This window comes from Fistularia commersonii, chromosome 28, assembly GCF_037954325.1.
Source record: "Fistularia commersonii isolate RoL2024-O1a breed Wild chromosome 28, RoL_Fcom_v1.0, whole genome shotgun sequence".
NCBI lineage: Eukaryota > Metazoa > Chordata > Actinopteri > Syngnathiformes > Fistulariidae > Fistularia > Fistularia commersonii.
In genome coordinates, this window is record NC_141311.1 from 7,663,740 (window position 1) to 7,804,709 (window position 140,970).

General features: G+C 46.3%; 8 protein-coding genes across 14 annotated transcripts; 5 read left to right on the forward strand and 3 right to left on the reverse strand.

Moving 5' to 3' along the window:
• Positions 1-250: 250 nt before the first annotated feature.
• Positions 251-23,441, reverse strand: LOC147217408 (SH3 and cysteine-rich domain-containing protein 2-like). The gene is made up of 11 exons (XM_086175674.1): positions 23,149-23,441; positions 15,119-15,464; positions 12,686-12,780; positions 10,227-10,311; positions 7,912-8,027; positions 7,354-7,423; positions 7,154-7,224; positions 6,941-7,035; positions 5,101-5,152; positions 3,964-4,101; positions 251-3,062 (listed from the first exon to the last, which is right to left on the reverse strand). Exons 1-11 carry the CDS (start codon positions 23,233-23,235, stop codon positions 2,964-2,966), a joined length of 1,254 nt encoding a protein of 417 aa, XP_086031800.1. The 5' UTR covers positions 23,236-23,441; the 3' UTR covers positions 251-2,963.
• A 5,658-nt stretch (positions 23,442-29,099) lies between these two features.
• On the reverse strand, positions 29,100-38,427 carry fbxl20 (F-box and leucine-rich repeat protein 20). Its single transcript, XM_086175980.1, has 15 exons — positions 38,124-38,427; positions 34,871-34,932; positions 34,002-34,056; positions 33,799-33,873; positions 33,586-33,680; positions 33,435-33,503; positions 33,266-33,361; positions 33,019-33,145; positions 32,330-32,404; positions 32,091-32,221; positions 31,389-31,449; positions 31,168-31,212; positions 30,865-30,921; positions 30,571-30,783; positions 29,100-29,498 (listed from the first exon to the last, which is right to left on the reverse strand). Exons 1-15 carry the CDS (start codon positions 38,163-38,165, stop codon positions 29,391-29,393), a joined length of 1,311 nt encoding a protein of 436 aa, XP_086032106.1. The 5' UTR covers positions 38,166-38,427; the 3' UTR covers positions 29,100-29,390.
• A 2,664-nt stretch (positions 38,428-41,091) lies between these two features.
• On the forward strand, positions 41,092-55,112 carry cdk12 (cyclin dependent kinase 12). Of its 2 annotated transcripts, XM_086175981.1 has the most exons (14): positions 41,092-43,020; positions 43,769-44,449; positions 44,691-44,870; positions 44,967-45,106; positions 45,198-45,368; positions 46,109-46,298; positions 47,909-47,965; positions 48,229-48,330; positions 50,596-50,673; positions 50,769-50,885; positions 51,043-51,174; positions 51,376-51,599; positions 51,894-52,316; positions 53,924-55,112. In XM_086175981.1, exons 1-14 carry the CDS (start codon positions 41,855-41,857, stop codon positions 54,337-54,339), a joined length of 4,077 nt encoding a protein of 1,358 aa, XP_086032107.1. In that variant the 5' UTR covers positions 41,092-41,854; the 3' UTR covers positions 54,340-55,112. The 2 variants fall into 2 exon arrangements, with proteins under 2 accessions (XP_086032107.1, XP_086032108.1); XM_086175982.1 differs by lacking the exon at positions 51,894-52,316.
• Positions 55,113-81,943: 26,831 nt separating this feature from the next.
• On the reverse strand, positions 81,944-86,968 carry LOC147217411 (neurogenic differentiation factor 2-like). 3 transcript variants are annotated; one of them, XM_086175985.1, is made up of 2 exons: positions 86,954-86,968; positions 81,944-84,271 (listed from the first exon to the last, which is right to left on the reverse strand). In XM_086175985.1, exon 2 carries the CDS (start codon positions 84,262-84,264, stop codon positions 83,200-83,202), a length of 1,065 nt encoding a protein of 354 aa, XP_086032111.1. In that variant the 5' UTR covers positions 84,265-84,271; positions 86,954-86,968; the 3' UTR covers positions 81,944-83,199. The 3 variants fall into 3 exon arrangements, with proteins under 3 accessions (XP_086032111.1, XP_086032110.1, XP_086032109.1); XM_086175984.1 differs by lacking the exon at positions 86,954-86,968 and adding an exon at positions 86,533-86,756; XM_086175983.1 differs by lacking the exon at positions 86,954-86,968 and adding an exon at positions 86,355-86,425.
• A 10,187-nt stretch (positions 86,969-97,155) lies between these two features.
• Positions 97,156-117,858, forward strand: ppp1r1b (protein phosphatase 1, regulatory (inhibitor) subunit 1B). 3 transcript variants are annotated; one of them, XM_086175558.1, is made up of 5 exons: positions 97,156-97,578; positions 111,551-111,640; positions 113,070-113,145; positions 114,262-114,399; positions 116,102-117,858. In XM_086175558.1, the coding sequence occupies exons 1-5, from the start codon at positions 97,465-97,467 to the stop codon at positions 116,254-116,256; spliced, it is 573 nt and encodes a 190-aa protein (XP_086031684.1). In that variant the 5' UTR covers positions 97,156-97,464; the 3' UTR covers positions 116,257-117,858. The 3 variants fall into 3 exon arrangements, with proteins under 3 accessions (XP_086031684.1, XP_086031685.1, XP_086031687.1); XM_086175559.1 differs by having other exon boundaries at positions 111,551-111,634; XM_086175561.1 differs by lacking the exon at positions 114,262-114,399 and having other exon boundaries at positions 111,551-111,634.
• A 1,557-nt stretch (positions 117,859-119,415) lies between these two features.
• stard3 (StAR related lipid transfer domain containing 3) lies at positions 119,416-131,391 on the forward strand. Its single transcript, XM_086175445.1, has 15 exons — positions 119,416-119,501; positions 120,909-121,148; positions 121,278-121,355; positions 122,576-122,653; positions 122,756-122,809; positions 123,067-123,184; positions 123,287-123,388; positions 123,490-123,545; positions 123,647-123,739; positions 125,548-125,610; positions 128,713-128,808; positions 128,920-128,999; positions 129,096-129,200; positions 129,298-129,391; positions 129,486-131,391. Exons 2-15 carry the CDS (start codon positions 120,936-120,938, stop codon positions 129,606-129,608), a joined length of 1,353 nt encoding a protein of 450 aa, XP_086031571.1. The 5' UTR covers positions 119,416-119,501; positions 120,909-120,935; the 3' UTR covers positions 129,609-131,391.
• Positions 131,392-132,708: 1,317 nt separating this feature from the next.
• Positions 132,709-135,130, forward strand: LOC147217414 (melanoregulin). Of its 2 annotated transcripts, none has more exons than XM_086176023.1 (6): positions 132,709-132,939; positions 133,108-133,353; positions 133,486-133,648; positions 133,726-133,816; positions 133,899-134,062; positions 134,352-135,130. In XM_086176023.1, exons 2-6 carry the CDS (start codon positions 133,268-133,270, stop codon positions 134,544-134,546), a joined length of 699 nt encoding a protein of 232 aa, XP_086032149.1. In that variant the 5' UTR covers positions 132,709-132,939; positions 133,108-133,267; the 3' UTR covers positions 134,547-135,130. The 2 variants fall into 2 exon arrangements, with proteins under 2 accessions (XP_086032149.1, XP_086032148.1); XM_086176022.1 differs by having other exon boundaries at positions 133,135-133,353.
• A 4,005-nt stretch (positions 135,131-139,135) lies between these two features.
• tcap (titin-cap (telethonin)) lies at positions 139,136-140,714 on the forward strand. Its single transcript, XM_086176512.1, has 2 exons — positions 139,136-139,365; positions 139,488-140,714. Exons 1-2 carry the CDS (start codon positions 139,220-139,222, stop codon positions 139,876-139,878), a joined length of 537 nt encoding a protein of 178 aa, XP_086032638.1. The 5' UTR covers positions 139,136-139,219; the 3' UTR covers positions 139,879-140,714.
• Positions 140,715-140,970: the final 256 nt, after the last annotated feature.

Genomic DNA, 140,970 nt, shown 5'->3' on the forward strand with positions numbered 1-140,970 from the left:
TAAATCACCGTCACCGCCAGCGTCATGCTGTTGTAATTGCGTTTGCCGCTTCACATTACCAGTCCTCTTCGCAATATGTGTGTATGTGTGTGTGTGTGTGTGTGTGTGTGTGTGTGTGTATGTGTGTGTTTTGCAGCTGGAAATATGTTTATTTACCATCACCGCTGACACACTCCGACTTGTCGCCCTCCCCCCGGTTGACCCTGAGATGAAGAGCATTTACACTCGTGTGGAAGAAAAGGGCAGATGCCGTTTAGCAAAGATCTTTTATTGAGGTATGTGGCCAAACCAGTGACTCCGACAGTCAAACACACTTTTAAAAACTGAACACACTCCAAGACAGGGGAGATGTGAGGCTACGTAAAAGACACACAAGTCTTTGTCCTATCTATGATAAAGTGTTTACATGGGAAGAGAAATAAGAATCCAGTTCTATTCACACCCCCAGCTCATTATATTATATGTATCAGTGTTTCTTCTTTTCTTCTACTACTTTGAAAACAGCTCTCTAGCGAGGTTGTAAGTTCCAGGACAGAAATCACAACATGTAGGAAGGAGGTAACGGACACGGATGACTGAAAATAAAGTGCCTTTCCTCTTTTTTTCCACGCAAAAGGGATGGTTTAATTTAGTGCCCTTCGTCTGAGGGCCTTCACGGGGACCGAGTGCGGCTCACTCCACCTTCTCACCACGCAAAATGTTGTGGTTAGCATCAACAATCACTTGTTCACCGAAAAAAGGAAAGAGAGTAAGGATGCTTCAAAATACGGTGAGGAAGGTCTTCAGAGTCCCTGCAGGTTTAGTAGAAAGCGCCGGGGAGCGAAATGAAACATCACATCACACAAAATTACGGGTTTCGACGGAAACAACATCAATCGTGGAAACGTAGAGTCCTCCTTTCTTTTTCGCGCTATCCAAGTCTGTCAGTAGGGGGCGGTAGAGAGGATCTGGTGTCTGTCGGTCTGGATCTAGAGCAGATGTTTCTGACCTGAGTTACAGAAAACACCCTCTGCTCGTGGAAATGAAGAGCTAATTTTAGGGTGATGAATTCCATTTCCTGATAAAATAATGAAAACTCCCCCACCCTGTCTGAGTTAGAACTGCATTGATTTCATTAAAAAAAAGGGCCATACAAAGGCCGCCTGTGCTTGAAAACCGTTACTTCGTACCAGGACTGGCCACTCAGATCAATAGCAGGAGACGAGAGAGGAGGATGACGGGCTGACGTGTGATCGATGATGACCGCCCGGTGCACGGCTACCTGCACGCAACTCTCATGGCTCAACACTCATTCATCTCTTGCCGCCTGGTCTCACTGCACCTCCTCCTCCTCTCGGTTCCCCCGGCATCCTTCGTTATGCTTCTTTAGGGCATCTTGTCACGTTTGCACCATCGACCTCCTTTCCTGGGAGAACGTCCAGCCTTTATCTCCATCTGATGGAGGTGTGTTATGGTCTGGAGAAGCACCTGCTCAAGCGGCCTTGTTTGCCAACGGGGGCCCTTCACCAGAGGGGTCTGGGACATGTGGCTGCTTGACCCCATCTCATCTGGATTATCATAAGTGAAGAATTGGAATGCAAACCCTCAGTTTCCTCTGAGTCTGGCCTCCAGAGGCTGTATTTAACACCAGGTTTGACCGATGACAAGCCCCACTGTCTCGGGTAATGAAGCACGACTTGCATATTGTCAGCAAGCCTGTATTTCACTTGCAGGAGTGGTCGCTGCGGCATAACGTGCACCGCCTTCTGACCATAATTCGTGATTGGGTCGGGGCTGATGAATGATTGTGGAAATGTTGAAACCAAGAACTGAATTATGCCAAAATGATTAAAAAAGCCGTGACAACCTTGCAAAAGTGGGACGCAGCAAGGGCAGCCACCCGCAATTTCAGCTCGAAAGTCCTCTTGTCGTCGCGACAACATGACATAAGAGACAGACCGAGAAAAAAGCTTTGCTTCGACTGGCCCCCGACGCTCATGTCCATCATCTATCTCTCCGACCCTGGTGTCGGACCAGGACCCTGAAATATCCTACATGAAATATGGAAAAAGCGTCCGGTTCTGCGATTCCACCTGTCTTACATAATAAGTTCCAGCTGAGCACCTGCTACACGGTAACAGGAAACGTGACATAAACACACCGTAAGAAGCTCAGAATTAAACCACAGCAGCTTAACAATCAGCCAAGAAGGCCGGGCAGCTGCTTTGAACCAACCCGAAACGTTTTTCCTCTAGCTATTTGTCGCATCCAGCAGATTTGTGGTTTTTAAAAGATACTGATCCCGGAGCCTCAAATCTACAGCAAGCATCCCCACCCAGCGCTCCCAAGCTGGCAGGTGCGGTTACATAACTCAGCCCGAGCGGATATTCATCATTTCCTTTCATCCTCCTCGCGTCTTTCTGTGACAGCGGAGGCTTCCTCTGGCTGGCTCTTGTTTCTGGCACCCCTCACCTCCCCATCTTGGGGGGTGCCAGAGTACCTGACAAGAGCTGATAGGGATGAGATGCCAAAAAAAAAAAAAAAAAACAGACGCAAGAAAAAGGATGCCGACGGAAGCGTCCCCTTCCAGCGATCGAGCGAGCCGCCGCCCACGTTTACAGACGTGTGCTGAAGTGGAATAAACAGAAGCACATCTGGCATCCAGCAGACACTGAGCATGTTCAACTCAGTCGTCCTTTGTCTTACTCAGTCTTGATGTATGTATTGAAAGATAAACCTAAGCAACATGAAGCTGAGGGGGAAGCTCTTTGGGGGCAGGATTACCGGGAGACTTCACACTCCCGGAGACTTGCATGAAACCAGTCCGAACAGAAAGCTGGGATTCCGCCTCTCAAGTCCAGCCCGCATTGTTGGGACTGTCTAGGGTTGGATGTTCTTTGGGTGAAGGTAGATAACAGGGGTAGTTTGAAGAATGGGAAAATAAAGTGTGATGTGCATAAGCACACACACACACACTCAAGTGCTCAGATCTCCTCGATGGAGTCGGCTGGAACAAGCCCTCGTTTCTTCCCACTGCTCAGCCTGAGGAAGACCTCGCCATCTTCTCTCTTCCCCACGCAGATCTGAGAGATGGAGAGACAAGCCGTTGTAAGACTATGAAACCATTAAACTGCCTTTATCCGCGAATAACAATCTAAAAAAGGATTATAAACTATAAAATAGAATGTGAAAAAGCCCTGAGCTGACTGATTATTCAGATTCTGCTGTGCTTTGGTTTTTCTCCACAAAAAGAGGTGAATGAATAAATAAAGTGATTTGGTTTTCAGCGAGTGAATGGTTGTATGTCTATATGTGGCCCTGTGATTGACAGGTGACCAGTCCAGGGTGAGGCCGGCCACTCACCTAATGACAGCAGGGATAGGCTCCAGCATCCCCCGCTACCCTGAGTGCAGGATAAACGGCAGAAGATGGATGGATGGATGGATGGATGGATGGATATGATTACAGCGAACCCATTTGAACATGATCAGCTAAGAGAATATAAAAAAATATGTTTACTTATCCTGCACGGGGAGGGGAGGATACCAATGATTACAGAAAAAAATGCTATCTTAGGAGAACATTTTCATTTGTTTTGTGGCTCCCTGGTGGTTTTATGTTACTGAAAAAAAAAAAGATTTTCCACTGCGCAGTAACTGAAATTACCATGTAGTAGTCAAACTGCATCATTTTTGACATAAAGGGATACATAATAATTTGAATCGTTAGAAAAAAGAGAGAGAAAAGGCTTAGGGAGGATGCTCAGGGATTTTTCTGGGGAAAATCTACAAGAACAAATAAACAGCCGAGAGCAATTTGGACATGCAAATACGTGACAGTATCAAACTGCAAAATGTCAGTAATCCTTTCGCGAACATCAAAAGGAGGACTGAATAAAACGTACAAAACAGAGCTGGGTGACGACGAGCTGATCTGCAAGCAGATGCTTCTGTTCAGACCCAGTAAAAATAAATCATAAAGTACCTGGGATTCCCTCACGGCCATGTGCCCCCGCTCTCGGTTGCCTGAGAAGCCCTGGACGACCCGCCAAACCCGCTCGCCGGGTCGCACTCTCTGCACAAAGTTGGCGGGGAAGAAGCCGACTCTGTCCCCACTCTTACCCTGAAATGGAGAGGGAGCACAATGTAGAAACAACATGGCAAAAAAAAAAGAATGACAGAATGCGCTTGTACATTTTAAACAACACAACTTATTAATGTATTATAAATGTATCATAACACCATGAGGTACGTCCTCGTTGATTTATAATGCATTCAGAGATCTGAAGTTCACCATAGCTTAAATCTCTCAGTCGACATGTTACGGACTCTGTGGAGTTTGTTGGGTTCAGTACTTTTTGAAGTACCAAACAGTATCACGCAGTAGTCGCGATGAGTCACAGTGGCTGCAGTGGAGCCGCCCGACAAATATGGTAATAACTGTTTGTATTGCAAATTTGTTGCACGCACTCAGGGATTGCGTCAGTTCTGATCAATCGCCTTTTCCTTTTCAGATTTTAAAATGAGTTTAAAGAGTTTTTCACACTGCGTATGCTGAATGTTTAGATGTTAAAGTAAATGTAATTTTATAAATGTTATCCTATATATAACAGGATACAGTACTTGAGGTGAAGGCACTGTGGATGCAGAAGAGGAAGTGATATTGTTAAGGCTGGCTGTATCCTCCTTCACCTGTGACTCACAAGTAGGCACATAAAGACACACACACACACACACACACGCACACACACGCGCACACACGCACACACACGCACACACACGCGCACACACGCACACACACGCACACACGCACACACGCACACGCGCACACGCACACACGCGCACGCGCTTGTCTATTTCCACGGGGGGAGTGGATGAAGCTCATTAAAAGGCCTCTGAGGTCAGAGCCCCAGTCAAGTTCATTATGGTAAACTTCTTTTGGCCATTTTCAGGGGAAATTGTGTTCTAATTCTGTCTCCTGCCTGGCTGTTTACCAAAACACAGAAACTGAGCAGGTGTTTTTGCATTAAAGGCTCGATTCGAAGGACTTAAATCAGCATATCCACGCGACGAGCCACTCATGCACACACGCCCAGATGTTTGCAAATGATTTATTACCCACCTTCCACCACTCTTCATTAGAATCGTCAGTGACCTGCACCCTGTCACCGGGACTGGAGGAGATAAGACAGGAGATGAAAAAGAGAAGGCATAAGGAGGAAGTGATTGAGGCGGGGAGCAAAGGGGACAAGGGAAACGAGAGCGGGATACACGATAGGGAGATGGGGGTGGGGGTGGGCAGGCTGAGTGGATGCACAAAGGATAACCTTATCAAACTGCCACAGAGAGCTGTGTTACCAAGAGTTACACTGGTGAGGTGGTTGAAATGTGGAGATGCCACAGGAGCCCACAACTCCGTCAGGAGGTCCGCGTGAAGCGCGAGGCGGCTACCGTATACCGCCGAAGTGATGCTGATCTGAAGTTGACCTGGCTTGCAAAGCAATGATGCTTCCAGCTTTTTGTTTTTTTTTTTTATTTCGATGTGACTTTCTTTGTGACGACATACATGCGCGCAACCTGCCCTAGATATGCAGGGAGTAACTGTCCCAATTGCACTTCTGCGCGTTGTGTCTCCTGGGTGTCTCCTCCTGCTATTGGCCTATATCATCACTCAAAAATGCACGCTTAAGTTTGCACACAGCTACATAAACTTACTAACTAGGGTGAGACCCATATATTAACAGCCAATATGGGCTATTTATTAAATATTTACTAACTTGAATGAATATCCAGGACTGATATTTTTTGGTGCTTTGATCACAAAATTAGGTGGCACTGATCCAGCAACTGGAAAGAAAGTTTTAAAAAAAAAGGGTGGTCCTGGATGTACCCCCTGTGGTGTCTCAAAATTGATCGCAGAATTGAATCAGGTACTTTTCTAGCTTCTGATCATTGGCTTCTGAGGGAGAGCAAGGGACGAAGCCCGCAGGCGCAGGTATTTCACACACAGGTAAACCAGCCAAGAGGGCTGACAGGCTCCTTTCTTCGACCAGATGGTTCCAAGTCAAGTTCGTTCTCACTTCTTTTTCCTCGGTCATTCTCAATGTCAGCCGTGCACTGCGGAAATGGGGGCTAAAAAGCGAAGCAGCAAGGAGGCCAACGGCAACGGTTACATCTTTACGCCTCTCAGCCTCAAAGTCATCTGACTCCAGATGGAAGCAAGATGTGAACCTGAAGGCAGGGAGTCGTGGAAGTTACTGACGGGGGCGGGGAACCTTTGGAATTGGGCCGGAAAGTTAGCATGACGAAGCGGGCGTCAAGGTTTTCCGCCGATGCCAAGATCGAGTGACGTCAATGCGGCGTCATCCGGATTAGGAGCACGACATACACTGCTAATTGGCCCTTGCTTTTCCGGATTAAAATTGAATTATGGAAAATTAGGAAATTTCAATCACCACTTTGAACCTATCGGTGGAAAGACCCAACGGCCGTTAACTCTCCTATGAGTCATTCACACACACGCTCTGCCCTCGTTCTGCTCCCCTGTCCTTCCTCTCTCCTCTTTCCTTGTCCTTCCCCTTGTTATAATGCTTTCTTCCTCCCTCACCTGTTTCCTTTCTCTCCTGCTCCCTCTCTCTCTCTCTTTGGCTATGCTAATCCTCAGCTCGACGAATGCCCATCCGCCCCTTTCATCTTTCCGCTCATTCGCTTTATCCCCTCTCTCCTGCTGGGAATGTGGCTCTGTCGCAAGCGCTACGTGGGCACGGCGACGGGCTCAGAGTTTATAATTAGCCGTCCTCAAGGATGCCCCGGTGGTATCCACCGTTGATGGCGCGGACGTTTTCGTCCTGCAGGAGCAGCGAGCGATAACAAAACACAGGGGGAAGGGACACACAAGGGGTAAAAAAAACAAGTGACAACATCGAGGTGGAAGCACGGGCACGCGTTGTCTGTTTACTCACTGTAGTTCCAGGTCATTTTGTTCCTGAGGCATAAACCTGTAGAGAGCTACATAGGTGTGGATGGAGTGAACTTCAATGCGCTTGGGCACCTGGGCCTGGACAGAGAAGAAAGAGCGGTGAATGCAGACAGAAATGCACATTGGTGAGACAGATAAGACAATGAGAGGTGGCCGTGACCACGTGCGCACACACACACATGCGCACACAGCTGACCTCTGCAGGCATCTCAGCCTGGCTGCTAGAACCTTCTTCTTCCTTATCAGTCTCCGTTGTGCTGGGGATATCTGTAAAGAGGAAGGCACGGAAATTAAAACTGACATGTAACTGTATGAAAACGTTCATGTTGGGGGGGGTTACACGGTCCAAACATGCGCAGGGGATCATAAGACATTCACTAAAACACAGCAACCCACCCTCTGTCTCCGGAGGGATCTCCTCCTCCATGCTGCACTGCCTCTGCTGCTTCTCCTCGCACCCGTCTCCCTGGTCAGAGGAGGAAGCAGAGAAGAGAGAACGTGAAGCATTGCATCTGATCGTGGGAGTAAAACTGGTTCTGCCCCGGAATTCATCAGTGGCACTGCTGCGCAGATAAGAAGTCATTGCCGAGATCTGGATTTTTTGAAAGACATTCATTTGATCTGACGGCTATATTTTAATTATCTGAAAATATCCAGATGAACATAACTGAAGCCTTCCGCGAAGTCTCTCAGAGCCCTCCAAGCTCTTTGTCCTTCATTGTGACATGTACGTTACTGTGCTTGGTAAAATTATATACTACAAATCTACTTTTTGTAAAGGACTCGCATGATTTATTGTAATGACATTCCAACATAAAAAAGAGAGGGATTCCATCATCAATTAAATTAAAGTTTTTAGTCGCGTTGTGGCGCCAAGCAGGCGGTCAGCGGTTCGGTTAGTTGAGAACGGCTCTATCAGAGCGCTTCAGTCCACCCACAGGGATGATCTCATACCAGGCTGCGTGTCGGCGACTCTGACAAACTGCCAAAACTGGAGCGGCTCATTTGCGCCAAGGACGTCCCGTAACGCAGGGTGGCATAAACGGGGTCGACGCGCATCCGCACGGCCTCTGAAAGCACACAAACACATAAATCCCATGCTTAAGTTTCCTCCTTCAAAAACTGACGCGAGTCTCCTCCAACTGGGAGACACTTTTTCAGCACGCGCTGCAGTTTCACCGAAAAGTTGGACTTGATGAATATTGTGACTGAACCGATCTGGAGGAACTGGATGGTCTAAATATAACTGTGGCTGTAGCACAGTCAGTCCTGGACCAGAGTGACCCACTTTAGATGTGAGAGAGGACAGCAGTCAAAAGCTAAGGAGACATCAAGACATTACAGTACATCTGCATGCTTGGGTTTATCCGTACATTTACTCATTGGCAGGCGACGTGGGTTATTTTTAATGAGGGTGATGTGGAGCTTTTGTCCAGTGGGAATTTTGAAACGTGGAAATCCCCTTTTTAATGTACACGGCATTACTACGTCCAATCACGACACTTTGGAGTTTGGATTGAGATTAGCCTTTTTTTTTCCCCGTTCAGCTCTCCGCGAGCCAAACACAGAAAGGCATCTTCTACAAGGACTGAAGGGGGAGTGTGTGTGTGAACGCATGTGTGTATCTGCACTTGGATGAGGTACTATAAAGTACTTATTTGCAGCTTCCAAATAAATCTCTGTGTTCTTGTCATAAAGATGAAAAGTTGATCACTAATCTCGAAGGATTTGTTATTTGGTTTGTAGTGCAGACTGTGCAAAGAATTTTAGAATAAACCTTCTGGATAGATGACTGATGTACTTAAAATGTCAAGAACATGTCAGCTAAATACACAGGTGTGTTTGAAGCAAAATATACTCAACATGTATTATTTTTTCAATCACATATATATAAATGCTCATATGCTATACATTCAATGAAATAACTGCTGATCAATACATCCTATTGTTTAATAATATGTGCTAACACAGTACTGGATGTCAGAAAGATGCTGGATTTGGCATCAGACAATTGCTAACTTTGTGCACATTATCATCGAGCCAAATGTCGGGCACGAGCACGTGACTGTTGGTCTGCCAGGCGTACTTTGCCAGAATCCCAGTCATCTTGGCGGATGGGGCTACAGGTTATTTGAACCCTCAGCCGTGAATGTAACGAGGAAGCAAGAGTGTGATGTGACTCAGCGCGAACCCAGATCCAGACGGCAGTCACTCAGTTGTTCTCTCATGAAGCAAGACCCCTTTTGAAGAGGGTGGAGAGAGAAAGAGCACGCTTATTAATACTGCACTGATGAATCGGTGAGTGAGAGCCTGGTAGGTTCGCAAGCCAGTGTTGGTTGCTTTGCTACCATTTTGCCATGGGTTTGTGGATATTTCTGATGGGGCGGGGGGGGGGCAATCTAGATTTGATAACAGTTTGGGTTCCATCATCCTTATTCCCTCCTAATTTACACTCATTACCAACATGCACGCAGGGACACGCTATGCCACACGCACACCATTGATCCGGGCGTTTCATAATAAAAGAGGACATATAACTGCCCTCTAAATCCACTTCCAGTTGAATGTTTCTGCACGTGATCCTTTTTTCATTTTTGTCTCGAGTCAAGCCAAGCTAATAACAACACCAATGTGACAACAAACCATTATCCAATTAGGACTTTTATTCTGACAGTAAACCTCCGCCAGTTCACCCAAATTGATGCAGGCTTTGATCTGGACTGAATTACTCAGGAAATGAAAGCCCGCATCCGGCCTTGTGCCACGGGAGCAGTAACGGGAACCTGAGGGAGGAAACGTTGGTGTGGTGGCACGAGGCAGGAACGCCAACACACATACTGCAGGTGCGACGGTGTCCCAGAAAATGGAAAACATTTGGATGCAAATTCAGCAACCTCGCTAACTCTTTATCCCATTTCTCAGCACTGCCCTTGTTTTTTGAGGTGAGTTGTTTCACAGGATGAGAGTGAATGGTTGTATGTCTGCATACGATATGTGAGATGGGGAATGTTTGTTTTTCTCTATATGTGGTCCAAATATTGACTGGCAGCCAGTGAAGCCAGCTCCTCGCCTGGTAACGGCTGGTAACGCCTCAGCCACCATTCCCGTGACCCTGACTGCAGATAATGAATGGATAAACGATGTTTCAACGGAAATACGTGCGTACACACAGAAAATAGCATTAACCCCCAAGGAGCAGACAAGATAAGGGTCCACAAAACAAAAACACTGAGACGCAAACAAAACGACTCCCTCCCGGGTTTGCTCACCTTGGCTCGGCTGGACCTCCTTCACAACGGCTAGCTGATCGTTGACAAGCATCGGCGAGCTGAAGTTTCGCTTGAATGCTCCCGACTGAGGGGGGGGGAGACAGAAAGTGAGAGAAATGATTTTATTTGCCATCACCCTTGGTTTCGAGGCTAGAACTGACAGCAGGCCCTTTCCAACTGGGGATTACAGGACATTTTAAAATGACTTACGAGAAAACTTGTTAAGAGGCGCTGAAAAAAAAACAAACTCCCAGCTACGAATATAAACACTCCTTGCTTTAAATTCTGATCAGTCTGACTCCAATAAGCATTGCTTTATTATTTTTGATAATTATTTTTGTTATCGTTCACCTCCACCTGCCAAATAGCCGCAGTGACTGTGCCGGTCAAAGGTAGGAAACAGTTCCTCCCCCTTGTCCCCCCCGCCCCATGGCTGTCATGATCCCTGAGAAAGTAAGACGTTACCGCTGAACTAAAACTTTTTTAAAAAAAGGCATCCTGAAAACTGTCTCGCCTGGCGACGAATGCTAATACCTCCCTCCCTGCCCCAAGAGGACAAACACACCTGCCGTGGCTGAGATCAGACCAATCTGCTGCCGCCGCCACCGCCGCCTCTTCCTTTTATCATTTATTCAGCACTCAATTTTAAACCGGATAATTCACCGCGGTGAATGAATAATGTAGAGTCCATAACGCTTTGGCAGTGCAAATGTTTACAGTCATCACTGAGGTCACATCAGCACACTTAATCCCTCACTGCCAGCTAAGATCAAACCCTTTGCAGTTTGGTTTCCCCTTTTAATCCCCCGTCAAGCTCAGACTCGACATTTTTCCATCAATGATCTTGAAAGATTGTTATTCTGAATCCAGAGACCCCTGGCTGGCAGATAGTACTCCCCATCAGCTGGAAAAATAAGCCTGTCGATATATGCAGCGTATTCTGTGAGTACGATCTAGTGGCCTCTGAAGTGGCACACTGCAGCCGTTCCCCCTTCTCTTTCACTGAACCTAAAGTGACTCGCGGGCTAAAACATGTGCAATTTGAAAATAGGTTATAGGTTGAAAAATAGAACAAAACCAAAAGTGATCACACTGACGGCTGTAGCCATTAATCATGTTTTGTATTATGCTATGTTTTCTATTGAACATTCTGACTATTAAACGCGTAATTTGATTAAAAACAATGGTACTGTTTGCAGAACCTGCTTCTGCGTCCTTTTGAGATGTTGAAACATCGGGGACGTACTGCTGTGGAACAGTAATTCTATTTTACAATAAACATACTGTGCTGTGTTTTTTTTTCTTGCTTCAGGTCGTAACTATCTGATACTTTCGACACTTTTTGTCTTGTGTGTCACGGCATATCTTCCCATTGCTCTGCATCGCTTTCATTGCTGGCAGCCATACTGCCACGCTTCAATCACGCTAGCAGCATAAGCTAAGTTTGTGTTAGCTTTGCTGTGACATGCTTTGTGCAATAGAAATAACTATCAGGGCGGAACATGGATGCGTGAAATAGCACTACTGTATTTAGAGAGTACTCGAAGCGGATAATGTGCCTTGAGTGATTTTTGTTATCTAGTCGTTTATTCGAGGAATCCTGTCAGTCCTAATCAGATCACAGCTAAAGCGGTTTGCGGCTAAAGAGGGGATAACTTTGCAAACACAGCAAAATGAATGAGAGATCGTGAAAAAGTAAACCACCTTGGTCAAAGTGTCAAATTGTTTATTATTTATTAGTTTTAATTAAAAGTAGACGGTGAGTCACACGTGAGCGTCCCTGCTAACTATGGATGGCTAAATTTCAAGCTAACAGAAAGGATGTCAAATTTAGCAGCCGTTCAAGGTTCTGGTTTCAAGGGATAATACTTAACCTAATGTTGGTTTTTAGTGGTTTAGCACTACTGAAACTAAACGTGTACTTATCAGAGCGAAAGATGAGACAAGTAGAAAAGAAGAAAATAAAACGTCAGGCTCTTTACATTTTACCTCAGATGTTATTTCAGGTGTAATGCCCCCAGAGGAACACGCTGGCAGCATGAGTTATGACTAATATTTTGCCCAGCCAGGGTTGCGTGCAAACAATGGACTTATTTCTCTCTTTCTTTCTTTCTGGATATACAGTGAGGTAGATTGCGAGGAGCGGCTCCTTGAATTTGACACAAACCATATTGGATTCGATTCACCGACTGCCTAATGTTGTTACAATAAACGATTAAATCCTGCTTATGAGTGTCCTGTCAAATGAGATTACCCCCCGGGAGATTCGGCGATTGACTGCGACTGAAGGCAGGAGTCATTCAAGAGAGACTTTGGTGAGTATTTTTCCAAATAAAATCAAAGTGTGCCTTAGAAAGACGGCCAACAAAGGCGACTGAGTTTTTCATTTTCTCGCCAACTAAAAGTATAATCAACAACACGGGAGCAAAATCCTCACTTCCCACCCTCACCCCTCTCACCTTCCCGTGACACAGCTGCTGTGACAGCTCTGACGTGCACCACAGGTGAGCGGCCATCTTGCAGGTCTTACACCGGAGAGCTTGTTTGGAGTTTCCTGCGGGGGGGGGGGAAAGACAAAGGAGAGTCAGAGTAGAGGATGACGGACAATGAAAGGAAAAAACAGAGAAGAAAAAAAAATGACCAGAAGGTGTTGATGAACCATGAGTGGTCTTCGGATCATTTGAGGCGATCTCCGCCTGAGCGGTGGTTTTAATCAAGTGCCACCCCCATCCTTCCATCCCAACCTCCCTCCGGTTTGATCAAGGTGGCGATGGTGAAACTTAACAGCTTCACAATCAACGGCTCCTCTTTCAGAACAACCCGTGGGGAAGATTGGAAACCGGCTGGAGAGATTTCAAATGTTATTGAGTTGGTAGTGATTTTTTTTTTCTTCCTCCCTCTAAATCTCTTTTTTCAAGAGCGTCACTGATGAAAGAGAATTGAAAAGACAAATCCTACAGGGTATTTAACCATCTCTTTTTTCTATCCCACAAACAACACGTTTATGGATTTTCTTTTAATATACATCAGTTTTGGTTTCGAGAAACAACAATCATACAAATTGGAACGGGTCGATTAAAGTCGGGTTTTAAAAATAGATTCCACCTCATCAGCTTAACAAGGAGGCAAAGGCCGCGTGGTGTTTGGGGAGCACAGGTGCATTACTTAAATAAACCTGCAATGCATGCAAAAAAAAGAAAACAAACAGAAAAGGCTGTTTGGGGCCAGTCATCAGTCACAGTGGCGGGAGGCAGATTTTCTCTAACATTAGCAAACACCATTTAACATCTGAGTTCTCCGCCAAAGCAAGCGCAGGGAGCTGCACTAGAGCTGATTTAAATCTCGCTTTTTTGGGGGAGATGAATACAGCAAGAACAAGCTTCTAAGTGAGCTCATGGGAAAGCTATTCCAATTGAGCTTCAACACAGACAGTGTCCTTTGTCTTTATTTTAAGTTTTTTTCTTTCTCTTGACAATCCATACAAAAAAGAAAAAAAGGAACGTTGAATATGCTGAGATCCGACGTGGAATAAGAGATTAATCTTTTGATGTATATTGTGTCCCGAAGCTGAACCTGCAGAAACTATCAACTAAATACAAACCAGATACATAGAGGAAACTCTTCCTAGGCTTGTAGAGGGAAAATGATGGCATGTTTTTTCACTGAATGATAGGCCTCAACGCCTCCAGGCTGGTGGACAATATCACTAGCCAAGTGAAGGCCACTTCTTCCACACTTCAGGTTGGTCGCACTGCACACTTCCCGAGAAGCTAACCACCCGCTGCGTTCCTTTCCGTGTAATGATCGGGCCCTAATAGCAATTAGCAAGTGTATGGTTACGTGACGTCTCCTGCTGGGTGTGTGGGATCGTGTCCGTAACCCCCAGGGGAGTGGTCGCCCCCCGAACAGAAAAACCATGACATAATGCCCAGGAATAAATTCCTCATCGTCAGCTCCTTGATGTGCACACCTTTCAAGATGCCCCGGCAGCATAAAAAAACCAAAGCAATCACATCGAGATGTGATTCTGCCTGTCAAATATCCAGGCGTTGATTAAATTGAACTTTTCTTTCCAGTGAAAGAGGAAGGGACAAAGATGCGGCCCGGCAAAAATACCAGGGCACTGTGATTACAGCAGACAGGTGGGGATTTGTTTAAAAAAAAAAAAAAAGCATCATATTTCAATAAGAAACAGTTTATTCCCCTCATAATTATCAATATTGAGTGTCTGTGTGACATTGACGGAAGCTCCAGGGTCTGATTTTGCCTGAGAACAAGCAGGCAGTGTGAAACTAGAAATGATGGATGTCACAAAAGTTCTCAAATCATTGGATTTGACAACTTAGATTGGGGCTGAAGGGGTGTGACAGAGCGCTCTGAAATAGCAGATTGTGAATCAGAAATGTGACACAGCGCATTATGAATCCAGAAAGTCTTTTGTGACAGCCTGTCAATCCAAAAAAATGACTTCACCAAACCACTAAAGGGCGCAGCCGAGTTCTCAGTTTACTTAAAGGAACTGTTATTGACTGCCTTTATTATTAGGCTAATGATAAATATCTAAGTATGGTGCACTGTAGCATGACATGAGGAGGAGTGACTGAGAACCTGTAATTATAAATTATATTTAATTATTTCTGAAAGTGACTCATCAGTTGACTATCATTTCATCACTGCTGATTCGACGATTTTTAGTTCTTTTTCATGCTGAGACAGGTGTCGTTATTAGGATAAACTCTCCTTGTTTTGTAACAAAATGCAGCGCCAAGCACACAAAATGATGGACAGCTGACTTAATGTTGAAAGTTGAGAAAGACCAAAGATGTGTGTGTGTGTGTATGTGTGTGTGTGTGTGTATTTGGGGTCGTGTTGGAACCGTGCAAGAGCCTTACCCACTATCATGTTCTTGCAGTGCTGACAGTTGGTGGGCTTGCGGAACACATGGTCCTGGAAACAGTGGGTGATCTGCGGCTGGGGTGGCTTGGTGGGCAGCGATGGGGAGAGGCTGAGAGAGGGGGAGTGGGAGGAGATGGAAGGGTTGGGGCTGAGAGATGGCGAGATGGACGGCGAGCGATCACCGACAAGAGGTGACCCGGGCAGCAGCGGAGGGGACGGGGGCGGGTCAGTGATGAAATCCGGGGGGAGGCGGGCGTCGCTGTACGACCTTTGGAAGAAGTTCTCCACGCTCTTACTGCGCATTATTGTCTTGAAAGACAGCGAGCGCTTTAGTCTCTGGAGCTGCAAACACACACACAAACAATACACACCGGGGTTACAGAATCAGTAAACACATGATGAGGGAGAGGGCTGCGGAGCATTTCAGAGCAATAACATAATACATTTCCAGGAGCGCGCTGGAATTTCCCAACAGCCACAGACGCATTGCTCTCCCCGTGCAAACGGGGAGGAAGATGACTCACAAAATTCAGTATATGGCCTCTTAAGGAAACATCGCATTAAAAAGCAAAACTACCAGTGTGCTACGCCAACCCCTGTCATATGGATATGCAAGATAAGCCTTCCTTGCTTTTAACAGCATCCACGGCTTTGAGTACGCCGCTAAACGCATTTGACATTTTCTTGGTTGGGGTGGCGGAGCAGGGGGGGCCTTTGTGATAAAATGAAACAGGCCTCAACATCTATCAGCAGCCGGTCCTCAATCTGATTGAGCTTCGCAGTTGGTGCACGTGATTGTCCGAGATCGTGGCCGAACATATCTTGCCTGCAGGACGCACGGTGAGTTCCGCCGATACATTGATACAACAACCCCTGCTCATATCTTATAAGCCATGTGGAGTGAAATGATAGATGGATGCTACCTTTTCAAAGAGCACAGCAATCAGACCGTAAACCTCACATCGGGGGCCGTAACAACCCCCCCACCCCCCTTATCTCCCCATGCGAGCACCATTCTCTGCAGTCACCGTGTATTGATTTGCTGGATAGATTTACGAACGGCCGGTTCTGTGTGCAGATGATGATGCTACTTTTCCCGGCGAAAGGCGTCCATTTATAACCCAGACGTGCGCTGGCAGTGGGGAGGGGAAGGGGAGAGAGGGCGCGGTCGAGTCAAGAATTGATCAACTCGGACATAAAAGTAGATGGAGTGTCCGCCGACACGCCGTGCACACGTGCTAGCTCGGGCCCCGCCTGTCTGCGCTTGTTCTGCTTAGCGCCAAACGTAATCACTTTACCGGGACACGGTGTTTACAGCTCTGCACGTCTGTGAAGAAGATACGAAAACAGCTGAGTTTGTGCATCTATTTGAGTGTGCGTCTGTGTGTGTTCGTGCACGTGTGGCACACACACACACACACAAAGAAAGGAGATAAATGTGCCAGTGTGTGACTGAGAGAAGGCTTGCGTCGTTATTCTCTTCCTGTGAATCAACATTAATGAAATTTGCCTTCAAATTGCGCTGATGAAGACAGGCTGTGCTGGGAACTAATAAAGTATCTTCTTAGGGCGCTAATATTTAGTTAGCTTGTTAGCTTTGTCTGATACAAGACAAAAGATGAGGAGGGTAGATTTTGTTTCGACTCGTGTCTGTGTTAAAAATCAGGTAGAAGTTTCAGTTTTTCGTTGCAGCCTTGCAGGCTCTCCTCACATTCAAAGCGCCGGAAGGGTTTTCTGCCCCATGGAAACGTCTCTCGACAAGAAAAATTCTGAGCCATGGCATTAATGCTATGTTATTACCGGTGTCGGCCTCTCAACTGGGTTTGTTTGTGAGGCTTATTAGAGGTTGGCTCCAGTTTTCGGTCATCTTTGCTTTGTACTTAAATATCCGAAGTCTGCTTTTAGCACCTCCTTGTTTCTCCGCAGCCAAATGGACCATAGTTGATATTATCGATTCCGATTGATCACACCGATGTTTGAACTGGCTCCATGTTTGATCTAAAAATGGCCTGTTTTAACCTCAACCTTTCAAGGACAGCGGTCGTCTACCAGATATTGCCGTTACCCGGGAACTCAGATGACGGTGTTTTGTTTTTATGGATCCAAACATTAATCGTATTTGAAAGTGTGTCAAAGATGCTTCAGTACGCGCGTCCCTGTGTTTTCTCTGGCTCCCTCACTTTCTCATAGATGAGTGCTGGCGTAACGGCTTCAGCCCCGGCACATGTCTCAATTACAGCTAATATAATCATCTGTCAGAGGGAGCCTCAAAAGCACGCCTTCTAGCTTCCATTTCAATATTAGCCCTGAGGAGCATGCTTCTGAATCCAAGTGATACCACGTCGGGATTCAGGTCGTAGAGTCCCATCTTATGTGTCACATTAATTTCAAACACTTTAAATATTGCTATGAGTCATGCTGAGGATGTCTCGGTCTCCCCAAAGCTGATAGGATCTGATCCAGTTATCCTATAATTACACAGCAATGAATGTCAAGTGCTCGGTAAAGTTCTTCACCTGCTAAAAAGAAAAATTCAATGGGTCCACGGCTGTCTCCTTCCATCCACATTGTCAAATGCATTAAATTGCCACATTTCTCTCACACATGCTTAACTGATATCCTTCACGGAGCACCGATCTATGCTGCAGGCCAGATCTTGACCGTCTCGCTCAGGAGACCCGTAAAAGCCTGTGATTTTCACATCTCTAATCTGTACAATAAAAACCCAGGAGTTCTCACATGAAGCCAACATAAAGGCCCAAAACCAATGTTCCAACAGGAGGCAGACGAAGGTTTGAACGCTCATGATTCAATAAGAAATCTCTCATATCACCAAAATCACTGCCTCTTCCTCCCTCCATATATATTTTGGTTGTAGCGCCGGCCTCAGAGGTCAAGAATACACAAGGACGGGGTTGGGCCCGGCGGGGATGTGACGGTAAATACAGCTTGCAGCCACATAATGCGGCAGTGTGACTTATTCTGAAGGATTCGACTGACACAGACCTTGAGAAGGGGCCGATAACTCCAGCCGTGTCCTCCAATTCAGGAAGTTAGGTCAAAATATATGTCAGGCGGTTTTCACACAACAGCATCTGGGAACACCTTTGCCACTCACCAGTCAATTGCAGGGCCACATACAACCATTCACCCGCTCATTCACACATCTGGGCAGTTTAGGGTCTCCAATGAAGCTCCTGCCTTTTTTTATACTCTGGAAGGAGACCAGAGAACCTGGAGGAAATCCAAGCAGACACGAGGAGAACAGGCAAACAAAACACGGAAAGGCGCTCTGTCGGAATTCAACCAGGGACCTTCCTGCTATTTGGGGGTGGTTTGTTCTTATTCTATGAGGCTTGAACTGCTCAATTTTCAAAATTTTTCATCTTATCCCGATGGATGACGGCCTGGCAGGTTCCCGCTCTTAATAAGATATAAGAGACGCGTAATTACAGGTTGCCTCTCTCCCCACACATTCACACACATACACAAAGGCTTTTTTTTCTTGTGTATTTCCTACGACTGCTCAGGGCGAATAAAATGCTGCCATGGCTTACATACACGTCTGTGGCAGCAGCACACGGGTTTGTGACTGTGGTTCCGCCCACTTCTAGCATTTAGACTGTGTTTGAATATGTGAGGCAACGGGATCCACCAAGATCCAACTGCTGGTGGGTACTTGGATTGAAACTTGGGAGGGTCCACATTGAGGGGCGGGATGTTTGGGGGACAGGTGACTCTATTGTTTCTTGTTGGCAAGGATCCCAGCGTGATGTGGCTCAGCTGGATGAGTGGGCGGGATAATGGGAGCCTTGATTGTTCAATCCAAACCTCCCCGAATGGGATACCTAGGCAGCATTGTGAATGTCCTTGGCTGGTCAGAGGACTCCAGACGCGCTATGCAGGACATTTAACGTTTAATCAAAGTAATGAATGATTTTGATATTATTCTTAAAATCCTGAGGCCAGAGTTTAAGAACATGCATCAGCTAACATATCGCGAAACATGTCCGGGACGGCCCTTGCAAATGGCCATGGTCGCCGGGGCAACGTCTAAATGTGGCACAGCAACCTTGATCATTTTTTAATTGCTACTTTCCCTTCTGATCTCTGAAGCACTTTGAGTCGAGTCGCCACGGGCCTGGATATCCGAGGTAATTTAGGCTCCCCCCCCCCCCCAAACCGGAAAAAAATAATCAGCCATGAAAAGATCTTGATTGACCTTCTATTGATATTTGTGTCTTGTCTATTAGGGGCAATACAACCTGTTATTTTCAGGTGAACGCAAGCATGACCTTCTGAGCTGTGTTTCTGCAGCCGCCGCCTCTCCCCTCTCTCCTTCCTGTCGGGTCCCCCCAGTGACACCCCCCAGCCATGAAGGTGCTACATCAATTTCGGAGAAATGCCGGCCCACCCTGACATCCCTCCCCACTTGCCCGCGTCACTCACTCCCCGTGTCTGCATAGACACCCGGAACCTGTGGAGAATATAAAGCGGGAGTTTGCAAAAAGATTTTGACTCAGCGGCAAACTTTGCACCGGATTAATAACGAAGACAGGGCAGATGACAGTCATGAATACTACTTTCTTAGCAGCGCTAATATGCCGGGTTCACTTTGATTATGAGTGATGAGTCTCCGCTGATGGATCACGAGCATCAGGAAAAGGTGACGTCTCTGCTGACATGTTGACGCACTTGTCTCTCCTTCATCCTCCTATTTTCCTTTGAACCGGTGGATTAAAAGGTCGTGTTCATCTTGGCTGGCAAAACCTCTCGGAGCGGAGTGGAGAAGCCAGATCCAACGGGGCTATTAAAATACTAATAAGTAGACCTGATGGTGTGGTTGGTCTTCTTCCACGATCATTTATCAAGTTTTTGCTTGATAAATGATTTTTGAATTTGATTATTACCTCATTTCTAATTTATTTTCCACTCATTCGGGTGATTTACTTCAAAAAGAAAATGCCCAAAATGCAATGAGTAAACCAGTGATGAAAACATGACTAGCATCATTGAATCACTGAAGCCAGGGGAATTTCAAAGACTCAAGCATGTCAGCCAAATGATTTTTTTTCAGATCAGGGTCCATCTTTGGGCGGACGTTGTTTCACGTGTTATTTCAATTCCCTCCACGTTTCCCTGAAATATATCCACAGGAACAGGAGGTCCGGACAGACAACGTGAAAACATAGTGCCTCCAGCCACAGCTGTCACCGGCAGCGTGACAGGAATATCAGGTGTGTAATTATAAGACCAACTACGTTTGTGAAGAAATTCATTCCTTCATTTGTTCATCGCAATACATTTGGCCCAGAAATTTTGTACACACAAAAATACAAATTTCCAGAGGACGTGCCCTACATACATGTTTGAAATTACACTATCTGACTTCAGTGACCTGCATCAACTAGGTGGTGAGTCTGATGTGGTTGCCGTGGTGATGCTGACTGTTTACTTTTAACTGAAAGGGTCATTGAGTCATCCAGGAAATGGATTTTGGGGTAACTGCTGTCCCTCAGAGGGTCCATCCCTTTCTCCAGCCTCTGCACCATGGTATTCCAAAAATCATCCCCTCTAGTGTTTTTGCAGAATCCAGCTAAGCCTCAGAGGCTGGCGGTAATAAAGGTTATAACCGTGCAGTTAGGCATCGGGCTGCTCAAAAAAAAAAAGTAAAGTGCTTCAAATTCGTAAAAATATATGTTCGTGAAACCAACGGGTAAAACGTGCGAGACCTTCAAGCCGGATCATTTCCCAGGAAGCAGATTACCTGCGTACCTCCATCCCAGGGTGGCTCCTCGAGCATCAACAACCCTGAGAAGTGAAAATGTTGCCCACAAAGAGCGGCGGCCGCTGAGGTGCCGCCGCCGCTCAGCTCTCCACCGCCCTGAGGCTGCAGAACCCTCAGCACACTTCTCACGGCGGCTCATGCTTTTCTGCCAACTTAAAAGCTCCGCCACCGTCGCCGCCTTGCTCTGTTCCAGATTCTTAATATCCATCAAAGTGAGAGAGAACGTCGCTGCGGGAGATTTTTTGGTGAGCATCTGCTATCAGAGTCACTTCTTCACTCTCCCTCACTGCCGTCCTTATCTAATTAAAAACCTCAGGAAGACACGGCTATGTGTCCAATTAGATTCAGTCAAAGGAAACCCTGGGGCTGATATTTTTATGTAAAGGTCTCCATAGAGGATTTGAAACATAGATGATCAGACGGTTGATGCGGATGGAGGGACGCGCCTGCCCTCGTGGGCATTGACACAACCACCCTTTACAGGACTCCCTGTAAAGCAGCCAACAAATCCGAGCATTCAAATGAATTTTAAAGAGGGGCGGAGATTAAACTCGTTCCTGAGCGTCAAACAGACCTTGTTGCAAAGCAAACCGGCTGAGAAGTGAAAGCCAACCAGAGATCCCTGGGATTGGTCCAGAGCAGACTGATCAATTAGAGCTCAGCAAGGAGCGGGTTGGACGGACGGCGGGATGATTTTGTGGCCAAAACGATGGTGACGGCTGCCAGTGATGCACGTGAATACCAATCAGGGCACATTGGGCACCAATCATCACACCGCATTTGTTCAGCGACGGCTGATTGGGACGTGGATGCGCAGCAGCGGAGAAAAATACAGACTCGCTACAGCGTCACTTTCACGCATCGGTTGTTTAGAGCTTTGCGACTGAGGATGCAGTCACTCCTCCACAAGAATGTTGTGTGTGTGCGTGTGTGTGTGTGTGTGTGTCCAGGTGGTTAGGTGGAGACAAAGCAACCCACCCGCTCAGGCAAAGTTGCATCAGTTGCCCACGTCATATGAATCAAGTGTACTAAAAGCCTTCCATTACCCATTAGGCATTGAGAAAGCTCTCAGCACTCCGTGTCTTCGAGGCCAGCCCTTGAAATCGCAGTTAATAAATCTGACTCAAAATAAATAAATAAAAAATAAAATCTTAACCGAATCAGGAGGCACCACTCAGGCACTTCACCTTGCGGGGATGTAGTTTAGCCAAATAGGCACTGAATGCATAACTTGGTGGATTTAAAATACGAGTAGATCCCTGCAGTGTGATCTGACTTGTCGTGAAAAATGGTAAGGAAGAGCGAACGTCGATTTCGTCAGTTCAGCCAAAAATCGGTGCAACTGAAGGTGTGCTGAAACTGGACCACGGCCACTATTCCACTGTCTGGGGCAACAAGGAAAGTGATTGAATGCAACGTTAAACATGGAGCGCGCAGCCACCCGGGTGGCGGCGGGCCCTCAGTCCACCGCTGATGCATGGCAGGGGGTGTGATGTGCTTTCAATACGTAGCTTCATGATGAAGAAACCATCTTGATGCCATCTTGCGCAGTATCAACATATTGATAAATGTGTGATGCACATTTTCTCATGTTATCTGCATTCTCTACAGCGGATATTTTTAAACCGTAGGCGGTGACATGTAGTGAAAATGATAAACCGTCTGTATTATTCATGTGCCAAGAGCATGTCCCTCCCGATGACGCCTCTGGTTGCCATCCAACGATGGAAACGGTTTACGACTCGCTGATGACGCCCGTAGATCGTGGTACTACACCCCAAACAGGTTCTCCTGGCATGGCATAGCTACACCCTGCATTTTTAAAGGTGCCCAAAAATCCACTGATTCTCAGCTTCAGAGAAACCGCTTCAGGCTAAAAGTTGTGATTTGCAACGAGTCAAATAAGATGATACACACTTCTGCTAAGCATCTCCATCAAACCCCCTTGTTTTTAGTTGCATTCCCTTTCATCAAATTTATGTGTGTGCAAGGTGAGAGGGGAGGGCGGAGTCACAGTGATAGACAGTCTACTACAGTCTACGTCCCGATGACGCAGTCAGAACGGACGCGCACGGAGCATCGTCGTCACACAGAAAACAGGTGGGGGGGGGTGGGCAAGAAAAAAAAGAGGGGGGAAAACGAAGGGGGCAAATGGCAGATGATGCCCTACTTTGCGTAACACTTTAGGTGTGCGAACTTTGCAGCTGTGGTTGGTCTTTGACAGGGAGGAGGGCTCACCTTGGATGCCACCGGCTGGATGGACACGGAGCTCGGGGATCGCTGGAGCTGCGAATCGCTCTCCATCTCATTGTTCTCGGTCGTCATCGGTAGAAGGTGGAGAGTCCGAGGGAACAAGAATAAAAATAAGTAAATAAAAAAAGTTTTAACTCCTCACACTGTGCGCTGACGGCTGTCAATCCGTTGGCGGCGCAGGTCCGCATCCCAGGGGATGATGGACGCGCGGCGCGGCGCGAGGAGGCACAAAATGGTCCTTCCAAAAATCTGCTTAGAGTCGATTTGAAAAAAAAAAGTCTAACAAATATAGATCCTAACTGAGTGAGAAGAAGAGAATGGAATAGAGAGAAAAAGAGACTCGACGTCCATACACGGCGAGCGGTGCGTCCGCCGCTCCACACGCTTGGATTTAAGCGCATCCGGAGGCACGCCTTCCCGTGCGTCGGAGGCGCGGGATTGGGGCGATTTTTACTATCGGGATTCGTGGGAGGGGGGGTTAAAGACCAAATATAGAACCGCTGTCTGTCTCTCATACGCACAGAGCTGGAGAAAAAAAATCGGAAATGCAAAAACACAATCTGTGACCTGCTATGACAGACGTAGCACTTCCAAAAGTAGAGTCCGCTTCCTGAAATGAGTTCCCTCACGTCACGTTTGTGACACTGGCACTTGTGTCATAATCCGTATCGCCACGTAATCCAGAACTCTCTGGACACATGCAGGTAATTACCGTTGTAATAACAACACTAATGGTTGTGAGTGAAGTTAAGGATGCAGCATGTCTTGGATGAATCACAGGGAGACGCAAAAACACAAAATATAAAAAGGGGAAAAAAAAGGTTTTTTAACCAGGTTGTGTCCTAGAAGCTGTGTCGACGACAATACACATCAGGGGCACGAAAAGGCAATGGCAATAAATAATCTGGCGATGAGGGGATAAAATGGACCCTGTTTGCTCACATATGGAAGAAAAGGTCTGAGGCTGAGCAGTGACACTCCTTTTGCTCCGTCCGAAGCCTCGGGGGTCTCAAGGCCGAGCGATTGGCTCCTTAAATGCAATCTCGCCTGAGCAGGTGCCCCGGGGTGTGTTTCTATGTATTCCCACCCCTGGAGAAAGAAGACAGGAAAACAAGTTGGGGAAAAGAAGACGACAAAGAAGGGCGCAGCACTGAACCAGTGCAGACGTGAGGCGTTGCTTGTAAAATAATGTCTGAACTACTTCCTCCTCACAGCGCTTCAACCGGGGGCGATGTCAGTCAGATCCGCATAAATATCCAGATCCTGGCTGTTAGAAGAAGTCTTGTGGACGCAGGTGTTTCAACAAAAAGCAGAGGCAGAAGAAAGACAAAGGGATGAAGACTTTAGCTACCACGGCAATTATTGCCTCAGTCAGAGCCGGGGCCACAGCAGGTGGGGTGAGGCGGGTCAGGTGGGTGGAAGCTGAAACGACTGTGGACCCAGTAAAGGCCAAGTTGAATGTGTTCTGCTGCAGCTGTCAAAAAATACACAGACAGAAACACAAATGCTTGTTGGGGAGGCGGTAGAGTGAGCAGTGATCCGTGTGTGTGTGGAGGCAAACACACCCTTTAAAAAAAAAAAAAAAAATACCCACACCCCACCCCCTTATTCCTCCTCCTCCTCCTCCACTCTTTATCTTCCATGTGATGCCCTGGCAGTTGGAACACAGCAGCTGAAAGGTGGATGTAAAACACCACTGACAACACACACTTATCTGTGTAGTTTAGAGAAATGTGTGTTGGTGGGGGGGGGCTCCTATGTGGCAGGAGACCGGTCTTGACAGCGGTTGTCAAGGTGCAGCCACGGTACCAGAGCCGCTGCAGTTACCTCAGGCCCTGGGCCCATTCTGATTGGTCACTTGGACTTTTGCCTCACATGTGCGCAAGTAAACACAGACAGAGAGCCGGCGTGCAGCGACACGTGGGGCCTTGGAAACATCCACCGAGAACCATGAGAGGCGTTCATCTCAGCTTGAGATGAGGTTTAAAAGCATCTTCGTCTCACGAAGGACTCATTTATAAATAGGTGATGTAAGAGAGTTCAGCGGGTGGCAGCGAGTCCCCATTGAAACACACAAAAATGAACTAAAGGTTAAAAACTCAGCAGCTTCAAAAACACTGGAAACGTCAGGCCACAGGTGAAGAGAAGACGTTATTCTCTTGAAGGTGAAAAATAACACTAAGTGTCGCAGATTCAAATTTTAAACAAAGAAGAACTGAAAAACTCACATTGAAAGACTGTGATTCAATACCTTAAGCTACAGTTCTCAAACGTGGGTCCGGGGACCCCTGAGGGTCCGCAAAACTTAAGCTGGGGATCTGCGAAATAATTGGTCTTCAGTCACTGAAGCTACAAGGGGGACCACCGCGGATCCTTTAAAGAGATTGTAAAAGACAGAGTCTACATGCAGGACCAGAGGGAGGTGAAGATGCACTCAAAAGCAGCCAAATGCCAATGAAATCCAAATTTGAGGAAGCCATTACACCAGTGATGTGCCCCTGACATGCTCCCAGGTATTATGTAACTCCACTGAATAGTTTGTTTGCATCTGTGACACCAACAAAGTGGTGCCCTACCTGAGCCTTGGACCAATAAAAATGATTGTGATGGACATATAAGCTCGACAAGCATCACTGCCCTGCAACGGTCACTTTATACAGAAGTCATTGGCACGCGCCTCACGCTGCTGCCATGGAAACAATTTAAGTACATCCTCTTCATCAAGTAGTGCCAAGCCCAAAGCAAGGGAGCTGGGAATGTGATGACAGACATCCTGAGTTGAAATCATTGAGAAAAGTGGCTGGGGGGGGACAGAAACATGTCGCCTGCCAAACTGAAGCGTCATCTGCTAAAACAACACATCAATGACTGGTGGCCACCGTGAGCAACAAATCATTGAATTTACTCATTCATTCAGTTCTTTTTGTTTACATATACTTTTGTCATGTGTTTTGTCTCAATTCAAGACTCAGCCTTGAAAGAAATGTTCACAGGTATTTAAGTCCCTGGGTGAATGCCATACTTACTAGACACAACAATTTGCCACTAAAAAGACAGCGGGTGGGGAGGGTCAGACCTGAAAAAGATGTACATAAAATCCACATCAAAAAAAAAAAAAAAAGGAAAAAACATCTGGTTAAATATATTCAAAGGCTTGCAATTTAACAAGACTCCCACTTAAGCTCAAGGAGGTGAACATTAGCAGCTCATTGCTGCCACCTACTGCCCCGGATGGCAACCAACCTTCAGTTTTGGAAGGAGGAGAGCACCAGTGACAGAGCTGGACAAGTCTTAATAATATAGGTATATATTTATTCATACGTACATATTCATTTATAATCGGTTAATTGTACAAAAAATGAAAGAAAAAAAAAAATAAAGGAAGAGATTTACAGTAATTATATGAACTACAGTCGTCGTCAAATCCGAAAAGTTCTCTTGTGTTAATCTACTGCGAGAAACACGCCGTAGATCCGCCGCTCGCCCTCTGTCCGGATCTCCAGTGTTTGGGACCAAAACGTGGGGGTGGAGGGGTGGGGACAGCACAGCAGGAGGACGTGTCCTCCGTGAGGGCTGGTGGGGGTCCAGGGGGCGGGGAGTTTGTGACAGCCAGGAGAGTAAGGCGGGGGTTCTGTAGTGTGTTTCGCACCAAGACTGGTGACTTTTCTTTGTTGTTTTTTTTTTTTTGTGTCAAGCGTGACCACCTGCGATCCGTTCAAAGGGACTGGTGCGGTCTGACCCTGGCACATGCAGTGCATGGAGAGGGCGGGCGGATGACACGACTGGCCTCTTTCTCCAAAAGGTCAGGCAGGGAGAGAGTACATTCCACATCTTCGCCATTTTGACTCTTGGTTATTCCCTAATCCCCCGTTTACATCCCCAACCCCCCCACCCCATTCAAACAAACAGATCAGGCTGGATTACAATGGATTCAACTCATCTTGCATTATCCCGCCCGCTGAAGCCACCCAATCACAAACTGAGTAGAATCTTCATTCACTGTGTGGCCTGACAGCGGGACGGGGATGGGGTTTGAGATCTATCCACATTCTAAACTGGTATTATCTTTTAAAATGAACTTCTGGCTAATTTCACAAAGCCGGGCTCAGGAGCCATGTTGGAAGGCGGGGGGGGAAATGTTTGGAAAAGGAAGGAGTGGAAATGAAAAAAAAAAGAGAGAAAGAGCGAGCACACTTAAAGGATATGAATCAGATTCTGCTAAAGTGGCATACAGTGGTGCAGCAGCCACATGGAGGTCTTCTCCTGGATGGAAACATTCAATAAGTGAAACCTCAGAATACCAAAAACTCCTCCTCAACTCACGTTTAAAAAAAAAGAAGAAAATAAAAACAAAAAAAAAACTCACATTTAACTTACAACAATTGCACCAGTGCCGACCCCCCCCCCAGCCCCACCCTCGACACTTTGTAAAAAGTATTAGAAAAAAAAAAAAACTGGATGACTGGAGGAAGAGGTGGAGGATTAGGGGACACTCAACTCGTGACTTCAAAACACAAAGCAGGCACAGTCCATACCACGGCAAAACAAAAACAACGAAAAGAAATGCAGGGGAGAGAGGGAAGGGTGGAGATCCGGGCGGGGTAGGGTGGGGGGGGGTCAACGAGGAAAGAAAAGCAGTAACAAACTGAAAATGGGTTGGAGGGGAGATGGGGGAATAGGGATGAGAAGCAGGTGTGGGAGAAGATGATCCGTAAGAAAAAGGCTTTGACGCTTCAAGGGCAAAGTTCAGTTTTGCCCGCCGACATGGCCAAGTCATTCCTCGGTGTCTGCGGTCTGTGGCCCACGGTTCCCGCTAGTTTGGTACGTCCAACTTCCTCCAGTGGAGGTCAGTGTCAAGTCCGTCTACCACCCCCCCCCCCCCCCCCCTGCAAGGCCTTAGGGTCCCCCACACCCATCTACCCAACGTCAGTCTGCTGTTCCCCAGTTCCTCTTGGTCAGAAACTTCCCCAGGACAGAACACCAGGGCGAAGAAATGAAGAGAGCGACTGACCCCCGCTGGCGTTTTCCTCTCCGCTCCTCCTCTCCTCGCAGCCACTGTTCATGCAGTGATGTCCATTTTTACCCTGCTTTTCCCTCCTCTGCTGCTGCTGCTGTGAGTGCCCCCCTTCCCCACAGGCAGTATCAGTCTCTCAAGTACTGGCTCTTGTTTTTTTGTTGTCTTTGTCAAAACTCTCCATCACGACTTCGCACGCACATCTGGAGGTGACTGAACGTGCATTTGTGCGTGCGTGTTCTTCCATGTGCCCCCGGCCGCTCACATCCACGGCAAATTCTGTCCCCCGACACCAGTTGCGTTGCTGGCTCTGACTCCCGCGGTCCTTGTATCTCTACAATTGCATTTAGAAAAAAAATGATCGGTGTCACATGCAACATTTGGCATCGTCTTGAATCCCCGCTTGCAAGCATCAGTCGGGAGTTCGTTTAGAAAAATATTCAACTTTGTCATCGTCTCCCCTCCTCCCGGTGCACGGCGGCCTAAGGGTTGTAGCAGAAACAGGCACAAGGGAGGGTTCGGTGGCGTGCAGTGTCTTGCCGATGCCTTTACAGGAAGTGCAGGTGGATGAAAGGTTATTTTTTTCTTTTCTTTTAAACTAAAAAAACTCCTGTTCAGAGGAAGCTTTGCCTCAGCACAGTGGGGGGGCTGAACAGCTTGCCCGTTTTTTTTTTTTTTGTTGTTGTGTTTTAAGTGAAGCTCTTATTTTTGAAATTCTCCGAACTTCATTTGAGGTAAAAATCTCTGGACAGCAGATTTTTTTTTTTTTGTTTTTAAAAAAGGCCCCTCCACTGAGCTCAGACCACTAATGCTCTGAGTAAATCTTCCAAGAGTTCATCTGTGCACGTGTGTGTGCATGCCTTGCTGCATGAAAAGCCTGCTGTGTGGGCTGTCTTTGAGTGTGTATAGATATTCAGGAATGTTTTTGCTTTTTTTTTTTTTTCCTTTTGGTGTTTGGTGAAGTTACCAAAGACTCTGCAGTGTTGTTTGGCTCTCTCTCCTTCTCTCTGCTGCTCCAAAGGTGGCGGAACAGGGAGGGGGGGGGACACCAGCATGTACTCTTTAAGAGAGGGCTGCGAGGAGGCGGAGGAGGACAGCGGGTTCGGGTTTGAGTGGCGGGCCGCGGGGAGCTCCTACAGGAGGCGTGGGAGGGAACTCCGGGACAGGGAAGTCGGGCAGGGGCCGGGGGGCGGGAGAGGTCGTTGTCTTTACATCATAGCAGGACACAGCAGCGGCAAAACCTCTGACGGCTCCCCCCGACGGAGGGGGGCGGAGTGACGGGAGCAAAGTATGCATGCACTTTGATGTTTGGCAGATGGGTCTGTGGAGGGAAGGGGAGAAGAAGAAGAAAAGCAGAGTTCAGGCAGGTGTTCAGATGTATCCTTGAAAGCTGCGGGAAAACAGGGGTTTGGCCCAAATATGAATTCGACACTTTGAGTTCAGAGACACAAAAATCCAGACATTGGTGCTGGCGGCCTGTGACTGCTCCCTGATTTAAATACAAAAAAAAACAAAAAAAACAAATGTGAGGGCCAGCGCTGTGGAATCCAGATTTGACCTGACTCGGCGCTGCCGACCCAAACACTTGGTATTTCACGCCTCGGATTCGTCCCATCCTGTGGGCGGATCACCACAGAAGTGCAAATGCTACACGACGTATGTCACGCGAAAGAAGACTGTAATTGGAAAACCGAGCAGTTATGGCTGGGAAATCTATTGGACGCCTTTCCCATAATAAAGGTTAATGGACTATTGAACCGTTTTGTGTCACGACATCTGAATGCCCCGCAAATGACTAAATGAATGAATGAATGAATCAGTGCTTTATGACAATAATAACATAAATACACTAGATTCCCAAATATCAGAGCTGGCTCCAAATAAAAACAATATTAGTGACCTCTTTATATTGACTTATCTAGTTTACAGTCTCTATGTCAGTTATTACAAGTCATTTAGCGACCTCATTGATCCCAAAACACACATTTAAGGAATTACATCCAAAGTTTTTATTAGAACAATACTGTGATAAAAAAAAGGTGCAACCGAGTTTAAGCTAAGTGTGAAGCAGCGAACAATGGAGTTAAAAAAAAAACAAAAAACAACCTTATAGCAGTGTAATATTACTGACCATGGATTAACATCTTCCGGACACTGACTGACTGGGAGGGTGGCTTTATGACCACAGAGATGGAAAAAGAGAGGGAGGGGAAGGTGAGGTAATGGCAACATTTCTTTTCGCCACGGACGGTGAGAATCGAACTGAGACAAGCTCCTGGATGGTTGCTATGCTACGGAGTCAGGCTGGCGATTAAACCCAAGGTTTGTCTGATACCGGACTGGAGTACTGGAGTTAAAAACAACCAAGACGTTGCGGGCGTGACCCGGCTCACCCTCAGTCTCTTGATGCCGGCGCGAGTGATCTGCTGGCAGTCGTAGAGTTCGATGCGGTCCAGGCTGTGGCAGCTCTTCAGGTGCTCCAGGGATGCGTCGGTGATCAGGGGGCAGTTGTCCAGCTCAATCACCTCCAGGCGGTCATGAGCGCAGGGGCCGCTGCCGAGGTGTCTGATCCCGTCGTCGGTGATCAGCTCGCAGTGCGACAGACTCTGCAGGGTTACAGCGGCACAATTACTCATTACTCCCACGACAGGTCAGGGATGTGAGTAACATGTGTGATGGGTGCTCACCAAGACTTGCAAACGGGGGCAGTAGATTGATAGCTGGATGAGTGTTCCATCGGTAATCTGGCAGAAAATGTCAAGACAGAGCAAACACTGAAGCGGCAGAACTCCTCCTCACAGGAAACAGAAACCTATTTAGGTTCTCTTTCCTGTTTGGGTAAATCAAACCCAATGGGTCGACCAAGTTCACATCACACATTCAGAGAAAGATTCAAACTAATGTAGCACTTTAGTCCAAGTTGTCACGGTCCGTCGCCTTTCACCTCAAAGATTCTACAAGCTCGTTGTTATTTATTTTATTATTTTTACCTGCACACATTCTTCTAAATCCATCTTCTCCAGCTCATGACAATTCTGGAAAGACATGAAACAGAATAACACTCGAGTTCTGTGATCTACTGTGGCTGCGTGGCTACTTGAATCGCTTTGAGCGGTCAGTCTTGTAAAACTGTGTGTGTGTGTGTGTGTTTCTGGCAGGTCGTCCACAATTTGGTTTCGGAGTCTCGCCTGCGAGCCGAAGCCACACTCACCCTCGCTAATGTGGTGAAGCCCACATCTGTGAGCTGGGAGCAGCGGGCGACTTCTAATATTCTGAGGGAAGAGACAAAGAGAAAGATGTTGACAACGGTGGTGTAAATGACCCCCCTTCCTCCGCCCCCTCGGCTCCGTCACGCAGAAACTGGAAGGAACTGTTTGAAGCAAGTGGATCTACATTTGTAGAAGGTTTAACTTTGCCGTTAAAACACAGATGTTTTGGTTCCCTGCCATTAATTCGGTTAATGGCCCTTATGGCAGATTCCACTAACGCAGAAGAAATATTATCTTTACCGGGGGGTAAAATACATGAAACAACTCAACGGGCTCGAGGACTCAAGGAAGCGGGGTTGGGCTTGGATGCCGATTCGACACGGTGACCAGACCATGTAATTGTAGGTATGGCGTTTTTTACGCGATGCAAACTGACTGCCCATCCACTTCCTGCCCCCATCACATGGTCAGAAGCAAACAAATCAGATAATAAAGTCTCTTAAGGCCAAAAGACATCTGATCAAGTGGAGATTCTGAAAAACCTCAAATTGCATAAAGTACATCGTAATGAAGAACACAAGATCCCTCGGCAAAGAACTGGTTTCCTTCTTAGCGGACTTTCTAAAAATACACAGCCTGGTTAATGTTTTGCCTTCTAGGAAGGTCAAGGTGGGCGTGAAGATGGGCGCGGGGTGAACTCTGACCTGAGGCGGGGGCAGTTCTGTCCCAGGGCGTGCAGAATGGCGTCCGTGATGTTGGCGCAGCCCGAGACGCACAGAGACTGCAGACGATGGCAGCCACGGCAGATGGTGATGAGGCCTTCATCTGTGATCTGCTGCTCGGAGATGGTGGGGAGATGAAGCTTTACGACTCTGTTTATTAATATTCTATTCTGTTTTTAAATGCTGAGGATTCAGGTTTGAGCCGCGATGGCGGCGCTTACTGAGCACGTTTGCAAGTTGAGTGTCACCAGCTCTGGACAGTGAGCCCCGATATGCTTCAGGGCCTCGTCTTCTAGCTGTGAAACAGATTGCCCAGGAAAGAAGGCATGTCAAAGTCACATGACGTGGAATTACACCAGTACACTGATGCAATGTGGCAAGGCTCTCTGACACTGACTATTAACTTGGTACGATGTGAGCTGGCGGATGACTGGAGGGAAAAAAAAAAATCTGTTTATTTCAGTGTTTCCACCGAAGATGTCCTGGCTGGCCCAGCAGTGTGGGCCTTCTTTGTTTAAAAAAGGCCCGGCTCTTTTTTTTGGCAGATTTCACACACTTGACCCACTTTCCATCTGTCCAGGCAGCGGTTAACAGGATTTCATTCATCGGATTGACAAGTGGCAGCTCTCCTGTGAACCCTGGTGTCAATCTGTATGGAGGTTTACAATCACGAAGAGAAAATATTCCCACATCTTGCATCGTATACCGATATATCTGGATACCCTTTTCTGCCCCAGCAGAGTTTACCTGCTCACTGCTCAGTGTGTAAAAGCAGATAGAAAGTCACTTTGACTTTGCTTGCGAGGCAACGAGCGATGCGGGATATTTGCAGGACTGAAATTTGGAAAGGGGAAAGTAGACCTGAGCTGCACTGAGACCGAGTTTACTCTTGGCTGTTGGAAGTCAATACCTGCGTGCAGCCCTTGAGAAACAGGCCTTTGAGCCCGGGACACGAGCGAACCAGGGCCTGGATGCCGTCCTTGGTGACCTGGTCGCACCAGGAAATGTTGAGCTGCTCCAGCAGGGGACATCCCTCACTGAGTGTAAAGGACAACATCTTTTAGTGCATATATTTAGATTAAACTTTAAGCGTGGCTACACATGAGAAAGAGTCATATTAGGCGGACAGTGTAACACACACGCTGTGTAAAACGCACCTCAGAGCTTTGAGTGACAGGTTGGTGATTGAGGTACAGGAGGCGAGGTCTAGGTGCTTCAGCTTTGGACAGAACTTGCTGAGGCTGTTACATGTGCTGTGCAGAAAGAAGGATGTTGAGTATTTTCCGGCACAGGCAGCGTTCATTCTCACCTGAACTACCAACGTACCTGTCAGTGATCTTGGTGCAGCCGTTCAGACTTAGCAGCTCAATATTCCTGCAGTTCTGGGAGAAAGTCCTACAAATAAGAGATATAAGTGTAAATTGAGGTGACGGCGGTGAGACTTAACTCGCCTGACGGTCCCAGGGTTCGCAGTCACCTCAGGGCGCTGTCCCCGACACCGAGGCAACCTCGCAGGCTCAGCTTCCGGAGGAACCCCCCGCACCGCTTCGAGATGTTCTCCACCACCCGACCCTGCAATAAACACGGCCCACACAGGAAATAAAACCTCGGCGTGAACTTAACACAGGGTTGGCTGTGACATTTCAATTTTTTTTCGACGTGACAAAAATAGGCGCGGCGAGTGGCTTACCTCGATGTCGCGCTGGAAGTCGAAGAGATCGATTCGCTGCCAGTTGCTGCCGTCCAATGCCAGAACATTCCAGGACTGTGAGTATGGCGGGAGAGGGGGACCTTTAGGGTGAAGTCTTTAAGGTGCCACAAATAATGCGCGCGCACACACAGACACACATCAATTCAGACAGTCACATGCACACCTGGTGAACACAGACTCACCCGTGAGACCTGGGCACATCGGCACAGTGTCACCACATCCAGAAAGGAGAAGATTCTGAAAGAAAAACGGGGACAGTTAGAAGACCCCCGATCCCCACCCCCCGAAAGCTGCCAGAAACATCCTCATCGCGTTGCATTCTGCCCTCAGCACAACTCCGCCTCCTTCTCCCACATCGCACAGGTATGAGTAAATCAGCTGTCAGCGCCAAAGATGTGTTTGGTAAAGATGCACTGACTAAATGTTTGCATGGAATCTACTTCGAGGTAATGGAGCTCGGACTTCACTGTGCGATCCCATGATGCGGCAAAATGGGTTCAAATTTTGAAGCGCGTGGCGGGGGTGGTGGGGTGCATTGCGTCGCAGCACAGCCTGCCTGCCACACAAATCAGGGCGCTGCACCTGCGTGAGCGGCGCAGAGGCAGGAGCCTCGGAAGAGAGAGAAAGCCCTGCTGGCAAGGCCGAGGCTTGAGTTATGGCCTTCATTTTCTTTTTCGCTGAGGGGCTCTTGGGGGTGTTTTTGTTGTTTTTTTTTTAAGTCCATTTGAATGTTTTATAGCCTCGAGTGGCTGTTTTTAATTAGAATTTTAGCGCTGGGGGAGCAGGGTCGGGGGGGGGAGTGAGGGTCAATGTTGCATCCTGGTGGTTTGTTACCTAGTTGGTCAAGTGGAAATATTTGCTGAAGGGGTGTAAGCAGTCAGTATTTGATTGGAAGATGCATATGATGGTGTATCTGCGGTGAGCGATTGTAGAGGGAGGAGGGTGGTGCAAGGCCAAATGTGCCTCGGAGTGTGACTGTGGGGGTAGAAGCAGTGAGGTGGGCATCGACTACAGAACATGCCATCTTTGCTTGTTTTGAAATGTCACTCACCGTAGCAACAGCTCCTTGGGCAGCTTCTTATTGATGACCGCCTCGTCACTGTTTGTGAACATCTGAAAGGGTATAGAGGATACGGGTAGTCCTGGAAGGCTGTGTCAACACGGCCCCCTCCGCTCGGTCAACTCGCACAAGGACAAGCCAGCACATAAGCAAGGATAACTGATCGTAATCTCATCAGCTGAGATAGTCGATGTCAGGTCTTGGTAAATACTCAGGGTGAGAAAAGATAAAGGGGCAGGAGAGACAGGATTTTTTTTCTCTTTGTCTTTGAAGCAGAAAATGGCAGGAGAGGACTTTGTCCTGTTGACAACAAAGCCCAAGTGGCTTTTTCTGCTTTAATGCTATCTTTTTTCTCTTTAATTCTATCTTTTTTCAACTTCTGTCCTCCTCTTGATTCGTACGGGGTGTTTCTGCACCAGCGCGCTCATTGACACAAATGTGCACTGGAATTTCGCAACATGTGTCTTTACGGTCAAATACGTCCTGCATCTGCAAAACTGCTCACGGACCGCCAAATAAATAATTGCATATTGTTTGGGCACAAATGCTGGCCCATAATCAAATGAATGACTTTCAGGACACAAAGCAAATATATTAGCATCTATTAAAACACACACACACACACATACACACACACACACACACGGTTTCCTATGATTTGTGGGAAAAATCTTTCTCTGCTAGATTGCAAAACGCACAACGCTGACAAAATAACAATTGGAGGCGTGCACTTATTCATGAAAAAAGGAACATCTGGCCAAATCCATTTCACCGCATAGATTTAGAGACACACATCTAAATCAGTGGAGTTAATCAGGGTCGGGGGGGTTGCTGTGTAAATAAAGGGAGCAGGAGGTATCGCAAGAGGCAAATATGACGAGATCATAGAGGAACCAGATTTTGTTTGCGAGCACATCCTCTGTGGTACGAATATGAACCACACATCATCAATCAAATCTATATTTACTGTGTTTGTTTTGGTTTGGGGCTTTTTTGTAAAAAAGAAAAGTGGGGAGAGTGCAATGTGTGTTTTGCTTACTATCTTCTGCTGTGCAAACTGAAGCCGCATTCACAATTGTTACATATTTGGAGAGACTGTCAGTCTGAGTTTGGCTAGACCTTTAAAAGTCAGTTCAGAAAAGAGTACAAAGCCTGACGATGTCTTTCTGATGAAACCGAGAAACTTCAACACGTGCAAACACATAAATAGCGGTCGAGCGGCGCAGGGTTTGAGGCAAAGAGAAGGGACAAATGTTTGGCCTCTGGATTCGGTGGAAATTGGCTCGGACAGCTCGCCTTCCACAACAATACTTTCTGCTCAAATAATCCAGGACCATTTCCAAACAACAGAATGGGTATGGTCAACGGGCGCGTATCAGGCCCTTTTGTAGCCGAATGTAAAATGAACCTGATGCTGTGTGAATGCCAGCATTATGCCTCTCCACTGCTCAGCCTTAGCCAGTCAAGTATGAGAATACATCCAGTCACACCTTTCAAAGTAATTAATTGTCAGACTGCAGGTTCGACTACTTCTAAATGGGATTTTCCGAAAAGATCCAAAGTTACTACCTGAGGGAAATAACAAATATATGGAATCATGACATTTCTCATCTATTCTGGATCAACAGGTGACAATCTGACATGTGTGTTAACTTTGACCCAATTTCTAAACGTCGTTTGTTGGATCAGATAAAACGTAGTTCTCTTTAAATTCTAAATCTAACAAGTTTATTCCAGTAAAAATTAATTATGATCCACAAATAGAGTACTTGGGTTTTCCAGGAAACAAGTTGCAATTCCAACTCTATCTTTGTTATCTCAAGGATCGCCTTTATACATAATTCACGTGGTCTGACAACATATTAGACAGGCCTAACCAGACTGCATGACACATATTATCCTAGTTGAATAATATCAATTTAATAAATGCAACTTCTACGTCATAAAGCATGATTGCGATTTCTAACGTAGCATCTGTGATAACGATGCTTTGGAGTGACTTATGTAACTAAAAACCCACCGAGCATTGGAAATGTAATGAAATCTATTTTAAAACAACCACCTATTAGACGAGAGTATGTTGATAATCACGGATTACAACCGAATGAATGCGAAAACGCTTCGATTTTATTTTGAAGGGGAGGCCGCACGACTTCCGGTTAATCTTCCACTTTAACCTCGGCTAGCTTAGCAGCTCAAGCCACGGCTCTACCGCAGCTGTTGGACCAGACGGCAACGGCCTGAATCTTCTGAGTCGTCAGCTGTTGCACCGTTAAAAATAAATAAAACCACGCACACACACACATACACACACACACACACATACAAATCCCACGCTGGCCGGGGATTAAACCACCGCGGGTGCTCGGGCTACGCAGCTCAATGTCACCGGATCCATAGCAATTATATACAAGTTTTGTTGTTTTTTTCCACCACCCCCTCTCAAAAAAAACCGAAATGTTCAGATGCGCTTGCGTGGCTGCGACACAAACTTTACGGTAAATGTCACGGAACAACAACCACGTAACCCCAGTCGGTGTCCAGCTGCATCTTATCCCCGATTTTCTTTATGTTTCACGGGTGCTTTTTGCTAATGTCACGGTTTCTGGTTGCTGGTTCGAAGCTAGTACCGGAGGGGGGTGCTTGTAGCAGTCACAACCCGAACCCCCCTCACCGTCACCACCACCACCGCAGCGGCCATGGGCAGACACAACAATCCGGCTCGTAGCACAATCCGACAAAAGTAGCAGAGCGGAAAAAAGCACATGTTTGGATTAGAAAAAAATGCAAATAAAAAGCCTGTGTTCGCGGACCGGATGGACCCGAGTCGGGACGCCCGTTTCGGCTCCCATCGGCTGCCCTCGGCGTGCTTTGTGGAGCCTCATTGTCTTTGTTTTGGTGGCGCAAAGCGAAGCATCAAATAAGAAAAAACACACACACAAACATGTGTTTACTCGTTTACGACGGGCTAGCAAACAGCCTCCGTGTGTGTGCGTGTGTGTGTATATGTGTGAGCTGGTCGTCATGTGATGCCGGGCCCGGGTTTGATCCAGTTGTCCGGACAAAACCCCAGTGTCTGACCCGCTGCCGAGCGCTGACAGCGGAAGCCGCATCGATAGCCTCGACCGTAAAGCGCTCTGTCGGACGAGAAACACGGCGACAACCGCGTAGGCCCCTGCTCTCGGCGCACAACCCTGGATGTGTGTCAAGGGCTGTCAGTCGGCGTAACCCCCTGTCAACTTACCTCAAACCGGCTCCGCGAAACGCCGTTCACCTCCTTCCCCATGTCGGACGCTGGTTACCGACCCAATGAATCCGCTGTGGGCGCAGTGAGCTTCGGACACGGGCACGCTTCCTGCCGAGTCCCCTCCACGACTATCATGCTACCGTCCTTTCGGTAGCTCCCAAGTGCGCCGTGTTGTTGTTGTTATTGCTTTTCACCGTGCAAAACAAACGGTTTCTGATAAAAACAGCGGGCCACGGGTAGCAGCCGGCCAATACAGCCTTATTGGCTTGGCTTGCACTCACCACCTCCTCCTCCTCCTCCTTCTCCTAGAAAAACTACAGCCTCCCATCCGTACGTGAAATACGCCCGACAGGAACAGGATCTGGCAACTTGAAATTAACCAAAGCAACTACGCCTACATTGTGAATAAATCGGGATGTGACTAAATACTTCGAGGTTTACGGTCCCGACCGTAAATGCGTCCGGCTCGCCCGGGTGTCTGCTGCTTTAACCGCTTTGCAGACGAAGTCAAAGGGGTAGATTAAAAAAAAGAAAAGAAAAAAGAAAAAAGTGGGTTGCCAAATCTTTTGACAATTAGCTCAAGCTGCACGACTATTATCCAGGGCAAGGAGAAATAAAGACACCGCAGAATGAAAAAATGTATTTAAAAAAAAATCAATAAGCATTGTGGCTTAGGTTCAATCGACGTTTGACCCTTTAAGATTTTATTTCTGACCAAGCCGAAGGAACTAGGAGTCTCGTGAGAGATTGTGAAACACATGTAGTTCCTCCAAAACCTACAAGTGATTGTTGGAAAAAGGTGCACATCTGCTATAAAGTGGCACGTTTCAACTTCTGGGTCCTCTTATTGAATCGTGTGATGCATTCATATGAAGTTATTTATTCCTATTATATCAGTCGTTAAAATGAATACTGGGAATAAAATGAATTTTACTTTATGCTCATGAACTCAAATGTGTCTCTTTTTTCCCCTTAAACAGACAAACTCAACACATAAAGACGCCACTTCCTTATTTCTGCCTGACACGCCCCGCCGTGAAAGCGTAGCCAATCAGCACCCAGAGTGTGAGAGCGTCAAATTCCGTCATTGTGGGAAAACGACACATGCTTGACAACAATACATCGCGTCTCGAGGTTGCCGCAATAAAATGCAAATAAGGGACTTTGTAAATCGTGTTTTGATTGAACATCAGACTGGAATTTAAAATATGGAGTGTGTTTTTTAAGAAAGCTTTTAATGTTATTCATATAATTATGCAGCAGTCTACACAAAAGGTGGGCAATATAAGTGTTAATAGAATCATTTGAGGCTTACATTTAAGGGAAAATTTTAATATTTGTGAGTTCGAACTGACGTATTGTTATATTCCAGTAGATAGTATGGTGAAAACGGGTGGAGTTAGTTTGACTACACATTTACAGTTTATTGTATAGAGATACAGACTTCTGAAGGGTTACACAGATTATTATGGTGAATTCTTGTCAAAAGTTTATGTTATAGAGGTATGGTTCATTGTATATATATGTGCTGCTCCATGTGCCTTCCAATTGTTCCTTGTGGACAAATGAATGTTATTGAATTGAATTGCATGAAATATTAATTGTCTCTGAAATCAGTGATAGTGAGCTCTTTGCAGGATTTCTGCTATTTTCAAACTCACAAAGTAGGTGCTAGGGATCAAGGAATACAGGCCTGAAGTCACACACAGCATGATATTAAACCGAGTTTAAGTGTCCTACGCTGTTGCTTTATCTTGACTTGTAATATGAAGCAGTGAACAAACACTTGGAAGATTGGAAATGGGTGAGTCAAGATCCACAATGTTTATTGTCATATGCACAGTGAGGAAACGTGTTTCCCTTTACAATGAAATGCTTTCTTTGCGGTCCTGGGTCAACCCCAAGCAGTACAATCTAAGTATAAAATGAATACATAATAATACATACTAAAAGCAATTAAAAAGCAGTCCATAGGAGATACAGTAGTAATATAAACCACGCAGAAACGTGAATGGTGTACATAGGACTATGTGCCAGTTTTTCAACTATTGTGTCCTTTGAAAATGTGCGAGGCTGGAAGCCAGAAAAAAAACTTTATTCTTTTAACTTTGTGAAATATTGCATGCCTCACTGTGCCTCCAAACCCATACAAAGTTCATAATGGAGGAGGTTAGACTGCTTATGTACACTGAGCAAGGGGTACATTTGCTCTCAAACAATCACACTACCAAAGTTTGGAAACACTGAGGAAGTGAATAACTCTGTTTGACTTTCAGAAGCTGTCTAGATTTCGACACAAACTCATTTACAGATTCAAGCTGGACACTAATAAAAGATGATAAGCATTACAAAAGCTCCCCGGTGTAGATCAACAAAAATTTCCCAGTTTTGCTTTTTTTTCACATTAACCTGATGTGACCTAGCATTTGTTTAAAATAATATAATGTATTTCTATTCAAACACGTAGAGATCACTGAAGTCATATCAGTACTGAATAGGGTTCCAGTTTCAGTTTAGTAGACCCTCTTATTCGTTCGGAGTACCTAAAGACCCCCCTTTGCCTTAATCATTCTTGTGCAATAAACTGAGGAACGTCCGATACAGGAAATCCAAATATCGCCTTTTCTGCTGCCTGCGTACGTAAAGCACTGGAGCGGTTAAACGAGCAGAGCACTTCCTGTGTGCTCCGTCCTGCGTGGTCTGCGTTTATTTCAACTTTGCGAGTTAAGAGATCTGTTAATGTGACGCTAAAACACGGCCAACTTGGTTTATGAACAATAACTTTGTGCTTGATCGGATAAAGTCCTTTATTCTGAACGTTCTACGCCGCTGGCGTGCCGCCACGACGGTCACGGCAAGCTAGGGGGCGGGCTATCGTTTTGTGATTGGCGGTTGCCAAGTTACTTCCGAGATTGACAGCGTTCCGGCTTCCGGTTCATACCGCCGTGTACAGAAGTTGCTAGTCACAGGAGCCATAATGGCGTTTGTAGTCTCCTTCAGATAGGGCTGTGGATGTTATTAAATCCTCTAGCATCGCCCTAAATATAGGCCTGGTTGATTCCCAGAGCCATTGATAATAAACTGGAACATCTACTGCACACGAAAATACTATGATTTCTAATCAATATTGAATTTATAGGGGATAAAACTTACATTAAAGGGAACATGTAAACAGTACCAACCGGGTCAAGTTTTCATTTTGTTCGAGAAACGAGCGTCTCTCAGTGAAGACATTTGCTTGTTTCTTAGTGCTCAGGTCGTAATTCTGTGGAATAAAAACACCTTTACTAAACTTGGCACCGGACAAGGACAGCTTTTCACAAAGGGACTTTTTTTCTTCCTTTTTCACGAGTCAGCTCGCTAGCTGACGAGCTAGCCGTGCTAGCTAAATTGAGCCGGAGACGACCACCACAATGCTCCAATGTTTGGCTGGGACCTTCCGTTCACTGACTCAGTCAAAGTAAAAACGTTACAACGCTGGAAAACCGCCGTGGCATTCGCTTGCGTGGAGGAGCCATGTCGGCGATCTGAGTGGAATGAATCGGCGGTGAGGAGGACCGGACGCCAGCGGCCTACTGTGTTTATTTGGTGTGTTTTCTTGAACTGTCTCTGCTTAGCAACACTTCGCACAAGTGTCGACCCTTGGGCTAGCAAGTGCGCTCTTGTGAATGTATTGGCCGGGGCACCGAGGCCCAGTCTCAGGAGAGGAATAGAAGCCGGCGTGAGGGATGCCTGGGTCGGACCGACACCATGGGACCAAGAAGAAGCAGGAATCTAGCATCGGCGGTTTGTCACACCAGACCCAGGCCTACTCTCATACCTCCGCAGGCGACATGACGAGCAAAGACGGCAAGGTACTGTTAAAATCGTCAATGTCCTCTTCCAAACGTAAACGGTATAAATCAACCAAACATAGCCGGGAATCGGCGGCTGCGATCGAAGAATTTACCCTCGGCGATACGGCGCCTCCTGGTGTCAACACGTTGAAGCCACTGGTGGAGTATGACGATATCAGTTCGGACTCGGACACTTTCTCCGACCCCCCGTCAGCCAGGCCCTGCGAGAGGATCGGCGTGGAGAGACTCGAACCATCGCCAGACTACGGCAGGGACGAAATCGAGAGAGAGACTATAAGCAGAGAGATCAAGGGACATAGGCACTCCCGCAAAAAGTCCAAGGACCCCAACAAAGTTCGGGACTCTGGGAATGGGGAGCGTGGTTACAAGAAGAAGACCAGCAAGGACCGTGAGAAAGGAATCCCTGGATCGGGCAAAGAGAAGATTGCCTCATTGGTGTCCTCGTCTAAACGACAGATCCAACAAGACGGCGACTCCAAGCGTGGCGAGCTGATGCTCTCCTCCCAGGCACAACTCGCTGTTAGTGTAGGTAGCACCACTTCCTCCACGTCCTCGTCCCGCAGCAAGGAGAGTGGCCGCTCAGGGAAGTCCCGCAAAGAAAGACAGCTGAGGAGAGAAGGTCGCGGGGAAGGCAGTCACGGCTCTTCCCAGAGGAACCGAGCTGACAGGAGCCACCGAAAGTCCTCCAAAAGCCACAAGTCAAGCCCCAAGGGGAAGTCCTCAGTTAGGGGTAGTCCTCGGAGGAAGAGCGCTAGCTCTGCCTTGTCACCCAGTCCTAGAAGAGGGGCCGGCAGCGATAGTCCTCTTTGCACTGGGTACGGCCAACAGGATGACAGCTACACAAGGCGTAGAGCGTCCCAGAAGAGCCCCAGCCCATATGGGGAAATGTCCCACCGGAGCAGGCAGAGGTCGGAGAGCCCTTACGGCAGCAGACACCGCTCCTCCAGTTACGAACGAGACAGCAGCCCCTACTCCCGCAGGCGGTCCATCAGCCCCTATGGTACCCGCAGGTCGTCCAGCACGAGCCCCATGTCTCGGTGAGTCTATGTTTTCCATCCAATATGCCCTTCAACCAACTGCACCCGCAGACAGGCTGTCAGTGGCAGAGCTTCATGTAACAATGGTACAATTTGCCATGACGATCCATATGTAATAGTATTTGGTTGTGATCCAGCATCTCCCTGTTAAATTCTACCGGTGTGAAGATGTTGCAACTGATGTGATGCAATTGGGCAACCCAATAATAAAAAACAGTTAGTGCAGTTCTTTCTGAAAGTATGCATGCAGTGTGCTGTTAAGGGTTTTTTCCCCTCACCAGAACATAGTAACACCTGAGGGTGACCTGAGGCAGGGGGGGCGCTATTCAGGCTTTTTTTTTCTAAAGCAAGACAAAAGTTATGAAATTTTTCCCCTTCTTCGGAGCTCCTCCCCCGCCAAGAGCTACTTTTGTATTGATTACATTTCAGCCACAAAGTAGATAAGAGCTTTTTTTGTTCCCTTCACGTATAGCCAGGCAGGTCTAGGTGTATAAGGTTTGTTGGGTCAAAGTAAGTGTTCACACACACAATGACTTGTCATAAACCAAGGAGGTCAACAGAGTAATTTTGATTTAATAAACCTGTTTTCAAAGCTGATCCTGAACATTATTCATCATTTGATTAATAAACAAAGAATACAAAATTCTCGGTCACATCGAAGCTGAGCTGTAATTATTTTTCTGCTTTGCATCATCAATTTGTGGAGCCTAAATAGAAAAAATGTTTTCCCCTTCAATGTTTTCTATAGACGCTCTGGCCGTTCGAGGAGTCGATCCCCTCTGCTCTACTCTTCCCGTCGCTCTTCCTCCCGTTCCCGTAGTAAAAGGCACACTGCTGGGGCAGGGAGCAGCTCCCACAGCAGCCGACCGGCAAGCCGCTCGCCTCCTTCTTCCCGGCTGCCTCTCAACTCCAGCCTGGGTGCTGAGCTGACCCGTAGGAAGAAAGAACGGCAGGCAGCTGAGGCAGCAGCTCGTGCTAGCGGCGGCGGTACCTCTCCAGCAGCACGTAAAACTGCTGGCGCTGCCACCACCGCCACCGCCTCTTCACGGCCTGCTAAGACTGAGGCCCCGCATTCTGAAAGAGACTCAGCAGCCGCAGAGTCTCAGCCTGCACCACCTGTACAAAAACTGCAGGACTGCGCAAGCAGCGAAGACCAGGTTACTGCTCCTGTGCCTTCCTCTTCCACTTGCTCCCCAGCACCCCCCCCTCCTCAGCCCTCTCCCCCTGTGCCACCCGTTCCAGCCAACCCAGTGCCGCCGCCGCCACCTCAAGCAGAAACAAACATTCAGCCCCCGATGCCCTCAACCCCAGCTAAATCTCCAGCCTCGGTTCCCGTGCGCAGCCCCGTCCGACAGACGCCTCTTCACAAGACATCAACTCTTCCCCCCTTGCCTTTGCCACCAATGTTGCTGGGAAACATTCAGGACAGGTGAGAACCCCGACAGAGCAAACACAAACACATAGAGGATATATAGAAAACAGATGAACTCTTTTCCTTGTCTGAGTTCTATAAGGACACCGGACAATTTAGCCAGTTTTGATATTACTACAATAGAAGCTATTGGAAATGTGTGATGATTTTCGCAAAAGTGTGGGAAATAAGGTTACAGATGGACATTTATTCTTTCAAATCTAGTCATTATAGTAATTTCCTTTCACCTCTCATTTAGCCCAAAGAAGTCCACTCATCCCCAAAGGCTAGCAAGAAAGGAGAAGGAAATTCGCAATCGGCCATCACTCATCGACCTTCCTCTGCCGCCAACGTTGGCTGGAGGAGAAGGCTCACCACCACAGTCACCTGTCCACCAGGCCCCACCTCTTCCCCAGCCAGTCCTTAAGAAGAGACCAAAGTGAGAGTCTTTCTTTATCTCTATCAATTTTCAGTTAACTAAACAACAACCAAGTTCTGAAACTGAAATGTTTCCTTGTATTTTAATGGCATCTAGGATTTGTTGCCCACGATATGGTGAGCGCAAACACAACCTAAGTGACTGGGGCAAAAGATGTGTGGACAAATTTGATATTATCGGCATCATCGGGGAAGGAACCTACGGCCAAGTGTACAAGGCCAAGGACAAAGACACTGGTAAGGGACTTCCATCGGTACCCGTTTGTCTTCTGTCAAAACAAACAAGACATAGAAATTCTTCATTCTTGTTTCCCCCTTCCCACACCAGGTGAACTGGTAGCCTTGAAGAAAGTGCGTTTAGACAATGAAAAGGAGGGTTTCCCCATCACAGCCATCCGAGAGATCAAGATCTTGCGGCAGCTCAAGCACCGCAGCGTGGTCAACATGAAGGAGATTGTCACTGACAAGCAGGATGCCCTTGACTTTAAAAAGGATAAAGGTAAGGGAGTTAACAATTGTCAGCCTTGGATAAACATTATGGGAGACCAGAGATTAATTCCAATATCGCAGAGCCACCTCTCCTCCTACTTTCAAACTCGTGTACTTTCGATATGAGTAGAGTTTAGAAGAGGTGGTGTGAACCGTGCACACAGGTCAGGACTGTTATCCGGAAGTGATATGACAAAGGCGAGTAAATATATTGCTACTTATTTACTGGGCAGTTAATTCAAAGAGTTAAAAAGCACAGGATATTTACAGGCAAATGTGTTTCAATTGGCAAAACAGCTGTTTTATATTTGTATGATTTGAACATCACAATGCCATGCATAACTATTCATTTGTGCAGCAATAGATATTTTCGAGGAGCCATGTAGTTCCTTGACTGCATTTAATGAGCTGATACACTTTTTTGCAAATTGCATCATAATATCCATTTGGTCAGTGACTCCATTTTTCATTTCTTGCATTCTGTACCCATTATCTTCTTTGTGGAAATGAAAAGTCCCTTTTTTTTCCCTCAGTCGATTCCAACAGAACAGTGTTGTCGAAATTCTTCGGTATGCAGAAATAGGGAATAGGGGCTTTGGATTTGGCTGCAAAGCCGTGCAGTTGCATTTTGCATCAACTGAAATAATTTCACTTGAGTTAAGTTTGCAAGAGTAAAGTGCTGCCACTGTCCCTTGTCTAGTCCTCTGACTGTTTGCTGTTTGTGTAAAAATGCTGTGCCTCTGTTTTCAGGGGCATTTTACCTGGTGTTTGAGTACATGGACCATGACCTCATGGGCCTGCTGGAGTCAGGCCTGGTCCAGTTCTCCCACGAGCACATACGCAGCTTCATGCGCCAGCTGATGGAGGGTCTGGACTACTGCCACAAAAACAACTTCCTGCACAGAGATATCAAGTGCTCCAATATCCTGCTGAACAACAGGTAACTAACAAAGCACAGCGCAGGAGTTAAAGTTAAATCGTCAGCCAGATCTAAACTACAGAAAATATGCAGGAGATCCAAAATATTAGGCCTGGGCTATTTCCTGAATTGTATTATAAGGCAGAACTTAGTGTGTCTGACCTGAACTATTATTGGCCTTGTCTGTCAACCATATTCAGTCTCATACCTTCTTCCTGTTGTCCCAAGAGCAGGGACTTCTCGGTCAGAGATGCTGCAATGCATATCTGCACATCAAGCCTAGCCAAGGATCCGCTGTGTGTGTGCGTGCGTGCGTGCGTGCGTTCGTGGAGAGAGATACTTCCATTAGGCAGGATACATTGGGCAGACCATCAGTTCGACCTGTTCACTTGTTGGAAAATTATCATTTCGTAAACCAGAACAGAATTAGGTTCTGATGAACCGCCACTGTATCTACAAATATTCCATTTCTTTAATGTTTTTCATTCCCCATAGTATCTCTGATTCACTCTATTAACATCTTAAAACTTACATTATCCCAAACGAACATTAAGAACATCTAGAACCCCGTTGCAGTTGACATAAATGCAGCTGCCAACTATTGCTTTTGCAAATCTAAAAGCAGTTGACTGGTAATTATAATGATTTTAATGTAACTGCTCTGCACTGCATCAGCATAAAAGCTAATTATGCCTGCCTTTATACTGACTGTGGTTATTTTACATGTTAGAAGGGGGTATTTAAGCTCTACTCAAAGTTCTCACAGGTGGTCTTTCTGAGGCCACTTTAAAAACAAGCAGACAGTATTAGCAGAGGTTAATATGCTAAATAACCACAGAAAAATATTCTGGGGTTTGCCGTGAAACACTGCCATCCAAAAACCTCGACATGCCATGAAATTTGCCTGGAGATTATCAGGCCTTACATTTTGCAAAACAGAAAAAAAAGCATTTATTTCAAAGCGCAGATTGTATGGGAAGGAAATAAAAAAATATGTGGTTTATACTGTATTTATCAATCTTTTTCATTTTAACTACATGCAATTTTGAGATTGTATTTTTTAATCATAATTTTTTTATGTATACACAAATAATCAGTCTCAAGACCATGGAGATTCAGAGAATCTTATTTTGGGTAAAATGCTACCAAATGCTGTTGGCATGTGTTGGAACTCTGACCCCACCCCAACCCTGATAGGTAGAACAGACACTAAATGAATGAATTAATTGATTTTCCCTATTTCATTGTGTCCTACTCTCACTTATTTTCGTTTGTACAGCACTTTGATGAAAGGGGCTTTATAAATATATTTACTGTTCTTATTATTTTGTTGTGCTGAAATGCACAGCTGAAGTTTATGGTTTTGAACCAAAATGTCTGCCGATTGATCGATTTTGGCCTCCAGCCTCTTCAAGGATGGTATTCAGGGCGCATTTTATCAGTTCAAGCAACTTCAGCCCTAGCTCTTGATAACCCGAATGATGAAATAAACCTGCCATCTCCGTAGTTGTGTGTCTCTTCTGTCTAAATTACCCATAATACTGTTGACAGTGACTTGACAAACTGTTTCCTGAGCTGTTGGTGTCGTTGTCATCCCTAATCTTATATTTTATCTCTGTTTCTCTGTTCAGAGGTCAAATCAAACTGGCTGACTTTGGTTTGGCCCGACTTTACAATTCAGAGGAAAGGTAAGACAAGACCGTTTGTCCCCTTTACGTCCCTGCACACTATTAGGAGAATACTGCTATGGGGAGTGTGATGGACATGCTGTGTTAAAAGCTCCTCTCAATGGCAATTTTTATTTGTCCCACTGGAGGGCGCTGTCCCTGACAGTGTCGCTGTCTCAGAGAGAGCCCTGCTGAAGTGATTGTTTTTGGACACTCGGGGGCAGAGATGCTCTTTGTATGCATGTCAAGTTTTAACATCCTGTCTCTCCTCTCCTCTCCGCCAGTCGGCCCTACACTAACAAAGTAATTACGCTGTGGTATCGGCCCCCCGAGCTCCTGCTGGGAGAGGAGAGGTACTCTCCAGCCATCGACGTCTGGAGCTGTGGGTAAGTTGGAATTCGACTGCCATGACCTTTCTGCTTATTATTTTCTTGTTTAAGTTATTTATAAAAAAAACACCAATTCATTTTGTTCACTTGGAATGAGTTTCAGGTAATGAGTTTCAGGGTGATGTTGATTTATTTTTAACAGTCACCATTTTGTCTGCAACTTAGAGCTCATCTTACCTACTGGGTTTTACAGAGTTCATTCATATAAATGCTGCAGTACTTATACCTGCTTTTACCTGATGAATTGGCAAGTGTGTAGATTTAATTCATCAATCGTCTTTCTTGTCCAACCCAAATGGTAGCTTTGTTGCTGGGTTACATTAAAGCCTAATATTAGTTAGTGTTTGGCAACTTGAAGCTTTCATTATCAGAAGGCAGCAGTTGGCAACTTAAAGCGGGAAAAAGGAAAGAGGCTGCTGTAGCTGCTGCCACGTCAGTTACACATGTATTCAATGCAATGTGTGTAAGGCAAACGCTTCAAAAAACACCTCTAGAAAAAGTTGTCCATGATAAACATGAGTAATCTCACGAAAAATCCATGACCTTGAATTTTGGCAGGGGAGCTGGAGGTAGAATTAAGGTTTTGATATATAGTTTGCTTTAAAATTGTGATTTATGGGTATGATTTCTTGTCACAAATTAGTGGCCATTAGCAGGGTTTCCCACACATGTAATGAAGTCGGGCGGGCTTCCCAGGTATTCTAAGCGCTGCCAAACCATATTTGGCATTTTGGCTGTTTTCATTTTTTTCTTTCCTTTTTTTTTTTTAAATCCATTCCAAGAGCACAACACCGTCCCCTGCTGAGGATGAGTTGGTACGACACCTTTACCTGATCATTCTGCTGTCATCGCTCAGCCGAGGCAGGCTCGATCTGAGCCACAGCACAGTCACAATGTGCGTTTTGCCCATCTGAAACAGCAGTGGGAATTCAACCAGAGTGAAGATGCAATGCTACATTCATGACAATATCCAGTATGGGACGTTGACAATTATAATAATATCAGATGGTAATGATGTTGATGGAACCCTGCAGCGCCAAGTTTCCTGACTCCTTTTCTGGCAAGGGCAAATGTAAAAATGACATGTCAGCAAAATTTAAACCTAAGGTTTGAAGGATTACGCAGTGATACAGTTTAATAATTGCTCAGATGTTCTGGATCCAAGAGGACAGGCGCAGAGGCCATCGGAGCAACATAACCGCCTTTATCACTGCGGACAATAAAGATGAATGGATTGCTGGACAAGTGGGGGGAAAAAAAATCCCATGCAGCTGGAGAGCCCCAGTCATATTTATTGTCAACATCACAAAGAAATGTTGCATTAAAGCTTAAAAGGAACACTTTCTTTTTCATTTTTTTCTATGCTATTTTTTTATTTAACACCAGATACAGAGAATAGGGTTAGGTGGTGGAGATCGATTCGCTGTTGTGACCCCTGAAGGGAAAAGCCCCCCAAAAAAAGAAGACATTTTTCTTTTAAACACCTTCTTCTTATTGAACTGAAATGAACTGAGCATGATCTGAATTTTGAGGAAGAGAACTGTGATGGTTGTGTAGCCACTCAGGGCTACATTTTTCAGCTTTCTCTAAAATTTTTGAAGTCCATTCGGGCTGTTATCTCCTCCAAGAAAAAGAAAACAATTAGTAAATCCTTACAGAGAAAAAGAAGACACCAGAGCAGTTTGTTTTATTAAAGGTGATGCGCCAGAGTGCACATCTGCTTCCTTGGTATCCTCTTCCTTTTTCGACAAGCGCTCCCCACCTACTGTTGTATCCTCCAGACACCATGGCTGAGAAGCCTGGCGATACCTTTTAAGGGACTGAATGAAATCAAACCTGACGCAGGAATAAACAGCAGCAGATGTACTGAAGGTATCTTTCCAATGCCCTGTAAGCAAACGTGTTTTTGCCTGATGAGCAGACTGGATGTTTTCGGCACACTGAGCCCCCCCCCCCCTTTTTTTTCACCCCGAAGCACCATTGGCATCGAGAAGCAACTTGAGCCCAGTCAGGCGTGAGATACTTGATGTTCTCTTTACCTTTGTGTTGCTCTGCCAATTTAAACCCTAATACACGGCAGAAGTCCTCGTCATTACAATCTTTAAACTGCATAAGAACATTAAAAAAAGTTGGCACAAGACAGAAGTGTTGAACTTCGCCATCGCTTTTTGCACAACCTCGAGTGAAAATCCAAAGCAGCAGGTATTTAAAAGGAATGTGTGCGTTCTAATCGCCTCTTATTTCTGCCCCGTTGTGCCTCAGGTGCATTCTGGGAGAGCTCTTCACCAAACGGCCAATCTTTCAAGCCAACCAGGAGCTACTGCAGCTGGATCTCATCAGGTGGTCACTAATGCCGTGGTCTCTAACGCAGCCTTGATGCCCCTACGTGTGTCCCGCCCTTTGACCTCACTGCATCCTGCTGTCTTGTCTTGCAGCCGTCTGTGCGGGAGCCCCTGTCCTGCCGTCTGGCCTGACGTCATCAAGCTTCCCCTCTTCAACACCATGAAACCCAAGAAGCAGTACAGGCGGAAGCTACGGGAGGAGTTTGCCTTGTACGTTGTATGCCCTAGTAGCTTAGACGAACTTAATGCTAGCAGAAATTCCACAACAGTATTGAAGCATGAAGAAAAGAATTGTTAGTCTATTCGAGTCACAGTCCATGTTTAAAGGGAAAAAAGAGAAAAATTTCTCTTTCTCCACTTTGTACAGTTTGCCTACCCCCGCCCTGGACCTGCTGGACCGCATGCTCACCCTCGACCCGGCACGGCGCTGCACATCAGAGGTCGCTCTTAACAGTGACTTCCTGTGTGATGTGGAGCCCAGCAAGATGCCCCCACCAGAGTCAGTAGATCAGAGGCCCCTGCCTTCACCCACCTTGCTGCCAGAAAGTCAAATCTTAAAGGCCGCGATTCAAAATCTCATTCATCATAATCATTTTCTCTCAGCGATTGTGTTGTAGTTTAACAGCTTCCTTTCATATCTTTGGTCAGGAATTTCTTAAGATTGTCCATTTGTCAATATCTGCACACAACTTCTCCCCAGTCTTCCTCACCACCAAGACTGCCATGAGCTGTGGAGTAAGAAGAGACGGCGCGCACGCCAGAGCGGGCAGGCCGAGGACGCATCGGCGCCCAAAGCGCCCCGCAAGGACCCATCTGGGACCTCGAGTGGGGAGAACAGCCGGCCCCAGGCCAGCCCACCTGGAGCCCCGCCTCCCCCACCGGGCAAACCAAGCACCACAGCTATCACAGAGAGTGCGCTGTCAGGTAACAATGGCTGCCACTCATCTAAAATGCCATTTTAAATGTTACGTTATTCAGCATCTCTTCTGGGTAACACTGTGTTTGTTTGTTTTTTTTAATTTTCATAATTGTTTTATTCTTTGTAAGCCTGCCCCATGTAAGCTGACATGACTGTGTGACTGTTGTGTGATAAGACTCAGTGTTATAGCCTCCAGGAGACCCCATTCAGGATTGACACTTCTTTTTCGTTTTTTTTTTTTTGGTATTTATTGGAGTTCTTCTAGTTCTAATCGTGGCTCTGTAAATATATACATTTAGGTCTGGGAGCTGCTGCAGAGCAGTTGAACCAGACAGAGTTGGCGGTACTGCTGAACCTCCTCCAGGGACAGACGGACCTCAGCCTCCCCCAGGTGGCCCAGCTCCTAAACCTCTCAAATCCTGAGACTCTCAGTCAGTCCCTGTCTGCGCTCAGCGAGGCCTCTGACCACCAGGGGGCTGCAGAGGACCAGGCCCAGTCCACCGCCAGGTCCCAGCCCTTAGACCCACCGGCTGACTCCCAGGAGCTTTCACTGACGTCCGGAGATCCACCCCAGATCCAGGAAGACCAGGCCAACCTGCTGGCCCTCATTCTGGGCCACATGATCAAGCCGCAGACCGAGGAGCAAGGCGATGAGAGCAATGGGGTCCAATCAGAGGAAGCACTGACACACGGCTCCTCCGCCTCCACTACTGATCGCAAGGGCAAGTCTGGGTTCAGTCTCTAGAAAGTGAAAGAAAAGTGGGGGGAGCCTGGGGTCAGGAGAAAGTCACTGGGGCCGGCGAGAATAAGCAGATCAAGGCAGAGGAGAACAAACCAGCTGAGCTATAGAACTCAGGATTACTATATAGTCCATAAAATTAATTCTTAGACCACCCAGTGAAATCAGCAAGATACTCAATTTAAGCGACTTAAACGGGGTAATTTGGACCCATCATTCACCTTCACTCCCTTCTTTTCCCTGTCATTCCTTAAATCGCGTACACATCCCCTCCTCTTTCCTGCAGGCCAGCCAGTATCGAAAAAATTGTCAAAAAAAAGTAAGAGACTGAAACTGGCAGGGTCTTCTGTTTTTTTTTTTTTTTTTTTTTTTTGTTTTGTTTTGTTTGTTTTTTTCCACCCTTTTGTGTTATTCAGTAACCAGGTAATAGTTTGGCGCACATGGACATCTCAGCGGCGTGTATGCAATGAACCGAGAAAGTGTAGTGTTACCCATTTGAATGTCAAGAGAGGTTCACACTGTATTGTAACCCTCCATGCTCCCCCACCCACCCCAACCCCCTTTTTCCTTCTTCCTCAGTCTCTGTTGCTGTATCTGTCCCATTTCCACACCTTTCCCTCCTTACTTTCATTTTCATAAAGCAGGTGTCTAGAATTTATACAGGAAGCCATGTTGCTACAAGACTGTAATGTCAGCCTTTTTAATGAAGTAATAAATTATACGGTGACAATAAATGTTCTGAATCTTTAGACATCACCTGCATGTATTTCTTTTAACTTTGCTTTGTCACACATTCTTTATTTTTATTTTTTATTTTTTCCTTTTTTGGTTTTTAACTGTTCACCCTGACTCGGATATTAGTGAATAAAACACTTTGCTATGTTGATGGCGCTGGAATGGTAACGGTCCTGTTTTCTTCTATTTTTATTTTATTTTTTTCTGAAATGCCGCCCCAGTTCGCTTTGCAGCCCTGTAACTGGGGGGGCAGGATGGGTCAGCGACAAGGAGAACGGGCGTGGGAGGGGGTCGACGATCCACATTGATCTAATCCTGCTTCTTATAATACCTGTCCTATTGAAGTCACCCTTTCCATTCATCCAGTTTTACATCCCCCCCTTCCCCAAATTGTTCCGTGTAATTCCCATATTTTTCCCTTTTACTGGGGCTGTTTCAGGCACAAAGAAACAACCGCCTCTGCACTCAGCTGAAATGAACCTTGAATAGGTCACAGAAACCAAATTCAACAGAATGCTTAAATATAGATATTTGTGTTTACCTGACAAGGCTCCTTATTTGTTGACTGAGGCTGGGACTGAAGCTAGTTGACACTAGACATGGAAGTGCATAGCACAAACCAATTCAGTGAGTTGAAATGCCTGAAAATGCCCTGTTCTCCCTCTTGTGGTGAAGGTAGGAGCGCCAGCATGTCACTCCCCCAAGTCCTCAGTGACCCAACAGTGTATTCTTAGAAGAGACTTAAGACGGAGGGAAGCCAAATGATCTTGAGTCATGATGTTTGTGGTGATGCTTTGTGCCTGATCCGTCTCGATATTTGACACCTAGACCTATTTACTGCTTGGCTTCCCTCAGATGGTGCGGCGCCAAAAAGGAAACCTCATGGGGCCAACCAGGTGCCTCCATCTGGCGAGCAGCGTCCGCCCTCTCCGCCCGGGCCGCCTCCATCAGCCCCATTAGTTGGAAACGCCCAGCAGCCCGGGCCCGAGATCCAGCCCGGCCAAGACATCAGCCCTGCCGTGGCGGCCGCGTTGCTCCAGCTCATCTCTCAGCAGGACTCTGATGCCGGGGCCTCCCACCGCAACAAGGACCCCTCTCCTGCCGTGGACAGTTCGGCTCGTGGGCAACCCCCTCCGCCCTGGGTCGCGGACTCTCCGCCTAAGCCTTCGGCCGCCGCAGAGGCCCCAGCGGGGCTGGCGAGCACAGCCAACTCAGCAGCACAGTTCCCTAAAGACCAGGACCTCCGCTTTTCCCACGGAGCTGCGCGTTGACCTTCGAGATCGACCTGGGTGTCGTGGGACGGGTCCGGCAGAGAGATGACCGCAGGACTGACTGGACTTCGAGCAGATCGAAGGAAACTAACAAAGGTGATGAAAGTGTGTGTCACTTTTTGGAATGGACCGACAGCGATGAAGGGCTTCTTCCAGGTGTGGTCGCAGTGTTCGTTGTGTTGATCGGAGCGGCCGCATTCCCGCCAGTCTGATCCCTGAACGAAGTACCATTGGGGTTGGGGGCACGCAGAAAACGCCACCCATAGTCCCCTGCCCTCAGTCCGCCAAAGGCTCTGACTTGACGTCGCTCAGCTTCCAGGTTGGCTGCCCCCCTTCTGCTGGCACTCAGCCCAAAAGCAGCCCCCTTGATTTTCCCCCCTGAGATAACGATTGTCACGTCCACAGTGCCGAAGTCTGTCCTTTTTTTTTTTTCTCCATGATGAAACAGCATCCAGGAGATAATGTTACTAATGCTAAATTATTTGTCTGAGGCAATACACACCAACAAAGAAAAACCAGAGAGCCATGCGTTTCCTGCTGACCGGCACCCTTGTCTTCAGCCTTACGCCTCCTTCTGACCCCTGAATGATCTCTGCCCTAGTGGCGGAAGTTTGGTACTGCAATTAAGTACAATGGTGGTTTGTTTATCTTTATGATTTAGGTCAAACACTTTATTCTTGCTATCAACCCGCCTGAACTAAAACGCCCCACCACCATCACCACCGCACTTGAAGATCTCACTCCCTCCACGTCCAGTGACCCCCTGTGTCGTAACCGGCCCCCAACCCGTACCTCTAATGCTCTCCTCTCTGAAAAACAGATCAAACCTCATGTTGATGACGGACTGCGCCACAATACACACACTACTCTGCTCGCTGACGTCTGAAGCTTAAACACACACAGCCCCCTCCCCCACCCAACGGGTTCCACAGGCCCAGCTCTTAACGTCTCCGCCCTCCTCGCCTTCTGACAAAACTTTTGCGACTGAAGCTTTTCTTCTTCTTTTTTTCTTCCTCATTACAGTTATTTTCTACATAAGGCAAATGATACACGCTTAAAAGAAAATATATATATATTATGGTCTGTGATTCTGTTTTAATTTTTTCGAGAGAAGGAAAGGGAGAAAAAGAACGGTTTCGTGTGTCTGTAAAAAGAAAAAAATATTTTGTAATATGTGTTTTTCTTTTTTTTCGTTTGTTTTTGATTTAGTTTATTAAAGGAAATTATGCGACCAGTTAAACTGTCCCCCCTTTTATTCTAGACGTTTCCCTTCTCTTTCTCAGCCTCTAAACCCAGCACAGGAGTCCTGCAGGGCAGGCTTCAACCTCCTCGGGGCGATGCAAACTTTTTGTTTTGTCTGACAGGCTACATGGACCTTGAACATCACACTGACACAGATCATTCAGGAGGTCCGTGCAGGATGGATCCTGGGAAAACTCCCAAAATCGTCACCAAACTCCAAATGGAAGATGAAAAAAACGCAGACAGCTGCATTTTAAAAGTGAAATAATTGATTGCTACACCCCCCCCTACACGCCCCTTTAACTGACTTAAAAAGAGTTTCCTGTTTCTGATAAGTTGCTCCCAAAAGTGGGACTGGTATAATTTGGGTTGGACTTTCACGATTTCATCATAAAAATGAATTCATTTCATAAATTAAAAAAAAAAAAGGCTTTTGTACTTTATCTCCAAAATCTCATCGAGCACTACTTTCTCCCTCTCAACCACATTCCAAAGGCAAACATATTTCCCCTTACATTAACTCCTGGGATAATAATTTCACATTTCATAAAACACGTGATTTACCAAGCTTCTGACTTAAAACAGTGTTACAGTGAAAATATGAGAAACGCCATTTGTGTTTATAAATTTATATTTGCAGTTATTTACTGGTTATTTATATGCATTGGGGGCTCAGTAAGAAGATGGTATACTCAGATGCTGAAAGATTGCGTGAAGCACTGCCATGAACGAGTAGATGTACAAAGATGTCTTGCGTAGCTCATGGATTTACCTTGATTGCATTGGCTGGGCGTTGTTTTGTTTTTGTTTCACTGACACCTAGTCAGCATGTCACAATGGCAGAACCATAGATTTATTCCACACAAGCCAAATACACAGAGGTGATGAGTTTCATTCAGGGGCGACGGTCGTTTTCTTTTCAATTTTATAGTTTCCTATACGCCATCCAATATGTAAAGTGTTTGGATTTGACTGGGTGATGCAGGGACAGGAAGTGCTCCCCCGTTCATCAATCTTCTCTCTTTTTTTATGGTATGATTCTCTCAGCATCTGGGTTGATCTCTTTATGAAGACCCTGACAGGCAGACAAGGATCATAAACCGCAGACTGGCACAGAGAGAAGTCTGAGGTTAATGTGCTGTGTGTGTGTATATGTGCGTGTGTGTGCGTGCTTGCACATGTGTGCACACCAGGCTTGGCCCCCGTGCGTACCCCGGACCAGTTCCCCACTTGGCAGGCTAACCGAGACGCTTACCCCTCTGGCCCAGTGAGCAGCTGAGCCCTCTGGGCCAGAGAGCGGAGGCGGCGGGAGGCTCACCTGCCCTCCAGCACGGCGGAGTGCGTGCGAGACGAGACAGGCCGGCGCTCGTGCATGTGTGCGCGCGCGTGTGTGTTTCTGTCTGATGCCTTCGCCCGCCGGGATTCCGAATAACGCTGAATGTGCCCGCGGGGAGTTTTCACGGCAGAAGTGGGCATCGCCGCTGCCAAGTGAGAAAGACCAGACGAATAAATCAGGAGCGAGGAGCGAGGGGAGGGAGGTTCAGGAAGCCGCGCCATCCATCAGGAAGGCGCCTTATGGGGAATGTCCATAAATGTGCTACGCTGCCAGTCTGAGGCCCCGTTCTCCACCGTGCAGAGGCATCGTGATGGAATGGGGCCTCTGGTCTGAGTGCAGCCGCTGCCAGGGTGTTGTTTTTGATGGACTTGAGGGGGAAAATGGTAAGAAAGAGACTGAGTGCACAGAGGAGGCTGCCCTTACATTTCTTTAACGGTGCTAAATTGAATCCCTGATGAAGTGTGCGTGTGTGTGAGAGAGAAACATCAGGCCTTGGTTTATCTATTGTCGGGAAACAGACAGTATTTTGAATGGACATTATTCTCTCTATGTCCTGAAGTCTTATCTGAAAAAAACCCCTTAAAAATCAGCAACTTCATCTCAAATGGTGCTTCAAAACAGGACAGTCTCACTTGAAGGCCCACCCAGGGCCCTTTGCAGGATCCTAAAGGATCATGGCCGAAGACAGAGATGTATGTTTCCCATCAGCCTCCCCTGCCAGCAGTCAATCGCTCCTCTCTCTTACGAACGCCGACTTTTCCAGACGGTGCAGATGTTGTGACCCTCCAAGCTGAAACTTTTTTTTTTTTCCCCAGATGCAATTTTCATTATCATTTTTCATTTTGCCGCAGGAAGGAGCATGTAAATCTGTCTGTCTGGTGAAAAAAAATCTGTCAGTGTCAATAGGCACCTGCAATTTAATTTGGCGTAAGGGGTGCTGAGAAGAAGGAGAAAAAGCAGAGGAGGAGGAGGAAAGAGAGTGGACAGGAACAGAGAAGAAGAGATTAATGGTGAGATGTGTCACTCATATTCATGTAGCATATATTAACAAATGTACAGCCTCTGGACACCTCAGCCAGATGGCACTCAACTTTTAATATTCAATTTATTCACTCAAGGTCATATAACACAGATATTCTTATTTATGGGCTTTGGGGGAAAATTATATATATATATATATATATATATATATATATATGTTGTTATGAATTCTGCAGCTGATGTGTCATAAAATCAATTTAAGTGGGAGAAAAAAATCCACATTAAAGGAATACCAAAAAAAAAAAACCCTTGTACTTCAGTAAAACTGATAATTGACTCTTGAACACTGCACTTTGTCTCTGCTCCTGTGAGTGTGAGCACACACGCACACTCACACACACACGTACACACACGCAAGCAAGCATGCGGGGTGTCTGCGCGTGCACGGTGTGAATCTGGGCCGCCTGTTGTCTCCCGGAGCCGTGCAGCGGTTTGATGTTGAGTTTGATGGCTGCGGCTGTTTGATCAGCAGCAATGGATAAACTCAGCGAGGAGAGGCAGCCCCCCTCCACCGGGGGCCTCCAGGGCCCAACGTCTGAGAGTCTGAGAGCTCAGAGAACAACAGGCGACGGAGAGCCTTCAGAGAGCGGCACCAGACACGGGTTCAAGTAATTCAGGCTTCTGTCGGGTTTATTTACGACCCTCGGAACAAAAAGAGTGCTTGGGACTTGGGCGAATTGTCCGCTGTCTTCATGGAGTCCCGTCTTTTGTTTTCCGCTGAACAGGATTTAATGTCACCCGTTGCGTTTACGGCCACACCTTTATTTATGTGATATTTGGAAAATTGATTGACTTTATCCAAGCGGTGATATATGCTTTACTGCTTCAACAGCACGCTTTATTGGTGCCATAACGCCGTCTCAATTTCCTCCCAGTTTATAGTTTGGTGAGAAACTGCTGTCACGCACTCGTTATTTCTTGATTACTCAACAGCAGTGAGAGCGGCCGCGGAGTTTTAGGAGGTGCAGATGTGTGTTGATTTTATGTAAAGTCACCGGAGCCGGGTCACGGGACCGTAATAACCCGAAATCACAATTCCCCCAAAGGTATCGGTCCGACCCCGACATTAAGCCTTCTCGTCTTTTCTCTTTTCGCCCTGTTTTACTAATGAACCCCCCATCTGTCAGAAATGTGTTTGCTTCTTATTCCTGTGGCTGAGTGGCTCTGCAGAATCGCGTTCAGCAGTACTTCACTGTTCATTTGCTATTACCTAGTTATTACACTATAGGGCAGACTTTTTTTTTTATTACCAAAAAAAAATTCATAAATGGTACTGTTTATAAATAGATAACAACTGCTTTGTCATATTTACATTTAAAAATCAATGAACTCCACTTGCAAAAGTTGTGCCCTCCGCAGTAACTTCCAGAGGATTCCAAAGTGGACATGTGTCACCAGGCCCATGTGCATTTTGTACATTTTGCCACCAAAAAAATTCTAAATATATGAATAAATCCATACACTAAATCCCACCCTGTGAGCGTTTTGTGACGTCACAGATGCACTGAAATCCATGCACGTTCTTGTGGTCAGGTGACGTGAAGCTGGTTTTCAATGTCACAAACAATTCAGAATCAGAATCAGAATTGCTTTATTTGCCAAGTGATTTTATAACTACAAGGAATTCGCTTTGGTGAACGGTCTCCTGCTTGAGAGCCACTTCTGCCATTCAGGCTGGTGAAAAATTCTACTTACTTAATCATTTCTGTGTGTCTGAATGGGTTATTACATTGAGATAGTGAAAAAGAAAAACATCTGAATGAATATCCTTCAATGCCTGCATCCATGTTTGTAGTCCATTGCTGTTTTACTTTTAAAAGAATAATTTCTCCATCGCTGACCTCTTGCCGGCAATTTGCAGCGTGAAGACGCGGCCCTGGAGCCGCGGCGCTGCCACTTTAAGGGCAGAGGGGCTGCTGGGTAAGCAGGCGGTGCGGGTGGTGTGTGTGGAGTGTGTGTGGAGTGTGCGTGGTGGTGTGTGTGTGGGGTGTGTGTGTGTGGGGGGGGTGGACAGGCCCTGCAGGACCATTTGTGCTGAAGCTCATTTGCGCAGCGACACTTAATTGGCTACAACAATTAATTAATGTGTTGGAAAGTTGGCACAAAAAGTTCATTTAAGAGGGTTTTAATAAGCAATTAGAGGAAAAAGCAGCGGAGGGGTGTGTGTGAGGGAGAGTGTGTGTGTGTGGTGGGGGGGCGTTACAGGGGAGGAAAAAGATGGAGTGAACGTCTAATGTGTGCCCACGCTTTACCGGGAGCTTTGTCTCTGACTTCGGGTTTTGACGAACAGGCGCCCGGAAGTCGATGACGTCTCTCAGCCGCCATGACCTTTTGTATTGTGGACGTCTCGACCCCGCCCCCCCCCTCCCTCACACACACACACACACACACACACACACACACACACACACACACACACACACACACACACACACACACACACACACTTACCTCGTGTCCCGGCGCCCGGCGTAAAATATCGCATGACTAATGAGAGGAGCAGGTTGGAATCCTGGGGAAGATGTCCTTGGAAGACGAATGCATTTTCGGCAGAATAATTAAGTTAATTAACAAATTCGCATGCATATTCATCAGCCTATTAATGTCTGCCGCGCGCGGCTTGACGAGCCACGCAATAATAACCGTTTCATTAGCATATTTGCGTTCGCACCCTTTTCCAAATAATTAAAAAAAAAAGGGGGGGGGGGCAAGACAGTGGGAGAAACTATGAAGACGCGCATGCGCACAGTCGCACGCTCCTTGACTTTACTCTTTCGCGGGAGGCCGCGTGCGTAGTTACCTGGACCCGAAACTGGCGTGTCACTGCGTAGGGTCAAAAGTGTGTGTGTGTGTGTGTGTGTGTGTGTGTGTGTGTGTGTGTGTGTGTGTGTGTGTGTGTGTGTGTGTGTGTGTGTGTGTGTGTGAGTGAGAGAGAGACTCCTCCAATTACCAACCACCGCCACTTCCGCCCCCCGCCCCACGCGCTCCTTCCTGTTTGTATCTCGCGTGCTCCTCTTGTTATTAATTCATCTCCGATCAGACTGTCCGTTATTTATTTATTTTTCGGCGTTTGAAGTCGGGCTTGTCTGCCTGTCAGTGTGTGTGTGTGTGTGTGTGTGCTTTATGCTGGGGGATCTCGTGCGCGCACACGTGCGCGCGGCTGGTCGCGCGTGCACCGCTGACAGGTATTTTATTAATGGCAGTCGCAAAGTAAAGGGAAAGCTGGAAGGGCCTGAAGTAAACAAACACACGAGGAGTGTTCGTGTTCTTCAACTTCCTGGATTGCTGTTTATGTTTTCTTGGGCTCATCTTGTGTGTGTGTGTGTGTGTGTGTGTGTGTGTGTGTGTGTGTGTGCGTGTGTGTGTGCGCGCGCGCGCGCGCACGTGTATGTATGTTTTCTCTTTCCCACCGGATTTGTGTTCTGACTAGCAGAAATGCTGTCTTTCAGCAGCCATGAAGTGTGTATGTGTGTGTGTTCATGTGCGTGCGTTCAACTGGCATCTGTATATCCTGGGAGGCTGCGAGCATCAGCTTTCTCTCGCTGTAAGTATATTTGTTTTGATCTCTTTGAATTTGAACTTGTTGTGTGTCACCGTCATCCCTTGTATGTTTTGAATATATTCCTCTCCAATATCTTCGATGACACTGATGTGGAAGACTCTGGATGTGTGTGTGTGTGTGTGTGTGTGTGTGTGTGTGTGTGTGTGTGTGTGCGCCGCCCAGAAGCCGGAGGTGGGACAAAAAAAAAGCAAAATCATGGGTGTCTCTCATTGTCTCTTTTGAGGGGCCTGGTATGGGGGCACCAGTGCATTTGTGAAAGCGAGAGCTTGTGTGTGTGTGTGTGTGTGTGTGCGCACATGCTGCCAGCTTGTGTTCAGCAGTTTGAGGAGCGAGAATTAAAAGTAGGGAGAGATGCCAAGTGAGTCCCTGGAGACAGATACAGGGGACAGAGAGAGAAGAAAGAGGAAATAAAAAAAAACACACACACGCCACACACATACATACACTCACACACACACGCCTGCACACATGCACAAAGAAAACCAGGCCCAAGTAGCAGCCACACAGGAACACATACAGTATTAAATATCCCTATGCAGGTTGGTTTGAAGTATAACTGCAGTATCCCTGTGATATGTGACGCCTCATCAGATACTCGTCCTCCTTCCCCTGGACGACGCATGCCCGGGGCCCCGAAACTGCCTGGAGGAGCTAAATATCTGCTGGCAAACCCACGTCTGTGGGCCTCGAGCACCTGAAACAAAGAATTCAAGCAGGGGGAGGTTGAGATGGACCCCTTCACCTCTTCCTCTGACCCCCCGCCCCCCTCCACCTTCCACCCACCCACCCCGTCCTCCATCTCTCTGTCTGTCTCCCTTCGTCTTGCCAGCCTGGTGAGGTGACACCCGGTGTGCAGCATGACACCGAGCTGTCACCTCCCACTCCCTGCATCACACCTCTGCCCCCTGCTGGGCCGGCCCCGTCACGGCATCCAGACACCCGGCCAGCCAGCCTCTTCCTCCTCCTCCTCCTCCACTCCTCCTCCTTCTCTGGCAGGAAAACTGCCTGCTCCGAAGCATTGCTTTGCGTTCGTACACTCATTCACTTGTGACTATGCTGGTCATATTAGCTTAAGATAACCCCACCCCTCACACACACACAGACACACTATTTCCAGGGAAGGGTCGAGACCTTTCCTGACTGTGACACAGATGAGGTCTGGACCAGGTGATTCTTCATTTTCAGGTGTTTTCCCCTCTTCTCCCCTGGCGATCTTTAAACCCCTTGTCTCTTCGACTGCCATACAAACAGGTCTGGCATCAGCCACATCTTTAATGTCATTATTGCACTATTATTGAAATTGTTTTGTCATGTGACTGATCCTTTCTTCACCAGAGCCTTCATCTTTCTTTGTATCGCCTCATATCGCCAGTGAGGCCATTGGTTTTGCCCCCAACTGTGTTCTATGAATCCATCTGAGCTCACTGCCAAAGACTGATGGGTAGGATTTTATTGTCAATTAGGGAAAATGTTTATTCATCAATTTTTTCCTTATTAGTATTATTATTATTATTATCCCTGATAATAATAATAATAATAATAATAATATTTCAATACATTGGTTAAACTGCTTGCATTTGACAAAAGAACAATAGGTGACATCTCTACTCACACACACACACTCATAACACAATGACCATCATTTTTATATATATACATTTTTAAAGGTCAAATTCTTTTTGCAAGTCTGTAATGTTTTTATTTGTTTGTTTTTTCCTGTTTTTCATTTTCTGGTTCTTCCTGCTTGCCTTACTTTTCTGTGCTCTCTGTCTGTGTCAGTGTTCCCTGTGACGGATACAAAAGAAAAGGTGAGTAGGGTGAAATTTAAGTTTATGTTTTTTTTTCCCAGAGCTTGGAGCACTCAAACTGAGCGAGTATCGAACCACAGCAATCCAAATTTAAAATGTGACCGCTGCAGTAATTCCTTAACACTGATAGGAATAGAGAAGAAAAACAAAATATGCATTCAAAATCACATCCTCAGATGTTGGACATATTTGTAGTTTTTAATTCCAGTATTGGAGCGGGAAGTCAGAGCAGTATCAACTCCGCCTTAGCCTCCGCCTGGCTCTCCTCTCCAACTGTAATTGAATGACTGTCGATGTCAGAGTACTCCGACGCCCGGGTGTTCACTCCGAGGCCGGCGCCAGCTGCTACCTGCATCCAGTAAATAAGGGTATTAAGCAAAGCAGCCTTTTTAAGAGGTTACGAGCCAAACGTTCGAGCAAACGCTGCTCTGCGAGAATATGTTTGCTCATTAGCCCTTTCTAAAGGTCGTCTGAAGAACAAACAACAACCGGTTCGGGATGCATTCAGAGGCGCGTGGGTTCAAACCGAGGACTCTGGCACCTCGGTCTCTCCTGAGGCGACTCACTCGACCCTCCAGACCTCAGTAGGAGAGCCCGGCCTCTTGTCCGAGTAACAGCGGCGATGCTCCGAGGTGGTGACAGAGGAGGCTCCCCAGTCGAGGCTCCCCTACTCACTTCTTATACCTTCACCCTTTCCGAAACCTTTCGAGTCACATGGTGTATGTGGGTGTGTGTGTGTGTGTGACCACAGCCAGGCAGTCCAGTGGCGAGCGGGGACGGAGCGATTGAGATATAGAGCATTAGTTGGTGTCAGGAGTAAATTAGAGGCCAGATCTGTTTTCTAATCAGAGCACAAGCACCGTGTTAGAGGAATTAGGGCGACAGCTGCTGGGAGCTTTTTATTCCTCTCTCCCTCAGCCAGAGACAGGCAGACCCCAGCTCAGGGACCACCTCTTTACCACAGCCACCTGTCAACGCCAGAGCATGTGCGCGCACGCTTGTGTTTGTGTGCTTATGTGTGTCTACATGCGTGTATTCCTTCCCCATTGACATGCAGACTCACATACATGGGAGCGCACATCCAGAGCGGCGCGGGCCTGCACACATGCTAACACACAAACACCGTCTGGTGCACTGACCTCCCCTCCATCTCTGAAATTAATGACGGTGCAGGTTATGCGTGCGTGCAGACGTTCTGGGTGTGTTTACGTTTCTCTTTTTTTTTTTTTTTTCTCGCGGCAAGTGTGAAAGGCCCCTATGAGGCATCGGATTCAGATAAGGTGGAGCGGTGGGCGGCCCTGCATATGGCCGTTTACGGCGTGTCCCTGGCGAAGGCCACGACGCCGGATCGACGCAGAGGAGGAGGAGGGAGACAAACAAAACAGGTTATTAAAAAAAGGATAAAATAATGAAATATAAGGAGGTCATAAATAAGTCAGACTCAAAAAAAAGGTGGTTTCTCATTTCTGGATGTTGTCCAAAAACGTTGGTACAGAGTGTGTTCATTATTGGATGGTGAGGCTGACGCTAAAAGAGGGTGACGGCTGATTCTCGGGATGACGGATGATACCGAGGGTGAATAAATGAATTGAATAAATGAATGTCGTGAGCTGCTTGGACTGATTCTGCCCAGCAGAGATCTCTGGTGGGCAGGACAGTGGGAGGGTGAGAGGTGTGGGAGGTGGCACCGCGACTCACACTGTGTCACACACTCGCTTCCGAAATGTCACGTTTCTTTTTTCTTTTTTCAGGCCACTTGAACCTTTTTGTTTCAGGTAAGGTAGTTTTTTTTTTTCAAATATAAAAATGTCAAAACTTTTTGCAAAACTATTATTACTACTTTTAGGTCATTATGATGTCCTCTCCGCTCAATCTCTCTCTAAAAATCTGTGGATTAATTTTTCCCTCCAGCTCCCCCCCCCCCCCACACCAAATATATAATTTTTATCAAATATCTTTAAAACCCACCAACTAAATCAAGTTAAGCGAAGAGACTTGCATTTCTCTGGAACAATCAGTTCCTCTTTTATCTCAAGGTCACGAGCCATTTTCTCTTCACTCGCCTGATAAGTCCAGCCCGTTATTTCGCTATCAACACCACCAAACTATATTGTGATTAGTGCGTTGTGACCCCCCCCCCTCACAAACACACACACACAAGCCCCCTCCACCCTGTCACCACAAAATACAAACACACACACAAAAACACACACTTGTGTGCACAGTGAGTAAAATCACTCGGTCCTGCAGTGACCCATCTGGATGAGGAATAAGGCTTTGCAACGCATGTGTCTTTTTCTAACTTCAATTTAGATGACAGTCTTGTGGCTTTGGATGCTAATTTGCTATTGGCTGCAGTCTAATGGGGAAACACATGCACACACTCGCCCACGCGCACACACACACACACACACACACACACACACACAGGCTCAGTCCTCATCTCGCTCTTGCACATCCCACACATGTGCACTGCCACACAGTGTCATAAATAGACAGACAGTGCCAATCTGAGGCCTGGATGGGAGCCAGCTCTGCAGCAGCTCAGTAGTTAAATTATTAACACCAACTGGGAGAGAGACAAAGAGAGGAGCAGATCAGGCGGCTCGGTGGAGAGGAGATCTGGAGAGGAGAAAAGAGGAGGTGAATCGAGACATCAGAGGAGGTTGGCTGTCGCAGTGATTGTGTGAGGGCGTGGAAGAGACGGAGAGGCAGGGGAGACCGCGCGGAGCATAAAAATATTTCCTGGGTTTTTCAAACAGAGTAGGAGAATTTGGGATGATTACAGGAAATAAAAGAGATCTAGAGCGAGGGAGGCAGAGGTGGAGGTTGTTTTTTTTTTTCTTCCGTAGATGGCGGTGGCATACTAATAGTGCATGTGTTTGTTGGTGTGTGTGTGTTTAGCAGAATGAGGGGAGGGGAAGAGAGATGGAAAGAGATCTGGGGATGTTGGTTCTGATCCAGAGAGTTAATGTTGCGCTCATTGATGGATAGAGTGCCAGCCATGAGGCTCCATACCCACACAAGATGGATGGAGCACGGCTCCCTCCCTCTCCTGTGCTGCTGCTACATTTTGATGTCTTTTATCTTATTTCTTTTTGCTGTTACAAAGCTAAACGGTGATCAGAGACTGCCACCCCCCAAACAAAAATAAAATAAAATGAGTATAAAATGAAACGGAGGTGCGCATCCATCCACATAGAAGTTCCACCATCTCAAAATCATGTTCAGGCAAATGTGCACAGGATGACGCGTTGGTGTTGGACTGCTTCTATTCAGGAAAAATGTAAAAATAAACATTTCCAAAATATGCACAGAGTAAAAATAAAATGGAAAGTCACCATTTTTAGATATCGAAAGAGGGAACGGTTTCAAATATTTGGATCATTCAAAGGTGCTCGCAGACTCAGCCGCTTCCTTCCCCTCCCCCTGACCCCATACCACACTCGACGACACGTGTGACGTCCAGCCGTCGAGTTCTCGCAAGTTTGATTATGACAAAGAAATCAAACCCGGGTCGGAAGCCGCTCATCCCAGATATAGAGAATTAATGTAACCAGAGAGAGGGTGAAACAGCCAAGAGGGGGGATGCTTCAGACGCCAGGAGTTGGTTTTGTGAACAACATTTGCATTAAAACATACTTTTACTATTACTGTGAAGCTTGTCTTATTTAATATATATGCATGTGCATATATAGATATATGTATAATAAAATCATCATTTTATTATTTGCGAATGCAAAATGCAAAATGCCACGTCGGTGGAAGAAAAAAAAAAAAAAAAAAAGGATATGAGCATCTTAAAACCCGGGATGCCTCGACGGGCATGGAAATTGTAAAGCTCTCCGTCACGTTATGGATTTAATTGGACAGACAATAATAAGAGTCAGGCATCAGACATTTATTGGTTAAGTAAATTACAACGTATAAAATACTGCCGTATGTGTCTTTGTGTGTGTGTGTGTGTGTGTGTGTGTGTGGCCTCACGTTACACAATTCAACAGTTCAATGGTAAAACCTGGGGTTTGCAGGGACCAAATCCACAAGGTGTAATGTGTGTAAATGGCTGTGTTAGGGGGTCGAAGCGAGTCCTTAAAGTTAAGATAAGAATAAGGGTTGTGTTAACGTCATTTGCGATGGTCAAGGTCACGGTGGAGTGTCAATCACTGTCCCCTCAAATGTGCCAATATGATGATATAAGTAGGATTTTAAAGTAGGTGTGTGTGTGTTTGAGTGTGTGTTCACCGCCACACAGAAATAAAGACTTGTCGATAAGATGCCCCCCCCCCCCCCCCCCACGCTCCGTTTTCACTACAAACACACACACACACAAACACACACTTTCCCCAGCCTTCTTTCTGGCGGGGGCATCGGGGGGTGAAGTGATCTGTGCGAAAGCCTCCTGTTCCATGTGCCGCGCGGCTGAGGCAGAGGGGGATTGTGGGTAGCTGCTGTCTGCAGGGGTGGTGTGTGTGTGTGTGTGTGTGTGTGTGTTGGGGGGGGGTGAGCTCGTGAGGAGGGGAGGGGTGGATGGGTTGCCGGGGCGGGCGGCAGCAGATGGCGTGCCACACTATGAGGGCCGTCGGCTGGCATCCAGAAGAGGAGGAGGAGGTGGGAGGGTGTGTGGGGGGGGGGCTGGAGGATGGGGTGGTGGTGGAGAGGGGAAGGGGAGTAGAGTTGGGTGGTGGAGGGGGCTGTTCAGGGATTGGAGGGGCACTGCTCCCAAAGTGCCAGCAGGCATCAGGGGAAAGAGAGAGAGGGAGAGAAAGAGAGGTGAGGGGGTGGGAGACGGGCTGGAAGGCAGGCAGACCGGAGGGAACCCACACATTTCCAGATTAGAGCTTAAGCCGGGCTCGGGAGAAGGATTTCGCTGCTAATTGCAACCGCTGAAGAAGAACAACAGGCGATAGATTTGTCTTTGAACTCCAATTCACAAGCAACTCTTGACCTCCTCCTCTTGCACGGCGGGCCGCTGCGGCGCTCCCCGCCCGGGGGCCTGCGCAGCGGGCCAAACAGAGGTCCGCCGTTTGGCATATTGCTGTCTGCGGATTGCCGCCGCTGTCGCGTGAGGCTGGCATGTGGAGGGCACGGGGTTGGCACACGCACCGCGAAGAGTTGACGCTAGGTCTCCTCTGATGTGACATAAGTTTGGCGGGCCGGGCGTCAGGGCGGCGTAAGACTGGCACAGGGTTAGCAAGGGCTGCTGAACGGACGGCGTCTGTCAAAGAGGTCGCCGATGTGTTTGCAACCTGAAAGAAACAAAAGACCCTTATTCTTAACCACAATAATTACCTGCCAATCACAGCATCCAAATATTTTGCCGTCGGCGAAAAGTTACGGCAACGCAGAAAAGCGGAAAAGAGTTATCGGTTATCAAGTGAGGACAGCAATACCAGGCGGACAAATATAAAGGTACATGAATAACAAAGAGGGGGTTGCAAATGGACACTGCAAACAACACAAGTCACCCAATGAGTGGAAAAGGAACACCTATGAAGGTATGAAGTTTAGAAAAGGTTAGAGGTCAGAGGGAAGAGTTGGGCGTGAGGTGGATTGGAGGGAGAATTTTGATAGAAGACCGAAGAGTCGGACTGAAACGCAGGGAGGTTGAGAGACATCGCGGCAGAAGTATCAAAACTTCATTTATGGAGTATTTGAGAACCTGCACTCTCCGGCAGAGCGGATCGGCCCTTTAGCTGTTTGCGTGTGTGTTTGTTTGTGTGTGTGAGTGTGTGCGCGTGACACTCCAGAGACGCCGCGCAGGACCTAAATATTTCATTTCCGAGATCTTTGTCATTCTGCATTCACATGTGCACTTTGCATGCTAATGCAAAACCCACATCTCTTGCTGACTGTCAGATCTTGCGCGGTGACGGCGGCATGCACTCAGCGTCCCCCTACAGCGCCAGCCAGGGCCGTGCATGTTGACCCACATGGATTAATCTCTCGCCCCGTTTCGTCTCTCCGTTTCATGTCTTCAGCGCATTCGCCCGGACGACCTGAGGTGTAATGCGGGTCGCGGCCCCGGTCGCCGAGGAGACTCCGCACCTTTTGTCAGCGAGTGGATTTTGTTTTTGTTTTTCGTATTCCTTGCCGCTGTTTCACATTACCTGCATGTATTGTTGAAAATGAGTCTCTGTCTCCTTCTAATTAAGGCACGGGTAACAACCAGCACCTTCAGCAGAGCATGCACATATGCAGACAGACACAAGCACGCAACACACATACACACACATGCGCGCGCATGCACACAGACATCACAACCCGCTGCTGCTACCACGGAGAAGGGTTGAACAGATGTTGAGGAATTTAAGATGCAAAAGGGAACTGGGACTCCCTGCTGCCCCCCCACACACCCACCCTGTGCTCCACCTCTTAGCAGCCCCCTCCGCACACACACACACACACACAAACACGCACACACAACCAGTTTTCAATGCAATAACACATACAAATCTACATAAATCATACCGAAACCTTCGAAGATGGATGTTGGTCGTGGCCGCACCTGCCGATAGCGGCGCACGCCGGTAGTCGCGCACATGCGTGTATGTACATGGACGTGCACAAAGGCAGACACAGGCGCACACGCGTACATGCATTGTGGCCCACATCCCCCTCCAGGCTGGCCCTGCTCAGAAGGGGCACCATGTGGCACTCTATTCCCTCTGGCACGAGGCAGCGACTCTGCCAGCTCTGCATTGTCCTCTGCCCGCTGGAGAGCACGTGCCCAAACCGTGGCCTCTTCTCTCTCTCTCCTCTTTCTTTTCTTTCACCCCACTACCAACCACCCACCCCTCGTTTACTATAGAAACTGAGATGGATGTGGTTTGCTGGCTTTTTCAGTCTCCAAAGTCCCTGCCGCGAAACTTAAGATGAATGGGTGTCTGTTGGTGATGGAACGCTGTTGGGAAATCTCGTTCCCGTGCCTCATTGTCTGCCTCTGTGTCCCGCCAAATTTCCAGCCTTCGTCCAACTTGAGGCAGGAAACTATTGTTGTAAAGTGCTGGCGTCGCTGCTCGTCAGCCCGGATCTCCGCAAAATATATAAAATCCAAAAAAAAAAAAAAAAAAATGACACCACAGAGCAGCTGTAGTCTCATTGTTTGATGAGCTGGCCGGGACTCTCAATTTCCTTGTCAATTTTGTACTGATCGATTGATATGGCGGTATCGCATGTCTCTTTCAGCAGCAGAGGAGGGTTGGAGTTGCTAGGGAACACAACACCATCCTGAAAAGTATGTTTTTAGTGGGTGTTTAAACAGAGCTCACTTCCCAGAAATTGGGACTTCACAAATCTATTGATACTGAGCTTTATTGATTCCATTTACCAGCTGGTTGAAAGGTGTCTGTCTGTATGTTCAACACGTGTTCTATCCTTTTTTCTCAAACCTGCCGCTCCGCTGGGAGTCAGAGGAAATGTCCCTCACCACCACCACCCTATTTAAATGTAACAGTCCCGAATGAAATCAGTGATTGTCAGACATAATAATACTACTTGTGTGAGAGATGGGATGGGATGTATGAACCATCAAATTGCTACCGCTGCTTTTTCTGCGACGCCAGGGGATCAACTGAGTGGTGCCCTCACCTCACAGAAGAACTCAGAACCTGAATCTTCTCCCCTCTTGACTCTGGGTTTCTACAAGCAGTAAGTAAACTTGAAGACTGTAGGTGTGAATGAAAGAGTGAATGTCCATCACCTGATGGATGGATGAATAGCTAGGTGGATGCTGGCTAACTATAATTAGCTGTCCTGATATCTTGAGGAAGATGTTGAGGTGGGGGAGGATTGATTTTTAAAAAGTAAATATACAGAAATTTATAATTGAGTGAGATGAAAATCCTTGATGCTGATTTTCAGGTCTGCCGGTTTTTAGGATGAGTTCAGGGGTGCGTTGGTGGAGTGCAACTTACAGGTTACTATATGACTTTTCTGGAAAGACTGCTTTGACACAAGTTAATTGTGTGTGTGTCTGTGTGTGTGTGTGTGTGTGTGTGTGTGCGTGCGTGTGTTCGTGCGTGTGTGTTTGTGTGTATGTGTGTGTTTGTGTGTATGCGTGTTCAAAGCAGCACTGATTACTTGTTGCCTGTGGTTTTGCATAGATATGACACAATGGATTTGCAGGAGATCAGACATATTGTCCAATTATGTGCATTTCTACGCGTGCGTGCGTGCGTGCGTGCGTGCGTGCGTGCGTGCGTGCGTGCGTGCGTGCGTGCGTGCGTGCGTGCGTGCGTGCGTGCGTGTGTCTATACACAGGGAGCACACTGTCATGTCCTCAGCAGTGCTACCAAACTGACTTCTGGTTTGTTGTATTACGACATTTGCACATATCCAAACGGGGCATTGCAGTAAAAACCAGCTGGAGACTATCTTGGCACTGAGGTCACTCTGGTGACACACATTCTGTGTGTGTGTGTGTGTGTGTGTGTGTGTGTGTGTATGTGTGTCTGGAAGAGGCTGAAGATCGAAACTTGAAATAAAACAAGCTGTACTTTTGATCCTGGAGGAAGGAGGGGTACAAGTTGGGTGTTAAAGAACAGAAAAGTCTGGCCTGTAAACCATCAGCCGTTTGGGCTAATTGACGAAATGTCAACGTAGCCGTGGAGAGCGAGGCGGGTGAGCGATGCTCCGATTTCCTCTGCCTTCCTCTCTTCCATCGCACAGCTGCTCTGCGGAGGGAAGGGCTCGGCGGGGCTCTGGGTAGCCTTAGCTCTCTGTGCTTGGGTGAGAATTAGCCGGCTTTAGTGTTCGCCTCGCCTGGTAATCCCTTAATCTGGCTAGGATGAGGAGGAAGGATTTGGCGGAGAAGTGGCGTGTCAGCCCGTGTCTTCGCGTCTCTCCTGGCGCAAAGAGAGAGCCGGGGAAAGTTTGCGGTGGAGTTACAGCTGAGCCTTAATGACTCTCATCTTTCATCGTCTTTAACAAGGCTCTGGATAAGGCTCGCCGTTTATTTATCACATTTAATGTGAATATAAAGCTGTGTTTAATGATTTGCAGCTTGTATTTCACACACTGCCGTACAGATAATCTACACTGTTGGACAAAAAAAACTACATGAGGCTCCACCCCCTGCTCTGAACAAGGCTTTCCTGTTATATTTTAGTTATTATTTTCTATTTTTGGTTTAATTTCTGAGCCTTTATTTTAGGGGAGTTGTATTGGGGTTTGTTTATGTTATAATTATCTAATATAAAGACCTGGGGTTTGAAAAAAAAAAAAACACAATAATCTGTAGTCTAGTTTATGCAAATATATCTGATCAGTTCTGGAATAGCAGATGATTCAATCAATATCGTTCATGGTTGTTTGACACAATAACAACACTTACAGATAAATGTATAATTAGCTAAGGCTCAGCTCTCATGGTGAAACCTACATTTATCTACTTTATTCTTAAAACCTTTTTAACCAAACACCTTTTACTGAGAAATAATTAATTTGGGATTTTAATGTATAGAATTAAATTAATGTTCCCTATTATTTCCAAAAGTGAGGCACATACTGTACTCTTTCAGGCTCTCAATAATGGAATTATGTAAATAAATGATTGGTAGATGATTTTCTTGATATTTCAATATTATTAGGTAAAAAAAAAAACCCTATTGGCAGCAATATTTAATTCCCGCGAGATCATGTCAAATAATGCAATCTTTGCATTTTGAAATAAAGAAGTTTAAATTTGAGATGGAGTAAAGTAGAGCATTTAAAACAGTATCAAGGGCCTCCCAGGGGGTCTTCCACCTGTGGCGGGAACAACATATTTGACCACCCCTGCTGAGAAAGGTCATCGTCCCAGCTCTTTGTCTTATCAGGTGTAAAACATTAAAAAATGGAAGAAACTGAAATCATTTTCAGCTGAAGGTCGAGTGAAGTGCCGGCCGCCTGATGGAGAGTGATCGTTCAATTAGGCCCCTAATAATAACGGTGTTTGAATAACAAAGCGTGCCGACGTGTTAACACTGTCAGAAACACTGGGGGGGAGGGTGATGGTGGTCGGCTGGGGGAGCCGTTGCGACTGCGCAGCCGCGGCGATAATAAATGAGCGGACGGCTCATGCACTGTTGTGGACGAGCCGCTAATTCCCGTCCGTCCAGAGCCCGTTAATCTGAACCCTTTAAAACCTCTAATCCGGAAATCTGCCACGGGTGCACGCAGACCGACCCGTCGGTGAACGTACCTGCCCCTACCTCCCCTGCGACCCCAACCCCCCCGAACCGCTCCCCCCCCACCCTGACTCACATGTGACATATTGAGCGCCTGCAGCGAGATTCTTCCTCTTGAGCGGCATTCCAGAGCAGGCCGTCCCAGGGGAGGAGGGGGAGTTGGGGGGGCAGTGGTGAGTCTGGGGGCACTTTAGAGCCGGTCAGGGGATGAAGGGGGTGGGTGTAGGTCGGAGGGGGGTTGTTGATGCAAAAGTCTGGCGGGTTGCAGTCATTGGATTAATTCCACAGCTCGCTGTTGGGCTCAAGAGTGACCTCATCTGACCTCCAAGAAGGGTGCTTCCCACAAAACAGGAAGTTATAAATGTTAATGTTAAAAAAAGAACAAGAACCACGAATCAAAGATAAAAAAAGAGTGAAGGATTTCGAGTGTTTATCAGAGTTGATTTTATTTTAATTATCGCGCAACTAATGGATTAGACACAGCAGTGTGGCTATGATTTTGTTTACTCCCACGTTGTTTTTATTTTATTATTAACAGGCTTTTTTTTTAATAAAAGGTCAGCATGCTGCTAATTTAAATCTGATTCAAAAGCAACGAAAGGAAAAATACATCGAAAATACACCCGATGTGACTATCAGTTTTATTATCAATTTCCCCACTTGTACCAGATATACAGTGGATATACAGTGGAATTAAGAAGACATTCCTCAGTGTGATGTGATGTGTGTACATTTACATTTTGAAGTGTACTGTCAGCATCCGTTTTACAAACTGGGTTTTTTGGTCTGGATTAAACACATTGTGTTGTTTTTGCCACCTTTAATTTTGGGGGTTGATTTTTATGAGGAGAAGCGACAGAGTATGTTTGTGTGCGTGTTTGTATTTGACCCGCTCCCACGAACCGGCGCCTCCTGATGTGTTTTCACCCCCCCCCCCCGTCTCTCCTGGGCGACATAAAGTGACCGAGGCTACTCCGCCACTTCTTGTGCCTCCATCTTTAATTACATTGGAAAGGAGGCTCCATGTGCGTGAAAAACCTTGCGCGTCCACATGTTTTTTTTTGTCACATATTATCTTATCATTTCTCCTCTTCCTCTCCCTCCGTCCTGACGGCTCTCCTCATCCTCTCCTGCTTAATATTTCATCTGCTCCCTGCTCACATGAACCAGTGGTGCCAGTCGAGCTTCTCTGCTTGTGGCTTTATAAAAATAAACACACTCTGCTTGTAATGAGCAGATGTCACAGAATGCAAACGTGCACACTCCTCCTCCTCCTCCTCCACCACCACCCTCCTCCTCCTCCTCGCTCCTGCTCACGCACGCATGTGCACATGCATTTGCACATACATTTGCACGCAGGTTACCCCGCCACCACCACCACCGCATTTGGAAATGATGGTGCACGTGGCAGACATGGTGCTGTACCCACCCCATCCTCCACCTCGCCCCACCCACACCCGTACCCCTACACCCTTCTGTCTGTCTGTCTCCTGGTCTGACAGCAGGCCAGCACCGTGGTCACTTCACAGACGGGTTTACATGGGGTCCTCTGTCCACTCCACGCCCGTCACGTCACGTCGTTCCCACACACACACACACACACACACACACACACACACCACAGGGGCCTTCCAGTCACTCCACCATCCCCACTGGCATCATCAGGATCCATTTTAGTATTGTGAGGGAGGGATGGGCACGTGTGTGTGTGTGTGTGTTCCCGTCCATCTCTTGTCAGCGTCCCGCTCTTCCCCGCGTTGAGCGCGTGCCAGCTCAGTGTGTTTGCTGGCTGACAGAACAGAAGGGGAGTCGATTGTTCTCCGTGTGCCCAGAGACCCTCCCCTGCCAAGTCTGGGATGAGATCCTTTCTGTGGTGCTAACTCCTCACAGTCGGGCACCTCACAGTAAAACACACACCATTACTAGTCCGAGTGCGTGAGTGAGTGTATGTGTGTGGGTGGGTGGGTGATAGCGTCTATAAGTCGGTCAGATTCAAAGGTCTGCGGGCCGCTGAAACTGCAAAGCATCCCCTCTCGTCTCTGAGTGGCGATTAATCCGCGACTATCCGGATTAGCTGACCTACCTGTTGGCTGAGTTTCATGGTAAGGCCTTTTGTAAATAAAAGAATAAAAAAAATATAGGAATAAAGCCTTGATGAATTTGGGATGTTGACGCTCTGCAGGATTTACTTAGTCAGATTCATCCTTAATTCATCAGGAGACCATTTTTACAATTTAGAGTGTCATCCTTTGAGTTCGACTGCTCAGCTGCCAACAAACACAGGTGTTATCATTCTTCTCCCAAATCCAACCAAATATACAGGATTCGTTGACTTTCTACACAAAGTATGTGTATTTATTTCTGCCACCCAGCCTGCATCTATTTAATCGGAATATATTTTTCATACCCGTATTATGGCTGCCGCCGATGCAGCGAGGCCCTCAAATATAATCCAACACAACAAATTGTGGATAAAGAAACAAATAACCAAAATAGTTATATAGCACAAAAAGAAAAAGAAGATGAAAAAAAAACTCCATAACTCCATTATCTCCATCCTGTTCATTAAAATTTAAATATGCAAATTGTTTCTTTTTTTTTTATTTTCAAGTCAATCTGATGGGGCCAGATGCATAATGGCTCCTATTGGTCTATTCTCAGCGTTAATACACTGAATGCCACACGCATACTCACACACACACGCACACACACATGCTGTTGTGTATATGGTCTGTCCACTGTCGGATGAAGAACAGAAAGATTACCTGCCAGCTAAAAATGAAAGGTGTTTTAAAAAAAGGAGAGAGAAGAGTGTCTCAATAATCCTTGAGTCCTTATATCTTAATAAGATTCAATCACAGTTTAATTCAAGGACTTATATTAACAGATTAAAACAAACATTTGTAGTATGATTTTGAATTTTTGCAGTTTGGAGCAACAAAGTTGTCATTCAGAACGACTTCAGAATTTTAAAAGGTTAGTGATTCTTGCTTGATTAGATCCTTGACTTGGGCTGCGATCCATTGATCGATTGATCCGTGGATAATTGTCGCAAAGCTGTTCATATGACCGGTCGGTAAGATGTCAAAATGGAGACAGATGGCATGAAAACTCAAATGAAGCCCATTCAATAAAAGAATGTACATGAACTTAAACCTTCAAAGATTTAACTGTCTGTCCATAGACCTTTATCTTAAAGAAGCACAACCCCTTTGCAAAGGGAAAATATGACAGCCATGCAGTGCATGATGTATTCTCAGATTAGACGGCAAACACCACATTTAATCCCCAACTCCATTAGGGTTCTGATGCATGCAAAATATAACATACATATAATGGGAAATTATAACTAGAGATCTACTATTAAAATCTTAATGATCAGCCTTGTTTCTCCTTTTTGGATTCTCTAAAGTTTCCAATTTTTGTGGCCCACAGAGAGAAAAGCATTCAACACACCCAAGAGCTGTCCATTTATCACAGGATGATAATTCAGACAAAATCCTCGGGCAGATTACCGGGGATTATATTCCCAATTATCAATAGTGTTCGGATTAACAGGAAGGGTGTGGGTTAGTTTGGAGATGAGGGAGCAGGAACATGCTGATGGCGAAGGTGGGAAGGAGGCGGCGGCGGCGGTTTTGGGGGTGACGTGAGATTAAAGGTGACGGAGGACCGTCGGGTCGAGATGAAGGGATGAAGGAGAAGGAGGGAGATGAAAGGGAGAGGTGCGGAGGTCGTCCAGGGCGGGGGGGCGGGAGGGGTGATCAGTGAGGTGGATGCGATGCCATCTGACAGGTCCAGCTGGGAGACTGCCCGCCCCCCAGCGCTGCAAACTGGTCAATATGGAGGCCAATTACTGCTGCCCATGTGACCAGGGCATCATCCAACCCTATCATAACACACGCGCGCACAAACATGCACGCACACATGCCATCTGTGCAAACCAGCAACGGACCCCCCTTCTCCCCATACACCCACACCCCCTACTTCCCCCTCACATCCAGTTGTGTCCCCCTTGTGCGCTCCTACTTAACCTCCTTAAACAGGGGCGAGCCACGGCCCCCCCCCCCCCTCGCCCCACTCCACCACCACACCCCTCGCCGGACCCTTCACATGCCGAAACTGGGGCCCCCGTGCAGGATCCATGCAGGGTCCGTGCAGGGTCGGAGAACCGGATGGGTGGAGAACGCTCTCCCTCTGAACATCACCCATCTTCCCATCTGACATCTGGTAAAGCCCACACCACCGGCTAACCATCCACATGACGTCAGAGACCGGAAGTCCGAGCTTTACCTGCACCCTCCCCAAACACACATACACAGGTCACCTATGGACGAATGTGTACACACACACACACACACACACACACACACACACACACACACACACACACACACACACACACACACGTATAAATATATATATACACACACACTGGGGGGACTTCCAGCAGTATAGTTCAGTTATGCCACTCTCACGACTTCCGGCTCATTGGACCGCTCGCCCCGGTGCGTGAAGTCATTCAGGTGTTGGGGGGGGTTCTTCCGCGTGCGAGCGCGACCGCCGGTGTACGGCCACGGTTACCTAAGACTGTCAGCACAGTGCATGTGCAACGCGTGCACTTTATGTTTTTTATTCTAGTTCTCAGTGTGTGTGTGTGTGTGTGTGTTTGCAGATGATTCATTAGTACGTGACCTATGTGTGTGTGTGTGTGTGTGTGTGTGTGTGTGTGTGTTTGCACATGATTCATTAGTCCGTGACCTGTGTGTGTGCGTGTGCACGCGCTCAGCAGAATTTCCTTTCCGGGTAGATTTATAATCGCTGCCAGATTGCAAACGCTCGAAATCTCCAGGCCAGATTATGCCCCCTACCCACCCCCTAACAGACACACACACACACACACACACACCACACACACACACACGCACGCACACGCACGCACACACACGCACACACACACACACACACACACACACACACACACACACACACACTATTTCATATCTGCGTTTTGCTGGAACTCCCGCCTTTTCTCCTTCTTTCTTTCATTCCTCCTTCCCTTCTTTCTTTATCTTGCTGCTAGACGTTAATTGGAATTCACACCATGGTACTTGTGACATTTTGATAATCGCACTATTGACTGTTATGTCGGACAAACACTCTTGATTTTTTTCTCTCTCCACCAAGTTGAGTGAGAAAAAGAGTGGGCATGGAGATGATAATTTAAACAGCGAGATTCACTCACTCACTTTTCATCCGGAGCACAGAGAGTCACTGGGAGTTGTTTATCCAAGACTTTTAATTCTTGCGCAAGTATGAGGAGATTTATTCCCCGAACAATATGAATCCCCGGTGAGAGGTTTGCGCTGGCAAAATAATTGTGGGAAGTTAACACGAATGTTGTTGTTTTTCTTTTTTTTCCCCCATATTTCAAGACATTCAGATATGAAACGTAATCCGGGCAACATTGATCATGTCGTCAACGTATCAGTAATTGATTGAATCAATTATTAGAAGTTTCATATTAGGAGAAAAAGTGTGTGTCAGTTTGGTAATGCATCAAATACACACATGCACACACACTCTTTTAACATGTCAGTGACATTGTGAGACGGTAGAAAACAAAAAAGGGACGTTGGACTAAACCGTTTTCTGCATTTTAAGGGAAAATATTTATTAGTTTAAGAAAATAAAAATCATGATTATCAAAAAAATCCAAAGTGCGTTCAGTGGGCTATTTGAACAGATTAAAAAAAAAATCCTCCTGCAAAATCGGCGCATGCGTGTTTGCGCTCGGTCCAAGTCAACTGTTGCCTCTCAGTCTCCGGTTGCAGCGCAGCCTCGTTTCAGACCCATAACCGGAAATACAACGGAAACTCCGGCCGCACGTTCGTCCTCCTTCCGGAACCGCCCCGCTGCCGCTTGTCTGCGAGTGTCTATGTGTGTTTGTGTGTGTGTTTGTGTGTGTGTGTGAGGGTACGTTTGCGTGCGCCGGGTTACTCGGGATGAGCGCTCTCGTTTTTTAAACGTCCCGGATAATGAACAGATGCTGCAGAAATTAGGAAAGAAACATGGACTCCTCCCAGCAGTGTCACTCTGGCCCGGTGAACTGGCACACCGGGCTGTCCTCTCCGGAGCTCCCGGTGCCGCTGCTGGGGAACATTAAGGGACTTGGCACGGCTCTCCATCGCCAGCCTGCCAGCCCCCCACCCCGCCCCTGTCCCCTTCCCCCTCAAACACACACGCTCTCTCCGGACTTTGGAGGAAGAAGCGGTGTTGGAGTGTGTGTGTGTGTGTGTGTGTGTGTGTGTGTGTGTGTGTGTGTGTGTGTGTGTGTGTGGTGTGTGCGTTGATAGATGACCTCTCCAGCTGCTGGCGGCCTTCACTTATTTTTTTGGATTCTAGGAATGAAATGCATGGGTGACATGCACACACACGCAAGCACACACTGTGTCGGTAAGGCCAAAAATCAATTTAGAGACTTTGAAAATATTGGAAAAGCTCGAGCTCAAGAGCCCAAACGTCCTCATGCCAGAACCGGTGATGTGACCCCCCCCCCCCCAACACACTCACACACACACACCTTCAGGGATACTTCAAGCCTCTTAATGAACGCACCTATGAATAGAATCGCCTGGCAGTGTCGTGAATGCGGTCTGGTTGTTTGATACTAATCCAAAAAGATACGAAAAATAATAATCACATCAACTACGTTTTTTTTTATTGATTGAAACTCGATTCCTGAAGTTCTCAGTAGTTGATGCATTCCCAGAAGTTTTTAAATGAAAACTTTTTTTTTTCATCAATCGATGGCCTGGAAGAAAAGAAACCACCAGAATTGATTTTTCCTTAAACCCATGAAAACCGGTTCGATCCGTCATTTTATATTGATTTTGCTAATTTGCTAACACCCTTACCCCATTTAGTATACAGACGGCATGTCCCTGAAGTTAGCCCTTCTTAATTAAATTAAAAGAAGCATTTCAATCCACGTCTCATCTGTAATTGTATGTGTAATAGTGAAGCCAGTTCTTTATTGAATTAAATTCCCACGAGTTTTAATCACCCAAATTAATCCATGAATCCACTCAGTGGGAGAAATCAATCAGATCATCTCATTGAAAAAATGTAAAAAAACAAACAAACAAAAAAAAACCTCGAATTGTTTTAGCTCGATATTTTCAGTTGCGATGTTAATAAATTAAAACCAAAACCTTTATTTCGATATTTTTAACTGTGGAATCAGCATTGATGTGAAAATCGCTTCGATAGCAGAGAGACACCGGACATTTTGGGGAGCATATGGGTCCCGGGGCATCGCTCCAACAGGCCCCCCACACCCTCCCCATTTATCTGCGTGTGTGTGTTTCTGTTTAATTTTTCAAGTGCAGTAAACGGCGTCAATATAGAACTATCATTGCCTATAGTGATCAAATATGAACGCCCCCCACCACTTTGTACTGCTTCCGGTCAGAGCTCTGAGAGGTGTTACTGTGGACGCCGTGTGTGTGTGCGTGTGTGTGTGTTTGTGTAGGGTAAGTGGTATGATGGTGGGAGTGTGGGGGGGGTGCATTTCATCCCTGACTTTCGAGGAAGGAAATCGAAGATGATCAAGGCTGATATTGGCGCTATTCAGCATGTATTCAATAATAATAAAGGACATTTTAAGATGAAAGGAACGACCCCCCCTCCCATTTGAAATTATTTATTAGAGTTCAACAAGTCGGCCTTGTCCAAAATTCAATTTTGGAAATAAAAAATAATCGAATTTTTTTCTAAAGCCCTATAGTGTGTTACATCGCACATTTTTACGTGCTTGCTGTGGTTTTCACAGAATAATACCAACGGAACTGCGCCATGGCTTTAACGACGGGCATAGGAACGCAGAATCCCGACCATGTGTGCTGGATTAAAACCGTTTTTTTTTTTTATTCTGGATTATCGTATTACCAATGGTCCCGTCAGAGGGGCACTGAGGGCGGCTGCGGGAGAGGGAGCTGTCCGCGGTGCTGAAACCGACCTCAGTCAGGAGCTCCGACACCCACGTCGGCGCATCGATCTGCAGGAAAAAAATTCAATATAAAAATAAATAAATGAAGGGAAATAAAAAAATCCGCAGTGGGCTAATTCCACTCTTTAGAAAAAAAACGAAATACATGTTCCAGAACCGTGGCGGGTTGGAGGACGGCCAGCAGGCCGCTCCTCGTGCTCCCGACCCAGGCCTGTGGCACCAGGCCCGACCACACCAACATTAGCTGGACGCACTGAGTCGTTATTCTTAAAATATAAATTAAAATTAATTAACAACAACATCCTCCAAATGTTGCCTGAGTCCTATCACTGAAAACCAATTATCATCCCAATTCTCGAGGTTTCGATTCTGCTAAAGCTTTTTTTTAATATAACAAGTTGAAAAGGCGTTGATTTCAAATACAAATTAAAATCAGGTTGCACAGGCTTATTTATTGTCATTTTATTTTACCACACATTGGTCCAATACAAAGCTGAACGACTTGAATTTTTTATGAAAAGGGAAAAAAGGTCTCAGCAACACATGGGGTCCCTTTCATTAACTATTAACATTAATTACAGAAAGCAACACAATAAATACGTGCAATAATAATAATAAACTTATTCAACACTTAAAATGATAAGGAAAATGCTGAACCAAACTTTAATTTGAAAGGAAAGTACAGTGCAATGGCTCAAATACAAGACCAGGGTTACGTGAGAAACTTACAGTAGAAAATGAAAAATGAAAAAATAAAACTCTTTTTAATGTATTTTGGTGTTTTTTTTTCGAGACGTTTTGGCCAGCACGTTTTTCTTTTCTTCCTCTGATCATACTGGTGATGATTGCCAAAGTGTGTGTGTGTGTGTGTGTGTGTGTGTGTGTGTGTGTGTGTGTGTGTGTGTGTGTGTGTGTGTGTGTATGTGTGTGTGTGTGTGTGTGTGTGTAGGCGTGTTCGCAGCAGCACTGATTACTTGTTGCCTATGGTTTTGCATAGATGCGACACGATAGATTTGCTGAAGATCAGACTCATTTTCAAAGTAACCCAATTATGTGCATTTTTTAACCTCTGCGTTTTCAAAAAAACAACAAAATAAAGTAAATAAAAATCCAAAAATCTCACTCTCATGGGAAAGTGGGTCGTTTTATTTCCTTTTAATACGTTAGAGAGAGAGAGAGACATTTTAAGGTCGTAACAGCAGCTCCAGCCGGCGATGAAGTGGATCGACATCCGGGTACCGGGTACCGGAAATGCAAACAGGCACCGATACAAACACAAACCACGTCTTTAAAACAAACAAAAAAAACATGACCTCTGGTCATATTTCCTCTTTAACAGCTTCCAGCTGGAAACATATTGTGCGTGTGTGTGTGTATGTGTGTGTGCGCGTCATTAACCTGCCACTGTCACTACATCCCTGACTATAGTAAACAAATATACCGGATAAATAAATAAAATAAATTACATTATAACAGGTTGGAACTTTTTCTTTCAGAAATGCCTCGATCCTCGAGGTGGATGTGTGTGTGGGGGGGTGCAGGAGGGGAGGGGATGGATGATGAGGAGGAAGAGGAGGAGAAGGAAGGGGGCGCCTTATCAAAATGTGCCGTGGAGAGATTGTAGATCACAAGGGGGGAAGGGGGTGTGTGGGAGAAGGGGGGCGGTGATGGCACGACGGCTCTCCCTCCGCTCAGTTGTGAAAGAAGGCGTTGAGTTCGTCGTACACGGGGGCCCGGTCGTGGTGCAAGTGCATGTCGTGGTAAGGCAGGACGTTTTCAGAGTGAATGCCGCTCCGGGCCCCCGAGGAACCGAACACCAGGTTGTGGCCCCCGGCGGCTCTGGAGCCGGGCAGGCCGGAGTAATGCATAGAGTAGTGGTAGCCCTTGTCGTTGTCCGGGGACGCGGGGCCTTGGTGCTTCAGGGAAAAGTTGCCGTTGACGCACAGCGGCGGGCTCAGGGCGCCCTCGTACTCGGGGCTGTTGTACTCCGGGGACGCGCCGCCGCCGTACAGAGAGTCGTACGCCGAGCAGTAGCCGTGCGCGCTCAGCGGGTGCGAGTTCGAGCTCTGGCGGCAGTGCGGGCTGGAGAGACGGGCGCACTGGTACGGGTAGGAATGCATGGAGAAGGAGCCGGAGCCGAAGCGGCCGCCGTCCTGGCACTGCTGCTCGGTGAGGAAGTTGCGGGAGTTGAGCTGCAGGCATCCCGCCACCAGGTTGGTCGTGGGCTGCGAGAGGCCCTTGCAGAGCGTCTGCACGTAGGACACCAGGTCGGGCCTTTTCCCGGAGCGCAGGATCTCCGACAGCGCCCAGATGTAGTTCTTGGCCAGGCGCAGCGTCTCGATCTTGGACAGTTTCTGCGTCTTGGAGTAGCACGGCACCACCTTGCGCAGGTTGTCGAGCGCGGAGTTGAGATCGTGCATGCGGGTCCGCTCCCGCGCGTTGGCCTTAATCCGCCTCAGCTTGGAGCGCTCGATCCGGGCCTGGGTCATCTTGCGCTTCTTGGGGCCCCGTTTCTTGGGCCGGTCCCCCTCGGTGTCCTCCCCGTCGTCCTCGTCCTCCACCTCGTCGTCCTCGTCGTCTTCCCCGGCGTGCTCGGAGTGGCTCCGGCTGCCGCCCCTCCCCTCCGCGTCGTCCTGCGCGTCCCGGTCCTCGTCCTTGCCCTTGGAGTCGTCCTCCTCCTCGCTGTCCTCAGCCCAGCCGCCGTACTTCTGCACGTCCGGGAGCAGCGACGGGTCGCTGAACAGCCTCGTCAACATCGTGGCTCTGCGTGGGGCAGGGGTGGAGTGGGGTGGGGAATGGAGGGATCACAGGGGGTGGGGTGGGTGAGGCGTTCAGGGGCAATGTCACACAGTCAGCGCCCGTCTCCGAAGGACATTTCCGATTAAATCTGTGTTCTAAACGTCAAATCACGGAGGGTGAGTCTTTCTTTAGCTTTTACTTAAACGAATAAAACACGCACAGAAGAAATAAACCCGCTGTCACGGCTTCGTGTTGCATTTAAAGACCAGACCGCTTCCCTTTCCCAGCCCTCCCACTCCCCCTGTCACCAATGTGCCCCGTCGAGTTCTCTCTCAGCGGGCCTCAACGGCGGGGGCCCACGTTACAGGTCCCACGGGTGGCTGTGGGGGTGGGGTGGGGTGTGTGTGTGTGTGGGTGGGGGGGGGGGGGGGGCGGCTCCACTTTTCGCTCCTCTTGACACTCCTGGCTGCATTCCAGCACACAAATCCCGTCAGAGGAAATTTTTACATATTTATTTTATTATTCAATTTGAACGACAGACAGTAAAATCACACGGTTAATGAATTACAACTCATTAACGCTTACTCTTTATATAACTAAAAAAACAGGAGCGTCATTTAAAAAATAAAATCATCTCTTAAAAAGCAGGCCTCAGTGCTGTCTTTTGCAATTCATTATTTTTCTATATTATGCATATAATAATAATTATAATAATAATTACAATAATAATAATAACAATACAAATGATACATAATAATTATTATTATAATTATTATTATTATAGTTCCAGAACGTAACGGACGTTTGATACAGCGTATTAATACACGCATTCATTCTAATATCGATCATCTTACTACTTCAATGTGCAGACGAAGCTGCTTGATCTACAGAGACGAAATGACCTTTGACCCAAGCGACCAGCCTCCGCCGACGACCGGCATCCTTCGTTTACCGTCCATTACCAGCACGGCGGGCGGCGGATACACACGGTTGCGGTAGGCTGAGATGTTCGGTTAATTATGTCGGAGGGGCGGCGGGTGGAGGCTGGGTGGCGGTGTTGGTATGGGAGGCGGTGGGGGGGCTGCCAGGGGCAAAATCTAGTTTTTAAATCTCCGGCTCAGGAGGTTTGCTCAATTAAAAGAAGAAGGGAAAACACACACACGCACACTCACACACACACGTACATACACACGCGCACGCACGCACCCACACAACGACGTTTAATTAACAGAGCGTGCAGTTTACACGAAATAGATTTCACACGTAATCCGGTATGCACCGGCGCGTCCGTTTCCACGCACTTTCGGAAGCCGCTTGTATCCTTTTAGCCCTCGTTAAATATGAAAACGCGACTCGGGACGCCCTGGCTGCAGTTAAAGCGAAAAAACGGGAAAAGAAAAACAACAATAACAACAAGCCCGTATTCCCCGCAGCGCGTCCGGACGCGTGGCGGGCGCAGAGAATCGTGTCGTCAACCCGTCGTCCCACCCTTTTTTTTTTTTCCTCCCGCGCCGCACATCACGGACGGAAATCGTAAATAAATCTCCCATTAAGCCCGAGGACGTCCTTCGACGAAGCCGCTATAAAAAAATCCTCCATAAATAATCTCCTCATTATCTTTTGTCCCGCTAATTCGGTGTCCGGAATCTCTAAATCAAATTACTGTCCGCGATGATCGATTTACAGCCGCCGTTACTCCAATCCTCCAGATTGGCGAGCGTAAATAATCCCGGAGGAGGAGGAGGGGGTGGGCGGGGGGCGACAGGAGGGGCGCTTTGCCCTTTTTTATGTTTGCGTTGCTATTTTTTTTTTCCTTCCTAAATAATCCAGGTTAGATCCGGATGTCAAAAGTTGAAGGGCACGCACGGGGTGGAGGTGGAGGAAGGGGGTGGGGGTGGAAATCCATTAAACTGACACTTATATGATACGTTTGATTTAGGAAAAAAAATAATAAATTGAATTGGAAAAACAATGACTGAGGCGCCACCAGCAGATTTGGAGACCGTGACGCCTCCGGTATCGATATCAGTGATTGATAGGTGACCGGAGGCGACAAAAGATGCCCCTCATGGACCCGCGCCAGAATAAATTAGCATTTTCGTCCTACCTCAATTTCGCGGAAAAAAAAAAAAATCTGACGATTTGGAGCTGTGACATCACGCACCGGTAATCCATTCGGTAATCAGATTACATTTTCCCTCCGTCTCAGAAAAAAAAAACGCCACCTCAACATCCAGGAAAAAAAAATAACATTAAATTATTATTTTTTTTATCCCCCAACTTACCTCAAGCTCTTCACGCGAGATGATGGGAGATTTAAACCCGGGGGTGGGGGGGTGGGGGGGTTGTGGAAGAAAAAAAAAAAAAAAAAAAAAAGAAGAACACACTCGACTTTCAGACCATCTTCCGGGAACCGAACCCGGCGCTCCGTCTCAGGCGCAAGAACGCAGCTCGACTTCCGCCGCCGCCGACGAGACGACGACGACGCGGTGCTCCTTCCTTCCTCAGTGGTTCTCCTCTCCGTTCGCACTCCTCACCTCTCCTCCAATAACCGGAGCCGGTGCGTCTCCACGCGTGTGAGTGTGCATGCACGTGTATGTGTGTGAGTGTGTGTGTGTGTGAGTGTGTGTGTGTGTGTGAGAGAGAGAGAGAGAGAGAGAGAGAGAGAGAGACAACAGGCGAGCCGCAGCGGACGGGGTTACATACCAGCTCCGGCTGCGATGCCAGCGCCCATATGGCTGCACGTCACCGGCAAGAGCCATCACATGAGAGCACGGTGATTGACATGCGCCCGCATTCGGAGAGATTTGCCCTCCCGGAGGGGTGGGGGGGGGTGGGAGAAAGAGAGAGAAAGAGAGAGAGAGAGAGAGAGAGAGAGAGGGAGAGAGAGAAGGAGGAGGTAGAGGAGGAGGTGGAGGAGGATGGGGAGGATGGAGAGGAGGGGGCCTTCGCCATCTGTCACCGCGCTCGCGCTCACACAGCCAGAAAAAAAGGAGGAAAAACAGAAGAGAGAGAGGGGTGGGTGGTGGTGGTGGTGATGGTGGTGGTGGGTGGGGTAAATAAAATGGTAGGGAAAAAAAAAAAATCATCACTGCTGACCTGTGCGGCTGCTTCAAGGGACGCAGCCTTTTTTTTCCTACACCCGCCCATCATCTTCTCGTTCCTCGGACAAAAAGTATCACCGCCGGTCGGAGTGCCGGTGCTGCATACTAACTCCCAGCAGGAGCATTATACTGATTATTCAGGGACCTCAGTGAAGTGCCCCGGCCATAAACACTGTAGTACACGGTTAATTAAGTGACGATACATATAGATAAACTATCAACGGCATCCGGTGAGATAGCCTGACACAAAGACACTCTCACACACACACACGCACGAGTAATTAATCAAATAACCATTTTAAAAGTCCCTTTTCTCACACACAAGTTCAAGGAGATAATAATGTAAGCAGCTTATTACAAAATTACATCAATTAACTCTACAGCCAAATGAAAGGTGGTTAAACCAGGTTTAGACGCGGGATTTATCCTCCACCACGTCTCTGGCGGTGGGGCGGGAGGATGGGGGGTGGGAATGCATTATAAGTGCATTAAGGCCGCGGAACAGAAGGCATATTGTTTATTTATTTACCTAATTGGATCAAATTATGCTTCGATGTATTCAGAGGAGCCGCGACCAAAACCAATCGTGATTTGTTCTGACTCGGGTGGCCGCAGATGACCCACTTGCCCGAGCCGCAAATGAGTCAGATTAAAAGGTATAATGTGACATGGGGGTGGGGAGGGGGCTGCATCGGATCCCTCCACGGCGCGGGCGCCTGCGTCGCGAGTGCACGTGAGGTGCGTGCCAGAGCTGCTGCTGGTGTTTTCCAGCGTGGCGCCTTCGGGGAGGGAGTGGGGGGGCTCGAGCATCAAAGAAACGGAGACGAGAAACACTGGAGGAGCGAGACCCAGGTGTGCGGGCTTCGCCGGGGGACATATGAAACGCGAGCGGTGGGGTTGGGGGGGTGTATCTGGAAATGACAGGCGATTGGCGCTGGCAGAGGTCGGAGGAGATTTAGAAGGAGGCGCGCCGGCTAATCGCGTTGCAAGAATTTGTCGCAAGCAGAAACCCGGTCCAGCCGGGGGGGTCGATGGGGGGCTTTGTGTCCGTCCCGGCAGCGAGATCTCTCTATTTAACCGCGCATTAGGGGAGTTAATGTGGGAGAAATGAGCTCGATGACCACAGAGTCCAATTTGGCACAAAGGCGCCCGCGGAGTTGCAGAACGGGGACCAGGAGGCCGAGGAATAGCTGATAGAAGCTCATCCCGTCCTTGGGCCCGGTTTCACCCCCGTATCCTCTGTTCGGGTGGTTGCGGGGTCGCCCCCCAGGGTCACCAGCAGCGCGGCAGCTGCGGCTGGGGAGCGGTGATGCCGCACATTTACTAATGTGTCCCATCCTTTATGGGATTAAGGGATGGTAGCCTGGCACTACCCCAACCCATGGTGGGATGATTGTGTCAGAGGAGTGTGTGTGTGTGTGTGTGTGTGTGTGTGTGTGTGTGTGTGTGTGTGTGTGTTGTGGAGGGGGTCTGCATGGGGAATAGAACGGCACTGCCAGCCAAATCAGTGCCCTATCCTACCTCAGCTGCATTGTGGGGGGGAGTGGAGGTTGGTGGGGAGGGGAGGGTGGGGTTGGATTTGATGTCTGTGGCTTCTCAACAAGTCCCAAACAACCTTCAGGTCACTTTGCCAAAATAAATGCTAAATGTCAACAGCGGGGGTTTGGCCGGCGCCGGGCTCGACGCAGCTCCAATCAGCGAGGCTCTGATCCGATATTGAGATGCCGGAAGAAGAGCCGGTCCTGAATCCCGTTGTTTTCAGATGACTCTGCATCCTGTTTGCACGCGGATTAGTTCCCATCGAGGGCCACCTGCTGTGCCGCTTCACGGGCAAAAATGCATGAAGACGCAAAACCGAGGCCCTTTCCCTTTAAGTTATTAAATTCACCGTCGGTCTTTTTTTTCTCCCCCCTCCGTGGCTGAATGACATCCAATAGGCTCTCAAAGTCAACAAGCCACACCTTCCTACCTTTGTCGTCGTTTCTTCCCCCTCTTCCTTCCCTCCTTGCTGTCAGACATGTGAGGTGATGACCTGCACTCCACTTGTCTTTCTGGACCAATTGCAAACTTCTGCTGGCAGCAATATGAAATACGACACACACATACATCTATACTTACACACACACACACACACACACACACGCTGGCCCTCCCACCTCCCATCAGCCTCCCGGACCCCATCTGCACTCTCCTCTCTCCAGCCTTCTAATTGCATATGCACAAATGCAAATGCCTATTAATTAATTACTTGACTAATTAGTGCAGTGGTATTTTAGAGCGATAAATCAAGTGGAGATGGGGCCGAGGACGCCAGGGCAGGAGGAGGGCTGCATAGAGCATCCTCAATGAACACCAGGGGGAAATCCTCCCTTCTGCGGGACCGGGAACCGGGGGCGTGGGGGGTAGGGTGGGGGGGGGGGGACATTGCAGACGGTGCAGACGGAGGCTCTCGAGTGAAGCATCGCTTAAAAACACCGAAGAGCTCCGAAAGACAAGGTGAGAAAGGTGGAGGAGATTAAATTTAGGCCGTGTGTGACCTCTGCTCTGCCAGCTGGGTTTCCGCCTGGCTCGTGGCCAGGCTTAGATGGTTGCCGCACGCATTTCCCACAAAGGAGAAATCACCCATAACACACTAGGACGCCAAATATATATATAAACACACAGAGACGCACACGCATATAGATACTTTCAAAGACATACGATAGTTCATCAAGTATTAACAGTTGGCTGCGTTTACGCAGAAATACTGATGTAATAAATGTGGCATCTGTGAATGTAAGGTGAGTCGTTCTGGCAGCCCTGGTAAGGTGTGTGTGTGTGGGCGTTTGAGGGTTCTTGTGTGAACCGGTAGGTGTGCCAGGCCCCCCCGCCTTCCCACCATAGGAAACCACAGTAAATCTCTGGACTAAAATATTCATTCCCGTTTGCTTGCCCTGACGGCGTGGTCCTAATTGCAGCATCAGAAAGCTCCGCCTCTCCCTATCTTCTGCCTTGGCTGCGGCGACGACTAACCTCATCTGGGATGCTCGCGCATGTGTGTGTGTGTGTGTGTGTATGTGTGTGTGTTTGTGTGTGTGTGTGAGAGTATGTCCACCCACCCTGTTCTTTTTCTGAGAGCAGATCAGTTGGGTTTGGCTCGCTCCTCTCCCAACGTCTCACTCATTCACAAACATCCCGCGCAACATTTTGATTTCCTGCATTTTACGCTGATTTCTCGCCTCGTTCACTCCGGCCCTTTGTTGGCGAGCCCGTCGATATCCCCGTTGAAAATGTCTATCTGTCGAGCTGTCACGTGACGCCGTGAGTTTTTCCATCAGTTCCAGTGCCAGCCCGACCCACGGCTGGCCAAACTCAACCATCTTGTGGGATTTTTGGCTTTTAATTATAGTAAGAGAGGATTAATTATGGCAGTGGAAACAAGGGGCCATGCATTATTGATGCTATGAGTGAAGGGCTGGAGGGGGTAGAGGGTGCTAATTAAATCACTGCCCCACTGCCACGTCCTCCTCTGTCTCTGCCTCCATCGTGTCTCCCACCTGCTACATCTCCAGCACCCCACCCTGTGCTCGCCGCTCTCATCCACCCTTCATTAATCCCCTCAGAACACTTGAAGACGCCGCTGTCATCAATGTTAAAAAAACCCATCATCTCGTTTCATCATCTCCCCAGTGGATGTTTCCCGACATCCCCAAACATTTCCAAGTGTACCTGTGATTGTTTGAAAATAAAAATTGAAAATTCATAAGAATTCCCAGCCAGTTTTCCCATGTGTTGGATATCGTGAAACGGCGACGCCATCGAGACTTCCCACCGCCCCCGACGAAGGATATCTGTTCATTCCTTGCAGTGCGCCCCCCACTCCTCCAAGAAGTACCCCACTTTTAAATGAAATCCTTAGAGAAAGGAGAATCTGTCCCCTGAGAGTGACAAACCATCCGAGGAAGCATCTACAACAGTATGCTGCCATCTAGTGGAATTTATGCGCCATTTCAAACCTCCACCTTGAATTGTTCATCAGACTCAGAGAATCAGAGAATCAGAATATTTATTGATCCCCAAGGGGAAAACTGCCTTTTTGTTGAGAGCAGCTCCTGCTAACAGAATAAAGTGGAGAAGAATAACAATGGAACTCTCTATGAAAACAAAGAATAAAATAGCGAGTATCAAAAATAAAATAAAAATGTAAAAGATCAAAAAAATTAAAGTTATGTAAAAATATATGTAACGAACATACATGTGTATTTTCAAGTACATGTATAGGTTGACATTTAGTATTCATATTTATAAATCAGGGTTATTGCACAGGAAATGGTCATACAAAGAATTATTGCACAAGTATTGTAAACGTAAATTTATTTTATTGTTTTTGGATTACAGAATTGATGTATTTGACCAGGGAAAACCCCCACAAGCATTCCTCAATATTGACAAAGTTTATGTCAAGTACACGCTTGTCCCTCTGTCATGCTTAAACAACATGGTTATATAAGAATTTTGAAACCCTTTTAAAAGCATAGAAGCAAATCAACACAATTTTTTTATATATTCTTGATGATTTTTTTTTCTTGATTTTACCCAAAAGACACAGATATTTTCAATAAAGGATTACAGATTTAATGTAGAAACACTTTTTGATTGAGGAAATATAGCTATAACCACACCTTTCCATTGAGTTGATTTAGTTGTTAGTTGTTTAGTTGTTCCATTGAGTTGATTTAGTTGTATTTATATTCTAAAAATGTGTACAATTTTGTAATCACAGTGTGTGTCACATTCACTGTCTCTAACAAAATGGCTATTAAAATCACCAATAAGTATATATGGGTATAACTTCATCATTTAAAAACTATAAATGTATTGTAAACATTGTAAACTATAAAAATAAACTGTAAACTAAAAGATCATAACTTATCAGTGAGGGTTTGTATTTCTATGCTGCAGCAAAGCTACAAGTAATGAGATGAATTACGTGATTATTGATCCCAATGTGATTAAAGATAATATATTAACACAATTCATTGTTGATTTAATGTTTTTTTTTAATCCATCAAGTGATTGATCCTGTTTTTCCTGAATGTAATGAGGGAGGAGATCATTGTCAGGTCATTTGCTTATTACTGGGATTGTTAATGGTAAGGTAACTTATTCTCAACTCACACTTTAGCTTATCTCGTTTGTGGTATCATCATCATGGGTTGTCTTACATTTTGTATGCCTTTATTTTTATTCCACTTCTTCTGGTCGTCATTTTCTTAATTTCACGTTGTAAGGAACTTTTTCATTTCAATTTTCTCTCTCTTTCTGCTCGTATTTTTTCAAACGTGTCCCTGAGACTGTGACGTTTTCACTATTGTTATGTTTTCTTTCCTGTCAGTTTTTCGAGCAGCTCTTCATCCCTGGAAGTTCACTTTATTAAGTGAACTTAATAAAGTGAACACTTAAGTGAACTTAAGTTCACTTTATTAAGTCTCATATCTGTGATTTCTCTGGCTTGTTGCTTCCATATTTTTCCAGACAGAAGCTGATTCTGGGGGTCTGATGCCGCAGTGAAGGTTGTCTGTTTGTTACTCTGTTTGTTTCTGATCTGAGAGATTAAACACAAAAACACTACCTCTCCTACAGACACACAGACACACAGCATAACATTTCTGAAATGGTATGTTTGTCATCATGTTCTCTGAACACAGACCCACCTGGTTCTTCCTCTGGGAATTCACACAGCAGGAAGTTTGAAACAGTAAACTTTATTTCTTCATTTATTTTTTGATTCCACAAAATAGAACAGAATATAACATAATAGAAATAATATAAGGATCCCAGATAGGGATTTTTTATGTAAAAGAAGCAGGGGGATTCGGAAAAAAAACAAAAAAAAGCACATTCAATATATTAGAAATATGTGTGGATAAATATGTGAGAAAGACACTATAGTGGTGGGGTTGGACAGACATATGCAGCTTTAGTATGGCGTTACATGAAGAAAAAACACATTGGGAACACAGGGATTCAACCCCAAAATTATTAAGATCTCTTCCATTTTATTCAATCTGTGAATTTTGTGAAGGAGAAACATAATTTTTAAACTATGAATGGAAAGTCATGACAGAATCTTCAAGCTGCAATGACGCTAAGCGGCCACCAGAGGGCGCTCTCGGGACGCGTATCTCAGAGGCTAGAGGCGGAAGTCGTCCGCGGAGAGTCCCGCGGTCGCTGCTCCGGCGGCGATTTCGAACGGCTGGACGGGATGTTATATAACTGAAAGCGGGGTGGGGTTGGGGGTTGGCGAGTGAGGAGGAGACGACAGATAGGTAGAGCTCCTTTGTGCTCCTCTGCAGAATCCCCAGACACCTGCTGCTCTTCCACAAAGCCTCTCTGTGACCGTGTTTAATGAAATATTCCACCTTCTGCAGCCGTGCTTGTCCCCAGAATCCCCCTGGCCAGGGCAGAGGCCGGTGGGTGCAGGAGCACCTGACAGCTGGAGAGGGTTAGGCGTGTGATGGAAGAAGGTCTGAGAGCAGGTATTTCTGAATCTGCTCACTGTCTGAGAGAAACACAAGTCCTCTTTCTTATACTTTTCAGCGCCACGCTTTTCAGAACATGAAATTTAATATTGTGTGTTGCCATCAGCAGAGGGTCTGGGGAGGAGGGAAGGGGGGGGTTCTCAATTGGTTTCACAATACTGGGGTTTTTGTATTTCTTTCACTTTCACAAAGTTAGAGATGACCCTTGTGCAGTGAGGTACAATAGTCTGTGGGGCTCAGGGTGTTTTTTTATTTTTTTATTTTTCATACGACTGCACGCTGGATGAGTTTAAATCAAATCTTCCTGAAGCAGGATTCTGGTTGTTTGGGGAGATGCTGGAAAAGAAACAAAGGAAACAAAGGGAGTTGTCTTTTCAAATATGAGAACATTTAAAAATGATGAATAAATAGATAAATAATTTGAGTTTTAAGGATCTTCCGTTGATCACTTCCCAGTTGGAGCAAGTTTATTTGAAACTTTTTATCCAAAGACTAGACTTTTTGAAGCATTAAACAGATTTTAAAAGTAATCTGTATTGCTAAATTAGATAAAAATACCACATTGAAAAAATGTAAAATGATCATCAACTTTTGAAAAAAACATACCATAATAAATAATATTTCCTAATTTGTGGTGCAGTGGTAGGTGCTTCTACTTCTTAGATAAGAGGGTCTTTGGTTGGATCCTGACAGGGGGCTGGTCTGTGTGGAGCGTGCATGTTCTCTCCAGGGTTCTCAGGTTTCCTCCCACAACCCAAAAACATGGGTTAGGTTCATTGGAGACCCTAAATTGGCCAGATGTTTGAATGACAGTGTGATTGGTGGTATGTCTGTGTATGTAGCCCTGTGATCGACCAGAGTGAACCCTGCCTCGCGCACAATGACAGCTGGGATGGACTCCGGCTCCCCTGCGAGGATAATTTCTCCGGATAATAAATTTATATTTCCCAATTCCTATTTTCTTTCTTCCATATTTTCATTATCTTTTTATGTCCCTAATGCCTTCCCAAAAGTATTTTGATAATACGAGCTGGTGGTTGTGGGGGGTGAGGCTGTTAGAAATAACAAAATGAAAATGACCATCTCATTTAAAAAGGATTTTTCAATTTTCAATCGTTCTTATGCAGCTGTGCTGGTAGATTTGAAAGCTTTCAGTCCCTCAGATTATTCGACCACTGCGGCAGAGGGTCGCTGGACCGCCATCCTCCGACCGAGAGTTAAAATTTCACAAAGAGCTGCGTTTATGTAACCCGGCCTCGGCTACATTCGTCGACCCGCGATCAATGAGACAGGAGTGCCTGGCAACTCCCTGGAGTAAATAGCTCGCTGCTGTCTGAAATTTTACAACAAAAATAAAAATAAATAAGATTTACTGCTGCCCTAAATCTGGTTCTCTGATTCAGTAATCCATGCAGCAGTATTTCTGTCAACCCTCAGAAAAAAAATCTGTGTAAATCATCTCTCATGTGTTGAGTATCTTTATGAAAAAAAAAAAAAAACAGTCCTTAAACAGATATCACAGTTTGATTGTGTTTTTATTCAGCATTAGCATGTGGTTTTAGCACCATGAGCCCGTTTTCACTCCTGGATAAATCTGGTCATTAATGATATTCTTTTTAAAGATAGTCAAATTCTCTGTTTTTCGGACGACAATGTCTTTTATTTTAGTGAATGGTTCAATGTCTGTATTTGTGTCCCTGTGATTGACAGGTGTCGCATCTAGGTTAAACCCCACCCCTCACATTGTAGTTTCTGTTACTATTACTTATCATATATTGTCATATCATATCATATATATGTATATGTATATGTACACATATATTGTTGATTATATTGGGTGGTGCAACGGTCAGTACTTTCCCTTCAATGCATGGTGGTTCTTGGTCAGATTCCAGCGGTCAGCTGGGTTCTTTCCACGTTCTCCCTGTGCCCTGGGTGACATCTGCATCCAGGAAAAGTTCTTGGAGGTTTTTCTTTGCCAAAGAACACAGACCAGCCTTTCCAAATTGTAGTACCACCTTAGGCTCCCTCTTGTAGTTCGGAGAGAAATCACTCAATTAAATACAAATAAAATGCAGGGTAGCGAAAATGTTCAAATGCTGTATTATACGGTTTCACGTGTCTGACAGTGATGATAAACATATCTATTCGGAATTAAAACCACTCCTTGTTACAGAATTGTGCACTGCGATCGTCGAATACTATACGGCTACTGTATTTTTATGTTGGTCATTATGGTGGTATTTGGAGAGCCAAGTATTCTCTGGGGTAGTAATTGGTGTGAAAAGTTTGAGAACCACTAACTTAGAGGGTGCTCCATTTTCCATCAATGATTCAAAACACGTAAAAGGTAAGCAGAGGACCTGCTCCAATGAATGAATAGTAATCAGTGCTTCACTGCATATTTGACACTTGAAAGGGGTCAATAGAAAAAAAAAAAAAAAAACAGAAAGCATTTTGTTCATGAGAAATTTTGCTGCATCTCTTGCTTCTGTTTCTCTATCAGAGCGCGATCCGTCTATCCGGGAAAACAGAACAAAATTTTAAAAAGAGAGACTGAAGTAAAATAACGTCTTGAGATGGCTAACGTGACGGCAGGCAGGAAGCCATGGGAGCCGGGCTGATCCAGCGATAAGACACATCAATCAGTTATGATTTTAACCTGATTATAACTGTGATATTGGCGTCTGCCTCCTGTGTGTGTGTGTGTGTGTGTGTGTGTGTGTGTGTGTGTGTGTGTGTTTGGGGGCCTGCAAGGACTCCATTTTCAAAACAGTTCAGACGTCCTCTGCTGGCCTACAGTAGAATGCAGGTTTGGAGGCCGGGGGCTCCGTGCACTCTTTTCTACAGTTTATAAAACGTAGCTTAATAAGTCTGCTGATGTCAGTATTGGCTTAACCACTGGATTATCACGTACATTTCCTATGCATCCTTTCACGCAACTCCCTCTGCTTTATCTCCCTCTGCAGTCCCCCCCTCCCCTCCCTTCCCTCTCACCATAAATCTGTCATTCACAAATAGAGGCCAAAAGAGGCTCAGCTGATGCGATGAGATTATTTTTTTTTTTCTGATTACAAATAAACCTTCGCATAGATGGAAAAAACATGGTTCCCCCACCCCCCTCCACACCACCCCACCCCACCCCACCGCCTGCTACATCCTCTTTGTCCCCTCCCCTCGCAAGCTCTGATTCCACCCCGCTCCCTTCGTGTCCCCACCTTGTTTTGGACTCCTCGGCTCCTCCCTCTACCCTCCCCTCCTCCCTGCCCGCCCGCTCGCCTCCCTCGCTCACAAGCCGGTCTCTGCGAGGGCGCGCGTGCCTCATCCGCCGCCACCGCGCAGGTTGTGAGGGAGGGGGGGAAAGCAGAGAAAGAGGGAGAGCCAGAGTGGTTGGTGGAGAGCATTAGCACCTGGCGGCGCAGGGAGGAGTTGAAGAAGCGAGCGGCGCTTGATTGTTTTGCAAAGGGGAGAAGTGCGAGTGAGGAAGGAGAGGAACCGTCAGGAGTGGGACTACCCTGCAGTGGGAGGTCGCCCTGATCTTTGGTTAGCCACCTCACCGCCGGGAGTCAGTTCCCCGCCAGTTTCTGGAGCCATGGAGCCCTCTGTGTCGACCGAGGTCGAAGAGGAGCCCAAAGAGAGGAAGAAGATCCAGTTCGCCGTCCCGGCCTCGGTACCCACCAACCTGGATCCCCGGCAAGTGGAGATGGTGAGCAGGTTCTCCGAAGGAGTTTTGCAATCTATCGAGTTCGTGTTTCCAGCTTTTGCTGAAATCACAGCTCCGGCCGTCCGAGGCAGCTCCAGCATCCTTTACCTCTTGACACAAAGCGCTGCGTTATTTCTGTCGTCGCTTCCCCACCGCTTGAGGTCGAGTCTTGAGAGATTTGCCAATCGAGGCTGGGCCCGTCGTTGCCAAGGATAGAGAAATGATGATGACATTTCCCTCTCTGTGTTTCTTCATGAGATTAGCGCCTCATCTCATCTTGACCTGTTTTATCACGTGACGTGACACCGACATGAATGTCATTACCCCACCATGAAGCCGACTCAATCTTTTGCAACGTGGGTGCCCTTGACATTTTGCCGGTCATGGTCTTCAGCGCAGTTAATAATTACTCCTTTTTGTGTCTTTGGCCTTTGTCATCCTCCCTCTGTGTGAGTGACCTGTTGGTTCGGTTGACTCGGTGTGGGGAACTCATATCCGACAGATCGCCAGAGAGTCGGCGATTCTTATTTTTAGAGCGGGCAAAAGTGGGCCAAAGTAGGGATAGCGGGGGTGGATTTAGGCCAGTGGTTCATGCATCTGGAGATAAATGGGGGTAGCTTTTCACCGGCCTCCACTCAGCTCCCTCTGCCGCTGTCCTTGTTCAAAATGCATATGCTCGCGTCATTGTCAGGTACTGTTGGGCGTGGGCTCAGAGGAGACGCATTTCAAGAAACACTTTACTTTTAGATTCAAGAAACAGCTCTGATGCCCTCGTGCAAAGTTTTTTTTACCAGACCACTCTCGACAGTTAAACTCTGCTCTCGCTGGAGACTTGATGATTCACTCGATGACTGGCTGAAGTGCAAATGTTTCTGCATCACTTCCTGGGTCCCCCCGGTCACAATCCTCAACCACGCACACACACACACATACCTCTTCGGTCCCAGCTCTGCGATACTTATCGTGTCTTCTGAGAAGCCGCAGGATGTCAAGCGACTGTTTGTGAAATCAACCTTCATTTTAAGAAAAAAGGGCTCTCATTTCCTTCTGTTTTTGCAGTGGGTTCTGTTCATTCACCGTATGGCGAAGCGGGGCACGGCTATATTTAGGCTCGTCCACTGGTGGTCTTCCGGCACGGCCCCAGCCTTTGCTTCCAGGTAGGGGTGGGTCGCGGATGGAGCCATGTATAGGTATTATTGTGCTCAATACAGGATCCGTTTACTGACAAAATTTTGTGTTTCATGAAATCCAAGTAGCACGGACACGTATTCATCTCTTTTTATGTCGCCCACCTCCTGGTCATCACATGCAAAACTCTCATTTCTCAAATCACACCAAGAGGATCTCTATGTGTGTGTGTGTGCGTGTGTGTGTGTGTGTGTGTGTGTGTGTGTGTGTGTGTGTGTGTGTGTGTGTGTGTGTGTGTGTGTCCAGGCCCGTCTAGCGATACAGTTTTATTGCTGAGGAACGTATAAACCGAAGGGCTGTTCTGGAGAGGATGTGCGTATAAGAGCTGATAGCGGGGGCTGATTGGAGTCTCAGGGGATGTGTGTGTGTGTGTGTGTGTGTGTGTGTGTGTGTGTGTGTGTGTGTGTGTGTGTGTGTGTGTGTGTTTGTGTGAGTGGGTAACAGTTAATAACTTCCATTTAATTGCCATCCCCTCCCAAAGCAATTACTGGGGAGTTTGTCTTTGCTAACAACCATGCATTTCTTCCTAACTTGTTATGTAACCAGTAATTCATTGCTTTTTTGAATGGCATTTTATTTGCAAAAAAAAAACAAAAAACCCTATCGACAGAACTGTCTTGTTACTATGGAGACAGTCTCAACAACTACACCGGCCCGAAGCTGATGCACGTAAAAGGTCAAACTTAATGGACAGCTCTGCTGTGTCTGGGCACCTGTCATTTATGTTTGTATCTATATATTTGTTTGTTCAAACGTACAAATAATGGAAGTCCTTCCTCCTACTAGGCTGTATATGCAGGGGAAAAAGCTCTCAGTTTATGCCTCAAACACACATAATAATCACATACTTCTCACCTTGAGTGTGTACTCTGAAGGAAGTTTGCCTGAGTGCCTTCAGAGCATATCCTGCACGGAGGAGGGGGTCGGCTTGGTTTGCGCAAACAGCCTGTGGTTGTACTCATGGCACATTTTGCAGTATTTCACTGCCGAGGCGACCTGATGATTCAGAATGTCAAGAAAAAAAAAGAGTACCTGCCTTTGTTAGTGTGCGTAACGTTCCGTTTCCCAAGGACACAGAGAAAACACATGGTTGTGTTTACCGTCCCTACCCTCACTCCACACGCACACACACACAAATCCGCATCATTTGCAAGTGATGTAGGGTAATGTGCATAATGGACAGAGATTAGGGTCATTCTGCAGACGCCGCCTCTCTGATTCCCCTCAAATCTGCCTCTGTGAGGACGAGTGTTCCTCCTTGCACACCTCGTCTGAGAGGCCTGTCACGATCCTCAAATTATTTGTAAAGGTGTCCACAGGGAGCTTGGGACTGATTGATGGTAGTCACGTGACTCATATGAAACTTTGTTTGTGTGCAGAACCAAACAACCCGCCCAGGATTGTTATTATCATTAATATCTGCAAACAATAAACACCACAGTGTTTCCTTTCTTACGAAGTAGCCGCCCTACCTTCCGGCTGCCATTCATTCACTTGAACCTCAGCACACCGATGTGCGTTTTTGCTCCCCCTCCCCTTGATGATGTCGCCATGGCAACAACGGCGAGAACATTGCTATCCTGAATGTGATGTTGAAGCTATAAAATTTATCTGTATTTTTCTTTTATAGTGGGGAAAAAATATGGGTGTTTTGTTCAGAGCCAAACTTTGATTGAGTTTTTCACCTAATTTTGGAGGTTTTTACTATACGATACAAGGACGATAATGTAATGTTTAATGTAGTAATGTTTAATATAAATGTTCGTACCTTGAAGATGACTTAAAGGTATGAGTACCTGGATGTACCCACTCACCCCCCGACCCACCCCAGATGCTCCCTGCCCAGTTTCTGTGTTCGACGTCAAACAGCGACCTTTGATGCAGAGAGTGTTTGTGGGCAAACACTGGCAGTCTGGGGGACTGTCAACACGCAGCCCCGTGGAGAGAACGTCTTGCCGGTTGGCACAAAGCACACCTGGGCTGGGCGAGAGGGCGGCACCTGAGCGGCCGGATTCGGGCGAATGACGTGACATGTCAGGAAATTTCTGTTGCGTGTAACTTTTGCCCATTTTCTCCCCAAAGTGTTTGTTTCTATAACCGGGAGCAAAATTAGTTAAAAGAGTCATATTCCTTTCCGTTAGAGGCTGAAAGCGCAGTCAGAGTTTGGACGCTTTGAATCGGCCTTTTGTCTACGCCGGCTCACGTATGCGTTCGGCTCTCAGGAGCAACATGTTCCTGGCCTGCGTTCATCAGCCAATCAAATAATTTTTCCCAACTCTATTTCAGTCTTGCGACATCCGTACAACAAATCATGTCCGTTCCCCCTTCAGCTCATTTTGAAATTCATGTTGACTTCATAATATTAGTAACTGTACAATTGTATGCGTGGATGTGTAGAGTGTAAATAGTAAAAAAAGGATAAATATTGAGTGCGGGCGGATTGATTTCGACTGATGACAGTAGACACAGGGTGCTGAAGCTGCGGCTGCACCCCTCCGACCGTATCCACCGCTCTTCGTTGGGTGTCATTATCAGGTCCGCTTGTCATTCCCGGAGATCGTCATCCATTAAGCCAAATTACGACATACAGAGCTGCGGCGCCACTTCTCGGGGCCTTCATTCTGGATTTCGAAGCACTTCATCTCGGTACAAAAACAAAAGCCACCGCCATATCTGAGATGAGAGGAGCTGCAGCGGATTAAGGGGCCGGCCATGGCACAGTGGAGAGAGATACAGTGGGTGGGCGGCGGGATCAGGGCTGGAGAGAATATGGAGTGGACTTGTCACTGAATGCCATCAAACCTTAGTTAGTCCGTTGGGCATGTGGAGCGCTGAGGCGTGATTCCGAGCAAATGGGATTGGTCCTGATCCCCGTTGTGACACGGTGAGGACAAGGCATTATGTTATTGCCGCTGTGCCCGTTGTAATCTCCAATTTACCTCACAACAGTTTTTTTCATTTTTTTCTCTACCCCTCCCGATGTTTTTCCCCAATGCAATTCAAATGAGCCCGCTCAGGGGTCAACCTCAGTATGCTGTACAGAAAATCACCCAAAAATAGAAACAAATATCAGCAACCGGAATACATGACTAATATATGGAATGCAGTTGTCGCTTATAGTTTCTACTACAACAGCACTCACAGAGAAAAGAGAATGGCACGATAAAGTGATTTTGAATTTTCTTGGCGTTTTAATGCTGAAGAACGTGAGCCTAAATCGCTGTATGCTCACCATCTTGTGGACGAACACAACGTGGACGTGTCAAATTGCAAATCGGCGTCGCTTTGTAGGGGAAACTGGAGTTGACAGAGGGGATCCCCTGGGTAATTTCAGCAAATTAAAAACTCTCTCTGAAACAGCGAATTGGAAGAGTAACGAAGAAAAATCCACACCGGGTGTGAACAATGCACGCCGGGTCCAGTGTTAGTAATTAGCGTTCCCATGTTTGCATTTCCAGCCCCCCCCCCAACTCGAAACAAGTGAAAAGAGCTTGTTATTATCCAGGAGAGTTCCATAAAAACTCCCACACAGAATTAGAGAGCCAGAAGCTTTCTTAGCATCGGACAATAATCCACAAAACAAATGTGATTCTAATACTAGCAGCATCTTCGATCTGTAAAGTCTCGCCACATTTGCTTCCTCTTGCTTCATTCCCCTTCAGTTTGTCTTTCAGACGTAATTTGCTTTAACATAGATTATGGATTACGCACTCCAGCATTCAATACAAGCGAATGCATTTGCTTGACATGATATTGGGGGGTAAGGGTCATTGTTTTATCTTTTTATCTGATTTTTTTTTAATTTCTTTTTTCCATCAAGCAGCATATGTGCATGGAGGATTACAGAACTGCATTAAGGAAAATAACCTCTTTTCTTTCTACTCACAGGCGTGGCCATATGGCTTATACAAAATCTGACTTCAGTATCTCAGTGGAAGCAAATAATGGGTAATTTTATGGAAGAACAAAAGCAACAGAAAATATTCAGAGATTCTGTCCCTTTGTAACCCGAGGGCATGCTGTCTGTTGTTAACTATTATTTAATCTATCAAATATATTAAAATCTACAGTCTTGTGTAATAATAATTGTTATTATATGAGTCTTCCCACGTGAATTGGGGGAAAAAACTAGACTTAACAGCTTTAAGGCTGATTTTTGTCTAATTAAGGACACCTAAGCACTGGATGCAAATGTGGGATTTGAGTTCTGCTTTTAATGTTTCAATGATCTGCTGTTCAAAAGTGCGGCTTGTATGCGGTTTAAACCCCTGCTTGATCTCGTTTTCCATTCCAAGTGATGGATTAGTTTATAACTGCCTTTTGTGGTGAAGCAATAACCTTCAAGCTCTGTTCCAACCGTCAACAGCATCTCTGTTCGTCACGTTAGACAATGATGAGTTTCCGAGGTCGCCTTGTCCTTGTTTGTGTCTGCAACCGAACCTCTGAAGCACTTGTTTATCAAATCTACAACCCAAAAACAACTTCCAAGCACAGGATCAAGGAATGATGAGAAGATAAAGCAGAATTATCTTCCCGTTTACTCCCGTCCTGAGTTGTGCCACCGTCTCTGTGAAAACTTTGATTGGCACCTGTTGTCAGATTGCTCCGGGGGCCTCCCGGCAGGTGGCTTCCTGTCACATGTCAGCCACTCAGTCCATTGTCTCCATGGCGTTGTCAAGAAAAATGTTTGATTCCAACAGAGCCTGTGAGAAGTGGCCAATCAGCTTCCAGCAGCTACTGATATAGATGGGGTGAAGGTAAAGGTGGGGGGTGGTGTACTGCAGTACAAGAGAGGAGAACATGGTTGTGTGAGTGTGATATCATTGTGCCAGAGGGTGCGGTGTAAATATATTTCCCGATCCGGGGTCATTAGACATCCCCTCCAGACACTCTCCAGCCCATCTGTTTATTTGTTTAGCCAAGAGTGAGGCCAAAGGTCACTGCGAAAAATCTTATTTGACAACGGGCAGGACCATGCACGAGGCTCGTTTCATATCCCACCCCATGGCCCCCGTTCACTGAAACAAACAATACCTCCCACTCACAGACACACACACACAGACACACACACACACACACACACACACACACACACACACACACAGAACTGTGGAGGAGGTACTCAGCTCCTGTCCTTCAGTAAATGCGGAAATACCATTGTCCATAAATACTGAAGAAGGAGTCCTTCACTGAAAAAGCATTTGGGAAATATGGGATAAATGCACTTATCTAAAGCAAATGTGTCATGCAGACGGCATCAGACCATTATAGTTCATGACACTTCATGCGTTTTCAGTACAAACAAGTGGGATATTTTAACGTTGTAGTTGATCACTGGGTCATCATATATTTAAGTGCGACATATGTTTTTTAATATACCATGTGGAACCTCTGTGCTCATAGTACATCAGATTCATTTACTAAGTGGACTACTTTTCACCTTAATGTTACTTTTTTTATCCCTGGTAACTCCGCTTGCAAAGGCCTGTTGAGCTGCCATGTTGTGAGCCTGTTGCCGTGGAGAAAGATGCACTTTATTTTCCCCTCCTCATTAATGGAAGGGCCGTCTTCGCTGAAAGCCCTGCATGGTGCTTCCAGGCCAGAATGAGCAGGAGGCTCTCAGGCCACAATTGGCATTCAGTGATGCCGCTCATTTCAATAAAAATGAGGACAGAATGTGTTTGAGAAAAGGAAAAAAATTCACCCTCTGAGCTACGCTTTGGTTTGTAATTAGCGTAGCGACGTCCTTGACCCTCTTTACAACAGCTGGAAGCGCGAGAAGCGAGCATGAGCCAGTGAGCCCCGTGGAGGGTGTTCAACGGCACCTGAAAGATGGAGAGCTCTTTCATCACGATATAACTCTCGTCTAATCTAGTCTTTGAAAACATGTTTGTATATTTTTATTTTCATGCTAATGAAAGTTTTTTTCACCTGATTTGTTCTGACCTCCACCACCAGCCGTGTCAGTCAAATCTATAGAATAAAACAGTAGTTAGCGCATCCCCCTCATAGCATGAAGGACTACTTCAATTCCCACAATGTGCCTTTCCGTGTGTATGCGTGGCTTTCTCCAGTTCTCTGGTTTCCCCCACAGCCACAAAAGGTTAATTGGAAAATAATGGAAAAAATGCTCAGAGTGTGAATGAGAAACTGAGTGGTTGTTTGTCTGTAGATGTGGTACTGTGATTGACCGGCGACTGGTCTGGGGTGAACCCAGCCTCTGGCCCAGTGACAGCTGGGATTGGCTCCAGCATCTCCATGACCCCGAATGAGGGATAAGTGGTAGATAATGGATGGAAGTTTTTTGCATGCTCAGGAAAACATGACTGTCAGGTTTTTGTCCAAGAGCAACACTGGGCTCTCGTAGGAATTATTTATTTTCGTATTATTGTGTTCTCCCGCTCAGAGTTATAAGTAAGGGTGTTTACAACATGGTCATTCAGTTTAACTGACCCAGGGGCTTAAGATGCTGACAGCAGAGACACAGAGTGGATCCCAGTCAGTGCCCAGCTGGTGCAGGGAGGCTCCCGAGTTACCGGACGTAGCCAGGTGGGGAGAATGAGGCGAGGAAGGGTTAGACGTCAGACGTAGGTGGATGTTCACGTCATTGTCTGCAGTGGGGCTACTTAGCCTGCAGATAAGATGATGCTCACTGATGGACGCTAATCTGCTGACGTAAAAAAGTTCAAGTTTCGTCTTCCACCCGTCCTTTTCAGCGGTCTGCTCTTCATGCAGATTTCCCATTGTGAGTTGGCGTGTTATTGCTTTTTCTCTTAATTCTTTTCCCCCTTCATCCCACCTCCCCTCTCTGGCAGGAGCTGGATACTGAAGCCCATCCCTTCTCTGCATGGATCCAGTGCAGCTACATATGGTGACTTCACCTCCCCCTTTTTGCTTCTTCTGCCAAATTTGTCTCCTGTTCCACCTCCAAATAATGCTTGGATGGCATGGAAGCCTCACCTAAGGTGACCCCTTTCTTTTAAGGTGGTGAGCAGGATCTCCTTGAGCGGCTCCTGATGGCCCCCCTCCCCCCATGTTCCCTTCATAATGCCATTCAGTGCTGACGCAGGATGGGCATGCATTAATACAATGCTGCAGTTTGCTCCCAGATTTCTTTGCTTTGTCATCATGGTTTTTTTGGTCAGCATCAAGAGACAAGTATGCATATATACTGTGTGAGTGTGCATATGTATATATATGTATATGTATATATATATATATGTGTGTGTGTGTGTGTGTGTGTGTGTGTTTGTGTAAACAAGCATATGTGTGTATGAGAGATTGTGCAGTATGTATTGAGATATATATGTATATGAGAGATGAGCAGTTAGCACTTTGGCCTCACAGCATGGAGGGACCTGGTTTGATTCCGGCAAGGGGACCTTTCTGTGTGTAGTTTGTATGTTCTCCCTGCATCTGAGTGGGTCCAAAAACAATAAAATGCAGCAGGTCAATTGGAAAACATTGGAAAAATTACCCTGAATGAGTGAGTAAATGGTTGTATGTTTGTATATGTAGCCATTCGATTGACTGGCAACCAGGGTGTGCTTCTCTCACCCGATGACAGCTGGGATCCAGCATCCCATGTGACCCTGAGTGCAGGATAAGCAGCAGACGATGGATGGATGGATGGATGGATGGATGGATGGATGGATGGATGGATGGATGGATGGATGGATGGATGGATGGATGGAGATGAGAGAGAGATACACCACATAAATAGAGTGATAGGTACATAGCTATAGCTATTTGTGGGTGTATATATTGTATGCTTATAATATATACTTATATTTGTGTGTGCATTTATATACTGTATATATAAACATACATGCAGAGATACTGTACACAAAGGAGTACATGCATAAGTGTATTCATGTATATATATATATATATATATATATATGTATATACACTATGAGATGGATAGATTGATGGATGTACGTGCATAAAAGTGATGTATGCGTGTGCGCAGGCACACAAAGGCACACACACTTATACACATACACTGTACACTCCATATAAAGTGATGGGGTGATGTGAGGACGTGCGGTGCCTTGTTTGAGACGAGGAATTTTACTGACAGGGACAGACTTCTAAGATTATTTTGTCTCGCATCGTCGTTTCTCGATGGAGGCCAGATCTGGTCACCTGATTCCCCTCAGGTTGCCTGACAGCGGGTGCTGGCACGGGCCCGGAATCCGGTCTCATCCTTCCAATCCTCCGGAGATCCGTCCGATCTAGTTTACGCTGTCCTACCGCCGCCGCTTTTTATAGGCCTGGCAGGAGCAGCAGTCCAGGGAACAGACCCACATCAGCTGGTCTGCACCCGCGATCCAATGCTCGCACCTGCTCATAAGCATGTGCATGTGTGTGTGTGTCTGTGAGTATGTCTGTGTGTGTGTGCAAAGTCAACATTTACCCAACGCAGGTATTATATTTCAGTCATACCTGTCAACCCTGACAATGTTATTATATGAAACACCCCCCTTGATATTCAAGTTCAAAGAACTCACGAGGAAACTGCACTGTGTTTACGGGGAAAATTTAACTAAACTAACTTAAACCCCTCCGTCTGGCTAGTGATTGGCCGATGTCTAGGTCAAAACCCGCCTTTCACCCTGAGTCAGCTGAATCTCTCCATCTCTCGTTTGGGATCCAATACGTATAATTATATATAATTTCAAGACACAAACACACACAAGCAGCTTGAGCATTAACAACATTTAGAGTTAACACAGCTATATTTAGACTGATCTGTCTCAAACTTGATTTGCGATTTTAGTCTCACTCAAGGGAAATTAAGGGTAAGGGCCGACTAAAAGACTTACAAAGATTAAAAGAATAACAAAATGTCCGTCGTCCCCAGTTCCCCATCGCAGCAAGAAATCTTCCTGCGGCCTTGTGACTGGCATTCAGCTAATCTCATCTCAGTTCAAACACACGCAGAAATGACTTATGAAACGAACAGTATCCTGACATCTTGAGGGGCCCCGCGTGTCTTTTTTGAGTGCGTCATTATGACATTATGGCTCTTAAATGTGCTTGGACATTATCTTACTTGACAATTACTTTAGAGGCCTTTATCAAGAGCAATATCATAAAAATCATCAGGGGTACTAGAAGAAGTGCCCAGTAAATTGTATTATATCAAGGCCCGACATTTCAACTGATGCTGTCTCTTTTTTTTTATTTGAAATATAAAAATGGGTTGTTTTCAGGGTATGTGTCTCGAAACAGTACTATATGTACTGTGTGTATGTGTACTGCCGCTATAACTACCATGTAGCCTTTAGCCTAGGCAACAGCGATAGGCATGGAGAGATGTAAGTCCTTAAGAGGATGAGTGCAAAAACAGCGCAGTGAAATGGAATTTGATTAAAATCTAATTTCCCATTAGATAAGGTGATTATTATTAACACATTTTCCCTGTACCATCTGACACCTTTTTTTCTCTCTTCCTCCTTCTCTCTCTCTGGTACATGTTGGAAAACGGGTTTGCATTAGCCAGATTTATTTAGCAGGTTTCGTCCGCTCTTAACATTCCGACGGGAAGGTTTCGGAAAACAGGAGCTGAAAGGCCTCTTGCTGCAAAGCGCCATCCAGCTCCAATCCACAGCTCCTCCACTGATGCTGATAGAATGTGGGCGAGGGAGGGGTTGGGGGTCAGAGAGACAGATGAGGGGGCGAGTGAGAGATAATGCCCTGAGGGAATAATCTTACACGCTTTGCACTAGTCTTGGCATGAATAAGGAAGTCACATAGAGTATTATGTAACTTGGGGTGGGTTGGGGGTGATTTAAATACTCAAAACATTACTAGAGTGACAGACAATGTGTGTTTATGTTTCCTGCCGGCGCTGATGTCACACAGCGGCACGTCACCGCTGACATTGTGTGTGTTCGTATTTGCATGGAAGGCGCCGTTATATCTGACAGGCAGCTTTACTCTTCTGATATCGTTCTCTCTGTTTTCAATCTTATTTGATTTTTTTTTTAATCAAAGTAAACTACACCCATCTTGATTTTTTTATAGGTTTTTGGTTGTTTTTGGTTTTTCATTGGTCCTCTTTGGTTTCCCATTTGTTTTCATGCCCTGCTCGCGCATACAACATAATTTAATCCTAGTCACTGTTTCGAACACTATTTTTTGCTTATATGTAGTTGATTTCTTAATTTTTAGGAGCGATTTTGATTTTTAAAATAGATATTTTTTCATTATTTAATTCATGTTTAATGACATTATTGCTGTGTCATTATCAATAAAAAAGAAAAAATTGTTGACCAACATATATATATGTCGGTCAACACAATATATATATATATTTTTTTTTTTTCTTTTCAATCTTTACGGGGAAACTAATTCTTGGATAATCCTCCAAGAGTCTAAACATCAGTTGGAACCTCAACCAACTGCTTGTTTGACCCTTAACCCATCACCCCTGTAAAACTAAACGCGTTGTGACACGTGAAGATCCCGCCGTCCCCGAACGAGACTTGTCACCTCATTGACCCCAATTATCCCTGCGATCCCTTTTACCATGAAAGTAACTCACTGTTCCTATTTTTACCACTATGAAAATAAATGAACTTTTACCTGAAGTCTTAGCCGGTGTTCTTTACGTGGTCCCCTATTCATAAGTGTCCTATTAGCCTAATCATTTTAGGCTGCCGTTTATTCTTTTTCATCTTTCTTTTTTCATAGTAATTCTTAGCGGTTTGGTCTCAGTTGTGTGAAAATTGGTAAATTAAATGTTTCCTATTTGAATCAAAAGAAGGAGCCTCTGTGCTTTTGACCTGGGCAGTATTATTTTTTGTTATGCATTTTGCACAAATCTATGCATGATTTAAAATTCAAAACATTCAGAGAATTGTATCCCCTGCCCCCCCACTTAGGTTGCGCTAATGGACCCGGCCATTAGTTTGGTTGTGGCAACATCTGGTGCCTGCTGTCTCTTGCCGGTGTGAGAGCCCCCCCCCCCCCCCCCCCCCCCCGGCTTCGCCTCCAGGCTGGCAGCAGGTGTCAGGCAGGCCGACAGCGGCTTCGAGACCCGGACCTCCACGTCCGCCTTGTCAGGCGACACATAGGGGCGTCGGAGAAAGCTTCATAGGTGGCGCCTGCCAATAAAGCAGGAGAGATCATTTTTCAGGGAGGAAGCGGCTGCAAGCTCAGCGTAGAACAAGACGCTGATGTGATTTCAGCTCTGACGCAGTTGATGTCGCGATCAAAGAGCGAGGGGATGGATGTGGTGGTAAGCAGGATGCGAAGGATCACGCCAGATGGATTTGGGAGCAGGAATCAGATGGATGGTGCGAGAGATTCAAGGCTGACAGGAAAGCTGGAAGTTGCGTGACCAGATTAAAATGTGTCCCCGGAGTCATAAATAAGGGTGAAATCCATGCTCGATTACTCCGCGTCGCCGGGTTTGACGGTGGCAGACGTCCGCAAGCCTCTGCTTTGGCAACATGTGCCTCGCTGGGCAGAGAACCCAACACAAACACACTCCTTTGCTCGAAGCGGTTTTACGCAAACCAGATCCCAGCTTGGCCAATGCGCCTCGTCTGATGTTATGTGGTGTGAAAACAGCGGCACAAAAGTTCACGTCACGGCCAAGGTTGGCCCGCTCCGCTGAGGACTCGTCTCAATACCTCACTTGTCTGACCTGCCAAGTCCCCTTAGTGGCACCTTTTTTTTCCCCTCTCGTTTTTTGCAAACTCATTATATCCAACACTTTTTACAAGTCACAGTTCCCTGTCCTTTAGAAATGGGAAAAGTGAGTCATATGAATAAACAAAACCCTAAACAATATTGATTGATATGATCAATATCCAATCCAGTTCACCCTTGTCAGGACTGTCCCGAGGGCCAGAGCCAGAGGGTCAAGGGTGTGGGGACAGAGAGTTTACTGTTAAGGTTGGCCTTTTTGCCAGAGGTGAAGTCTGTTTGCTCCCAGCCTTCAGCGAAACACACCGCAAGGGTACAGATGGAGCATGGAAAGTGGAGTGTTTAGATTAATTACTCGGTCCCAGTTGTAATTAGTCTTAAGTCCCCGGTTTCCGTGATCCCTCTGTTTGTGCAGAGGCACTGAGACGGTATCTGTGGAACCCGGGTAATCCAACACACCCACCTTGTCATGGGTGGGTGTGAGTGAGTCATTCATTTGAAACGATGACTTCCAAACAACAAATTCCCTGTGACAATTCTTGGTATGATTCCTGTGAGACGATGGTTCTTTCTACGCCGTAAATGCAGGGGGCTGAGCTTCGAGTTGGTCCATACAAGATATTCGACCTTTGACCGTCATGTGACTTTGGATGATAAACATTGAAAATGATTCATTACCATGATTTGAGAAAAAAATCCAAAAGGCCATAAAAGTGTTGTAATAGCTTAGATTTCTGTCACATCACCGCGCTTTGCACCATTCTGCCGGTCTCAAATTAAAATTATTTATGTCCATTGCAAAAGAAACTGGGAAGGGAGTGCCTTGTTCATCAAGATGTGAGATGCCTGCGTCCATTTTGGTTCTGCTTTCCAAAGAATCAAAATGTTACATAATCAGGCTTCCTCTGCTCTACTGACCGCAGCCTGTGCTCTGACCTGGTCGGTATTGATCGGTGAAATTTGCTCTTGGCTGTTGACCTGTCAGTAAACAAAGCGGCAGTCGGTGAGGGCCCCCAGCCCTCCGCCGGCATGAACTCCAAACATTTCTCTGGTTGTCTGACGAGTGCGAGCATTACGTAACATGGTCACATGAATCATTTATCCGCTTGTGTGTATCTGTTTGTAGATCCGACGCCGGAGGCCAACACCGGCCACGCTTTTCAGGGTAGCAGACCAAACCTCTCCTGAGGATGATCCCTGCACCCATCAGGTAAAGGTGATGTAAACCTTTTTATTCTTACTTTGTGATTGTGTCTTTGATTTCCATCGAATCGACTATCCATCCCAAATCGACGATCCATCCCCTAAGTGTATTTCTCACCGCGGTACTTTTTATTTTTCCCTGCTGGAACTTTTTAATGTGTTAATAATTTACAGCAGTTCTGTTTTTAATAACTTCTCTGTTTTCTAATGATCCATTTGCTGTCTTGTTTTGTTTAGATGAGGTTTTAGTATAATTGCTGGATGGGTCCATTGAAAAGTTCAGTGCCCTCTAGTGTCGCTTTTGGATACGTCAATGCTGCTGGGAACTCAGTAAAGAAACAACGGTTGAAAAAAGAGCCCTTGCACTCATCAGACAAATCTGTGATTTCTAAAAATGACATTTTTAATAACCAATATATTATTATTCGGGTTTACATTGCATTTCCACACTCCATATTAGCGGAGGCCGCGGCAGCAAATCTTCAAAATGCTGCACCTTCAAAATTCTTTGAGAATGAGCTTCATTCCTGACCTATAAAACACCTCTTCTGAAAAATCACCTGAGAAAAATTTGACCAGAACATGCTGGAAAACCAAACAACTGCATAATGTCTTTTTGTCCCATGAACACACTTGAACAAGTGTTGTGCCAGCAGGCAAACCAACTGTTACGCACTGTCAATCAAACTTGTGTAAGTGTAGGACTTGTCCTCCATGCAAAGCGTTTTAGGAGGCTACACTTCAACTCACAAAGAGTTACACTACGTAACTATTCCTCTATTAAGAAATTAACTTGTCCATAGGGTTGTATGTCAGTGTTGTCTGTCTCTTTATGTAGCCCTGTGATTGACACGCGAGATCATTGAGGTCATGCACATCTCAGGTTAGCTCAATCACATGAATACTTAGAGGAATAGACGGGCTGCGTCAGCATTAAAATACGTAATGGTGTGCCAGTGTGTTGGAAACAGTGTGTTTTGCATCGATGTGCACCAACGCTGGAGTCCAGCCGGAGAGAACAATAAGAGTTATAATCATACATTTGTAAATATGTCAATTTGGCCACATAAGTGCTCATAACTTTACTTGTAATTTGAATTTCATTTAAGTATAACTGTATTCTTTTGCTGCCTCTTGGCCAGGACTCCCTTGAAATAGAAGTTTTTAATCTCAGTGGGACTTTCCTGGTTAAATAAAGGTTAAATTAAAAATATAATAAAATTAAAAAAAAACAGTAAATTCCACAGTTGTAAATACGTACTACATTATAGATTAAATTTTTTTTTTTCTACAACTGCTTACTTTTTTACTTTTTCTGTATGTATTGTTTATTTGTTTTATTGTACAAATGCTTAAACTTAAAGTGTCTGTTGGTGTGTATACTTTGCAAACTCCTGTTGAACTTTGGACTAAAACCTGCTTTCTCCTCTCCTGGTTCACAGTGGGTAGTGGGAGAGAATGGCGTCCTCAAACCAAAACGTGTCAACTCAAACGTGTACCAGCCTCCGTCACTCAAAGGTGGGTGCCCGCAGCCAGTTTGTCGCTGTTTTGTGTGTGTGCTTCATCCTTTCTTTTTACTTCGCTTCGCAGCAAATCCATCATTCCTCTAACGCTTAATTATAACCGACATGGCAAAATGCACGACAGATGACAGGATATGCACTAAAACCTTCTTTCCTTTCTTTGCGTGTGCATGCGTTCTGTGCATGCCTTCTTCTGCGTATTTCTGTTCTTGGTGGAAACTCTGCGGCGGGGTCGGCATCTTTGTGTGTGACAGAGAGGGAGGAAAAATAAAAAAGGAGATTAGAGTGTGACAGCTGTGAGACACTGAGTGTGAGTCTCGGAAAGTCTGGATCATCCGGGATTACAGTCAGTTGTGTATACAGCTGCGGCGCACACAGGCCCAGAACACACACAGGCGTGTTCAGAAAAATACATACATTAACATCTACTCTCTTTTTTTTGTTTTTTGTTTTCTTGCGAGTGGTTTATTACGCATTAAAGATGCAGACATTTTCTTCTTGTCAGCAAATGTCAACCTCCTCGGGGCTTCGACACAGGATTTTGGTCCTGCGCCAGAAATAAGTCCCTCACCCGCTATTCTATTTGTAATTACACGGAACCTAGTATAAGTCACCTGCAGCATCGTATCTGAGGGTGTGAGGCCAAGGTGACCTAGAGGAGGTTGATGGGGTGGGTGGGGGCGTGCACTGGGACGCACTGTGAGTCAGCGTTAGGAGGCAGAAGCGCTTTGTACGCCGAGCAGTCGAGGAAAGACGAGGGGGATGGCGGTTGGGGGGAACAGATGGGAGAGCGGGGTGAGAGAAGGGATAGAAACAACAGCGGAGGTGCTACAGTAGGAGTCAGGGTGGCTTGGCGTTTCAGTGGTTGCAGGCCCACCAGCCCGCCCGCCTGCCCAACTGTCTGTCAGTGCATGTGTTTGCTTGGCTTCCTGCCTGCCTGGCCTGCGCTCAAAAGCCCAGCGAGCCGCCGTAAAAACTGACAGTGATGAAGCGTGGTAAAACCAAAACAACATATCCCTGTGTTTGTGTTCGTGTGTTTGTGTGGTCGTTTTCCCTGTGTATCTGTATGTGTGTTTGCGTGTGTGTGTGTGTACACCTGTGCGTTTTGTAGCTGTGCAGAAGATGGCTGAAGCACATATGCAGAACCTAGGTGCCTACCCTCCTTTGGAAGACCCTTGTGAAGGGGCGGAGGATGAGGACCACTGGCAGGGGGAGGAGGGAGAGGGCCAATCTCACACCAAAGCTGCTGGTGAGAGGGAGGTTCTCTGACAAGTGTCTGGGAGTGAAATGACACGCCAGCAGACACCGGCAGGAAATCCGCACCCCTTCTCTTTTGGAAGGAAAAAGAAAGAACACAAAATGTGGAACTCATCACTGACCTTTTGCCTTCCTTTTTTTTATTTTATTTACCTTTTACATAGTGCCTGAGATAACTGATGTGTGACTGATGACATGACTTCACTTTCAGAAAATTGATGACAAACAGCTGCTAGTTTTGACATTATGGGCTGTTCTGCTTATTCCACAAGCCAGGTTAATTGGAAGTGTTCTCTACTTGTATATAGGTCCTCAATCACCTTGCGGTTTCAAACTGCTTGATATTAGATGACATTCATCTGTTCACACACAAACACACACACACGCACACACACACACACACACACACACACGCGCACACACACACACACGCGCACACACGCGCACACACGCGCACACACACACACACACGCGCACACACACACACACACACTGCGATGCCTACAGCACTCAGGGAATCAAACTGCCAACCTTCCGATTGGAGAGACACCTGCTTTACCAGCTGAGCCACAACCATTGCCATTTAAAATACTTATTGAGGCGTTTACTTCATGCTACCGTTCTGCATGTTCACGCAGGGTCACACGTCACTGATTCAGCAAATTTTAAAATTGATAAAAAGAGATTAGTGAAATGCACAAACTAAAGATGTTTCCTATGACTGATTTATTTTTGTGTAAAAAGCATGGGATTTTACGATGCATACGCGAACGACTTATTTTCCTCATGATTCTGATGGAATTGGACAACTACAGCTACATGCTAGAACAAACTCATTCAAATGTATTTTTAAAAAATTCAACACCAAATAAACAGTTTAAATCCCATCCAATAGTGTGTCTTGCTTTGAAAGCCCCTCTGTCGGCCAAGATGGGTCCGGCCGCGGGCTGCATTAGCTTTCTCTATACCTGAGGCCCATCACAGAACGCATGGGAAAACCTTGAAGTGCAGCTTCTCTATTTTTTCAGCAAACACTCAAATCCTGACTTGAAAACAACTTTTCAAACCTGCGCTGCCTTTTTAGTTTGTACTTTATAGTTTTAATGCACAAGTGCGATGGGTCTCTCATATCTATTTTATCAGATGGGAACAATGACTTTTCATCCAGAGCTTTAGCTCCGACACTCACTGATAGGCTCTCAGTAAATCTCTGGGTGATTTCTCTGAAACGCAAAGTACCAAAAACTAAATACGGGCAGATCGTGATGACATGGCCTGAGGGAAGGCTTACATACATCCACAAATGCAAACCCATTCGGCGTTCCTTAGCTGATCTGTAGCAACTTCTAGAAACCAAGCGCAGTACGAGAATGATATTTGAACCATTTGAAAATCTTCATTGCCAGAGACTTGCAGCCCCCATAATTCCACTATTGGTCAAAAGAAAACAGTTACTTCTTACTGTGGATTATGTTGAGTAACTGGGCCATAATTTTTGTAGAGAAACATTACTCTATGCAGTAACACACACACACACACACACACACACACACACACACACACACACACACACAACTGTTCTAGTACCCCTGATTGAAAGAATCATCAGACCGTTTGTGCCTCTTCCAAAGACTTTTTACTGTCTTTGAACAGACAAAAACTTGACCTCCTGATATTTGTCTTCCTCCCCGCAGATCACCAAGACACGGCGACTGTTGAGAAGACAGACACATTGTCCAGTGTGAGGGAGCAGATCCAGGCATCACCCGAGGAGGGGGAGGAAGAGGAGGATGAGGAGGAGGACACTATGAAGGAAACAACAGAGGAGAAAAGTTTTGGCCGTGACTGACAGTGAGAGTAGGAGAGAGAGAGACAGAGAAAGAGAGAGAGTGTGAGATAGAGAGAGGGAGAGAATGAGAAAGAGAGCGAGGGAGCAAACATTTGGAAGGAAGATCGGTGAAAGCAGGGTTTGATGTTTGAGGTGCCGGATGGAGAGAGCAGGTGCTGTTATGCGGACGTCTGAAAGTCGGGGTGAAGTGGGTGGACAGTAAAGCGTGTAGGTGAATGGAAAAAAACCCTCCAAAATTAAAAGGGGCCTCATGTAGATGAGGGAACACAGAAACTAGGTTCGTCTTCTTATGTAGTGGCGAGGAATGATGTACCGGCAGGGTAGATGACCCTTCGCCCTAATGCTCCTTTGGTTCTGAAGAGGGTGGGAGGGTTGAGGTAAATGTGGCCTCCCACCCTGTGAGAACAGTCCTCCCTCTATCTTTGTGCTTCCGCACTGAAAGGTTCCTTTAAACAGGGCAATGATCTCGGCAAAATACACCCTCACATGCTTTCTTATGCGCACTTTTAATGAGCAAAGATCTGCAAAGGATCATTTGAAGGTCCTTAAGTGTGTTCTGTTCCACCACATCACGAGGCTGCGGCCTAAATACTACAGAACTGGGTTTGAATTCTCTGCCCCTTTTGTTAAATTTCCATTGACTGACTCCCAGTGGCTGAGAGAGGGAATGGCAATTTCAGTGTGGTATTAGATCAACATCCATTCTTTAAAATAAAAGCAACGAATGGAGTGAAATGTGGTTTGGTTATCCTTCAATTTTTGTCCCTTTATTTTCTTGATTGTCATTTTCACAGAGTGGTTGTAGAGTAATTTACTGCAAAAAATGATGCCAAATACAGCCAAACAAACAAAACAAAACAAAGACCAAGGGTTTATTTGTGTCAAAATAACAGAATAAAAAGATTTGAATCAAGCATTTCCACTTGTGGAGGATATTTAGCTTTTAAACCCTGTCTTTTCACAACAAACGACCACCACTGTAGTTTATCAAATGTCTGAGCTCATTCATCAAGAACAAAGTTGGACTTTTTTTCCTACCTTGTCCAATGCAGTTTTTCAGGGTGAGGGAGGTGTGCAAGGCCGGTAGGCTCCCTTTTGTATGGCAACACTTTTCTATTATCTTTTCAATGCTCAGCCGTGACTTGTAAGTCACGTTGTAGGAGCTGTGTTTTCTAATCGAACGTCAGGTTAACAGCCACCCTGCCTGGTGAAGCATCCAACTCCAGGAGCACCAAGCTTTTGGCAAAATGCTCACTGCACTTTTAGTCTTCGGCACACCAGTTGTTACTCCCCCCACCTTCTATTTTCTTGTAAAGAAGAAAAAAGACCTATTTTAAATGAAAATGATTGCTCTAGCTTCTCTTACTGTGTGACCAGGATGTTTGTGTTTCAGCTCTGCACCTGCATTTCCTCCACCGCTCTCTGTCCACCTCTCCTCAGAAGGAAACAGCTACGAAAGACATGTATGAACTTTTCGTCTTCTGTCTTTGCTCGTATTATTTTTTTCCATTCACTTTGTTTTTAAATGTAATTTTTGTGGTTGTTTCAAAGTCACCAACGATATAATAGCAAAATAAAACACTTTCCCCCCTGTCTCTTTAATGTGGGCTATGTTCTTTATAATATCTGGAATTTCCCATGGAATTATATAAATCCATTATTGACCTAAAGGTTTTCACAGGGGCTACAGAGCTCCATTCCGTCTCCATGTATCCATCCTTCAATTAAAACACAAACAAACAGATAATAACAAGTTTTTATAAAATAATGTAATGGCTTTCCTGATTTCAACAGTTTAATGTGAATAACAATGACATTGTGGAGCGTAACGAATGGGGCCTTTAAATGAATTAAACCTCCATGCTTATTGAAGCAGAGATACTGCACAATCTGTTACAGTTACAGTTTAATAACTATTAACAACTCACCAAATCTGCCTTTTGAACCCGGAACAAACTGGAACGGTGGTTCTGGAGACAAACAACAGTATACTAACTTACTCACAGGCCTGTGCAAAATGGGTCTCAGTTGAACCTCAATGGAAACCATAGAACCTGAAGGGAACCCATGCAGACACAGGGAGACCAGGGAGACTCCACACAGAAAGTATTACTATTCAGCTCAGTCGAGTGCTGGTTGGAGTCAGTGCCATAGATAAGAAAGTACAAAAACACAAAGTCCAAATTAAAAATCAACATGTCACCAATGTTTCTAATGTCTACAGACCTCTAAGTACCCCTATTTGGACCTTTGAGTCTTCTTCTTCTTCTTCCGGCTTTTCCCGTCAGGGGTCGCCACAGCGAGTCACCTTTCTCCATCTAACCCTATTCTCTGTATCCTCCTCTCTCACACCAACTACCTTCATATCCTCTCTCACTACGTCCATAAATCTTCTCTTTGGTCTTCCTCGAGACCTCTTGCCTGGCAGCTCTAATTCCAGCATCCGTCTACCAATATATTCTCTATCCCTCCTCTGTACATGACCGAACCATCTCAGTCTGGCTTCTTTGACCTTCTCTCCAAAAAATCTAACATGTGCTGTTCCTCTAATGGCCTCATTCCTGATCCTATCCATCCTGGTCACTCCCAAAGAGAACCTCAACATCCTCATCTCTGCAACCTCTAGTTCTGCCTCCTGTCTTTTGGTGATTGTAACAGTTTCTAGTCCATACATCATCGCTGGTCTCACCACTGTTTTGTACACCTTTCCTTTTATTCTGGCTGAAAGTCTTCTATCACATAGTACCCCTGACACTGAGTAACCTCATATAAAAATCAGTTATACTAATCCAACTGAATCACAGCTAATATTGTATGAAATTGTGAGACTATTGTAGATTTTACAAGTTCACAAATTAGTATCACAAAAAGCAGTTGGCTTTCTGCGTTTTTTAGCGCTTACGTGACGCAAATGAAGGTATGTCGGAATGAAAAAAAAAACAAAAACCTGTTACGCATTGTCATCGCTGGGGGGCGCTCGACATCGATGTTTACACGCCAGTGGCGAGCATCTCAAATGTTGTCTGAACCGTCAAAAAAGACAAAACAGATCCCCGAACATTTACTGTATGGTAAAATGAAAAAGGGATATAAAATACAAATAAATGACGTAGATATTTTGGGTTGTGATTTATGGTCATGTGACCGTTGTCACGTGACCGAGAGGCAGGAAGTTATTTTGTCCTAGTACTTTTACTGAATGGTCATCCCGGAAAACGTTAGGCGATGATGAAGCGGTGAACCAAGTAAGTTAAAACGCTGCAAAATGAGTATATATTGGATTTATCATTACGCTTGGAATAACCTTTAGGCACTGAAAGACACTTTCTGCTGCGGTTAGTGTTCTTCGTCAGAACGCCAGTTTATTTGATCGCCATTGTGTGAACGTTAAATGCCACTGAAAATACTTCAAGAAACTGACCGTTTGCCGCTAGCCGTCAGTGACTCATTAACATTCAATGATCTTTTTCATTAAGCTTCTAAATAGTCATATGATTTTGACCGCGGTCTGAAAAAATACCCAGTAGTCCATGATGTGTGTGGTCTTTTATTGTTGTTTGTGTTCGTAGTGTTGCTTAACAGGCTAGTTTGCCGGTCGTGTTACGCCACACTACGGTCAGATGGTTGTTTGTTATGAAGCAGAAAGGGTATAAAAATCTCTGGAATGTGAATCGGAAAATAAAAAAAAGAAATTTACAACGATAGAACGCTGCGTTGAAATATTGGACCATTGAAGTAGGCGGGATAGATTGGCAATGGCTGACATAAGTTATTTGTTTGGACATTGACTCTATTTGGAGAGCAATAAATGTGATTCACTAGGTTGACAATCTTCTGTCTGGCCAGTAACTGCAAATTTTAGGGAATTTTCATTACTAAAACACAGTTAATTCTAACCTTAATTTCACATTGGGTATAACATTGCATCATGTCTCCCCAGATGTGTTTTTGTCCAAATACACTGTCAGTTTCAGTACATCAACATGTATTAACATGTGACTGAAAGCTGTAATCAAATTGCTGTCAGATATGATGGTGCTGCTTAAATGAACAGTATATTCAATCATCATCCGCATTGGTTCTCCTGTAGTCAGGGTTGTGATGTGCCAAGAGCTGTTCCCAACTGTTGTTGGGCGAGAGGCAGGGGTCTCCCTCGATCAGCCGCCAGTTGATAACCAGGCCATATATAGAGGCTCTCTCATCCATATGCCTGTGCAATTTAGTTTCAAGTTAACCTATTGCATTTTTTTGGAATGTGGAAGTAAACCCACACAGGCACGTGGAGAATATGCAAACTTCACAAACTCCTCCTGTTTCTGAAATCAAACCAGGAACCTTGCGGTGCTAACGACTGCAACACCGTGTCCCTTTTCAGTGTATGCTGCCGCATTTGTTTCACATCCTCTTCATGTCTCTGTCAGAAGGCAAAGGCTTGCCTCACAGTGACATTTTCAAGTGCAGTGTTTTAGTGATTGCAAGGTGCACAGACATCTACCGGGTTGAGGCAGGGTGCATTTTGGAAGGGTTAAACAACGTAGTTTGACCATTTTTAAGGAATTACAATTTGAGGTGTTTGCGTATCGTGTGGGTTTCTCAACTGTCACAAGCAATTTCCAAGATCCCATTTTTTGTGTGTGTGCATGTTGTTGCAGGGGGAGTTTCCTGTCTTACAAACAGGAATGCCGGGTGGAGGCTACGGGGAGCTCGGGGGCAGCCTCCCTGCCATCGCCTCCCTCAATGCTTCTTACTCCCCATCATTTTCCCTTCCTTCTCCATACTTACTGCTGCCACCTGCGGAGCGCAGGGCCATTTCGGATGTCCGCCGGACCTTCTGCCTCTTCGTGACATTCGATCTCCTTTTCATCTCCCTGCTTTGGATCATTGAGCTGAATGTGAGTGTGTGAGATCCGTTTCAAGAAGATCTGATGTTTTCGGTTTTACTTTGTGTTCACGCTTTTGGTTGATCTGCATGGTCACGTTGGTTACACATATCCTGTCAACTCTGATCTGTCCTCTTGCAGATCTCCAGTTCAATAAAGGAGAATTTAGAGATGGAGGTCATCAAGTACAATTTCAAGTCTTCCTTTTTCGACATTTTTGTAAGTGCAAGCCTATGTTCCTGTGCATTTCACACCCACATTACAGGCCTGATATTATATACAGGAGGGGCACGGTCGATGGCAAATGTCTCAACTCAAAGTCAGAGTGCGTCGGCGTGTGAGTGAGCATAATGGGGCCAAAGTAAAACCCACATCCATTTACATGGCAACTTCTATCTGTGAGTTTGATGCCAAAGCCGCTATACATTCTAAGGGAAAGGCAAAAGACTTAATTTTTTTGTGAATTTCAGTCCACTTGCTGTCAAGAAAACAGGAATCTCCACGGCTCAGTGTCTAGGTCACATGCGGCATCCGGCACACTCAACAATTAGATTTGTCTGCAATTGCGCAGGACTGCCTCATTGTTCGCATCAGCCAGTCACTAAAGCTGTTGACCTTGACAACAATAGTGGCTCCGTTTGATGAGGGACAAAACACCTAGTATAGAGAGCCATGTCAGAACCACATATGGATGAATCACATCGGATTTGAGCTCCAGCAGGAAAATATGCTCTTTGAAAGTTGTTCTCTTACCGTCTTGCATTCAGATTGTCCCGCCACAAAGCTGTGGTCAGTATAAATGATCTTCTGTGAAACTTGTAGCTTGATTCAAAAAACTGAAGTTTTGGGATTTCAACCAAGGCGAGGCAGTCAGTGCATGTGGTCAGACCAGCCACATTTGATATGACAGTTTTAGGTTTAATTTCCATTTTCTGGAAAAGAAAGTGGAATTGTAATGGATCAGTAACTGAACATGGATGATGTGATCCTCCCCCTCTCCTGACGCCATACTCGGTCTCTATCTTGGCTTCTGTGCTCATGAGTTGTGCAGGACTCCACAATTTTCTGTCCATGATGGGTCTATACAGAAGTGAGGAGAGATTCTATATGTTTTACATGAACGTAAACGCCAGCTGGTGTTACCAGTAGTTCAAAAACTAAAAAGAAATGTTGATTTGTGTATGAATGAATATTAGGTCCCAGAGGATTTTTAAGGGAGGGGCTACAGTCACAACCCTCCATCATTAGATCCTACACACAGTAGCCATGGTAACTTGAAAAAGCAAACACAGAGACATACTTTGATCTAAACTACCTGAACTAGCTCTCATTCAGATTGACAGAATAATTGCCCAAAGTAGAATGTAGAATATATTTCTCAGAACTTCATCAAATAAACCAAGGTAACTATTGTTTGTTCTGCCCCTTCTTTGCTGCAGCTTCTTGCGGTGTTTCGTTTCCTGTGTTTACAAGTAGGCTATGCAGGTTTTCGGCTCAAACACTGGTGGGTTATTGCGGTAAGTCTGCTTCCCCTATGGCGTGTTGGAATGATGCCTGTTTCCACTTTTAATAAACAGAGTCAGGTGTTCCAATGAAATATGAATCTACTTCCACCACAGATTACAACACTGGTGACTAGCGTCTTCCTGGTTATGAAGGTCATCATATCAAATGTAGGTAAACTTTGAGTTACTTATTCCTGGGGCTGTTGTGAGTGTGCTTACATGTGTCAGTACTATTAGTATTAACTACTTGTTCTCTTATTCCTCAGACAATGGGCTCTGTAGTTTTGTGCAAAGAATCATTTTGATCTTTTTCCAGTTAAAAAATTCTGCATTTCAAAAGCAGAAGCCCATAAAACAGACCTTCTGCATTTGTCAAGGGATGTCAGCTGAAAGCTTCCAATCCAATCCAATTGTTTTCCACACAGCTCCTGTCCAAGAATGCCTTTGGCTACGTGTTGCCCATCACTTCGTTCGTGGTGGCCTGGCTGGAGACCTGGTTCCTGGACTTCAAGGTGCTTACTCAGGAGGCGGAAGATGAGAGAGGTTAGAGACGTGTGATTGACAAGTTGGAGAAACAGCTCCCTAAGAATGCCTTTTTGAATCGCTTAATATTTTTCTCTATCTTTTTGTTGTCGTTTGGATCAGCCTACCTGGCGGCGGTGAACGCAGCTTGCGAACGAGCCCCCATGATCTATCCTCGGGCTGTTTCGGACGGACAGTTCTACTCCCCACCTGAATCAGTTGCAGGTAGCGCCTGCTGAATATTTATTTGTAATTGTCTAGCGCTCAGCCTGTCGTGCTCCAGTTTTCCTCTCTTGATTAACTGTGTGAAACCTGTGGCCCCGCAGGCTCTGAGGAGGATCTCGATGAGGAAGGTCTCGGGCGCCGTGCTGTGACTGCCCAGGTCTGTACGGCAACCTTAAACATTTAGCTCTCCACATGAGAGCTAATCATTCCAACATTTCCTATTGTTTTCTCTCACTATCTCTCCTTCTCTCTTTGCAGGAGAAGGAGTACGTTAAACAAGGACGTGAGGCCATGTCTGTGGTAGAGCAGATTCTTTCCCAGGAGGACAACTGGCAGTTCGAAAAAAACAACGTGAGAGCATCATTATTAACATTTTTTTTTTTTTTTTTTTTTATGTAATTTTTCCTTATTTGTATGTTGGCCCATATCAAGGACGTCTCAGGGAACATGACTGATAAGGTCTTCGGTAACCAAATTAAACCTTAAAGACAATTCATCCTCACACATATCTGATTTACTCACCAAAAGTCTTTAAGAGACTTTATGGCTCTTTCCCACAAATGCCTTTTGAATGTAGAGTGATAACTAATAACGTTCAAACAAGCTCAGACAATGCCATTATAATGACATGTTTTTTTTATTGCATCCCTTCCAGCAAACAAGCCACAAGTGTTTTCCCATAAGTTATGGTAAAAATAAAACCATAAAAGCAGAAGGCAGTAAAAACACAAGAGCAATAAGAGAAAAGGCAGTATAAAAGTGTAAGAAACAATCACGGCAACAGTCAGGCTACAGAGAAATCTGATAAAAACAGATCTGAACTGATGCGTGTATTCTAACTCCGGTCCGTATTTCACCATATTCGTGAATGTTCGATATCCCTTGGGGTCTGTTGACTCATGTTGAACATTGTCAGCGAGGACAACTGGCCTGGTTGGGATGCAGGAACTGTTTTGGAGGGCTGGACAAACTGATTGGAATTATAATAACTTGGATTTGATCCCCATGCAGCTGCCTGTGTCCTCTGTCAATGCGGTTAAATATACAAACTTGAAAAAAAATCAATCAAACAATGTATGTCTGGTCAACATCACTGATCACATTTGGTAGCGACCAACCCAAATCTTTTTTAGTATATTTTTGCTTTAAGAGCAATTTTTGAGAGTACAACCCCTGGTATTGTTTCCTTTTACACTAAAATACCGTTTCTCCCTCCCCTGTCCAAATAGCACAGCTACCACATCACTGCAATAACAGAATGTCCTGCATCATGCAGTTATCAAACACGACAGTGGAGGTCACTCTTCTACTGTTTATCAGATAGTCTGAGCTCCAATTCTGTTGTCAGGTGCCCATTTAACTTCAGTTTCAAGTCAAATACTTGTGAAGTAAAAAACCCTTATCACTCTTCATGTAACGTGTTTTACGTGTTAACTCTTTCAACCTGCTCTCTTTTATCCATGTGATGTATAATACATTAAAATTGCTGTATCAAGTTTGAATATCTACCTCGTGATTATAAATTCAGCAGGCAGAAACTGCTTTATCAGGTTTTAATGTCAACTTTCTGATTATAATTTGCCAGGCAAAAACTGCTTAATCAGGTTTTAATGTCTACCTTGCAATTATAAATTCGCCAGGCAACACTGGCAGTTGGCTGAGGAGGTCTTTGTCGGCCTGGTGTTTAAACTGAAATGTCATGTGTCGGTCCATCCTCAGTCTGTTGTTTGTACCAGGAATAGGTTGATATTTGGAGAGAATCAGAATTCCGGTGTATGGGTCACTGTGGCTTGAAGGAGTGAAAGGTGGAAGATTCAGATTCTGCCAAGTTTCTTGGCCCGCCAAAGCTGGCCATCCACCACCCAAATAAAAGCTTATATTGCTTGTTGAAAATATGATTAGGGCTTGTAATCCTCTTAAATCTAATCATCTACCTCCCCATAAAAGGCTGACTTTTCCTTTGGACTTATGGGATTCTGGTCTGATTATTTGTACCCAGATTTTTTTTTAATACTTTAAAGTTTATCACCTTGTATTTAGTGTAGGTCGTCAATATATGTGTTACACGGAAAATGTTAGAAAATGCTATTCCACAACTCCACATATGGATATATATTAGTGAAAATGCAGAAGCTAATAAGACACTGTTTAACTTTCAGGACACAGGGGACACCGTCTACACCCTGGAGATTCCCTTCCACGGAAAGACTTTCATTCTGAAGGTACGGCAGCCCTTTGTGTTTCCGTCACCAGCTGAGGTCTCGCTTTTCAACAGCACAGATGACTCAGACTTGAATCCACTCTTAGCTGTTTGAACTATCACGGGGGGATTAGGTAGCTCAAAGAATATGGTCACTAACTGGATGCGGTCCAGACCACCTGGCCTTCCACTTTCACCGACATCGTCTGAATGTGAAGATCCGGGTTCGTCTTCCAATCTGGGACCGTTCACAGAACATCTCCTGTCATAAAAATATGCTTTGTGATTCATTCTTTTTTCTCAAGCTACATTTTTCAGTTAAAACACTTGCACAACAAAGAAAATCTTTCCCGTCACATAAAGGCCTGTCCGACATAAGGACATTCTAGTGATTTTTCAAGGAAATACAGAAAAGCAATGCATTTCATCCACGCATGAAGACCGACAGGGGACTCCACTAGATATTCCAAGCAGACCCTCACAATACATTTGGGCCTCCGGCAGAACTATAACCATGTCCTGAGGGAGGCGAAGGACAATGAGCTGGAATGGGCCATGTTCCGTGCTTCCATTGTCGAGGAGGCAGATTGGAGCTGCGGTTGTAAGGCGGTCGGTGCGTGTTGGGGCGTCAACCCTCGAACCTCTGGTGGACTCCAGCGGTGAGGGATGCCATCAAACTGTAGAAGGAGTCCTACCGGGACTGTCTAGCCTGTGGGGCTCCAGAGGCAGCTGACAGGTACCGGTAGGCCAAGTGGCATCCGGCTTCGATGGTTGCCGAGGCAAAAACCCGAGGTGGGAGGAGTTCAGGGAGATAATGGAGAACGACTGCCGGTTGGTGTTGAGGAGATTCTGATCCACAATCTGGCGTCTCAGGAGGGGCAGCAGAATACATCCGAGACTCATCAACCCCATTGAAACACCTTCCGATGAGGAAGCAGAGCAGTGGGACTCTGGAGCTCACACACATAGTTCCGGGCCTGAAGTTGCTGAGGCAGTCAAAAAGCTCTTCCAGTTGCGGGGCCCCAGGGTTGGATGAGGTCCGCCCTGGGTTCCTCAAGGCTCTGGATGCTGCGGGACTGTCTTGGCTGACGCACCTATGCCGCATTGCGGGGATGTCGGTGACCGTGCCGCTGGACTGGCTGACCAAGGTGGTGATCCCCCTCCTTTTCAAAAAGAGGGATTGGAGTGTGTGCTCCAACTACAGGGGGATCACACCCCTCAGCCTCCCTGGGAGGGTCTATTCAGCAGTGCTGGGGAAGAGGGTCCGCCAGGTCGTTGAACCTCTTACCCAGGAGGAGCAGTGGGGTTTTCGTCCTGGTCATGGAACAGTGGACCAGCTCTTTACCCTCAGCAGGGTCCTCGAGGGGCATGGGAGTTTGCCCAACCAGTCTATGTATTTTGTGGATCTGGAGAAGGCATTCGACCATGTCCCACGGGCAATCCAGTGGGGTGTACTCTGGGAGTATGGGTTACCTAACACAGTCATACAGGCTGTTCGGTCAGTTTTTCGTGTTGGAAAAAAATGATTTTGGTATCTACTTTAAGGAGGCAATGATATACATACATTTATACAGCATGGTGGTGCAGGAGTAATCTCTGGTGTTTTGATGAAAGAACGTTTCTGGTTTGATTCCTCATCTTTTTGAAGAGTTTGCATGTTCTCCTAGTTCCTACCTGGCTTCTCTCCAGGTTCTTCATCTTCCTCCCGTAGTCCAAAAACAGTCAGGAGGTTCATGGAAGACTCTAAATTGTCCATAAGTGTGAATGGTTGGATGTCTCCATAAGTGACCCTGGGATTGACAGTTGACTTGTCCACCCGCCTCTCGCCTCAATTTCAACTGGGACTCCCTTGACTCTGTTTGCAGGATAAACTGGATAGACAGTGAATGAATGAATGAATGAATGAATGAATTGATGGATGGATGGATGGATGGATGGATGGATAGATATATATATATTTGCCAGTCACAGCCAAGGCCTGATGGCTGGAATGGGAGCCTGACCGCTGACCAGCTGATTTCTTTTGACTGTCCTTGATAAGCATGGTGTTGGTCACGATCGCTTCGTCTCAGATTTCCTCTCCCCTTAGACACACTTCTGCCACATCCGGTGTGTGTGGTGCGTGTGTACATGCGTGTTTGTGTGCTCCACAGTCTCAACCTGGTGATTGGAGACCCTTGTTTCCCCTTGACCCTGAGGGCGCCGTGGCAAATTTACAAATTACAAAGGGGCCAAACAAACAAGGAATCTCCTGTCCTGTTGCAGCGGCTGTTTACAGAGCTACTTTGCTGAATGCCTTGCCTTCAGAATTAATTAATCTTGTAAATGTAAAGCAGATGTCTTAGACACTGTAAAATGTAAAGTAGTCTCAAAACTTGTTGATGGCTGTTAAAATCAGTAACAGAGGTTTAAACTTCTAATCCACACTTGAGATGGCAGAGAATGAATTCCCCTAAGTTGCAGATTAACACTTTTTGTTATTACTCCTGGTTTCCTGTATAAACACCGGCCAGATTGATTCATTTCCGGTTATGTACAATTTGATGGTGTTTTACAGCAGGCTAAAATTAGGCCTTTTGAATTCCACCATCCTGACCACAGCCTGAAGGCATCAGTTTCTCACACACATCATGAGAAAACAACTTTGATTCATTTCAGGTCAATTACTTGGTCAGAAAAACAGACATGTTACCAAATACCAATTATGTGTGTTTGTTTTTATGAACATACACATAGCATATTGTTTTTTTGTTCCCCCTCCGTTTCTTTGGTCTTGCATTTAGATTAGATTAGATTTTACAGCTTACAAAATAAACTAGAACTAATATGTGTGTGATTTACCCCAGGCCCTAGTAATCACTCACCCACTAAAAGGCAATCTACTCTTGGAAATTTTCTGCTAAATGCTTTTAAACGGCTTATCACAGCCCACATTTTTTCCGTGAGAAAGACCACTCTTGTCTTATTGTCAAAGTGAAAGGGAATTCTTGAATCCAGCTTTTTTCCAAGATTTTGACCAAAGAGCAAGGCTCTTTTCCAGTGTGAAATCTGACCTAAGGGGACAGAAATTAGCTAAAACAAAGTCCTTAAATCCAGCCATGTGTTTTCTTTTTGACTCTTCCAGGCCTTCATGCAGTGTCCGGCCGAACTTGTCTATCAGGAGGTCATTTTGCAACCGGAGAAGATGGTGGTGTGGAACAGAACAGTCTCTGCCTGCCAGGTGACCGCTTCTTTACTCTTATTATTTCTATTGCAATTTTTGCCCCTCCGATCAGTTGGGGCCGGTTATGGGCGGTAGCCTGACAGGGCTTTCCGGGCTTCTTCCCCTCAGGTCCTCCAGAGAGTTGACGACAACACTCTGGTGTCTTATGACGTCTCCTCAGGGGCGGCCGGAGGAGTTGTGTCTGCGAGGTACCTCAGATCTGCAGCCGTATATTTAGTATTCACGCCATCCTGTGGCTCTGTGTCCGGAAGAGGCGTAACACTTGATTTGTCTTCCCACCGCAGGGACTTTGTGAATGTTCGACGGGTGGAACGCAAGCGAGACTGCTACATGTCTGCCGGCATGGCCACACTACATGAAGCTAAACCTCCGTGCGGCCGCTACGTCAGGTCCGTTCAGACGACCCCCGGGCGCCTCGGCTCCGGCACTGTAGACTGGAACTGCCGCATCCGTTGGATGTCTGATTGGCTATTTCTTTCTTTCCAGGGGAGAGAACGGCCCGGGTGGATTTGTGGTACTCAAATCCAGCAGCAACCCGTCCGTCTGCACCTTCATCTGGGTGTTGAACACGGACCTGAAGGTGAGCTGCTGTCACGGTTCCGGAAAGAATTAGATCGAAGGCAGGGACTCTGTGACTAACTCCCCCCCCGCTGTCTGTGTTTGCTGTCCCAAAGGGCCGGCTCCCCCGCTACCTCATCCACCAGAGTCTGGCTGCCACCATGTTTGAATTCATGTCCCACTTGCGCAAACGCATCGTCGACCTCCGGCCCTCCCTCCGCCCCCACCACCTCACCTGAAGCAGGAGCGATGTCCTGATTCCGTCGTGCCTGGTTGGGAGGCCCCCAATTTATTTTTTTCCGTGAATCCCTGAGCCGTACCCCAGCGATGCAGGTGACGGAGGTGAGAGGCACGCCTCCAATCCCTCAACAGGAGAGACTGCATTTCTCAACTTGTCATGTTGCCACACATTCACTGCACGAGGAGACCGACACGCCAACGCTTTCTGCCGCTGTTCCGGGAGCTTTGTCCAGTCGAGGGGGTGGGTGGGTATTTTGCAGAAACAAAGAAACAAAAAAAAAAAAACAAAAAAAAAACCTGGCCATGAGTCTCACAGGCTAAACAAAACAGCTCCGAAGACTGAAATCAGTTTCACCAAGCAGCTGTCTCTCTGAGCCTTATCTTACTTCACTCATTGCTGATTTGCTACTTTCATTTTTCTTAGTTTTTTTTTTTTGTTTTCACTGCATTGGCCTAAATACGGTGCTTCACCTTCTCTTAAATGAATCCCTGAAAAACACTTACTCTGAGGTGCTGGAGGCCCCTTCTACTCTTCTCCCGGTCCACTTTGGAAATGACAGTTTCTTTATTGTCCACAAGAGGGAGACACCACTGATCCAGAGAATAGAAGGCCTCTGAATGAAACATGTCGTCCGTCCCCAGGGAGGGAAAGAAACCAAGCTGCGGGTTTCACACTCTTTTTCCTCTAAAAGTCATTTAATCCATGAAACCTAAAGGAAAAACAACCCAGAATGGGAAATCATCCCTGAAACGATTCAGTCTCCCCAGTATTCAGACGGGAAGGGAAGAGAGGAGCCAAATCGGCTTTTTTGTGAATAGGACAAGGTCAAGATTCTATCATTAAGCTGACGGTTAGATTTTTTTGTAAAGTTGTGATAAAGAGTCTCAGCTCAATCGGATGAACCCACTAATCTTGTTTGTAGTTCCTTTGTTTTAAATCTGCCCCCATGTTGCACTTTGAGGGCGGTCGGGCCTTTTCTGACAAGACCTGGGTATATTTCCCTTTTTTTTTTTCACCTCGAGATGTGCGAGTCTTGCCCTTTAACAGAAATAGAGAGAAGTCAGCGCCCAATCGCACTAGCATGGTAACACTACGTTCTAATCACCTCAAGTGGCCTTTTCCTAAAAGAGCTGAGCTCATTATCATTTGTTTTTCCTGGCCCCCCACACGGAAACGCAGGATAAAAATCTACCCGCCACCCCCCTTTTTTTTTCGGGTGGGGACAGGCTGATTGTTTGGGTCAGGGTGTGGATGGGAATCCGAAGCGGGCATTCACTCGCGAGACGGGGGGAAGCTCAAGCACTGACGTGACGTCACAGTCAGCCCCATCAGCCGCGCAGCCTCCAGGCGGCTATGAACACTAGTGTTATTTGTGGAAACTGCCAACTGGTCACAGGAAGAAAAAAAAAGAGAAGGGGGGAAAAAAATCTACATGGCGATCGAGAGCGATGTATTTTTTAAATCTTACCTACCGTAAAGAGGAGAATCAAGTGGTGAAATCTATCTATTTTTCGGTGCCTTAATGTCACACATCAGCCTTTTGCATTGCAGCTATTTCCTTTTTAAAGTACACTCTTCATAGTTCCTCCCTACAAAAGATACACTGTACTTCTGCAAGGCCTGTCAAAAGTGCTTCACTGTTTCTCCTTAAGTTACTCTTTTTGTGGTTTCCTGATCATTTATCCAATGTTAATTTAATGTCATGGAGGGGAGGAATACTCACCCAACAGTTTTAATGGTCTTAACCAGTGTCCCATGTCTAATAAAATGAATATACACAACATCCAGAACCTTCTCTGACCTCCGGACCGCTCCTTGTTCAGCGATGAAGTTACCAGGTACTCAGATACTTGGTAACCTTATAAGTAACTAAGGTACTCTAGGTTGCTTTATATACATAAATGTATGTAAATCAATGTATTTATATATGCATACAATTTGATTTTGTTTCCCGGGTGGGTTGTCTTTGAAAAGAAAAAAAATTAATATTGTGCTTTTTTTTTTTACATTTCCTGACTCATCGGTTATAATTTCTGCAAGGTGTCAGGAGCAGGTGCCCAATATTGGAAAAAATCAGATAAGAACAGTGGTAATTGTTTTGTTGGTAATTAGTAAAATATACTCAGCAAATTGCACTTCAAGTACTCATTTTGCTAAATGTTTTGAGTTTTATTTATTATTTAACAAATAAGGGCAAAGCAGTAAAGCTGATAATGACATCGAACGCAGAAACTTTTTGTGCAAAATGTAAATGCTGACATTTTGTCAGACATCAGAAACACACATTCAGGCAGGGTCAGGGTCGATATCCCAAGTCAACTGCTGACAGTGAGGTTGGGTCACCTGATGTACAAACCACATTGAACACTGACAGCATCAGTGACCTGCTGGGAACGCGGAATCAACCACCAGCTGATCACATTTCACAAATAAAATGCTATAAAATTCAAATCAGGAAACGTGCAGCAGCATTTGCTTTGCTTCACTCGCCTCGCGCTCCCCCAAGATAGAGGGTTTTGGAAAGTGTCTTTTTTTCTTAAATGTCAGCGGAGGAAAAAAACAAAACAAAAAAACACAGAACCTTTGTTTCGTCAGAAACACCTCGCTCCACTCAGAAGCATGCAGTAACAGCACCCGATGATGTCATACATTTTAATACATCTGTCCGATGGGAACAGAGTTTTACTTTGGTAGCTGAGCTCCTTTTTGTTGTTGACAGATTGTCACATTAACGGGGGTTTACCAGTAAATCCTATTTTCTAATTGTCGTATTGGTGCCGAAGTGAAATATCTGAATATTTCTGCCACCGCTGTTCATGTTACATGACATTTTTTTAAAAATTAGCCAAGCAACCCCCTCCTAATTAAAAAGGAAAAAAAAAATCTTTATTGATGACACCGTGAAAATAAACACAGATTAAAATTCTCAGTCAAGCACTTAATGATAGGGATAAAAAAGGTTTAGATGTTTGCAGCAAACAGATGCAGATTTTCTAGATGCAGGGTGTGTAATTTAGCTTCCAGTCTAATAAAAGATGTGTTGTCCTCTGATGCAAAACACAATGCCAAGGACAGGAGATGGAGCCCCTCACATGATTCTGCTGTGACTGTCTTCTGGGGCTATGGGTGTGTGAATATGTGTGTTTCTTTAATTTATGGGTGAGCGAGCGCCTCACTGCCCGCATTGTCCTCCATGTGATGAGAAGCAGCAGATCCAGAGCGACCGACAGCCAGAGCTCCTCCACTCCCTCCACTCGGACCAGAGTCTGGCCAGAGGCCCGGATGTGGAGCTGCCGCAGGACTCAGGAAGATGGGAAGCCGAAAATTCGGTAGAGTTTCTGGGGGGGGAGACAGGGACTTTTTCTTGACATTTTCTTAATTTGAAACCTGTTTTACTGAGAGTTAGACCACATTGCCTTATTCATACCGTTTTAACAACTGCCTTTGCTTTCTTTGCTGATTTTTTTTGTAATTCATTTATCTATTTATTGAAATAGGGTGTGAATAAGGTCCTCTTTCTCCAGACGCCACTAAGGGATCAGCAATCGCGAGGCTGGGCCAGACGGATCAGACCCAACTCTGGGCTGGATTCACTGTCGCTTGAAATCCTGGATTATCTGACCACATTTTAGAAGCGTTTGACCCAATTGTTGATAAATGGGTTCGGCTTTCTGGAAGTTCTGCTGCTGCTGCTGCCCCCCTTCGGATCCAGGCGATGAGGACGAGAAGCAGCCTCTTGTACCGTAAGAACATTTTCTAGTGTTTTGCGATGCATGTCGCTGTCAACCGGCAGATGAATGACAACGCGGGTTGCTCAAACAATTTGTGTTTTGCATTTTTGATGTAATGTCATGATGCCGGTTTGTCCAACACAGTCAGGATCCGTTGGAGTACTTCAACCGCGAGGTCCAAAAACGGCGGGAGGAGGAAGCCAACCTGTGGAGCGAGCCGGGAGACCCCAGCCACTCGGGTAGAGCTGACGACCGAACCCTTTACGCTCTGCTGCAGGCCAGGAACAAGACCCGCATGGGATCCTCGGTAGGACCTCCTCCGGGGCTTGACGGCACCAAACGCATTATCGAGCATGCTTGACAGCCTTGCCATGTTTGCTCCAGGGCTACCGCCGGCTGAGCGTCAACATCGAGGCCATGAGAGATACACGCCGGGAGGTCCGAGACAGATGGAAGACAATCCTGGAGAACCTAGGTGAGGTCGGCAGGGGTGATGCACCGGGCCCGCTCTTGCCGGCACCCGCAGGTTAAGTCAAGACTCGTATTTTCTCTTAAAGGGTTCTTGATGGAGGCCGACTCGCTGCTGTCGGTGTCTTCGAGCGGCCCGCAGGACCGATTGCGAAACGCCCCCAGGGCACGTTCCATGCTTCAGTCGCTCCACAACGACACCTCCATCTTTGGCAGCAAAGAACCTCCCCCGGAGAGATACCTGTTCATTCTGGTGAGACATCCGTGGCGACGACCGCCTTTGAATCCGCGTACGGTTCTAAGCCTGGAGGCCGCGGCCGAGAGCTGTCGCTTCAGTTGACCGATCGAGAGGGTGCTGTTTATTTTCGTCTCTTTTTGGACCAAGTTGATGAATCCGTCTTAGGAGTGATCAGAGGCAGCATTGAGTTAGTTCTTTATTTACACATTCATCACAAACGGTTGAGGTTACATTTCGAAACCTCGCCCCTCCGACGTCGACCATCTCGTCATTCAAACGGTTCTTCATCTTCCGCTCTCCGCAGGATCGCCTCCTGTACTTGGACATAGCTGAGGATTTTCTGGAGAAGGCAAAGTACCTCTATCCTCCCAAGGACGAATCCGACGAAGAATCCGTGCTGCCTACCATAAACCTGCCCCAGCTGCTGGCGAGGGTGGAGGCCATGAACGGCGGGCAGGACGAGGACGAGAGCGACAGAGACAGTACCATGAGTGACTGATCTGCAGTAGTCATAGACACAAGACAGGGGGCAGCAGCCCTCAACCCTGGAGACCGGGGTCACAGTATTTCACCGCCCTTTTCTACAAGCCGCTGTCGGCTCCGACACTTCTGGCTGTTTTTTTGTTTGTTTGTTCATTTGTTTCTGCGGAACTCTTATCCTGAACAATTCCTCCCTTCTCCCCAGAGCTTCACAGCCTGTGTCTTCCTGTTTTCACATGAATGTAACTTGGCCGCCCGTCTGTTCTCTCTCTCTCTCTCTCTCTCTCTCTCTCTCTCTCTCTCTCTCTCTCTCTCTCTCTCTCTCTCTCTATCTGTCGCTACAGCTTTATCAACGTGGTTGCCTGTTCAGTGATCAGCTGTTGCAGACCTTCAGGGTAGTGATGTTCCTTTGAGTAGAGCCTGTTGATATGTTGTCCTGTGATTATCAGCAATCCTATCATTTGATCACGAGTGTTATCACATGACTGTTAAATGCCTGAATCATAATAATAATAATAACAATGACAATAATAATAATAACAATAACAATAATAATAATAATAATAATAATAATAATAATAATAATAATAATAAAAATAATAATAATAATAAATCAAACACACACAACAGTGATTTCACAAGAATGGGAATGTGGAATCAAAACTCATCTTGTGGAAAACCTTGCATCAGACATTTGTAAAACAGCATTTACAATGCAGTCGGATGGATATGTAGGCTGGGGAAGAGTGTGTGCGTGTGTGAATGAATGAATGAATGAGGTGACTTTAAGTTGAAATCTGTATGGGTGTTTTTTTTTCTCCCTGTGGCAGTTGATGAAAATGTGAAGGACTGAGCATCATGTGGCGTTTTCTGTATGTGTTCCGACGTCAGAGTCACAATGAAATAAAGTTGGATCCTGAAGAGAATTTTCAACGCACAGATACCAAAACATAACACGCGGCGGTCTGCAGCAGGCTGGCGGTAAAATGCAACCCCTCACCCCCCCGCATCGCCGGTGTTCTGCCATGTGGCCTGCGCCCATGGCTGGTGTACATCATGATCCGCCGGCATACTGCAATTCCCATCCTGATCAGGTCGGCCTGGCATCTCATCATCCTTCTGGAATGATGTTTTGGTGATCAGCTGCTTGTTGCTGTTATATAAGAGTCACTTATGCGGCTGGAGTGTGTGTGTGTGTCTGTGCGATTGTGTTTGGCACACTGGAACATAGAAACACAAACACAGCAGCCACTAACACTTGTTGGTGATACTGAGCACCAGCTGCAGGCTGTGTGTGAGTGCCGGTAAATATAGACGGTTATCTTTCCCGCTGATGCTTCTGCCTGCAAAGCCAGAAGTCTGTCAAGAGCGCAAGGCTACTCTCTGGTTTCCCGCCGCACGCAGAGAACAATCTTCTGCCCGCTGTTCTTGGCGGACACAAGCTCCCGACAGGCTTTATCCTGCAACCCCACTCCTCGTCGCCCCTCTCAATGCGGCACCCTATTCAAATGTCACTCCTCCGACAGCTGTGGGGACTTTGTTATGTAACAAGAGGTCCTTGGTGGCCAAAACCTGGCCCGGTGCAGACGTGGAGGTCAGGGCAATGAACGACTGCACAGTGGAAGGTTTGGCTTTGTCACCGCGGACAGTCCAAGACCCTTTGCCTCCAATGGCCTCGCATGACTCAACAGAAAGCAGCGTGGCGCTCAACGGCCACTTAAACTAATTGTTACTTTTAGTAATGCATCACCCTCAGTTACGTCTAATTGTATGTTTCACTTTTCAAAGTTTGAGATGGAGAAAAAAAAAAAAACAATATGATAAGGATGAAGCAAATAGTCGCGTCGGGTTTTATTTATAAAGCACAAAACGCAGCATTCCCCCAAGAGCAACCGCTTGGTGACAGCAGCAAGAAAAACTGGCTTGGTAAGATCTGGGCTCAATGTGGGCGGCCTTCTGCCTCGACCGGTCACAGTTGAAGAAAAAAGTGAGAGTGAGCAAGAGTGCGATTCAGACAGAGGGGGTGTGAGGGTTGGCAGGCACTACTAATACCAGTTGCCATTACAGTTACATGAAAATAGGTGAAATGATACAATAATGACTTTAATAGTCATAATAGAAATGGCAATGGTCGACTCCTGGGGAAACTCTGCAGCAGATCAAGGCACACCCGTCCGGGAATCTGCAAAATGAGTGCTCGGAAGAAGATATAAGGTCACTATTGGGACAGGAAGAGCGGGAGGAATGAGAGGTGAGTCGTGGAACGTCCCTCAGTTGACTAGGCCTATTGCGGCATAATTCAAACCGGACAACCGTGCAAGCTTTTTCAAAGAGGAAGGTGGACAAAGAGAGAGCGTCCGCCCTCTGTATCGAGACTGGAAGATTGTTCCAATGAAGAAAGGGCTCCGGAATTGAATCTGCCAGATTTTACAGATTTCAGAGTCAAAATAAAATGTGAACAGTATTGTTGATGTACTCAAGATGGCATGTATAGTGCAAACCTGCCTCATCCGTCATGTTGATGTGACACGCCAGCCTTGGTTTGCCTGCTCCCCGTCACACTATCCCCAGCTCTGGAACAGTTCTGTGTTGCGTAACTTTCTTTCAGAAACACGCTACATGTTCGGGCAGCTGCATTTATATTTTTTCCACTCACGAACCGAGAAGCATCTCTTTGCGCATCTTCCACCGTATTTCAAATCTGATTGATTCTCGGAGGGTGGGGGGGGGAACATAGTGACTTACTAGGTTTCCCAAAAGGCATTTGACAGTGGCGGCGGTGATGTCATATTGGCATGAACGGCCCCTGGCATGTCACACCCCCCCCGCCCCCCACCCCGACCACCAACACCACCTGACCTTTTCCAATATTTTGCACATTTCCTTCAGCTGAGAAGTTCGCCGAGCACAAAATTCGACGGTTGAAATCACACACTAGCGACTGATGGCAACACTAATCATTTACCTCACTGGCGAAAATAACAACATGCTAATGACTGTGACTGATTAGCTCTCTTATCATCAGGAAGTGTTCATGTGTGCATGTGTATGTGTGTGTGTGTGTGAAACGGCTGTGTTGCTAATATCCCGTATCAATGATCAGGTTATATGAGGACCGGGTGTGGACGGATGAGTCAGAGACCAGGACCGGCAGTCACATCATCAAACCACATGACAGTGATGAGAGGCAAGTGTGCGCGTCTCCCTGCCGGTAACCTGAGTTGATTATGGCTTACATGGCGCTCTGTTACAGAGATAATGAATCACTGCGGATGAAGCGTTCATCGCTTCGGTGAGACTGCGTGCTGTAATGACACCTAATGAGGAGGGGTTTGATGTTGCAACACAGCTGTAAACTCCCTCCTCGACTGTATGCAGTCATTTATCCTTTCCGGCTGCTGATCCTGTTTTCTTTTCGCCGCAAACTCAGATGTGACTTTGCAAACAAAGCTGATTTGTGAAAGAAAGCACACGTAACGGTTTTTATGAAATCGGAGAGATTCAAAATCAAGATGTGTTGATTTTCTGCAGAGAAAAAAAAAAAAGAATCTCTAATGAATTGCTGCTTTATTCATTTTCCAAATGCTCTCCCTTTTTTTTTTTTTATTTTGAGGCGGCACTGTGGCGCAGGAGTTCGAGCTGCCGCCTCACAGCAAGAAGGTCCCTGGTTGGATTTCAACAGGGAGCCTTTCTGCGTGGAGTTTACATGTTCTCCCAGTGTCCGCGGGGGGTTTCCCACGGGTTCTCCGGTTTCTTCCCATAATCCAAAAACATGTTGTTGTTGAATTTGGAGACTTTAAATTGGCCAGACGTGTGAATGTCAGGGTGAATGGTTGTATGTATGTATATATCTGAATAAAGATCTATATGTGGCCCTGTGATTGACAGGAGATGGGTCCAGGGTGAACCCCGCCCCTCGCTGAGTGGAAGATAAGCGTTATCAAAAATGAATGAATTTATGTTTTATTTTGAGCATCTTCTTTTCTTGTGGTGGCAACTGGACTTGAATTTTTCCCTCTGAAACTCCCCACAGATTATTACAACCGAAGAAGCCCCTCGAGCGAGGAAATTCAAGACCGGTTGTCATGACAAGAAGATTTCGACAAGAATTCACCGTGACCTGGATTACGGAGAACCTCAACAGACAAGAACAATTCAGTTTCTTCCACCTCTGAACTACTCTAGAAGCAAGCAATTCTAATCACATCACGCTTCAAATAGCCTGACTTTGAGTAAAACACCTGCTCTGTCTGCGTTTCCCCCTTTGAGGTGTCTCGTCTTGCACATCCAGACCAAAGCCTTGTTAAGATTCCAACTCAGAAGACCAAACCTGCCGCATTTGTCTGTCTTCATGTCGACGTGATCAAACCCTTTCTCGACACACGGCTGAGATGGAAAGAGTGGGGGACGGGGGCAAACAATTTGAGAGCTCGGGGGAAATTTTTTTTCGGCCCAATTACTCCCGACCCCCCCCCCCCTTCCGAGTCACTTCCAGCTCGCGAGGAATGAGACAACGAGTGCTGGGTGTTGAATATCACCGGGCCATGATTTGCGGAGTGACAACACGGGTCAGGAATAGCAACAGAGCAACTATAAGAGTGGCAGGTTGATCTAAGCCCAGCACAAAGAGAGCGGGAGAGAGAGCCAGCAGACAACAGATCGGAGCTGACCGGGAGGCCCAGAGCATCAGAGATGATACAGAGCGTGGTGGAGAAGAGCAACGGCGCTGTGGTGGGAGCCCAGCTGACCTGCAGCGTGCGCGAGGAGAACAAGGCTCAGAGGGAGAGCTACAGCGCCGACTGGCACAGCATCGGCCTCAAGATACGACCCCAGGACAGGTAAGAGCCGATGCCCAAGTCTCCCGGGAAGCACCCGCGGCTGCTCGGATCCTGACTTCCGGAGCGTCGAAGGTCCACCCCGGCCGCTCAGGTGCTCATTGCGTTTCATTTGGTGCCCACAGGCAGACGGTCTCCATGAAAGATGACTCTCGTAAGGAGACCCTTTACCGGCAGTGGGAGGCGTCTCCTCTCCACCAGACCTGCCCCTCCGGTGTTTTCAGAGTGGGCACTCTGGAGAGAGGAGTGAGGGAGCACCAGCTGCTGCCCAGGAGAAACACCCTCCCCCTGCCCATCTTCGCCCCTGCAGAGCTGGGCATCAGGCTGGGCCGCGGGGCCCCGCACACAGAGGAGGACCTGCAGCCGTTCCCCGCACCAAATGGCGTCTGTCCCAGCAAGAGGACGGTGGGGGAGATCACCCGGGACCTCCCCCCGGTCAAGCCGACAAACATGGAGTTCGCCAAGGTGCCGAAATCCCTGGGTCGCTCCATGTCGCAGGAAGCGCAGAGGGGGTGAAGGACGAGGACGGGTTGAGGAATCGGAGAGGCTGATCGGAGGACAGCATGACATGATGTTTGTGCATTTATCCCTTGTGGCGTTGATGGTGAAAATTCTGTACCCTAGATCTTTAGCGCAGTCTGGTTTTTGGCGAGCACAGAGCCGGTGTCAATCTCACACGCTGTCACAGTTGGCATTTGCCGGTTAAGTAGCCTATGAAATAAGGGGGTTGTTATCATGGCAGAGGGACGGGGCGAGTGTTGTGCTCCTGTCCTCCTCCGTGGCTTCACGCTGGAGGAGCGTTTGTGGAGGACGGTGTCCCTGAGGGGCGAGGGGTTCACGAACGAGGAAGGTGAAAGTGATGGATGAAGAACAGAGAAACAGAGATGGCAGGTAGAAGACACAAAAGAGGGAGAGATTGACGGAGAGGGAATATCAGATTGGGGAGGGAGTGGGAATGACTGGGGGGGTCAAAGGTCAAAGGGGAGGGGATCCTGGAAACAAGCTCTGGAAACATCGAGCCCCCGGGAGCCTCTGATCACTGAGGAGTGCAGAACGCTCTGAAGCGATCTCACACTGCAGCTGTACATACATTAGTCGTGTGCGAGTGCGAGTGTGAGTGTGTGTGTATGTGTGTGTGTGTTCTGATTCCTCCCAACAAGAGGATTCATTGGAAGTAATGACTTGCGTTTAGTGTCTCATATCTAATCCACCTGCCGCCTCAGTGACCTGTGTGCTTGCACGTTTGCTAGATAAACAAACAGTGAATAAGCTGATTAACTGTAAATGTGTGCGACGATATAAAACTACTAGATATTTATTATTTTTTTAACAATAAAAAAAGGAGATGCTAATCCTCCCTCTCTGAGTCTGCTTCCTTCTGACAATGCAAAACGGGGAGTTTGGGGAAAATAAAATTGAATAACAGCAGCTCTGCCTTCGTGTTTTCGATCTTTTCCCACGTCTCAACCAGACGTGAACGTGCACAAACAACGGTCACCGAAAGCCACCTAGATTCTCAGGTAGGATGTGCAAGGAGGATTCATCCACCAAGCCTTGGTGTCCTCATTTGGGGTCGCAATAACACAAACAGTCAGAGGCGACAGGAAG

What these genes read in the sequence shown, in the direction of transcription:
- ppp1r1b (XM_086175558.1), top strand. Translation starts at nt 97,465, where the DNA reads ATGGAGCCCTCTGTGTCGACCGAGGTCGAAGAGGAGCCCAAAGAGAGG. An exon ending in ATCCCCGGCAAGTGGAGATG is followed by an intron (nt 97,579 to 111,550) that starts GTGAGCAGGTTC and finishes ATCTGTTTGTAG; the next exon opens with ATCCGACGCCGGAGGCCAAC. An exon ending in CCAGCCTCCGTCACTCAAAG is followed by an intron (nt 113,146 to 114,261) that starts GTGGGTGCCCGC and finishes TGCGTTTTGTAG; the next exon opens with CTGTGCAGAAGATGGCTGAA.
- LOC147217411 (XM_086175983.1), bottom strand. Translation starts at nt 86,422, where the DNA reads ATGGATTACCGGTGCGTGATGTCACAGCTCCAAATCGTCAGATTTTTT. An exon ending in TTTTTTTCCGCGAAATTGAG is followed by an intron (nt 84,272 to 86,354) that starts GTAGGACGAAAA and finishes TGCCCCACGCAG; the next exon opens with AGCCACGATGTTGACGAGGC.
- fbxl20 (XM_086175980.1), bottom strand. Translation starts at nt 38,165, where the DNA reads ATGGGGAAGGAGGTGAACGGCGTTTCGCGGAGCCGGTTTGAG. An exon ending in GATGTGCCCAGGTCTCACGG is followed by an intron (nt 33,874 to 34,001) that starts GTGAGTCTGTGT and finishes CCATACTCACAG; the next exon opens with TCCTGGAATGTTCTGGCATT. An exon ending in TTCTCAAGGGCTGCACGCAG is followed by an intron (nt 32,405 to 33,018) that starts GTATTGACTTCC and finishes TCTGTTTCACAG; the next exon opens with CTAGAAGACGAGGCCCTGAA.
- stard3 (XM_086175445.1), top strand. Translation starts at nt 120,936, where the DNA reads ATGCCGGGTGGAGGCTACGGGGAGCTCGGGGGCAGCCTCCCTGCCATC. An exon ending in TTTGGATCATTGAGCTGAAT is followed by an intron (nt 121,149 to 121,277) that starts GTGAGTGTGTGA and finishes GTCCTCTTGCAG; the next exon opens with ATCTCCAGTTCAATAAAGGA. An exon ending in GAACAGTCTCTGCCTGCCAG is followed by an intron (nt 128,809 to 128,919) that starts GTGACCGCTTCT and finishes TCTTCCCCTCAG; the next exon opens with GTCCTCCAGAGAGTTGACGA.
- cdk12 (XM_086175981.1), top strand. Translation starts at nt 41,855, where the DNA reads ATGCCTGGGTCGGACCGACACCATGGGACCAAGAAGAAGCAGGAATCT. An exon ending in CACAGAGAGTGCGCTGTCAG is followed by an intron (nt 51,600 to 51,893) that starts GTAACAATGGCT and finishes ATATACATTTAG; the next exon opens with GTCTGGGAGCTGCTGCAGAG. An exon ending in CTCCACTACTGATCGCAAGG is followed by an intron (nt 52,317 to 53,923) that starts GCAAGTCTGGGT and finishes GGCTTCCCTCAG; the next exon opens with ATGGTGCGGCGCCAAAAAGG.
- LOC147217414 (XM_086176023.1), top strand. Translation starts at nt 133,268, where the DNA reads ATGGGTTCGGCTTTCTGGAAGTTCTGCTGCTGCTGCTGCCCCCCTTCG. An exon ending in GAGAAGCAGCCTCTTGTACC is followed by an intron (nt 133,354 to 133,485) that starts GTAAGAACATTT and finishes TGTCCAACACAG; the next exon opens with TCAGGATCCGTTGGAGTACT. An exon ending in GACAATCCTGGAGAACCTAG is followed by an intron (nt 133,817 to 133,898) that starts GTGAGGTCGGCA and finishes TTTCTCTTAAAG; the next exon opens with GGTTCTTGATGGAGGCCGAC.
- LOC147217408 (XM_086175674.1), bottom strand. Translation starts at nt 23,235, where the DNA reads ATGACGACCGAGAACAATGAGATGGAGAGCGATTCGCAGCTCCAGCGA. An exon ending in GGAGGTCCAGCCGAGCCAAG is followed by an intron (nt 8,028 to 10,226) that starts GTGAGCAAACCC and finishes GTGTGCTTTCAG; the next exon opens with AGGCCGTGCGGATGCGCGTC. An exon ending in AGTCGCCGACACGCAGCCTG is followed by an intron (nt 7,424 to 7,911) that starts GTATGAGATCAT and finishes TCCTCTGACCAG; the next exon opens with GGAGACGGGTGCGAGGAGAA.
- tcap (XM_086176512.1), top strand. Translation starts at nt 139,220, where the DNA reads ATGATACAGAGCGTGGTGGAGAAGAGCAACGGCGCTGTGGTGGGAGCC. An exon ending in AAGATACGACCCCAGGACAG is followed by an intron (nt 139,366 to 139,487) that starts GTAAGAGCCGAT and finishes TGGTGCCCACAG; the next exon opens with GCAGACGGTCTCCATGAAAG.